Source organism: Aquila chrysaetos, chromosome 1 (genome assembly GCF_900496995.4).
Source record: "Aquila chrysaetos chrysaetos chromosome 1, bAquChr1.4, whole genome shotgun sequence".
NCBI classification, from domain to species: domain Eukaryota; kingdom Metazoa; phylum Chordata; class Aves; order Accipitriformes; family Accipitridae; genus Aquila; species Aquila chrysaetos.
This window is the reverse complement of record NC_044004.1, coordinates 27,930,958-28,075,136: the sequence shown is the minus strand read 5'-3', so window position 1 is coordinate 28,075,136 and position 144,179 is coordinate 27,930,958. Positions and strand designations below refer to the sequence as shown.

Below are 144,179 nucleotides of genomic sequence, written 5' to 3'. Positions count from 1 at the left end.
AGACTTGGTCCATGTGGGTTCAACTCAAGCACTTCACTGGATTTCCTATGAGACCCTGCACAGTGATTTGGGCTTTGAATCCCAAAGGTGCTTAGTGGTGTATTCCACTGATTCCCTTGAGAGACAGGCATCTCTCAGCATCTAGCCCTGTGACTTCTCAGCAAGGATAATGATACTTTCACATTTCACAAAAATGCTGTGAGGAGAGCTTATCTCCTTAAAAATTACTACGCACTCAGGTGATGGACCCTAAAGTCAGCTGTCACAAAATAGTCAGGTGAAGTGTCCTTTCCCAAACTAGCACGTTTTCTTTTCACTGGGACACAAGCCCCTCGTACGCATGTCCCCTGACCTTTAAACCCAGCAGACTTCATATCAGATGGGATGGCCCTAATCATGAATGACCTATTTCCTTTCTAACCTGGTGGAGCCAGATGGGCAGCCTCCAGCCAGCAAGATGCTCTCAGGCCTGCCGTATTCTCTTCCTCCTCTGCCTTTTCCTGCCACTGTGCAACACCTCACTTCTTCCCAGTGGCCACATCTCCCTAGTGTGGGCAGGGAAAAAAAAAGACCTCAGAAGCAGAGTCCCTGTCTGTCTACCTTTGATGATCCTCATTAAAACCTCCAGGGAGCAACCTGAAGAGTGAAAAACACAGATGTCCCAAGGCCAAGATGGGTATGAACAAATGTGGCAACTCACATTCCTTGCTTGGGAGTCTTATTTTAAAATATGGGTGATGTAAACCACAGCAGGACTGGGAAAGCGTTACACAGTTTATTGACACGAAGGATGCATCCTCTATGAGGCAGCTGAGAGCACTAGAGGTGTTTGTGCCAGTTCTAAACCCAGCACTCACACCTGTGTACATTGGCCAGTGTACTGGCGGGCAGGATGAATTGCAGGAAGACTTAGTTCCTCTGTCCCACAACAACTGTTAGGAAATGGACTCTAACAAAAATCAGCACTGCTGAAACCCAGACTCCAAGTCTGAGCTACTGAGTGACTCTTACCCAGACATTCAGCATCTCCAACATGTGATGGGTCCTGGTTTCTTGTGGGAAATTCAGTATGTCCTGCAGGTCTTCTGACTTTTCAGTTCACAACCACTGTCCACAGCCACGGGTTCCAGCTATGCAGCATCAGCCTGGCTGGCAGAACTGGATCCAGCACACTGCTCCCTGTTAGATGGAGCTTGGTAAATTGCTTAAATGACCTCAACAAGGTATTTGTTCAGTAGTTGTGAGCTAACTCAATGAAGGGCTTTATTTTATAAATAGTCTGTAATGTTTTAAATAATCAAACACCTGTAACTCAGTCAGTCAGTCTGTTTCTGCAGGTAATAATCAGTTCAATGAGTTCCAGCAATATTTTTGCAGTAAAATCCACTAATATTTTATTCTGCAGTCCAGTGTGACAAGACAATGTGCATGGTCAGCAATAACTCTTTACAACGGTTAATCCATCATATGCTGTTAATATCTGTTTATTACTGACTATTTATAGTAACTTCTTTGTCCTTGATAGGGCATACTCCATTTTAGCAAATAGAGGCACAAGTGATTTTTTTTGATAGATCTGGTGGAAAGTTTTCATCTGAGACCATTTTTTTCTGACAAGTCTGCCTATTTGCTCAAAGCAGAGATACAAATCCCCATTCCATCTGAACAAACAGCAATACAACCTGAGTGCTGGAAATTTGAGGGAGAATTAGGGTTTCAACAGTCATATAAAAACTTTTGAAGAACTGGAAGGTCTTTCCCTGTTTTAACTCAGTATGTCCTAGAATATGCTTAACTGGACCACATTTACAGAAAAAAAAAAAAAAAATAGAAATCACTGGTGGACAGCAATTTTGGTGCAGGCATAGGCACGAGTAGATAAGATGACCAGAAAGAATCAAATGACAAGGCTGGGCTGTTTTCAATTTCAGGAATACAAAGCTGACTTAAGCTGCTATGTCTCAGGTTTCAGTTAACTTGGATCACTGAAAAAGCATTGCATAGCTTTGTATTACTTAGAAGTATGCAGAAGAGGAAATTGTGCTATTCTCTATACTTTTGAATACAAACACAAAGAACTGGGTCAATGCCTTAATCACAGGAGTGCTTGTATTATTTTGCTTAACCCTTTTCTCGTGCAGTGGGCATTTTATGAAGTTGCATTCCATTATTAAGGAATTTGAACTGAAATCAAATAGCAAGGAAAAGGATGGATAAGGTTTTTTGTCAGTCCAAAATGTTTCTTTGATACCAATTAATCTGATCCTAGACAAATATTTCTATAACATCAGAGCAATTAGACTGAATAAACTATTTTCATTATTTTCTTTTAAAGTCAGCTGTTCTTTAGATCAATTTCTAATAAACAGCAAGCAGAGAAAATAACTTTCTACCTCATTTGGATCCTGGTCCATCCTCCAGCAAAGTCCCTAGAAATTCTCTCACTAGATTCACTGGTGTTAAGGTAGAGCTTTTATTGTTCTCCATGAAAACTGAGAACATACAAATTCCTGGCAGTGATGGTGGATACCATTTCAGCTGTTCATAAACTGTGCACCAAACACAGTGTAATAGAGATCAGCACATATCCGTATATTATTAAAACTTTTGCACAAGAAGTCAGTGAACTTTGGAAAACTGCACAAGGGAGGAAGGGAGGTTTGTCTCTCTTTTTGTCTCTCACTTGCTAATCCATCTGGCTGGTGGATAGGCTGGGAGCAGTCCTCAGGATTTTTATACTGGTGATGACTCGTGATACTCTTGTAGCCCTGCCATACTGGGTCATTTTCTTCAGGCACCATTAGGCATGCACAAAGAGATGCTGTGATCAAGATATATCTGGTTTCAATGTATAAAGCAATGATTCGTTGTCTAACGGATGTGAGAGATGCCTAGGGGATTCAGTTTGCTGCCAGGCTATGTCCAGAAAACACCCAGAGAGTCTCTGCCGGCCAGTCTTCCTCAGTCTCCAGTTGCTATCCTCCAACTCCTTGTGTTTCCCTTTAGGATTTTATACCTTTTAATGTTTTTTCTTATGACTCTGCTACAGGCTTCCTCACAGCTCCTTCTCACAACATTGAATTTCCTCAACCATCTAAGCCAAAGTTTTGCAGCTTGGCTGGTCAGAGCTAGGCATTGGACCATTCAGATGAACTAAAGGGGAGGTGGGTATGCTACAGTTGCAAACGCTAGATGCTGCTGGATGCAAAGGAAATTTGAAAATTTTTTCCATTCCCTCTCTTCTTCTGCAGTCCTTTATCTCCCCACTCTGTCACTACACTGCTCTCATCCACGGTCCTCCCTAGGCCCACCAGTCCCCTTCCCCCTACCTCAAGGTCCCCCAGAAAGAAGTTCTTGGCAGGGTCCTGCATTATGCTGAGGAGTGATGTGCCAGCAGCAGACTGAGAAGCAAGGACGGGCATGCCGGCCACCTCCCATCTCTTCTCCTTCCCACCTCTGGCGGGTGGCACTGGCAAGCCATTTAGGCAGCACCATCCCAGCTCTGATCAAATGGATGAGGTGGACAGGAGTGGAAACAGACCCAGAAGTTCAAGGAGTCTGGGCAGGGCCAAGCATGGCTAGGCTGGCCCCCCAGATACCAGATCTTTTGGTATTGTTGCATTTATATTGCAATTGCAGTATGCATTTATATTTTATTGTTCAATATGTATTTACAACAGAAATGCTACTATGGCAGCAATGCCTCACTCACCATGCGTTCTTACAGCTGCATCCTCATTATATGTAAATCACTGTATTCTGGTAACTCCAGTGAAGCCATACCATCTACACTGTCCGTCAATCCAGCTCGTTATTTTAAAGTAATAGGGAGCACTGATCATGTCGGCTGACCCTCCAAGCTGATGCAGAATGTACAATTCCATCCACAGGTTCCTGCAGTAAGGGGAATTAATCTTCCCTCCAAGTCCAAGAATGATACTAAACACCATTCTAGTGCTCAGGATGGGAAACTAGTGCAACAAAGATGGGATTTTACTCTGAGTTACACTGCAGTAAACTTGGAGTAGGGTCATTAGCAAATATCAGTGGGTGGATTGTAGGAATATCAAGACCTGAGATGTCTGGCCAACATCACATTGCTGGGCAACAGCACGGTTTAAGTTTAAGGACAGAAAGAAAGACAGTTTTCAACTTTTTGTGGAGTGTAAAATAGCTGTGACATGCCTGACAAAGAATAGTTTGTGTTAGCAAAATTGCTTTCACATTTTTAATGAAAAAACTTGAAAGCAGATTCCTTCTGGTTCTGACAAACATTAATCAGCAGAAGCAGGTACTTGTAAATAAATTAACTGATGCCATAGCCTCCTCTACACCTTGTTCTCTTCACAAGCAGAGAAAACACAATATACGTTAGGGAAAATGGTCTTATTTGGTGTTAGAATCTAGAGAGGTCCTTGGGAAGAAATAAATACAAATCAGAAGTAAAATAAAATGCTTGTCTCTAATGAAAAGAGGGAGACTGATTGGTTTGTGATTCTTAGCATCTACAAAATTGAGGTCACTATTGTGAAGGGGATCAGTCAGTTTCTAATCTATTTCTTTAGTGCAGCACTACCAATTCATCAGAAAATTATAGGGAAAAGTCCAACAGAGCTTAAGGCTTGGGCAGAATTCATTATTCAGTACCTAACTTTCTCTTCATGAGATGCATATTTAGTGCAGCAGCTATATTTTTATCCACTGAAGAACTCTGTTTGGATCCGAAAGCTTTTCCTTGCTAAAACTCTGAAAGATCTCTTGGAAGTGTCTACTCTATAGCAAGTCCATACATATCCTTAAGGGAATCATGAAGTACCCCCTTATTTACTTTTAAAGCTATTTTTTGTAAACTATCAATGCAATGCAAAGATTTACAAGCATAGCAGGTAAACTCTGCTTACTGATCCCATAAATCATGCCTGTAAAATCACTTCTCCAAGCAATGTTTAATGCACAAACTACATACATTTAGTCCACGGAAAAATTAATTATTTAACCTGATGATTTTTGCTGTCTTGTTGAATGCCAGCCTAGACTTATTCCTGTAGGTTTTATTTTCTTCTTCACGTGAATCTTAAAAATAATGCACCATATGCACACCCTCTCTGTACAGCACACAGGGCTCCTAGCAGTGTGAGCTCAGAGACTGACCATTATGTGCTGGGCTGCGCCTGGCTCCCTTGTCGCAGGTAGCTCCTCTATGCTAACAATAAAATATTACATTATATGGTTGGAGGAGGTGGATGAGAGAAAGGAGGGAGACTGAGAACACATTTTCATTGCAGCATTCTGTCTGTCTGCTGCAGTAGTTTGTATTAGGTGTGAATGTGGTTGAAAGGATTTCATTGAATGCTCCTTTACTCTCTCCACCCTTTAATAGAGGGCATAAAGGTTTCAGTTTTAGTTAAGAAAGGAATTATGATCATTGGCTAATAAGTCAGTCATGCTTCTTGAATAACGGGAGGGTAAGAGGCAAAAGAATATTTGGGATACAAAATAAAACATCCCTCATAAACATCCAAGACTCTTAGGGTTTCAGTCCCTATTCCCTGTAGGACCTAAGGCTCTGTGTAGGTAATTCACAGTCTCTGCCTTTCCATCATCAGCATGTTTTTCACATGCAAAATGGAAGAATGGATTTAAGCTTTACTGTACAATCAGAGTCTTTGTTGCTCTTCACGTATGTGATTATTTTATGTAGAAAAAAATCCATTCTGTTAAACTATTTTAACAATGAGCATAACAGTCCATCTTTAGAAAAAAAATAGTTTTCTACATGCATTTCCCCTGACTTAAGGAGGGAGAATGACAGAATCACATCACACAGAGTCATAGAAATGTTGTTTGGAAGGGACATCAGAGGAGCACATTTTCCAGCCTCCCCCTCAAAGTATTACTATCCCCAGCACCAAGTTAAGTCAGCCATGCGTTTATGTAGCCAGGTCTTGAAAATTTCCAAGTGTGTCCATATCATCCACAGGCAACCTGTTCCAGCACTGCACCACGTTCCTGGTGAAGTTTCTCATGATGTACAACCTGAACTCCCCAAACCACGATTTGTGGCTATTGCCTCTTGTGCCATCTGCCACAGCCGAGGAGAGTTTGGCTCTGCATTTTTGCATCTGTCCTTCAGAAAGCTGTAGGCTGCTATTAGGTTGCTCCTTAACCTTCTCTTTGTCAGACTGTGCTGCCTCCAGGTCTCTTCATGGGACGTGCTGTAGGCCTATCTTCTGTCTTCTAACGTCAAGATAATTCTCAACGTTTTGTTGAGAACATTTTGTTATTGGCAAAACTGCCAATAACTTGACTAAAGTAAACATCTGAGATGAGACATAAGGGTTTAACATCAGGGTCTGTACAGTATACTGAAATATCTGAAGAGGTCTAATTTAATGAGTCCAGCCTCACCACATTTTAGTGAACACATAAAATTAGATTGCTTGCTTTTCTTATGGAAAGTGGTCATACAACACAAAAGACTGTTGGTTGAACAAAAGGCAAGAAAGAAACTGTGACAGGTATAGAAAATGTTCAGATCAACTAAAAAAGCAAGCCTCTGTCCCAGAAGGACATTATGAGAAGACTTCAGTTTTATCAGCTTGTAGATAGCAACATGGAAGCCACTGGGAACATTATAGCAATTCTACAACTGTTTAATTTAGCAGACAATAAATGAAATGTTATTTGGTTCCCTTTACAAGCGGAAGGGGGGAAACTTAAAACGGAGCTTGCTACAAAGTATGCTGTTTCTGTAATTTCACAGCAGGACAATCAGAGACCACTTAAAACCACAAAGTTGTGGGAAATCTCAGTGCTTCTAAAGCACATATCACTCGCTGGGGCCTTATTATACTGAAGGTAATGTAAAACTGTAAACAGCATATGCTAAGCTTCTGTATCGTACAACAAATTCTGTGTTGTGTGTTGTCTTCTGTTTCAGAAAACGGCTGTAAGAAGTTCAGCTGTAATCAGTAAGGTATAAAATTCCTGCAGATTCCAAAAAATGATGAACCCAGCCCAAAAGTTACCTGTATGCACTCAAGACAAAGCATCTGGGGTCTTTCACATTACAACTGGAACTTTTAATGCATACAAAAACTAGACACGTGCTTGAGTTTTTATAATGAGACTTGCACATTCAAAACTTACATACTCCAAATTTCCATATAACCCTGCTGAGGCTACCTAAGCAACTCTAGTCATAAAAAGAAGACTGGTAAACATTAATTCTGATCCAGTAAGTATATAAGTATTTTGCACAAAATGTATTGGAAGAGATCAAAAGACTTCCACGTGATATAATTCCTTATTATGCTGTGGGACATGTGGGTCTAATTCAGGTAAGGAACAGAACTGCCCCTGAGTCTCCCCCTCCCATTTAACCATTACAGGATTGAGTAAATAAGTGGCATTACTACTTCCACGCTAATACTCTGGGCACAGGTAAGTGACAAGCGGTTTTGGCAGCTAACAACCATACTGAATACTGAATTCGGCCTAGCATAAGGGACTGAATGTTTCTCAGCATTTAGAAATGGCTTGCTTAGCTTGCTGGCCTTCATGAGCCTGTTTATTGTGAGCTTAGATGCCTAACTCTGAATATGGATTCTGCCAAAAGTTAAATACCACAGCTATTAGGATTAGTCCACCCCCTTTATGTATTCCTTCACCAGTTTTAGGGAAAACACCTTAAGTACCACCACTTACCACAGAAAAAAGTCAGAAACACATATGATCAGAGCAATAATGGATTTATTTTCATTCTCCAAGTGGGTTCAACAGAAGGCTGCCCAACAGGTACCCCTAAACAGCTAGTTAAATGATACACTTCTGCTTATATTCCCTTTTTCTCCCTTTTTTGCTTCTCAAGTTCTGCCCTTTACCACACTCATCTATGGCCAAATAAACAGTCTGTCCCTATTTACTCTTTCCTCTTGTCCCTAATTTTGGTACTTTATGCCTCTTCAGTATTTGTGATATGGTCGCACTGGTAATTTCTACCTCCATCAACAATTCCTTTAAGTTAGTGACCCCCTTTTGTTATCAATCATATTTCCCATTTCTACTAGTTCTTATCTTGCTAATTTGTTAATGTAGCCATGTCAGAATGAGATGTCTACATACACATTACTCCCTCTTTGCTCTCTGTAGTATCTTACAATTTCTTGTGTTATTTTGTTAGTGTAGCTGCATACCAGGTCTGGCCACCTATGCGTATACCCTAACAAGTGCTAGGCTTGTCTGTGTCCTGAATCTAGCACATTTTAGATACATTCCTTACTGCAGTAGAAGATTAATCCCTATTATTAGAGCAAAGTTGTTATCTCTCATTGTTGGTTAGCACATCAGGAATATTGCCTCCATGTACTAACTTTTAGACGTGAGATGTTGATGCACCCACCTTCAGAAAGTTTCTGATGGAGACAAGAAGGTTATATCATCCCAAGCTGCCATGATACATTGAAATGAAGTAAAAGTTACTTTAAGCTGATTTTCCATATCGAGGCAGAGTACTAATTCATATATAGCAGAAGATCGTATTCAAAGGCCCATTGACTTTGCTTCTAAATCTCTTCCAGATTTGCCCAGATTGACAAAAAAGCTATTAGGTTAGTTTGGGGAGTTTAAAAAAAAATTAACTGAGACCTGTATTTGGCTGCAAATAATCAGTTTCTTGTTTCTTTTTTTTTTTTAATAATAATAATAGAAAAAGATTAGCAGCTGTCTCTGTCCTCATTGAACTATCTCTGCTTGGAAAACTACTGCTGCTAGCTTTGGCCTCTCATAATTGACTGTATGCTTGCATTCATTCAAGCCTTGGGGCTCTGTCACCCTAAACCATCTTCCCTGAATGCTGGAATGCCCTTCAGAAGTCAGTCCTGATGCCTAGCTCCATGATGAGGACTCCACCTAAATTACATGGATCATTGGTAGAATATATATATCTCTCTCTATCATACATATACATATATTTTTCTGTAGCAGATGACTAATGTAAATGGCTTGAATTATTCCATATGAATTCAGCTAATTCAGCCCAGATGGTGAATTCTTAAGACTCTTGTCTTCAAGGACAGAGAACTTCTGAACAGATTGTACGTGACAATGGAAATCAATTCATGTTCAAAGGGTTTCTATTATTTGTCAAGAGAAATTATATCAAACATGTCACACCAGCTTTTTACTGTCCTGCCACAAATAGGTTGACTGAAAAGGTCTACCCAGCCATTTCAAGCAAGATCTACCAGTGATAAAGCCCCCCTGGAGATAGCCTGTACTACCTTGTGGTTTGAGCTATCTCTCTTCTCCTGTAGCAAAGCAGTAGATAATTAGACAAATAATGTCTTAAAAGTGTTTTTATAGAACATAATTTAAGGGTTTTAACATCTGATTAGCAGAGCAACGGTGTGTTCAACTAGCTGAACAACAGCAGGAAACTGAGTATTGTCATTTACTGGTCCACTGTCTTGTATAATTTTGTCATGGAGAAATTACATAAAATATGTTGTTATGCTATTTGGATACATTCTTTTTTGTAACACAGAAAATTCTGTGTTTCTATTCTTTGTACAGTATATCGAGTATGCTAAGATATGTGTTGCTATTGTAAGTAACATTGGTTGATGAATCTGCTGTGAATATGTTACGTGAAAAATTTATTAGGGTTTATTAGGCTCATGATTGAGCTTCCAAATTGTTCACTCTGAACCCTAATGTGTGTGACTTCAAAGCAACAACTCATGCTTAAATGTTGACATGCTTTTGCTGAACTGCAGTTTTCTGTGACTACATTATTCATGGTGAGTGTAAAAATATCAGAATAACATCATGAATGAATAAGTGAATGAGCAGATGAATGAATGGTATTATTCCAAGAAATTAAAAATCTGTAGTGCCTCTCGTTATGTCTACATGCCCATTTCATGTGCTCTTGAAGGACAACTACTTTTATGGATAAATATTTAAGCACAGATTTAGCCAAAGTGAATAAACCAGTTTTGGGAAAAAAATTGTGAATGCTCTTTTGTCATGTTTGATTGGCTCCAATAGAAAATTCTGGTGATTTTTTTATAGATGACATGATAGATCTCTTGACTGAAACAAATGTAAGATGAACTTTCCTCTGAAGATGAACTTATGACCAAAGATCTTCAACAGTAGAAAAGGAGCCTAAGGGCCCTGATGACCTAGGTCTGCTTGTTTTGAGGTGAGTCTAGCAAATTTACATTTATTCCTCAGGATCTGCATCATCTTGAGAAACTGGGGCCACTGAAACCTGCCAACTTGCCTGAGACCTGCTGAACTGTCAAAAAACAATAGTAAAAAGACCCAATATCTTTTAGTCTTGAATTTTCAAGCTCTATATTCAGTATTTATTAGTAAAAATATCAGTTAGAAAATTTATAATGAAAATAGTTGTTTAAACCAGCAGTTGTTACCATGTTCTGTATGACTATGGACATTAGCTGAACCTGTCTGGACATTACTTTAGTTGCTGAATCATAATGTTTAATGGAGAAGGGAAGGGAAAGGAAGGGAAGGGAAGGGAAGGGAAGGGAAGGGAAGGGAAGGGAAGGGAGGGGAAGGGATTCCACTAAGTGACTAGAGGGAGAATGGATGTAACATGTACTGTTCTAAGAGCTTATCTGAAATTGTCATGCAGTGTATTTTAACATTAATTAACTTTATAAATACAGTTCAGTAAATGGTGTATGCATAAAAGTAGAGTTTTACCGATCATAAGTGAATTGAATGTACCTGCATTTATGATCATTCCAATATTATATATTGCATCACTTACAGTAAAAACGGAAAGGAACAATCTAACCCTGAGACATCAAACTACTTTAATTAAAAGTAAATAGAACCACAGTTATATATGATTTAATTCTTTCAGGCACTCAAAAGCTCTATGCAACTGCAGCACTACCCATCACTAAAACAGCATACTGAGGGACGCGAATCATGATGCACTCCTCTGCAAAGACCTCTTCTCCATGCTGGTTCTTCCTGCAATGGGAGGGGACAGGATAATAAGCTTGCTCCATCTCACTGTGGTACTCTAAATATCAGATTAATTTTCATGGGGATGCTTTTACTTCTTATCACTTTTTATCAAGGGATATATACTTTTATAGTATAACAAGATCCATCCCTTGGTTAGCAAAGAGGAGTAAGTTCAAGAGAAGGAAGGATCAAGAGGGCATCTCAGGCCATATCTGCATTGTGGGCTACGGGAACCCTGCCCAGCCCTTGTGCTGTGAGACATGACCTCCAGACTTTCTGACTCCATGCCAGAATGAGACCTGAGCATACATCCCCTGCATCTGCACACCTTGATTTCTGCAGGGACTGGCCAGGAGGGACCTGCCAAATGTCCTGCTGGGTACCTGACCCCAGCCCTCAGGGATCTCAATGGCACGTGAGGGTCATCTGACCTGAAGGCTGAATAATGTTTCCCTCCCATTTCTGTGCTCCCTTCCAGCGAGGAATTTAAGTATACGAATGCCTCCTCCCTATTCTGAAAAGCCTATAAACATCAAATAGCTGTGGATTGCTGAATGGGTTTTCTGTATAAGCATCCCCCATCCCTTTGTCAGCTGGGACAATGTAGCATTCCCTCAAGGAGAAAGAAGATGTTGCCCCGTGCAGGGGGGAGGAACTCAGGAGTGTTATCTGGTTCGTAGTAGAACATTTATAACATGACTTTGATTGGGTTGATTATAAATTGTCAAAAGATTTGATTAAATGTCTTGGGTCTCTTTGTTTTCTTGATTTAAACAATTTATTTGCTTGATTTTTAGTGGAAAATACATGTTAAATAATCACCTATTTCTGTAGACAAAAAACTTATCAACACTACATTATTTTAGGGGAAAGTTGAGAAAAAATGAAGCATGGTATTTAATAAAAATATAATATTTAATAATATTATTTTAGAGAAAAACAAAACCAAACAATACTGATCACCTCTGCTGAGACGTGATTCTTGGTGAGAAGTTGAAGTTCTTTTTTTATAAGCATATTTATACTGATAATATTTGAACATGGCTCATTTCATAAAAGCAAACATTGAAATCAGTCATTAAAACTCAGTCTCTCTCACCAAGCCCCATGTTTGGAAAATGATGATCTACTGTAGGATAATTTTGCAAACAGTATATAATGTAAGGAGTATCATTATTGTTACAATAGCTCTTTATAGAAGTATCTTAAAGACAGTTACTTCTGTCAGTAGTTACTCTGTCCCCTTTCACCACCAGGTAAGAAAGTCAGGTTCAGAAATGTAAAAAATGGCATATATATATAATTATTCATCTTGAAGTTGCCACAGAAGTGGTACATAGCAGCTAGTGTATAGTCTTTTGTAGTGGAAATTGATGGAAAGTACATTTAATGTGGATAATTGGACTGATTTGCCATTTTAAATATCTTGACTGATTTTTTTAATCTTTGCAGTAGTTGTATGAAATAAATGACAAGCTGATATAAAAAGTAATGCTTAAGACAGGACCAAATCAACAATTAAAAGCTAGTTCAAAGAGAGAACATTTGTTTACAAAACATAGCTGTTTTTTTAACTCAGAATTGTTTTGCTATCTATTCTTTCCTCTGGTATAATCTGGGTACTGAATTCTGCTCTGCTTCTGTTGCTTTCACAATTGTTTTTTAATGCAAAGCCTATGAAGGCACACACTTTATCTTGCAGGGGATTAACGAAAAATATAACAAACGGCAAAAAGCATTAATTTGTGTAGTCATTTCATTTTGCTCTGTAGAGCAAAATAGAATTACTCAAAAATCCTATATAATCTGTGATGTGTATCACAAGAATAGTATGTGTCACCATAACTACATAATAGGTAATGCTCTGGTATTGTGATGTTGCAACTGTCAGCTTTTACATAACCCCTGGTTTGTTCAGCATGTTGCTCCAAGTCATGAATTCATGAATTATTGGTGCTAAAAAAATTAAGAAATTAATTTTTGGATATTAGCAAAGCAGAGCACATACAAAAATTGCCTTTTTTTTTTTTTTTTTTCTACTGAGGAAATGGCATAGCAGGAACCAATCTAATACTTATGCAGAACAGCATCTATTTTTAGTAAAGCAGTTTTCACTAGATATAATTTGGCCATTCTGAACAGAATATGTGAACCATTGCAAATTTAACTCCTCTGGGTTAGGAAATAAAGCCCATATTGTATGTGACCAAGGTGATTTTCTAACTTTAGGATATGATCTTTGTTTTGGTCTGTTATTGCAAGGTCACAAATTATAAGAGGCTCCTGTATAAGCAAATAAACACGATATTCAGGTATGTATCCCATGCAGCAAGAATACACATAGATAAACCAGGTGACCCAAATCAATGCAAATTCACGTAACTTGTTTTCCTTAGGATAGATTGGCCCCAAATACCTATGCATGGAGGAGGCATCCCAGCAGAGCATAGGTATTGTCATTTTGCATTGCGTGACTGTTCTATGTATTCCACATTTGTATCTTCCATCCTCAAATACAGTGCAAAAGAAGTGATTTGTGATTGTCCATTGTGGGTTCAGCCTATTAACTCTTATCTATTTATTTGCCTGTATACGTAGATGTTTCATATGAAGCCTGTGAAAGTAGTATCTAAGCAACAGCCTCAAAATTTCAGCTTTGTCCTGAGGACTCTATTCAGCATTTAGAATGGAGCATAAACGTAGGCAAGTTGTAATGGCTATGGGGAGTTTAACCACTATATTATCTTACCTCGGTTTGTGCTAAGCAGCTGTAAGCAGTGTGTTATTTAAATGGTTACTATTTCCTGCTTGAAACAGCACTCTCACTGTTGTTACCACTAATGAAACTACCTCAGAGGTGCTAACCCAGAGAAATGTTAGAAGAAAGACGATACTAGAAGCAAAATCACACAGGAAAAAAAAAATAAAAAACAATGTTATGCTCTGTTATAGTCTCTGCATCTGGTTGCAGGCATATGCGGGATTTATCAGGATTTACTTTCCACATATTCAAAGCAGGCTAATAAGTTTTGAGAGTTTATGATGTTATTTTAATTTTATTTTATTTGTATATGTATTTCAAGGAGCTGCTGTATTTTTTTACTTGCAGGCCAGTGTATTTCTTGGAAGGCTTCTCTAAGAATTCCTGTTCATTCATGGCCCTTCCCTACCAATACCCAAGACAGTGTCATCCTCAGTACCATGGCAGATTTGGTTCTCTCTGCTAGAAAGGTTATGTATGAAACATGAGCTCTTTTGGCTGGCTATATATCATGAGAAAGTTATTTGGCAGACCCGTCAGGAATTTTTACCAATTGTGATAAAAAATACAGGGAAAAGTTTTGAAAGATGTCATGAAAAGAACTACTAACACTGATGTGTGAGACTGAGTTTTCTGTTGTTGGATTCAGTTGCCACTGGTTTTGAAGAGAAGAAAAAACCCGCAGTCTTAATCAGGCAAGCAGCAAAACAATTCCCTATATGTAGATCTCATCTCTAGTAGAAAAGTCATGCTGATTGTATTGCAACTTTGATAGTGCTTCCACAATTTTTGCTGCAAAATGTGGGGACGTGAGATATGAAATATTTTCAGTTTAGAGAAGGACTGGAGTATCATAGTCAAAACCAGGCCTCAGGCTAAAGCAAAGCTGAAGTTTAACAATATTAAAAGTGAGTGCATGAACTTAGGGGCTTAAAGCAAGAATTTCTTCTTCAAACAGTGGGCTCTTCTGTTGGAAATGACAGAGTAGTAGAAATACTTGCTTTTCTATTAAATAACTCATTGCATGCCTCCAGATAAAGATAAGATGTGACTGTATTGTTGCCATGAAAAAGAAATGGAGGATTTATCTATGAGAGGAATCTAAAAGACTTGGTTTGATATGTTTGCCTGTAATAACGAGCAACTAGAATTGATGTCCTGGGAATTTTCACCTGACAAATTCCCAGTCACTACATGGCTCTGGGACATTGGTGATTCTTTGGACTCTCTGTTTTAGCCCTTATGATACAAATTCTTAGTTTCTACATATACCGTGAAGTATTTTTGTAGTTTGGTGGTGACAGAGCAGTACGGATGTACACATACGCTTCTGAACTGAATGTTTATAACTCAGTTTTTTGTAAAACTTTCTGAGAGAAAAAGAAAGTTGTTTATGAATGACCAAAATTTTCATGGCCACAATGTCAACCTTGTGTGGGGGATTACAAAAAATACACTTCAGCAAAGCAGAGAGAACTTAAGCATTGTTAAGAGAAATAAGGCTTGGAAAATTAATCTTGAATATCTTGGCAAAGGTCGACATTTTTACTGTTTCTAATAATGTCTTTGTATATATTGACAAACTTGGATTATAGCTATACTCTCCTGTGATAATTAATACTTTTACAGAAGAGGTTTGATTCAGAATTATTGCTCATCCTTGACTGTCCTGTACTTATATTCCCAGATTAATAATGAAAACTTTGTTATCTTTTCAGTTATCCAAAGGTAAGCAAGTTACTAGTATTTCTCATTTCATTTGAAATACAGATTTTTATTGCCTTTGTCCTTGTGCACTCTTTGAGTCCCTGTTATTATTTTCCATCTGTTTGAACAGGAAAACAAATCACTTAAAAGAGATATATTAAAACTGACGGTCATACTAGATAGCCAAATACTGTGGTCATTGTGTTCTGAATAAATCACTGCACTGATGCATAATGAAGGTTGATGTACCACAGCAAGAAAGTAGTAGTGAGGGTATGCCCCAATAATCTAGAAAAATACTGCTTAAGATACTTGGCCAAAAAGGAAAAAAGAAGTTACTCAGGAAAAAAAAGTGTGGCAAAGAATTTAATTGGTATGGAGCAGGAAAATAACAAGGAATGGAAAAAAAAAAAAATTATGACAAGCTTTTCTTATCTTCTTCTCTTTCCGGCAATTGTGTGCCAACATAACACTATTTTAGGATTAAAAAAAAATATTTCCCCATTTTTTTCACCAATAATTTCCATTTTAAGAATTTTTTATTTTTTAGATTTTTGCTATTTTCCCTGCTAATTTTCTGTTTGCTTCTTAATGTCTTATTTATTCTCCTGTGCTGTTGCCATATTTCTTTCCTTCTTTTCTATTTCATTATTTCCTCCTTTGTCTCTCTTCTCAGTCTCTTTCCCTTACTCCAATCTTTTTTTTTTTTTTTTTTTTGGCTGGCCTCCATAGAAAATACTGCAGTATTTTTTTTTCGTACTACTGTTGCCAGTAAAACACTATCCTTGACAAAGAGGAAAAATAAGCTGCTGCTCTGGAGGTGGCTAGAAAACTGGCATAATACCAGTGAACATAATCCAAGCCTGGCATGGGACAGACTAGACGACCTAAAAACTTTTCCTTATATTGAACTTCAAGGTTTTTGTGGAAGAAGTAAGGGAAAGGGACAGATTCCAAAACACTAAAATCTGTCATGATGTTTTAATTGTGAAGGGCTTAAGGGACCCTGGAGATCCTCTGTCCTAAAACATACATTTCACTCTCGGTGCTTAGTTTGCATTTCACCTTGTTTTAAATTAAATGAGATGCCTACTTTAACTACTTCGGCTCAACCCTTTACTTTTGCTAAGCAGATGAGAAGAGTTTCTGTGCCAGGGGCAGACGCAGCCACTCTTCAGTAGGCTTTCTTCTGGAAAAGAGCGGTGTAAGTCCTGGATCAGCACTATAGTGCAGTGCACATGGGTAAGCCTTCTGGCAGTACATGTAAGGCGGAGGAAGGGCAGAGTCAAAGATCAAGGCGGAGCCCAGAGAAGTTAATACCCTGGGGACCGTACCACGTCCATATATTTCCTTTCCTTCCTTGCTTGCCTGTCGTCAAGCTTAGCTGCATGTGCCAAGCACCGACTGCAAGACTGTAGACTTGTGTAGAGGGGTCTGAGGGGTTTGTTCCTGCCTTTGTTTTGTGGATCCATGATTTGTCTAGCCTTCAAGAAAAGGTACTTATGTATGTTTGCGTACGTGTATGTAATGATTTCAGTTCTTGTAACACACACTTCAGAAAGACTGCAGAGATATGCCTTATTTAAGAAAACAAAATATCCTCTCTCATCCAAGGTCATACTGTGTCAATCCCTTGGGAGACATAAAGCTCGTTTATTAGTACAGGAGCCAGATAAATACATGATAGAAGCCACTGCTGACACTGGCACATTAAACACTCTTAGGAAAGTTCAACAAACCTTCAGACACAGTAATTTGACATCTTATTTTTCTTCCTCCTTGGTCAGCTATCCATCTCTATGTAACTGAAGTATAAAACAACCATTTGATTAAGAACTCTTATTAATAGAAATTCAAGATTAGAAACCGTGCAAAAATAAAACTAACAGCACTTGAAAAAGTGAAGGATTCATCCCAGATTTGGAGCTAGTTTGCATTGCCATTTCTAACACATAGGACTGAGCCTTTTATTTTCATATCTTGCTGTAAGTCTTTGCCAGCCTGCTTATATTCCCCAAATAGCTTCTGCTTCACTACATTTCCATCTGTACAGAAAGGGCATGGACATAAACACTGATAAACAGTGAATGAAATCTTCCCTACCTCCCAGCTAAGGCAGGATACTGGCAGGCCATATTTTTCTTTTCAGAAAGTATTATGCTAGGGATTGAGTCTTTTATTGTGATTTAAGAGGGATTTTTACCAGGAAGCTGGCAGCATCAAGCGCTTTTTGCTAGATGTTGCACTGCTCTATGATATATAGGCGTGTGTCTTTTGGCTGCTGTAACAACCTTCCTCAAAACTAACAAAGTACCATTAACTATATCTTTACCATTTAATCTCTGCAGTAGATTAAAGTAGATTTTTAGTCTTGCTTTTTTTGGTCTGAATTTTCCTCTGATTAAGAACAAGATGGAAGACTGTCATATATGTGCCCACATAAAGGAAGGAATGTAAGAGCTATACTCACCTCTGTGGACCAATTGCACCAGGAAGATATCATCTGGCTGTGAGTACAAAACGTATTTCATGGGGATGTTATTTCCCATGTTAAATAAGCAAGAAATACTTGGAAGGTTAGGGTTTGGTGGAATCCTGACTTCTTTTTGTCTATACCATTACTATCCTAGTAACAACTGGTAGAAATTTATCTGAGCCTGTTGAACAATTAACAGAGTTGTCCCCCCATCCATCTACAGCTGAAATCAAGCTCCTAAATTAGGAGAATTTTAAGGAAACACAAGTATAAGGTGTGGTTAAGGAATTATGAATCCAGGTAATAACAATTTGATACAGAGTTTTAAAACTCAGTAGAAGTAGATGAGTCACGGAAAAAACCCACTTTGCATCTGTAGTTCTGTTTTCTATGGGAGGAAATTTTCAATATGAGATCATTCCAATGAGGTACAGGTGTATCACATATTCAGAATCAAGCTGTTACAAGTGATAAGAATAATAAGGAAATAAGGATTGTCCATATTGTATGTTGAAATAAATACCATATTGTATTTAGCAAGTGTCAGTGCAAACCACAGGCACATCTATTGATGAAAAAAGGGTACATGTGTCCTAGAAAATTACAGTTAGATTACTTAGAACAGAAAAATGTTTTTCTATAACTAAATTAATATCACCATAACTAAGCTCACATAATTCTCATTAATATCAATAGGAAGCTGATGACAAGAAAGAAGATAATAGAACCCTTACGCACTTATAAGAAGCAGATTTGCAGCTGATTAATTAATAACAAAGATTAAACTTGCTTTTATCCTCTGATCCTACACAACACACTTGCAAATGCATATACAGTCTGTGCCTTGCATTCTCATAAGTCAGCATCTATTCCTGAGTCCTGAACCCTCTTGTAACGTAGTCTAATGGTAGAAAACTAGGAAGAAGGGCAAATAATGTTCTCCTCCCTTTAACTGTTTCTTTTCACTTCCAGGCTGTTCGTCAGAGCTGCTCGAGTCTGCAGGTGCTTCCCCACACGTTCTTCAGAATAGCGTTCAGACAAGCCCTCGAAGAGTCCCCACGATGGGCAGTGGAGGCAGCTGCGGGAACACACGCCAGAACACGCTGGGGCTGTCTGCAAGAATGGGAAGACCAGGCAAAACTGCAGTTAATACAGTATTTGAGAAAATTATTTTCTTAGTAGCTGTAAGGAAGGAAAAACACACTGGGAAGCAGACTGCAAGAAAGAATTCTATCCATTAATGGTAGATGCATGAATTTGAAAAATATCTGGACTTCAACTCTGATTTTGAATGAAAATGAAATTGTAAGTGATTGGAGAGGCTAAGAGTGATAGTTATGGTGAAGGTTTTAAATTGTCTGAAAGATAGATGCCTGAACTGTTGCTGTTGTTTGCCATGACCTTATGATGGAACATGAAGGAAAAGACCATAAGCACTTTAGACATATTATCTTAGTGCTGTGCATTTTTCAAAACCATGGTGAATATAAATCCCCATACCAAAAATCAATGTGGATCAACCTATCCTTTGGATGTGATTTGTAGTTATTGGGGGTATCTGAATCTCATTTAAGCAGAGCTCTGGCATGCAAACATTGCCTTAGTTTGTCTGAACGTGATGTCCTCCTGCAGCTGCACAAGAGCAGAGTGCACAAAATGCACATTGCAACATTTCATGCGGAGGTTTGATGGTGTGAACAGCAACACTTCATGAAGTCTTACAAGACTCCTGTCACATACCGGTGAATCTTCAGACTGTTGAAGCCAATGAACTCAGGGGTGATCAAAATGCTTCAAGGAATAAAGAAAGTAGAAATCTCCTCACCCCCTCCATGAAATTTTGCATGCCTCACTGGTGAAATGCCAGACAAAGTAATCCAAAAGTAAGAGCATTAAAAACCTTCTGTGAAGGTTTTTGGCTTCTCAGACTTTCTGCGTGTATGTTGTAAAGCAGCAGTCTGTGCTAAGAACAGAGAAATTTATTAATTTCTTCTTCTGGGACAATTGTCTGTCCTTTCTTTGTTCCTCCTGCTATGCAGGTCCAAAAGGAGATGGGGAGACAAAGGAAGGATTTGCCCTTCTTACAAACACTTCCTCTAATTCTTGAAGTGAAGAAGCAAGAAAAATAGCATTTTCATGTGTCGCTCCTATAGAAGGTCTCCTGACACTTCCATAGAGAAGTGGGAGGTCCCTGAAACTTAAAGAAGAGGGGCAGATAGTAAGGGGGGAGATGCAGAATGGGAGAACAGGTAAGGCAGGAACCAGAGAAAATGCAGAAAGGATCTTCTCGCGCATTATATCATGCATCCTCCTGTTGGTTACCATCTTTCACCATTCATTCATTACTTGCTAAATGATTATTTACTTTACTGATATACTAAGCATGCGTGTAGGATCTGCTCATTGGACAAAACATATTCAGTCTGTATTATTATCTTTAAGTGCCATATTTGGACTTTAATTGGTTTGCCCATTCTCTTTTGTGCAGTACAACATACGTACAATAATAAAAATTTTTATTTAAGTGTTTATGGCAATCTGTATCCTACACTAGGAAAAATGAAAAAAAAAGATAGGAAGAAATGGAAAGAAAGAGGAAAGATAAAATGGAGTGATTTAACCTGGAAGACAAATTCCATCCAAAATACAGATTTAATTGCCAGATAGAAAGCCCCATGGCAAAATCATGTGATAAAATATACCTGATTGATATAATGTTCATGATTCTGTGGAGGAAAGGGGCTGACAGAGTCTGGCCGTTTCTGGTAGATGAATAAAGAAATGTAGTTATTGATGCACACAAAGCAAAGGAAACCTCTTGCAGACTTCTGGAGTAGGGGTCCTCCTACTGGAATGACTGATCCATGTTTGTTGGCATCTCACTAGACACTAATTAAATTCAGTTTTTATTTTTTATAAAATCTTTTTCCTGTACTGTCTTAAAATCTCTCAAAATGTAGGAAATTGCGTTGCAATTACAAGTATATCTAAATATAGTGAAGGCAATTTTGCTTCCTAGTCTATTATAACATTTGTTTTTATAACAAGAATGAGGAAGATGCACCCATATGTAGTGCTTTTCTATCTGATTTTCTAGATCTTCATTTAGTGAGAGCTGCTAAATAAGTTGGACTGAAAAGGGCTATTTTTCTGCTTAAGTGTTAAACTTCCACTTTTAAGAAAAGACTGTGGATTGGCTTGGTGTCCTTTTGTTTTTCCAAATGGCTTTGTACAAGGAGATCAGGCAAACTGGGTCAGTTAGGATTTTGAAGTTAAATACCCCTGGAAGTACATTAGTTTAGTTTCATTTAGTAGCTCTTTGGATTTACATTACTGTATAAAATATACCCACTGCTTAGAGATATGATGTTGGTTTAGATGCCTTATGTTGATAGCATTCCAGACCATGCCTAAATTAATCCTGACCCTGCATTTGTAGTTTTGAGAGCCAGTCTAGGTGGTTTTTGTAATTAGACCCTCCCAGGTAGCAGGAAGCTAGAGCTTTGGCTCCTTAGTTAGCAGCTGTGCTCCCAGCTGGGTGTGTTTATTATAAATGAAAAAGACTCCTCAAATTTCCATTCTCGGCATGACCATGCTTGGCTTCAGTCTCCGTTTCTGGACGTCACTGAAGATAAACATTAAAGGCAGTCTGAATGCTGCCTCATAAAGATTTGGTTGACATAATGTATCATAATGATATATTTCTAATCAGGCTATTTAGCACTATCAAAGGATCTTTTAAAAAATGAATCATGACTTGTCATTCGAATATAAATGGAGCCTAACTCTGACAACTCTCTGTATAACGAGCCTATGTAGTGTAGGAACTGAATATGAAATTAAATATTTGCCTAAAGCATGCAGGTGATAACAAAACAATGGAGCATTGTTGACCCATGTTGAGAGTATTTCACTGCTTATTTGAAGAAAAGATGACTTGTATTTCAATCTCATTATAAAAACTGGAAAATGTGCTCTATGGCATTACTCACAACAGTGCACAGCATTTTATTGTCTCACTTACACACAATTTGGAAGGTTTAAGTGAGATTTAAGGAGAGAGATTTAGGCCCAGTACTGGTTCTTAACATGGGAGGATTTCATCATTAATAGCTACAGACCAGATATAAGCCTCTATAAAAGCAAGACATGGAAAAACAGCATTTAAAATTAGTTTTCCCTAAAGTCTCTAGAGTATATTTTTGAAGAGCTGGAGGTTTTTGTTTCAGGTGATATTTTTACATGTTCAAAAAATGATTCCTTTCCACTCTCCCTTCTATTTAATTCTCTAACAGGCAATCTTTCCCTCTGCACCTCCTAGCACTTTCACTGCTTTTTTGCATGATTCATTGAGCTTTTTTCTCATATATTTCATCCAAGTGTAACAAATCCCCTCAAGCCAGCATTGGTCTAGAAAAGGCTGAAGATGGGAAAACAAGTTATTTCATATCAGGGTTAAAGTCTTTAGATTATTGTTCTGCATTATAATAACTATCAATTTATCTACTTAGATTTATTTATTTTTTTAAAAATCAGAGTTCTAGTTCAGATACACTCCAGATTTCTCAGGCAAAATCCTATCAGGGTAAATGAGAGTTTTGCAGCCAATTTCAGGGAGGCTAGGTTTTCATTCAATTTCTTTGCTTTTAAGTCTCTAGGAGATAAATCTCTGTTCTGCTGCATTCTCCTTTTCTGTCTCCACATGGTTATTCTTATAGATCAGTGGAACACAGAGGTGCCTTCTTCCAAGGTGACTTCCCAGCTGTCAAAAGCAATCACTTCCTTCCCCAGAAATATGCTTCCCAATGACCAGGTAGTCTCAGCCAACTATTTTGGAAGCATTATTACCCATCAGTATAAAAATGTATTTGATACACTGCTCTGTTAGGAATACATCTGGTCCACTACATAATTTATTACGTCTCCTCAATAGTAGGTTCCTCTGGCCAGTGTCTGTTCTGATCTATGTCCTGAGCCCATTATCATCACTGAACTAACAGGTAACACTAAGCATAACCATGAGAAAACTAAACTGGGAAGCTTTCAAGAAGACCAAAGGTATTTTGTCTCTACCTCTTTCTAAATAGAAGACTTTAAAGGCACTGACCCATTGATCATCACACCGTTAAAATGTAGTGTCATGTGTTCGTAGGTAGAATGTTCTCAACCACAGATATTATAAATATGAATTTGACACTATCAACAAATTTTCTTTTAATGCAGTAAAAATGCATGGATGGCAGCCAGCCTTTCTACTTCATCTGAAACCAGCCTCTATGATTAGCTATGTAGTAGAAATCTAATTATATGTTACAACATAATGCCTAAAGGATGAATAAACCAGTTGAGACCATATTCCTTCTACACGTGCAGAGTTTGGCCACACTCATTCCTCGTTTAACATTACTGAAAAAGGTGTGCTTTTTCTCCCAGAGATAAACATGATCCCATTAGGCCAAATGATGTCCTCTGATTTACAGGCAATGCAGTCTCTCTGGGCTAAATAATTAGAATATGCTCCTTTATCACATCGTGCCTTAGCACAATTCTCTTTTTCTATCATACACCTTAGAAATAAGATATATTTCACTTTGGAAAGGTGAAGTTGCTCTTGTGTGTGCCAGCAAAACCTGTCATCAGCTTGGCAGATAGGCATTAAACCAAGAAAAAGCATGTAAGTATTCATGTAGGTCACAGTCTGAAAAATTAATCCACAAAATTATACTGAGGGATTTTTCTGCTTCCTTCTCCAATTGAGTTACAAAAGGTATTTACAGTAATTTGTTGCACAACACTAAAACACATGGGAACTAAAGTTAGTTTTAGGTTAATGTAGGCAACCGCACAATTTTAAACAGCCTCTGGACTACTCTGAATTATGTTACTCTTGAAGAGCTGCATACCATATCCTTGCAAAAATAGATGGGAGCAGTGAAGAATTGTCCCATAGATTCTTCTGCTTAGAGTTGCCACAGTTGTTGCTACCATACCTTTTGTTACCCCAGTGGTGCAAACATCCCACAATAGAACTGAGGAACTTACTTGATAATTTTACATTATAAAAAGCTCTGAGATGATAAAAGTAGGCCACTTACACCTACTGTGAAGAAGATAGATCTTATATTAGCTAAGGTAGTGGTTTCAACTTTTTTCGATTAACATCCCCTGCAAGGGGGTATGACCTACTGTGTAGTAAACTTCAACCTCATAGCATTAATTCTGCTTACTTTAGTTGCCTTTTGGTGACCCCAAGAGCTGACAGAGCACAGGCTGCCAACCACAAGTCTAAGATGGATTTGCAACTTACACAAAGAATAAATAAATAAAGTATAAAAAAGTCAGTTTGAAGATTTGAATATTTATGGGTTTTAGAAATACGGTTCTTCAATTCCCAATTTCCAGCAGATGGTAAAATGAGCAACACCTGTAATGTTTCACGATTTATAATATGAAGTGCACTTCATAAAACTGAAACCAATGTTAAGACAATGTTTATTAGTCAAATCCAGAACTAGTTGGCCATGTTCTTAATTCTGTGTTAATACTTCATTAGTACTTTATGTATAGGTATTTACATTACATTTATTACCTGCTTGAAGCACTAAGTATCTTTAGTATGTTCAATAATTGTATTGAAATCTCTTTGTATTCGCTAGTACCTCAACCCACTGGATTTTAATTATTAGTTCCTGAAACATGTTGATTTGATGTTTAATAGGACACACCTCTGTTTCACCTGTTTTTTCTTTTAATCCGGGGTTTATGCTTGACATCCTGAATACTTACTTCTCCATATTTGTGGGTTTTGTCATTCTCAGCAGTATTTGTTCTAAAAGTACTTTGAAACTTATTATGTAGAAAATAGCAGCCATGTTTTATCTCTAGACATATACTACCAGTTTCATTTCTTCCACTTGATTCTCTCAAATCTATGACTAGGTTAAGAAAACCTCCTATTACTCCTACAGCTCTCTTGACCTTTCCAGATGCCTTTTCATTTCCTCAGTCATTTCACACTCGAGCTGTTGTTTCTGCAGAAGGCGAAATATAGCATATTCCTGTAACTAGTTTGTTCTCTGAGACCAATTCAAATTCAACCCTGACAGCCAAATTCAACGACACTGCAGCCTTAGGAATGACCAGGTCACCACTGTTCTTTGCTCAAGGAACAAGCAAATGGATGCCCGTACAAACACCTGCCATAGGAAAGCATGCAGAAGGAAAGCCTTTGACTCCCCTCTGCCTTTTCTCATAGCATGGAGTGGACCAGCTGGAAGGAAAACCCAAACATCTCCTCTCCACGTTGAATTTGCTGGCTGATTTAAGCTGGTATGACAACATTTTTTACCATTCTCCAAGTTCTCTGCCCCAAAGTAAAAGGAGATGAAATAGTCTCATTCCTAAGGGCTGTTGCTCATAAGGAAGGCACAGGATTCCCATTTCACAGACTTCCCATTCCACATTTCTGCTGGCTTCATCTAATCTGTATCTTTTATTGTTAATAGCCCAGTTAATGTAATCTTCGAGCCAGATTTAAGTTATGCCCGTAATATCCTACTTTTCTTCATATGACTATCTCTCTCATTCTCCTACGTACTTTGTTAGACTTCTTTCCATTTTTACATAGGCATTTTAACAGCCTTTTGTTATTGAGCTTACATTACTGTATATTAATGTCTATAAATTCCCCATCAATATCTTATATAGCACATTTCCACCACAAAAAAACCCCAAACATTTTCCTGTTAGCATTTACTCTATCTTTTTGTTTTCATCTTCTCTATGTACATATCTGTTAGAGAGGCCACGTTCAGGAAAGATCGGGTTTGCTTGATTAGGTTCAGCTGAGTATAAGATACTACCTTATTGATCATAAGATGTTCTTCTAACAGCAGAATACAAAAAAAACCCCTGAGTTACTGATGCACTTAGATAATTTCTGGAAGTCTTTCCTCCCCCATTCAATATATTAAATCAGAAAGGGTCAGCAGGAATTGAAGGAGTAATTCACAGTAGACAGGGCAGCTGGGTGACTTTTAATATCTTAAATATATATATATAATACAATTACCTATTTTGATATAAAACCTTGTAACAGTGAAGTAGTTATGTACAGGGCATTAACAGCATTTTACATCCCATACTTTAACATAAAGAATATATATATATTTATATAGATGCCTGTTAATATGTTTGTTCCTTACAAAAAAACCCAAGTCTGTCAATCACAACATAGAACAGTTATAAACTATCAACATGACAGTAAGTGAAAAAAAGTGGTACAGCATTTCAACTGAAATAAGCTTTTTTGCAGTGTTATGTGTTCATTTGTCTGTTTTTGTCTATTTATTTTCCCTAACAGCTGTGAAAATCCTGATTTTTTTTTTTTTTTGTCTTCTCAGACGTGGGAGGCAGCCATCTCTAAATCCTTTTGGGCAGCTACCACTACATATCTTACTTTATTCTTTTTCCTTTATGGCTTTTATTAATACTGTTTTGATAGTGACAACAATTTGGTTGGCTGCAAAATCAAATGCACATTGTTATTAGTACTACTACTGACTTTTGCATTCACATGTGTTAATTTACTGTGCTATTCTATGGAGCCTTGTCACTTTCATAATTTTTCTTTTAAAGCTATCTTTAATTTATCATTATAATACCTTTGCAGCTTTCTTTTGTAAATGCAGTCCCCTGCATGACAAAGAAATTCTATCTTTATATTCCTATTTGGTTCTTCAGTGGAACATCAGGAAGAAAGTATCAAGTACACAAAGAAAGAAGAAAAAAATATATGGAAGTTACAAATAAATATTCATATTTTACTATGCTGTTTTGTCTCTTGCAGAATTAAATGAGTAGACAGTAAGCTCTAAAGCATTATGAATTATTATTTTATGCTCTGTATAAATATTGTTTCATACTAAAGAAATGTCAGTATAACTGACACAGAAGGAAAGACTTAGTATAATTTCTGATCCTGCATCGCATGTGAATACTTTCACATTGATCAGTGCCCTCATCATAGCCAATGGGGCTCTTCAAAGATTGCAACAGTGTTTATATGTCCAGTGCCAAAATGGTATTGAAGCACTTACCTCCTGTTTAGGCACTTCACTGATATTAATTTCAATGAATCAGGGTAGGTTATTGTATCGTCTGTTATAGAACTGGCCTTAAGTGTTTTGCAGAATCGGAGCCATGCCCGACATTTCCTCTTCCTTTTTCACTTCACCAACGGAAATGTCGACGTACAATATGGCAAGTTAGGGTATTACCAGAAACATGACATTTCTTGGTTTTGTGCATTTAAAAACTCAAGCATAATCTTATACTGAAAAAGTATTGTGTCTTATATTTTCTTTGATCTTTTCTGCCTTAATGAAGAAGGAAAAGATCGTTATGATGGTCCATTCCAATATTAGATAACCTACAGCAAACAGGAAAAATCTATACTGAGTTTAGTGGAGCCATAATTTGTACTACTGTAGGGAGTTCCTGAAATAAACAGTGCTGCATTAATTTCTATGTGCTAGACTGTAGATATATACCCACTCAGACATTAAGTGCCTACTTATCAGAACTCCTGAACACCACAAACACACGCTGAAGCCAAAGGGTACTGTGATTATGTAGGCTCTATCAAAATACAGGAAAATCAAAATCTTTATTGACAGAACAGTTACAGTCAGACTATAGCTGCTCCAACACAAGTGTGTACCACTACACCTATGTCCTATCAGTACCTGAGGTTTCTGGATTTGATTCAACTGAGGTTCATAAAGAAGTGGCAGCGAGACAATATGAGAGTGCCTGTTCCGATGACAGCAAAAAGGCACATAATTACATAAAATCTGTTGCTATAGCAAATGACCATAATACATGCTTGAATATTCAGGAGCCAGGTGTTAATGAAATATAACCTAACTTCACTATAATGAAACAATATGGTACCAGATATATATGTTTTTTCCACCGAGCTGTTCATTTTAGTAGGCTCTGGGAAATTGCTGCTTGAGAATAAGAAAGAAATGAGCAGCTGAGCGGAACATCAATACGCAGTACTTCTATGGAGATCACTTCACATTGATCAACATTTAAAAGATGTTTTTTAAAAAGATAAATGAATGAAGGAGGAAAAAATAGTACATTCAAATGTAAATACGGCCTACACTGAGAAAAGTGAGAAAAATGTCATTGTCATACTCGGGATATACTTGCATAACTGTTCAGGCTATTAGGCCTAATTAACAGCGATATAACAGATTCTTGCTATGGGGGTGTTTATATGCAGAATATGCTAAATGTAGAGTTTGATACATGGAAGTTAGAATTTAGTTAGATTTAGGTTAGTGTAAATTCACATAGAAGACACATTTCTGCTCTGGAAAGGAACAATGAGCCTAGGTACTTTGGGAATGCTAATTCTGAGTGCTAATCTTAATGATGAAAAAGAAATTGTGCATCCTTCATGGAACAAATCCAATAACATAAAATATCAAATTTTTCTCATGTACGTTTGGATAAAAGAATATAATTGAAATATTTTTAATGACACTAGCCTGGCTTATAATTCCTGGGGTTGTTCTTTCTTTTGTTTTTGCTTTGGTATTGTAGCATAGTGTAGGGAATACTCCAAACAGCTACAGTATGAAAGAACAGGCTTTATTTTGACTTTCATAAATTACTCTGGACCCAAAGAACTCATCAGGTAAAGCTAATGCAGCTGTTGCCGTGAATAATTCAGACAAATCACTTCAGCCACAGTATGGTGGAGCTGACTTCACAGTGGTAACCTCTGTAAATACTGTCAGAAAACGGATACATTAGCTATTAGTGACTGAAACTTCCAGTCCTTGGGAAGCAAAACTTGCTAAATTCTTTCTTGATTAACCTGACTGACAGAACTTCTCACCAAACCTTTTCTTCCTGAGATTGCATCATTGAAACCTTAATAACTTCTTGCTATGTTTCAAATGCAACTTAAATTGGAGCAATGAATTACTACGGACTGTAAAGAAGAAAGTTACCACATTCTCAGAATCAAGCGTGCAGACTAATTTCTTCTGATTTCAGTCCCAGCAGTACAACTAAATAATCTATAATACTAATCTAAATGTATGCAATGTTGTTTAGGTCCTGAATGTACAAATTCCCACAGCACTAACTTTACATGTATGAGTGCTTACCTTTAATTCTGAGAATTAATTACATAAATAAAAACATTATTTCTAAATTCTTGTAGGACAGAGTTCCAATCATTTTAGAATAAGGCAACATTACAAATAAATACCTTTCAGGTTTAATAAAGATGAATTTAGGGACTAGAAGGAAAATGTGGTATGGAGAAGAGCTAATAAGGAACAAACATAACATATATATTGAAATGATGACTGTTAGGTGGATGGAAAAGTTGACAAGCTCAGACTCTTTAGAAAAGCCATTTCTTTGGAATGATGCTTTGCTGCCAACAGAGAATAAGATGTAAAGGAACAAGTAAGACCTAAGAATTCGCAACAGGAAAATATTAATAATGGGGAAAATGACAGAAATGACAACCAAAAGGAGGAGAGAATCATGAAAGTGGCCAAGACTTTTAGGGCTTACTGATCCAGACCACACCAGTGTTAGAAGTATGATTCTGATGGCAGTTTGTCACACTCTTGTCTACAATTTTAGTGTCATTTTTTGGGCTGATGACTTTTTGACAGACAACATAAGCATCTTAAAGCTTATTAGGTGATTTCCCTAATTGTTGCAGACCTGCTCATAGTAATCATCTGGAACTTTTTCTGCATGATGAACTACTCTTCCTGCCTGATCCTGCAGTTCAGGACAAAGGAACAATACACTTCGACTTCACTGGAAACTGCCAGAAGAATCTTTTCCTTGCTAAAAAAATCCACCTAATTTATTCACTTGCCAGGATTACAGAATTTTCATAATTGTGTCTCTAAGAACCTCCAATTAAGTGTCCAATTTCAGTGTTTGTTCCTCTCCTACACGTTATCCTCTACTTTGTTGTTCATTTTCAGTAGAGAAATAAGATGTATTTTACAATTTAATTTGAAAACTGGTTATGTATCCTTCATTTCATGATCTCCAATGACATTAAAAAATAAGACTGTAATGGCAGGAATCACCTTGGATTGTATTAGTGAACACTTTTTTTTTTAAATAATGCTGAAGGGTTTCTTTAAAATAAGTCTCTTGTGAAGGAAGTGCTCACTTCCACGTCTCTCCTTCTCAGAAACCCTAAATGTTTTATTTAACAGTTTTTACCAAGTACAATTTCACAAGAGATTACTGAAACATTTTTAAAATGTAAAAAATGTTACCTTTTGCTGGGTGTATCGGTTCAAAACCTGACTGAGCGATACGCTGAGTAAATGTATTAATTCCTGATATCCTAATTTCCATTTCAGAACTGGACAGTCTGAGCAGCAGTAAATGCGTACTTTTATCTACATGAATTTTTCATAAGGATGACCTGGTTGATCTACATGATGTGGTCTGGGTGATCTTCCTGACCATCCTTTCTGTTGTTTCCCCCTCTCTCAGCATGATCCTCTCAGGTAAGTCTAGATTTATCATGTAGCCTGGTCAAACCAGCACACTGACTGACTCCAGGGCAGGAAGGACTACAGCAAAAAGAAGTTTTTTTGCGGAGGAACATGTCCTGCCTGTGCCCCTCCAGGCTGCTTTCCAAGGAGGAGTTGTTGTTGCCTGCTGCTTGCACCAGTGTGCCTACCCAAAGGAATCTCCAAAAGAAATTCTCCCTTATATGAAGTCTTCAGCCCTATCTCAAAACATTCCCGCAGATAAGGAAATGGATCATGGCAGATTTTCACCTGCATTTTTTTTCCTCTGCTTTAAGCATTAGAAATCCTCACATATCTGAAGCTTAAGGACATTTACTTATGTACTTGCAGATTTACTTGTTCCCATTGTACTGGCCTTACACTTCACTCAAATGGCACTGCAGGACGCTGTTGCACTGCACATAATATAAGCGTGTAAGATGATGCTTCTTACCCCATAGAGCACAAATATGTTCTCTCTGCCCGTTCTGATGAAAAATTACCTATGGAGTTTATATGAGCTTTTTTCATCAACTCAAAGACATTGTGGGGCCTAGCATATACCTATTCACAGAGGAAACCACGAGCAGGCCAAATAACAGGCAGCATACAGGAGCTTAATACAGAAGTGACTGCAAGCATTTGGTATAAAGATTTTTCAAGTGTGTTAGGCAATGACTGTTGAGCCTACAAAGAGTGAAGCACTGATTCTCCCTTCTTTCCCTGATAATCCTGAGAAGAAATTTCTTCTTTCCCTGAGTAATATGTTAACATTTATTTTATGCATGACTTCCATGCGACAGCCAAACTTGGGCAATCCTATGTGGTAAATGTTCTCACTCTAACGTTTGTCAAGCTACATATCCTTAGATTACATACCCTTACAAACACAAGTCAGTAGGGAGAAGGTTTAAGATACAGTTCAGCTGCTGCTATGGGCTTCTGGAGATAAGAAAGAAATGCATTTGTCCCCTTGCTAATGGCACCACACTGGGTATAGCAATAGCTCAGTGCTGCTCATCAGTGCGATGCTGCAGTGGCACATCTATGCAGTGCTCTGGCATGAGTTGTCTTAGACATGGGCAAACAATTATTCCATATTACACAGAAGAGGGTGGACATGAAATCTGTCCCCTTAGAAATCAGCAGAAACATTTCAACTGAGTCCTCAGGAGAAACAATGTCCCCTACAGTCACTAACAAGACAATGAAAACTGTCTCCTCTCGTGTCTTAAGGATTTGAACCTAAAGAAACATAAGACAGAATGGTCAGTAAACAACGATGCCCTGCTTTCTTGTTGCTCAGCAGTTTGAATGATCTTTCTGACCTTTAAGAGCATTTCAAACAAAATAACCAAGGAAAGAAAGAGAATTTTACTTAGTTTCTTACAGTCATCCCCCTTTTCAAAACTATTAATCGGTGTCAGTAAGTGGTCAAGAAGGGGCACTGCAGAAATCTTTCCTGCACATTTGTTCTCTGTTACAAGCCCTTTCACTTCCACGTATTTCTTATGTTTGAAGCATAACATATCTCCTTTTCTAGGAGTCTTTGCTCTGTCTTTCCAACACTCCCCACCCAATGGGTGGGTGGCAGATGTGCCTGCCCTAGCATTAGCCATGCAAAAGCTAGGAGTTCTCTCCAAGCACAGATTTAGGGTTTGTCTATAGCAAATGGAGGGAGGAAGGTAGCACCGTAGACCGATTCATCCCACCTTGAAAGAGGTATCTAAGATACGTGGGATGAAGTGCTGTAGAGACGTCTACGTTACTGCTTTAAAAGTGAGAAGTCTACACGAGTAGTTTAAAGAACGTGACTAAGCTTTGGATGACTGGTCGTCTAGATCGGCGCACACTAGTGAGGAGGTAATCTGCCTGCAAACTGGCGACTTTTACCCCCAGGGCCTGAAGTGCCCCTTGTTTAAATGAAGAACAAGTTGGGCTCCTGCCTCTATGTGGCACAACTGAGGGTTGAAACCTTAACCTTTAATGGATTATAAAAACCAAAGCTAAAGTGTTCCCACGCATGAACCACCCAGCACAACAGAGTCACACTTAGATCCGGCACTGGTAGTCAAAGAAATGCAGTCAGGTTTAGGCCTCAGTTTTTACTGGCAAGAGCAATCGTACATCTCTCATCCAACACATGGGCACAAGTCTGTGCTCTAACACATTCCAGCAGCACAGCCTGAAAGTACATGCATCAGAAATCTGGATGCAGGTGAGTTGTGACTCTGGCTAAAACCAAATAAATAAAAATTAAAAAATCTACTGCTTAAATAGGGTACAAATTTAGTTGCTTCACAGCCAAGACTCCAGACAGTAACGTGTTCCAAATCAAACGCTGTGCCTGGCATCTGGATCCTAATGGCAGCTGACTTTCTTTTCTGCTCTGAATCACCCCCATTCCATTGTCAAGCTAGAAAGCACGTTAAGCTCCTCTGAAAATCAAGATCCCAGTCTGCTGTGCCCCTGCAAAGCAGCAGGACATCAAATACAGCATTTGTGTCCCGCCAGGGCCTGTTAGATTTGTACCAGGAGCGCAGCTGAACACCGGGTTCATTTGTGCCCTCAATTAAATCCCCCCCTTCCCTCATGGCAAAGGCATGATGATATAGGGAAGATGGTGAAAAACGCTGTCACATGCATCCTGCTGGATGCTACTTTTGGAAGGACGACCATCATTCTAGCGCTCTGCAAGTGCCGACCGGAGCGACAGCGTGAGGGAGGCAGAGAGATTTGGGGGAGGCTGGGAGGGTTTTTCTTTTTGGGGGGGGGGAATCCAAAGCGAACCAAAAAAGCCACCCAGCCGAGGCGAGGGGAGGAGCCGGGGTAGGGGCTTGGCTCTTCCCTGGGCCGAGCCTGGCAGCGCGGCAGCGCTTTGCCAGGTGGCAGCCGGCTCCGGCGGCCGCTCGGCCTTGAGGGCCAGCGCGGCTGCCGACCCCCGCGCCCCCCGCCGCCGGCGGGCGGAGCCTGCGGCCGGGCGAGGCGGGGCAGGGGCAGGGGCAGCGCTCCGGCCGCGCCGGGTCGGGTCGGGTCGGGCCGGGCCGGGCCGGGCCAGCCCCCAGCCCGTCCCGCCGCTGGGGCAGCGAGAGGGCGGCGCGGGGCAGGTGAGGGCCGGCGGCGCGGGGCCGTGCCGCCCGCTGCCGTGCCGGAGGGCGGCGGGAGCAGCGGCTCCGTCCAGGCGCTTCCGGGCGCGCCGGGGAAGAAAGAGGAGGAGGAGGAGGAGGAGGAGGAGGAGGAGGAGGTGGAGAAGAAGGGGAGGGGTGGGGTGGGTGGAGGGGAGGGAGGGAGGCCGCCTTTTTTAGGAGGGAGACCCTCCTTCGCGGCCGCCCGCTCGCAGCCATGGCTTTGAAGGAGGCGGGCGGCAGCATCCTGCCCATCAGCGACATGGTGTCGGGGCCGTCGGGCTCGCCGTTCCCCGAGGTGGTGGAGCTGAACGTGGGGGGCCAGGTGTACGTGACGAGGCACTCCACGCTGCTCAGCGTCCCGGACAGCACGCTGGCCACCATGTTCTCCCCTTGCCGGGCCGGCCCGGCGGCGGCCCGCCAGCTGCCCAGGGACAGCCGGGCGCGCTTCTTCATCGACCGCGACGGCTTCCTCTTCAGGTACGTGCTGGATTACCTGCGGGACAAGCAGCTGGCGCTGCCCGAGCACTTCCCCGAGAAGGAGCGGCTCCTGCGGGAGGCCGAGTACTTCCAGCTGGGCGACCTGGTGAAGCTGCTGTCGCCCAAGGTCACCAAGCAGAGCTCGCTCAACGACGAGGGCTGCCAGAGCGACCTGGAGGACAGCAACTCGCAGGGCAGCAGCGACCGGCTGCAGCGGGCGGCGCTGGACAAGCGCTCGGGCTTCCTCACCGTGGGCTACCGCGGCTCCTACACCACGGTGCGGGACAACCAGGCGGACGCCAAGTTCCGCCGCGTCGCCCGCATCATGGTGTGCGGCAGGATCGCCCTGGCCAAGGAGGTCTTCGGGGAGACCCTCAACGAGAGCCGCGACCCCGACCGCCCCCCCGAGAAGTACACCTCCCGCTTCTACCTCAAGTTCACCTACCTGGAGCAAGCCTTCGACCGGCTCTCCGAGGCGGGCTTCCACATGGTGGCTTGCAACTCCACCGGCACCGCCGCCTTCATCAACCAGTACAGGGACGACAAGATCTGGAGCAGCTACACCGAGTACATCTTCTTCAGTAAGTGCTGCCCGCGCCCCTGCCGCCCCCCCCCGTCCCCGGGAGGGGGGGCGCAAGGCGAGGCGCAGTTAAAAGTACATCTATGTGTATCCCCCGTTCTCCCCCCCTGAACCCTTGCTGTCCCAAAGCAACATGTAGCTCGAGAGAAATTGGGGCTGCGCCCTTTCCCTTCTCATTCGGCGCTGTCACCGCCACCGTTCAAATTTTGTTTTGTGCATTTGGGGGGGGGGGGACGGGGACGGACAGGGCTGCCTAATGCTCCGTCCGGAGCGCGGCGAGGGAGCAGCTCCCCCCTCTCCTTGGAGCAATCGGGGCTGCTCCCACCTTTGATGCGAGGACCTACTCCCCTCCCCGCCCCCCACCGCCTGCCCCGTGTCGGGGTCTCCCAGGGGGGCGTCGCGCCGGTGCCGGAGCAGGGGGCTGCGGCGGCGGCAGCGGCGGGGGGGTCCCAGCCCCGCTGGCCGGGCGGGGGGGTGCGGGCACGGCGCGGGCTCCGCCGCGGAGGCTTGCGGCGCTCCCTCGCAGCGAGGCGGTGCGGAGATTGCAACAGCGGAGCCCCGAGCGAGGAAGGGTTTTAATATTTTATCGCTGCGTTTCCTTCCCAAGTGAGCGCACTGCGCCTGGGCACGGCCTCCGGCAGGGAAGGGGCAGCGAGAGCGCAGCCAACATCCCGAGGAGCAAGAAACAGTCTGGCTCGAGATGGGAAAAAAAAAAAAAAGGCGGAAAAAAGAAAATAAACCACTCCGTAGCCAGTGCACGGCTCCTAAGCAACTTCGCTAGTTGGCTGTGGGTAGCCTCAAAGGTTCCAGGTCACTCGCAAATAGAAAAATCGAGTGATGACGAATGAGTTCCAATCTAGCAAAGTACATAGTGCTATGTAGGGCACTGGCTGGGCAGTGGTTTCGGGTAATGAAACTACAGCTGGATGGAGAACACCGGCCCCTGGCAGAGATTTGTCTTTGGAAGGCAGAGGCAGCCTTAAACATTACAGATGCGTTTGAGAGTCGGGTTAGCCTGTGGAAGAGAGAGGTGTTCTCCATTCACTTCTTTCTTCTCCTGCCTCTGCTGCGTGGTCTCGCGCTCCCTGAGCGCAGGGGTGATGCTTTGGTAGAGCATCTGCCTGTCTCTGTGGTGAGGTGGGAGATGCAGCCTCTAACTAACTTCACCAATAGGGCAGCTAAACAGAAGCAACCTGTTTTGCATTCAGAACTGGACCTGGGTATGGTATTTCAGAGAGGAGGGAAATGTGAAGGGTTTTCTGCTCAGAGGAGAAATTCATTAAATAGTTTACATTGCTGGATATTATACAGGTGGTGACCACCCTTTGCTGAGCAGACTTAAGTACTTCAATCTTCAAAACTATATTAAAACAGTTTTTGAAGATTCATTGCATAACCTATCGCCAGTCATGTTTCATTAGGATATGTAAAAACTGAGCTGTAGAGCTTTACATTCTTCTGGGTGGACTTTTGTCAAGTATTTTACATGATTATTAAATCTCCTTTCTGAGAAAAATGGACATACTGATTTTCTAAATAGTAGAAATTCCTTATTGTTATTATCAAGACTATGAAGTACTCTATTCTGTTTGCTCAGAACTAGATTTGTAGGTGCATAATTTTTGTGTGCGTTTGTAATGCTGTTGCTGTTTTGGGTTATTTTTTTGTCTGTGTGTTATGATGAGGTTACTGTACAGAACAGTGCTGTAATTCAAATCAGTGTTCCAAATTAATCCCTGGTGCAATACCACTGATTTACGTGGAATCATGCCAGGGATGAATTGGATGTTGTACATCATGATTTTTGTTTTAATTTTTAGTCTTGCAGCTTACAATGTTGTAAAGAGTAAAACAGTTAATTACTTAAATTTTCAGTTAACTGTATCAATTTATGGTCTTGCTTAATGTTTTTAGGTGTGTTTGGTTTTTTTTGACTTTCGAGTGCAAAAAATGGCTGAGATAAAAGTAGGCTGAAAAGATGAAAAGTGTTACGCATTTAGCAACTTTTCTGTTTAACAATTTTATACATTTTTGCATGGTTAGATAGATTTTTCTGAAATATAGCAACATGGGGACAAAACTTAAAAAATCACCGAAATGGGAAGAGAAACAAGCAAAGCACAATGCCTGAAGTAATGCTTTAGTTTTGTTTGTTTGTTTTTTTTTAAACTGACTAAATGTCCAATTGATGGAGACTGTTGATAAAACAATACTTTATTAAATGCCCCGGATGGATTGGGTGCTTGCCGTTGCTTTGCCAGACTGCTGCACGAGAATCCATTGAAGGGAGAGCAAACCTTGGAAGCCGTAGTGCTCTGCACCAGGGGTGAGAAGAGTGGTCAGGGCTACTGGCTGTAGGCTCTCCAACAGCATTATCCAGGATCGTATTCCTTCCTCACTCACAAAAAGAGCTTAATACACAGAGAAGAGCAGTCACTTTTTGATTTGTTCCTTGCCACAGGTCCCCATGAACCCCAGAAAGCAGGCAGTTTTGGTTGGAAGGTTGCTGATTTCAAGAGCTCTCATGGGGAATGTCCAACCTTGGACTGTGCCTCACAGACAAAAATATCGTGACAAAAAAACTTTGGGGAGCCTATTCTGATTTTGGCCAGTGCTTGAGAGTTAATTTGGTGCTAGCAGAGAAGAAACCTAGTTTTATGTTCCACTGGAAAAACCCCTAGCTTCATTTGCATTTATTATTCACAGCATGAGGATCTGCAACCAGCAACTGTATTAGTTGTTGGTCTGTAATTCTATAGCGGCCACACAAACTTCTCTTTCACAGTTTCTCCTGAGGACTTGTTGACAACTCTGTTTTCTAGTAATGGTAGATAGCAAAGTGATTAGAAAAATCTATGAGGATATATGCATTCCACCCATTTCCTTAGACCATGAGTAGCTGAATGAGTTTCTCACCGAGAGCTACTGAGGAATGTTTGAAGGCCAAAGGTTTCATTTATGGTTTGTGGAACAGATTTCAAGTCTGTTTCTAGTATCTCTCAAAACTTTGGTAGGTATTTTGATTGAAATGACCATCTATCACTTTTTTTAAAAAATGGAAAATACTTTATATTCTTAAACGTTCTGGCAGATGAAATTCACCTTGGATACTACATATATATTTAATTAATTTATGAATTCCTTAATATCTAGGGATGGATTGGTTGTTGTAGACTAATTCTGACTGAAGAACCAGAGGCTGTTTGAAACTGCTTACCAGGAAGTAATGCTTCAGCCTTTGGCAACATGTCCTGACAAGTACAGAGACAGGCTTCCCTTCTTAGTATGCATAATTCCTATAAAAAACATTAGGTTCTTTGACCCCAGTGGTGTGCAAGCTATCATGTATGCAATGACAGCTTCATTTCTCTACACAATTACTACGCAGCCATAATTTAACTTGCAGCTTGCATTGGTGGCTTAGTTCTGAAAAGTGTTCACAGATCTGTTCCATGTGTCCGTTACAAATCCTGTCTTTTAATGGTCAATAAAAGGAGTAAATTTTTATGTGGTAGTGAAAAGGCTCTGCTAGATTGTATCACAGACTTTGCCTGGTGTGTGTTTGTTTGTTTGTTTGTTTTTTCCCCCCTCTGATAGCTTGGCTTCATGCTATTGAAGCTCTCACCTTAATGCACGTGAGGATGACTTGGGTCAGCTAACACGACATGAAATGCATATGCAGTTTGGGAAAGAGGCTCAAACTCTTCTGCTGCTCAGTTTCCAGCTGCCATAGAGGACCACTGATTAATTACCTGTTGGTGTGCAATAGGTGATGGCCTTCACAAAAGTTGCTTCTAGCTGGAGACAGGAGACCAGAAGCCAGGAGACCTTGCTTCACATGGCTGCAGGCAATGTAACCTACCTTCTGTTAGCTGGTGTCTTTGTGAGGAAAGGGTGTGATTTACATTTTCAAGCTTTTGTTTTTTTTCTGTGGTTCCCTGTATCTCTCAGTACTGCTATGTAATGCAGGATTGCCTGTGCATGCTATTACTATTTTTTTCTTCTGTAGAATCTAATTGGTCTTAATGGATTTTACATTTAACATCTGCTACAAAATCTGACTTATGGGTGTTGAGAGCATGGTGCTTAGCTGGAAGGTCTGTGTGCTGAACTGACATGTTTCTTGTAAGAAGAATGTAGTAATATTTCATGAAAAAACTTTGATGTGTATTCTGTTTTGACACTCCTCTTTCATATGTGACAATTTCTGTTTCCTTGTCTCGTGTTTTTGTTTGTAACAGGTGACATTTGCATGAATTTATGGTGCTTATTTTCCACTTGAAGTCACAGCACTCTGAGATTATATTGGTTGCTGTGGAAATTGTCATAAACAAGTGATAATAATTTTGTAATCAGTGGGGAATAAGCAGTTGGAAGCAATGAACTTTTGGGAAACAAGAGGGTATTTTGAAAAACCAAAACAACCCAATCCCCCTAAAAACTTAAACAAAAGCTTACCACCAAACCCCGCCAGAACCCTACCCACAACAACAATAACAAAACCCAACAAGCATTGTTTGTGGTTTTGCAATAAAAAGGAGAAGAAAACAGAGGGTGACACTTCAAACATGGGAAACAAACATGTATGTAAAATACTTTGAGTTGCTCTGTGAATGCCAAATCCAGTTAAACATCCCACTGGGATAGCGAGGGGAGGGTGGGTCGGCAGATAACCCTAAACTGCTCTTCTGAGGGCAGAGTAGTATGAAAGCCATCCTGCATGTGGTTTCTGTGACCATGCCAAGCTGCTCTCCATCCATCACTGCTTATTTGGTGGAGTTTTTGCTACGTGGAGTATGTCTGTGCTATTTTTTTATGGTTTTTTTTATATGGAACAAATATATCTGAAACGTGCTAGGCTGAGGAGAGAAACGAGACCAAGACAAAAGTAAAACAAGGGTATTGCTTCTCTGTGGTACATTAAGGTAAAGCTGGACAATTTACTTTGAGCCTGAACCAGAGCCTCAAAGATTAGAGTACAAATTTTTGGTGCTACAGGCAGTCATGAAGGATTAAATCAGTATCACAAGCACAGTGTAGAAAAGCTTGAGATTTCTGGCAGTATCAAGATCTAGGAATGTTGTTTCTGGTAGGACTATTGAGCAAAGCCCTTTAAAGAGAGATTCTGTAGGCAGTTCTGTGACTTTGGAAAACTGACATGAAACTTCAGGATATTCTGCCTTATGATTCCAGCTCAGCTCTACTACAGTTTAAAAATAAATAAATAAAAGACTACTCTTTATCTTGTCATTCTTCCAAAATATGTGTCCCTGAATGTAAAGGGATGAATCAAAGTGTACAGTCATAAATTACTAATATGAGAATATCTTTCTTATGCCACCACTTGACATAACGTGATAATCTAGACTACTGAAACTGGTATTCTGATGTGAGTCATCATTTCAACCAAGAGACTCTATTTGAGAATAATTTTAAAATATGAGATTAAAAAGAAGTTGGAAAAATTCAGCTTTTTAATAAATAAATAATGAAAACAACCTGTGTTCCTCTACAGCTGGTGTAAAGACACCACTGCAGTGAAAAACTATGCCAAGAAGCTTTTGATTTTTCTTATGCTTCAGTAGAAATACACAAGACTCAATACAATGATTTGTGATCAGATTTTAATCATTATATCCAGTTTCTGGTCTTATTACAATAAAATCATATTTTTAAGTACTGTAGAGCCACTTTAATATTTGGAGCTGAGGATTGAAACTGTTGTGCAGTATTTTAAAAGTAAAATTAGAGATGAACTGACAAAATCAACTATCCTCAATATTATATACCAGGATCAATACTAGATAAGCAATAAGCACCTTGATACAAGCAGCTGTTATTTCTGATGTCGGGAAGTGGAAACACATGGGTTTTGATATTATCCCATACTTGTACTTCTTGTGGATTACTTGGGAACAAAGTGACAGTGTTGGAGAAGCTGACTTTGCTGGATCTGTAATATTTTGCAGGAAAACTGCTTTGTGGTGTCAGATCACTTCATACATTTTCAAGGATTTATGTTAGTAGCTGCAGGTAAATGTTTACTTTTCCACAGTAGGGTAAGCAAATCGTATTTTATTTTTTCTTTATTGTCAACATGAACTTCTAGTTATCTGCTGTTCAAGCGCAGAATTTATGTGTACAAAAGTTTTCCATATAATATTGTTCCAGGCACATGATTTAAAATTAAAATATTACTGCTAATAAAATACATTTTGCAATATATTTGCTTTCTCAGTATGATATGGCTGGTATTTCACTGCTGGTTTTCTCCTTTGCAGCAAATACCACATTTATCATACTGTGATGAGAATTTGTGTGGCGAACGAAATTCACTAAGCACTGCACCAAGAGGGAGTTCATCGATTCTCACATTATCCTCTTTCTGCCACAGTTCCACATTTAAACATAGGTCTCCAGAAATGAAAAGCTGCTCAGGCAGCTCTCACAGATGTCAAAAGTAATATGCTACGGGCCATGAGGAGAGAAGTGGCAGCAGGAAAGACCCTCTTCTTGGTCCTGCTGAACATCAGCATGGCCTGAACAAAGCAACCAGAAGTAATTGGTATGTTATCAATTTAAGGGCGAGATCTTTGGTGAGCCAGATACTTAGATGGGCAAAGAAGGAAAGTGTGTAAAGTGGTGTGTATCTCTGTGTCATGCTTCTGGGGTACTGGGCTGCTCGAGACTGGTGTGGTGCCCAGTGTAGCTCACAGCCAGCTTAGCATTGCCCTGTGGTGTCTCAGCAGCTAGGCAGATCCTGGGTGTCACTGCAGGGGAAGTGAATAGCACAGCGATGCTCTGGATTTCCCCTCTGATTTTCTATCTCCAGTTTTGAATTGCTTTACTGCCAGAGTCATGGAAGAAGTCTGTTAGAGAGTTAAATTGGCCAAGGTCATGTCTGCAGGGCTTTTCCATGCCACAGACTGATTATTTGGTTGGTGGGTATTTGACTTGGTATCACTGTTGAAAAAAGCTGGAGTCACTGTACCAGCTAACATCCTAAGGGGCAAGCAGATGTTATTTTTATATCCAAGGATTATTTTATTTCATTTCTGCTTACAAGATCTTTATTTCTTGAAGCAGGTAGAGTACTAATGGCACTCAAATCATGGGTCTTTTATAAACTGAGCCACTGGAAGTCCAGTGGAAAATCCTTAAAAAAATTACTAGGCAAATTTCGTTTTGCTTTAGCAAATCAAATGCTTCGTAATGGATTTCCTGGGGAGGTTGTTCACTCCAGCTTGATAAAACTGCATGTTCTTTTTGAGAAGAGGTAACTTATACTCTACTTCAAAATTCATACATTGACTAAATGTTAGGAGAAAAAAGTGCTATGTCTAAAATGAAATTATCATTCTCAGTAGAGTTTAGGTACTTTTTCTTTAAATGTTTTGTATGATTTTTATTTTTTATTTTTAAACCAGTAATGGCCATTGCACATTTAGCTTTTGCCTCATATAAATTCAGGATTATTCAGTGAATTTATTCCTTTCCTTTTTTTCTTTAACCTAAATGGGATTAATTGTATAAATAGGGACTGACAGTGTATGAAACTAACACTCAAGTCCCATTCACAGCTGAAAGATAGACCTTCACTGGGACTGAAGTAGCAAATAGTCTTGGTCTAGTCTTTCACATAAAAGTGAAATTCAAATTACATGAGTGATTATTTGGTTTCCTAATGGTTTCTAGTACACATAATCCTGGCAGGAGGTAAGCAGAGATGTTTTGTAATTTTCATGGCACTTGTAGAAACTAATGCCACTCCATTTTGGTTGCATTTTACCAGATTGTGGTAACAAAACTTGTCATGTTTGCTACATTTTGACAGTTTAGCTTCAGAAGACATATTTAAATTAAAGAGTGCATCTTTCTGCAAGGTGTCACTCCATTTATATCATCACATCTCTAAATATTTTCAGGACTTTGCCACACATATGTAAAAATCACAGTGGTGTTAATGAGAGTTTCATGTTCTAGCAACAAGATGAATACAATGCTTTAAAAACGTTTATGCAAATATTATTTCTTCTTTTTGGAATGACTTCTATGTCGATACTGTCTTTCCAAAGTTGCTTAAAACAGGATTCAAAGATAGGGAACAGTGTGTTTACCCATTCTTTGTCCTATGGGGTCTGCCTGGCCATAAGCAGCGTCAGGACTGTTATCAGTTAGAGCTGCTGCGATGATTCCTTCATCAACATTTTGCAGATAAGAGTAGCTGGATCAAACTTTAGTTGTTCTTTTTCTCATTGCTCCCCATATGGCTGAACCCTATGGCAGGGGCTCTGAGCAAAGGAGGTGCGGAGACAGGGGCTGCTGCCTCTGGGGGACTGCCACTGCCTCTAGGTGGCTGCCACTGCCTCCGGCTGCGTGCACGTCAGGTTTGCTTTGCACTGCTCGGGTCACGTACCCTGTGCCTGACCTGTTTTCTGTTCCAGTGACATGCACTTAGTGAATAACAAAAACTAGAGTGGCTTACAGAATAAAAAATAGTAGTACTTCCTTTTGAAGGGAATACTACAACACTTAAAAAAACCCCCAACCTGTGAATAATTCAATCCAGAGACAACTCGATCACAAGTGCAAGTACACACAGCAACAATAACTAATGTGTTGAAGTAGATATGCTGCACATCTCTTTGGGGGGAGAAGGAGTCGGCTGAGAAACTGAACAGAGAAATCAACGCCATCATTAAATTTTATTAATGAAATTAAGTATTCCAGGTCTTCACTTAGCATACATTCAGTTGTGTTATCATTAATACAATGATAATTGTATTAATGCAATACTTATACAATACAATAATTAATACAATTAATACAATACAATACATTAATAAACAAGAGATGTTCTCTTTGCATTAACAGAAAGATATGATTCAGAAATGAAATCAGTCAGTATTTTTTTTTTATATAAGCAAACAACAACAACCTTCAGATGCATTTTTATCTTTTCTCTTTCTTCCTTACCAGGTTTTACCCTTTAGCAGTGTTAACAAATATTCCCAAAGAGAGATGAGTTAGTGCCCAGGGACTCTTGTCATATTTTGTTGTAAACAGTCTCCTGCAACTTAAGTTAATACTTAAATTGTTTTATGTTTTATTGAACGTAGATGTTTAGAGGTTCTTGTAAGGATTACAACTGTGTCAGTGTATTCCACTGTGGCTGAGTGCCAGGTACGCACCAAAGCTGTTCTATCACTCCCCTCCTCAGCTGGACAAGAGAAAGAAAATATAACAAAAGGCTCCTGAGTTGAGATAAGGACAGGGAGAGATCACTCAGCAATTACCATCACAGCCAAAACAGACTTGACTTGGGGAAAATTAAGTTAATTTATTACCAATCAAATCAGCGTAGGGTAATGAGAAATATAACCAAATCCTAAAACACCTTCCCCCCACCCCTCCCTTCTTCCCAGGCACAGCTTCACTCCCTCCTGGATTCCCTACCTCCTCACCCCAGCACAGCACAGGGGGACAGGGAATGGGGGTTGTGGTCAGTTCATCACATGTTGTCTCTGCCGCTCCTTCCTCCTCACGGGTAGGACTCCTCACACTCTTCCCCTGTTCCAGCGTGGGGTCCCACCCACAGGAGACAGTCCTCCACAAACTTCTCCGATGTGAGTCCTTCCCATGGACTGCAGTTCTTCATGAACTGCTCCAGCCTGGGTCCCTTCCACGGGCTGCAGTCCTTCAGGAGCACAGACTGGTCCAGCGTGGGTCCCCCGTGGGGTCACAAGTCCTGCCAGCAAACCTGCTCTAGGGTGGGCTCCTCTCTCCACGGGTTGACAGGTCCTGCCAGGAGCCTGCTCCAATGCAGGCTTCTCACGGGGTCACAGCCTCCTTTGGGGGCATCCACCCGCTCTGGGGTCCTCCATGGGCTGCAGGTGGATATCTGCTCCACCGTGGACCTCCCCGGGCTGCAGGGGGACAGCCTGCCTCACCATGGTCTTCCCCACGGGCTGCAGGGGAATCTCTGCTCCAGCGCCTGGAGCACCTCCTCCCCCTGCTGCTTCACTGACCTGGGTGTCTGCAGGGTTGTTTCTCTCACATATTCTCACTCCTCTCTCTGGCTGCAATTGCTGTTGCATAGTTTTTTCCCCTTCTTAAATCTGTTATCCCAGAGGCAGTACCACTGTTGCTGATGGGCTCAGCCTTGGCCAGTGGCGGGTCTGTCTTGGAGCCGGCTGGCGTTGGGTCTGTTGGACACAGGGGAAGCTTCTAGCAGCTTCTCACAGAAGCCACCCCTGTAGTCCCCCACTGGCTACCAAAACTTGCCACACAAACCCAATACATCCATGGAAATTATTAAAAGTGTACTATCATTCTAAAGCCTTTTTATCAGTGAATATTTTATATATGTCTCAGGTATCTGTGAAGCTCTTTATATTTGTTTAATAATAGGAGGAAAAAAGGCCCAGAACAGAATTGCATATATACATGATTATATAAATAAATTGTGTGCAAAACAGTTACTTTCATAACCTCTTACTAACAGTTTAATTATACCAGATTTTTGTTTTCTGTCTGTTACTCAAATCCCCATTAAAACCACCATACACGCAAAACTATGAGAGTAATGACAAATGTATATTTTGTGTATACAGAAGTATTCTCTAATGCTTCTGGTTCTTAATCCAAGGTTCTTTCATTCTCACTGAAACTCATGAATACAAAATAATATGAAAATCAACTACAAAAGTGTTAGAAGGCAGATAAAATAAGTCGGTAAAACAGAGTGCCAACAATTTAGTCAGTGTAAAGCAGTGGGAAAAGACTAATACTAAACAACACTTTTTGCTAGTTTTTCTTAATAAACACATTTTCTTTCCCTTTCTTCTCACAGTCACCCATTTATAGCCAGTCACTTCTGAGTATTGTTCTCTTCAGACAGCTGTTACTATTTCTGTTGTTAATGCTTACTGTGGCTTTTGAGCTGATCTGAAACAAAGTGGAGGCATGGCTACTCTTGCCATTCCACCTATTTTTGTCTCTTTCCAGTGTTTTGGAATATAAATATCACTCATTCCGTCCTTCTAAAAATACCAATATACAGCCTTATAAAAGTGTGATCAATATTGCTGAAGCTATGTGGACTTCAAGGGGAACAAAAAAGAACAAAATAATGCAGCTATTTATGATGCAAGATAGAATGGGACCACTGTTCAAGTAAGGCTGTGTCTGTCCTCTCTTACTTCCAAAATTTTGGTGTCAAATCCCACACCTGCCTTTCCGAATGACTTACAGATTCGAAGTACCCCTTTTTGGAGCAGGAACTGTCAGCATCTGTATGTGTAGATAAGCCTTATCTTATTAAAAAGAGTAAACCAAAATTACATAAAGAATATAACTAAGACCACTGTAATTTGCAATCCTGCTTGGAATTTTTACTTTTCCAGTACTTGTAGACTTTAGTTTTCTCTGTTAGCTGTCCCGCGGAAAGCTGTGCATGTTTACCTCTTGTAGTGTTGTCATAGCTCACAAACACATAGTTCTGATAATTTTCTTTTTCCTATGAAATTTCTTCACGCTGTCAGTGTGTCTCTGGGGATGTAATAAATGAATATAACGTTTCTAAATGTTATAGACAGAGATAGACAAAGTCTATGTGGTTTTGCTCCCCAAAAAACATCTGGAGTAACAGATAGTGATATCCTCTGGCTTCAAAATAATCCTGTAATTCTTCAGGATAGAAGGGACAAACTTTTCAGAAATGTTTCAGTTATTCAGTGTGTGATATTTTGAGGACTGTTGAAATTTTTGAAGTTTTACCTCGTAAACTGCTAAGTTTATATCTTCCTGTGACTTTTAGCTGCCTAGTAATCTAGCCTCCAGTCATAACAATGATCACATTTTCATTCCCATCCTTTCACTATTTACCTTTTCCACCTGTCGCTGAAGTAGTTTGGTGTCTAAATTGGTGGAATTATGCCCCTAAATAATTGCATCTGTGATCGCCTTTAATTACAGGAAGAAGAATGCGCTCGTGGTAGAGGAGATTAGGTTAAACGCTGTCTGTCTAATCAGATCCCTGGTGACTGACTTCTGGCAGTGCTTTCTTCCTAAATCCTGTTGCTGTGGATGTGATGAATAAAAGCTGCACAGCCTGTGCGAGTCCACGTCTTCCGAAGGCGGTTGTGCTTTCCCAATTTGCGGGGTACGACAGGGACTTAGGAGCAAGCCTGAACATCCTTCACCCCTGCCAAAAACACGTGCGGGCCTCACGGCGCTTTCGGGTGGGCCTGGCTTGGCAGGGCCTGGGGCTGGGCAGGGCAGGGCTGGGGGGAGCCGGAGACGGGCCCTGCTGTGGCCTTGGGGACTGCTGGGCCTGGGGAGAGGGGGGGCTAAAATGGGGTCCTGGGCAGGGCTGGGGGAGCCCCAGGGGCTCTGTCAGGGCCAGTACAGCCTGGTGGTGTCCCCTTGGGGCCTGGCGCTGTGGTGGCCATGACTGCTTTCTGTGAATACTGGCAAATCAGCCAAGAGCTGCGTCCTCCAAGGACCTTTGGCCAGGCGCCGTAGTCACGGGTCTGCTTCAGGGCCTCAAAATGCCAGAGCAATGATTCTGGGTGGGGTTTTTCACAAATTTGTGAACTTTTTATAACATAAAATACATGAGAAATAACTCCTTGAGTTATTTTTATGCAGGAGTAGCAAGGGGTTCTTGGTCAAAGACACCAGTAAGGCAAGAGCTGCATCTAACTAATACTTATTCAGTGGTGTGGCACACTGTTTGTGTTTCTGCAACCATGCTGCTGAAGCAGTGTAAATTTAATAGTAATCTTCAATTTAATACAGTTAATCTAAATATTCTTTACATTTGGCTGCAAAATATGGAGGAAAAAAAGCACCTGTTATAAGCAACTGGTAACCTGGAAAAAAAAAAATTGGAAAAAAATTATTTGCTTTTTAGACTATGTATAAAAACAGGTTTTTTATAATTAATATTAATGATGTGACTGTATGCAAGCCTTTCTATATTGTCATGCTTATGATGCATAAAAGGTACAAAGGAGCTTGCTGGTTGCTTAGCTGCACTTTCTGAAAACAGTAAAAATATTTTGAAGTTTGAGAAGATGCACTGTTGGTTTTTTTAAAATATTTTAATACATGGGTTTTGGAATCAGTTATCCTCTGTCATCAACAGTGAGGCTCCTAGCAAAAATAGTTATCCTTTTTAATGAACCATGTAACGAATCACATCTGAGAGTAATATGAGTCTAAAATTGACCTCCAAATCAATGCTTGTGATCTTGGCTGGATTTTCTGAAAATACATTCAAGTTCAGTGAAAATTTCCATCTGCACCTTGAGTAACGGGCAAGCAGCAGGGATAGACAAATTTAAATTTAGGCTGCTGGTTTGGAAAATTTAGTTCTTTTTATCACCTCTGTGACTGGCAATAAACTGCACTTTTTTCTCTTCTTCCTTATCCTGTGGTTATATTAGAGGTTTAGCAATACAGAAATTGACATTTTACCAAAGTTCACCTTGATTTCTAGCAGTGGTTAGATCTCAGTCATTAATTTGCTCAAGTAAACCAGTTTATAACAGTGAAAGCAAAAGTGGTAAAAGCTATTTACTGTATTATCAAGCAGTCATATAGCAAGGGTATTGCAAGTTACTAGATAATTACTGCTGGTTCAGAGTGGGTTGCCATAATTTCTATTCAAGAAGGTATGTGGTATTAGACTGTGGATCAGTAAATTAAGACTATTAAATGTTACATGTGGTAGCCATATAACACTCTCAGCTTTCAAGCTTCTTAATAGATTTGTAAGTTCCTTGATAAAAGGAAAAACATTTCCCCCATTAAGGCAGTCAGGCGTTGGAACAGGCTGTGCAGTGATGCTGTGCACGTTGTACATCCTTGGAGGTTTTCAAGACTTGTCTGGATCAAGTCCCAATAACCTGGTCTGACCTCATAACTGACCATGCTTTTGAGCAGGAGGTTGGACTAGAGACCTCCTAAATTATCCTGTGATTCTCTTCTCTGATGTGATTTAAGTTGGCATTGGCTATTTGAAATCTCTTCTCAGAAAAGGAAGAGTGAACTGCTGCAGGTAAATGAAGTAGATGCTAGAGAGCTGTAAATTCTGATTATTCTGAAAAATCACAAACTTCAAAGCCTTAGCTTTATGTTATCTTTTTACTTACCTTTGTGTGTCCTACTTGTAGTCAGAATTGAAACAAATGCTTCAGGAGACAGTTTCTTACAGGACTTTCTGGCCCAAATTCAAAACCATAGAATGTTAAATAGGCCACAGTTAAGAAAGTATCTGAAAATGCGCTTAAAATGAATGTTGGATAGTACTGTTGTTGTTGATCACATGTTGCCTGAAGAAAGAAATCTCAAGAATTTAGCAAATCACCATTGTTTAAACCTCTAGCCATTTTTATTGCCATTCTTTGGATAGATTCTGGCGCTGTCACAAAGGTGATAGACCATCTTGAATTTCTTAGAGTTTTTCTCCATTTTGATATTTTTCATCAGTGTTGAGTTCCTTTAATGTGACATATTTTTTCCTCGAGTTTTTCAGCCTCTGTATTTTTTCTCCTAGCATAACTTGAATCAATTTATGTAGCAACTGCAAAAATGCTGAACAGGGTTTTTTTGGCAGCCTGGAAAACTTAAAAAAAAATAGTCATAAAGCAAACATGAAAAATGCTGAATTACTTTTTAGTAATATATTGCTGAATGAATGCATGGCATAATAGCAATAGTTAATTATTAGGATATTTAAACAATTTGGGTTTTTTTTCTTCTTGAAATTTTAATGTAAGAATGGAACATGAGGCACTAGTAACTAGGATTATACAAAAAATGTTCGATGTTCCTCTTGCTTTTCCCACATTACTGAAAAGATTGCTGAAATGATGTGTCTGGAGACCCTTTTTGCTGTTAAAAATTCTCTTATGACAACAAACTAAAACAGAAGTATGGCTTGCATTGATTGACACTTAATAGATAAATTTACATATATAGTCATAGAGAAGGAACATAATAAAAAGATCTTGAGACAGGTCATATATCAGTTGTAGGTTGTCAAAACACTTTCAATGTCAATTAAATTATGTCAGTTACGCCTGGCAATTTATTTTCTTCTCTAAAGTTATTCTGCTGGGGAGGGCATGTGTTGTTAAGGTACAGTATATTTCCACTGGCATTCATGGTGATGGAGGGATGGGGCAGATTGGTACCGATATCCTTGTTATGAGCTCACTTACATCCACTTAGAGAAGATTTGGATGTCTTGATGGTGTTAACTAGTCTGTCCCTTTATGTCCACATTAAATACGATACAAAACTTATGTGACACTGTATTCAAAAACCTGTGGCCTGACTGTATTTTGCTTCTGGGAGAGTGGTGGAGATGGGTTCCCTAGAGTGGAGAGGAAGGGATCCTGAGGAACAGCAGCCACAGGGTTTCAGCACATCCCTTCTCCTTCTCCTAAGCCCGTGTGGTGACCTAGCAGCAGTGGATCATGGAGCTTAGCCCCTCAGTGATTTGCATGGGCAGCCTCATCATTTCAGGACTTCTTTCAGGCTCTTCTCCAGACTTTAATTGGTCTCATTAACTCTGCTTATGTCTGTGTCATGAGCTACAAGCTTTTCTTCACAACCTTGAGGGCCAGATAATTGCTTTATATTTTTAAAGTTAAAGCCTGAAATTAATGTATGGTCATGTGAATCAGGAGCCTAGTATCTACTGTGCTATGTTTTCACTATCTTTTCAGTGCCCTCTTTCCACCTTTATTTGTAGATTACCATTGAAACTATGGTAGTAATTTAGCAACACAGTATTCCCAAATATTTCTTAACTCTAATATATCATAATCTTAAATCTATGCATCATATAGAATGTATATATATTTATCTATCTATATTTAGCAATCTAGATATTTAAAGAAAAGGCATTAGCTAGATTGTGATATCCTGGCTCAATCTTGTGACTGAGTCATATTATGGTGGCTTGGGAGGCACATAAATAAAGTATTTGTCCTTATAATGTTATTGACAGGCTTTGAATACTTGGCAAGATACTTTATTTCTTTTTTATGATGTCCATTCAGAATGGTATTGGCATATCATATAGAATTGTCATTATTTTGTACATTTTAAAAAAGTTAAATGAATAACCTCAGTGATCTGTGGTGGTTATTAGAATGTTTAGAATGTTGAAATTGTTTGTTTTACAGTATGACTTACAATACAAAAGAATTCCTAAATTATTTTACACAAACTAAGAACTGTTTGTTTCATCTTGGTTCAGAGCTTCTTGAAGTCTTTGCATTCAGTTCAGTGATTTAGTATGTGTATGTAAAGATCCAGGGTATATACAGTTACCAAAATATAAATATTGATTTAGCAATCATTTTATGTAGTGCTAAATCCTATGTCAAATATATAACAATGATGCTATCAAGTATAGAAGATTATACTAAAGTAACTCTACTTTTTGTATATTCTTTCTGAGTTCTACTTTTTAAATAGGATTTTCCCTCCACATATTTCTCTCTTAAGATTGTGATGTTCCAATCCTTATTGGATAGGAAAGTAGTCTGCCACATAAAGCTATTTTCTCTTTACTGTCTTGTTCTCCAGATTAGCAGTGTTTCTGCAGCATTATTGGAGACAAAAACTACCATTATTTTTATCAGGATGCAGAATCTTGCTATATGGACTTTCAGAGTCATTGACACAGCTTGTATTCTAAACAGTGTTTTGTTGTGATGAGGATATGGAATATCTGCACCAGCCAAACAGTATGTAATAACCCTGTCTTGCTACAGTTCTGGAAAGAAGTAGACTACAGTATTACTTGAGTACTTAAAAACCTTGATTAGCACAGTGGTAATACAGAGATTACAAGTTGTAGAAATAATAAATAATATAAAGGTGTAATAATCATTGTTCTTTATGACAGCTCTGCAAGTTTTGTAAAATTATGATATCTATGCTCCATTGGCTCATGTCATGTACTTAACTTCATCTGTACAAAGTTGCTCCAAGTGAAACAGGTCAGATCCTTTGCATGTTCATGGAACAATTGTAGGTAATTGCACAGGACACAAAACAATGGAAACTTGGAGCTGTATGGACAGGAATGTTCTTGAAAGACAAGAGAAAATCTTCAGGTAGTACAGATGCAGAGGCAAAACTCAAAAGTTCCTAATTTTCTGGTCCTGCAGACTGTCTGTTATGTTGCAATGCTTTCCATATAATGTGAATTAGAGAATAAAGTCTTGAAATGGTAAATTTGGAATAAAACATGTGGTAATTAAGAAAAAGCTCTTTTCTACCAAGAGATTCCTGCCATTAAATACTGTAGAACTTTAGTTTCACAGAGTTACTCCAAATGAGGCTACTGGGACTAAAGGCTCTGCTGAGCCTGTCTGACATGACACAGTACAATCTAATGGAAGCCATTGCGGTCTATCAAGTCAGGGAGTTTCCTGTAAAAGGGAGGGCTTATGTGTGCTTTCATAAAGTAGAAGGACTAATGTTATGAATATGATGTGTAGGTGTACAAAACGTTTGATGGAAGCCGATAGAATTTCATCTGCCATGTTGCAAATACTATTTTTTTCTTTTTTTCCTCTTTCTTTGTTATATTGATTTTCCACACTAGATGGCAGTGCCTTAGCACTAGTGTATGATAGGGGAATTCATTTAATTTGTCCAGGGGGGAAGAAATCATTCTGTTTCATGTTTCCTTTTACACACATAGCTCAAAGAATTGCAGATAGGAGACTGGATTGTGATTAGCCACATATGGATGGGCAAAGGAAGATGCAAGTTATATCCCCTCTTCCTTTGTAGAAATGAAAATCTATTCAAGCTGATCGAGCAAGGTTTGCATTGGCCGTAGGTGAGATGGACTCAGAGAGCTCTCTCTCTGTGCTGTCCCCAAAGAATTGTGTTCATAGAAACTTCACATGAAACGCTGTATTGAGTTAGAGCTGAGAGTGCATCCAGACTCTGAGCAGATTGCCTCACAGTTTTGAGCCATATGTTGTCTATACTGAGAAGTCGGTGAGAGAAAAACACAGCTTCCTTCTCTTCGCAAGAAAATCGTTGCTGGAGAGGTGAGCATGGAGAGCTGAGAGATGATGGGGTGCACCTAGATACTGCTGCGTTAGAGCTAGAAGACAGCCAGGGAACATACATGCACCTGTGAGCTGGGATGCACTCCTGGAGTGTGTGTTAGGTGGAAGTCTGGAATTTCACTAACTTTGAAGTATTCTGACTAGCTGAAAAGTCTGTGAAACTCTGATGGTGAGGACTGAGGTGAGGTCATGGTTAGACAAATGGGCTCTGGAAGTGTAAATGTGACAGTAACAGGTGAAAGCTAAAAGCTGGAAGCTTGGAGTTGAAATTCAACTTGAAATTGTGATACAATGTTTGAAATTTGTGGATGAGGTCCTTAAAAACAGGGTTATTAAAGCAAGCAAACAAAAACCCCTTTGTCATTAGTTTTTTGAGTCTCTAGCGTTCATGCTTTCAATCTTGTGTTCATAACCTTGAAAGAAAACCTCCACCTAATCCTGTGAGAGGAGGAGACAGGAGTTTGAAAAACAGCAAATATCAATAGACTCTGCAGTTAAAATAAAAAAAGAGTCACATAACATTATCAGGAGAAATTAAATACATTACAAGACAACTAGCAGTAGGAAAAAAAAAAAAAAAGAAAAAAAGAGGCCTGTCATAGGAATGACTGATTGTGTGAGAAACAGCTGAAAGAAAGAAGGTATGAAAGAGCCTGAAAAAATGTCAAGAAGTCAAGAGCTGCCAAAGAAACACCTTTATGTAAAATTCCTGAAGAGTCTCTTCATGGTGGCATTTGCTCAAAAATAAGATAATTGTTTCAAGTTTCCGTCCAATTTATACTTAAAAGGAGGTAAATTTGATGCAATACCTTTATCTTGCTCACTGGAGTTAAACATTTTAAAATCAGGAAAGCTCTTGCCCGAGGCTGGGAAGAATACTGCCATGAATACATTTTCTTAAAGAAAATTTAACTAAACTTGGTGTCTCCTGGGACCTCGCTGCATGCAGCTTCTGCCTTATTTATTCAGTTTTATTTTATGTTTTGCTACACCCCTACTGAATGAGCTGGATAAAACCAAATTGAAATACAGGAAAACACATTTTCTCTCACTGGTTTTTACTGGATCTGCCGTAGTAGCTGAAATTTCATTAATGCTGCTGGAAGGAAGGCAGGCCAAAGGAATGTTTACCTATCTTCTACCACAATATTCACAGAAACTGAATGTTTTTGCAAAATACGCCACTGTTATTTGCTGTCATTTTTTGCATGTCACAGAAAGTGAGAGTCCTGCCTATACTTTATTACATAATTCTGCCAGAGCAGAAGATGCAGATGGCTCACTATAAAAATGCAATGCAAATTATATTTGATATTGCCACTTAGACTATTCCTTATTAGTTAGGGGAAGCAACAAATGGTGCTAAGTTGGAATTTGTCAGGAATTTTGTGCTAGAGAGTGAGCCTCATGCTTGGGGCAGTTATGTGGGAGTTAGAAGTTGCCAGTTCTTTAAATCAGAGAGAACAAATGGTTGAATATAGGCTTCCCACCTCGCAGATGAATTTCTAAATCACCAGGTTAGGTTGTCAAGGGAAATACCCATTCACTTTGCAACAATTATTTTTTTCTTTCTGAATTTGAATATAAATATCTTGCCTTGAAGGTTTTCATAAACCAGAAACTTGTTTTCCAATTAGCCTTCTTCACATCAGTAGAAAGCGTGACACAGAGTTGTTTGAGGAAAAAGGTATGAGGTGTCTTGAGAAAAAATGAGTATTAATAAGAATAATATTATGCAGAAAGTTGAACTTGGGGAGGTTTGTTGTTGGGTTCGGAGGGGTTGGTTATATGTTCTGTCTTGGTCTGGTTCTCTTTCATCTTGTGGTCAGATGATAAACTGGGATTTTTCCCTTTGTGCAGATCTTTGGGAAGTCTGAGAAAAAGAAGTCATATGGAGAGTAAGTGAATTCCTTGCAGAGTTTAAGTCTTCCTGTGCACACAGTTTTGCAGATTGGATGATACAAAGTATTTGGAGACTTTATCGTTAACTTTATCGTTAACATAGTAACATTTTCAGAGACGACTAACCAATGTGCCTAGTATGCAGATCAAATTCCAGTTAAAAAGAAGAAAGGTAATTTGTAAACTTTTAATGTAAGTACCAAAGGAACATGACATCTATATTTTAAAACTAACTGAAGAGTCTCATTAAAATCTGATTATCTCATCAGTAGTTCTGGAGCCGTTTTCACTTTATTTACAGCCACGCCCAGCACTTTGGGGAAGCAACAGGTACCCTTTTCTTTTCGTTCATGCAAGCCAAGAGCAACTCTCTCTAATAGGAGAATTTTATACTGCTTGCATGGTAGTTCTGATTAGATCTGAAGCACAAACGAATGACAGGATGCTTCAAAGCACCCAGATGACTTGTCTTTACTTATATCTATGATTTAAATGTAAGCAGTGGGTTTGCCTTTAAGATCGGACTTTGTAAGCATAAGGACTACCCTTATTTGTTAAATGTTAACACCCATAATTCAACCTTTATTTCCTCCAAAAGGCAACGTGCTCTTCCAGACTATTTTCTTGGGTTTACTGAGGCTGTGTTTTTGAAAAATAAAAACAAACAAAATGTCTGTCCAGTGTTGATAATCTGGCATTCATTAAGAAAACATTCAAGGAGTTCTCTTTAGACAGTGTTGCTTATGGGTTTGTACTACTGCTTCACCTCCCCAATATTTTGCTTGCTTCCTTCTGATTCTGAAATGTCATCTCCACAACAGGAACAACAGAGTTGCTACGCTTGCTAAATTAATGTTAGCATTCCTTGTTGCAGCTTTTATGCCATCCAATCATTTGTGGATTTCTTGAATTACTGCATCATCTGGAAGATATGCTTCTGACTCATTGGACTTGGGAAAAGCATCCTAGAATAAATTCAATTCTGAATGGCTTTTCTTGTCATAGATACTCTTGCAAAATATTCATTCAACACTCCTGTTGTCCTCCGGATTTTTGCCTTTTTCTTCCTTACTTGGACCTATACAGCTATTTTCTCCTTTGGCCATCATCTTCCTCTTCAGAGGCTTATAAATGAATTCATTATCCTTTCCACTGTGATACTGTTTTGCTTTTACCTTTCTTTTCTCAGTTTTGATTTTTGTGTGCTTTTTTTTTTTTTTTTTTTTTTGCTGTTACTATTAATGTCCACCAGTGTTTCTTCCTTGCTCTTTTTTTTCTGTTTCTTTAATTACCTTTAAGGGTTTGTTTTTTTTTTAATTTAAAAATCTCTGTTTCCTTATACAGTTGCTTCTAAATGGAATACATTGTTCTACGAGCAACTAAAGGCTGTGTACTCATGGGTTTTTTTAACATGTAGTCCACTCTATCACATTTTATTTTATTTATAGCAAAGTTAAAACCTTTAAAAGACAGCAGCTTTGGTTGTTTCTTAATTGTCTTTGTTTTCTCATCTCCACCCTGCCAGACATATGGAAAACAGCTGGTTCCCTTGTTTCCATTCCTTAACTATTACTTCCTATGGTCACATGCTGTTCCGAATCAATGCAACTTCTTTGGGTGGTATAACAGAGATAAGAGATGGGTATTTTCTTTATAATATGCCATGCTTCCTTTTTTTTCTTTTTCTTTCAATTCATGTGTTTTAAAATAGGGGCTGAAATACATAATTTCACTGTTTAATGCTTTCTTATTTTACTGCATTCATGAGTAAAATTCTATCACACACTCAAAATCCTTCACTTCCATTTACTACTTTTGGTTGCTGCCATAGATTCAAATCCTCAGTCCAGCTGAAAAGCCAAGTTGGCTGCTAGAGAGAAAGTTCAGATGCAAGTGGAGAAGTGAGAAGCTTCTGTTATAGTCTGCAGAGCTTCTTTGAGTATGTTCTGTGGGGAGATCTACAACAATAGCCAAGTTAGTGTTTTTCACGCTATCATTTTAAGTGCCCTGGATTAATCACAGAGCCAGTATGCTTAGTTGGCAACATGTGCAGATCCTCACTGTGGACATGAGGACAATTTCTTATGGGATGCAGCTTCTTTTCTAAAAAATTGAAGAAAAGAGCTGATGGGCAGCAAGACCCCTCGGGATGTCTGACTTCCCACCAAGCCAGCTCTCCAGTGAATGTTTTCCCACTGTACAGGCAGATGCTGACAGCAGGTCCAGCAAGGCAAGTGTTTGATTTCCCATGCTTGCTGTGGCTACTCCTGTCATTTGGAAATCCAGATTTAGGTGCCCTTTTTTTATTTAGCAAATGCCTATTTCTTTCAGATGGAAAGCAGTTATGTCACCTTTCTATATGAAGATCTGAGCACTGACAGGACATCCTGCTGGTACATGTGGTAAATTGTGGCCACCGTTACAGCACACAAATAGTAAAGCTTTATGCATTTTTATTTCTTGACACACACACACACACACACAAAAAATCAAAAAGATGAAATAACAGCTAATAAGATTTTAGAGTCTGTATCTTTGTCCATTTTGTTGTTTGTTGCAGTTTATAAACTTTCTGCATCATTTCAAAGATTCAACACAATTTATGTAAATGTACTATATTATAATAGCAGCAAAGACAGTGAGGTAGATTTATGTCCTTCCCACTGTTGGAGGCAATAACTTATAAAACTGAAATGCAATAATTTCTGTGCTAATATTACTACATATTTATGTAATGAATTTTCTTCTCTTTAAAGATGTCTAAGAAATTAAAGGGAAAATGGCTGATTTTACCCAACTTGAAAATTATTTTATTAAAAAAATCAAAAAAAAGGCTATCCTAAAAATTAATGTCCATCAGCTATTTTTATTCCCCATTCTGCATTCTGTCGACTTGATTTTCCAGTTTTAGGTGTGTAGTTTTAGCATTGCCTCACTGTCATTTTAGCTTTGTGAAATTTAATATTAAAGTGAGTGTTTATGGAAAATAGTTCTCTACAACGATGGCAAGAGAATCATGAAGCATTAAAATTCAAGAGGAATTGTTTGAGGGGGAAGGGAGTATCATATTCAATCATGCCATTTCTTAAGAAGTCAACAACAAAAGACACAGGATATTTATCTGGAATGATCACAGCACTGTATACAGACAGGAGGCAAAACCAGAACTGGCATTTTAATTTAAATATCCAAAATTGCTGGTCCTGAGGAACCCAGTTACTACTATTAAAATTATTGTTTTTCTTACTTCGGAAGCTCATTACTGACAGTCTTCAGTTTGGGATGCTGAGTGTTGTCATCGACTGCGCAGCTCACACGTCGCCACCACTCCTCCATGTCGGACATTTGGATACAGGGCGCAGCTTGCAGCAGCCCCATTTCTCCTGGGGCTGGCATGGGCAAAGCGAGCTGGTGTCCGCAGGAAGGGAGCTGAGATACTTTTTAGAGACAAAAAGTCAGAGCAGACATAGGAGGCTGAAAACAAGAGCAAGGTGAGGTGAGAGAAAGCTTTTCCATTTTCTAAGTGGCTGAGGATGATTTAATTGACCAACTGGTAGTACAAACCCTTGAACACAACCTACATTCCTGTTGGACTTCATGCACATGCCTGATATTTTATCTTTTTGGGTCTCAGTGTACTCAGTTTCCTATTTGACATTTAAAGTATCAGTTGAATTAAAGCTTGCAAAATGGAACATCCGCCCAAAAACATTCTGTTGCATTAGCTTCAATCCATACCTTTTAGTACTAATCACTATTTATTTACTGTATCAGAGGGACCAATTGAAAATCCCTCAAAACAGCTACAGATTTTTGTTTGACACAATGAAGAGACAAAATCCCAATTTCTGCATGTTCTTTCCAAATCACATCACAGTTTTCCCTCCATTTGCAAACCATGTAACATATATTTTTCCTCCTTTCTGTTTATATTTTTAAAATCATTTGGGTTGGGGGTGATGTAAATTTTTATTTGAAGTACTTGCCAAAATTCTTTAGGCAGAGATTGGTGAATTTGTACTCTGAGTTTACTGAATTTGTACTCTGAGTTTGTAATTCTCCTTTCCCCAGCTGGAGGGTGGCGCTTGTTTCCGACTATGATGGTTTTTGGAAAAGGAAATCAGAAATGTTATCTCACTCCTCCTTCCAGCTTACAAAAGATTTTGAATCTTTCTGAAGGATGTGGTTTAGTGGTCAACTAGGTTAACGGTTACACTCAATGATCGTAAAGGTCTTTTCCAACGTAAATGACTCTATGACTTTAAAATACAATTTTTTAGCAAATGAAAGTGGACTGTCTGAAAAGAAAAAGAAAAAAAGAACTGCTTATTATGTTTCCATAGTAACATGTATAGAATATTTGCAAAAGTTTGATTTTATTACATGGTTCTGTTGTCTGGTATGAATAGATCAGTTTGGCATCATGAGTTTTGCTTCACGTTTTGCTGGGTTCTGATTCGTCACGGCAATATAGACAGCAATCAGTGTGATGTGCAGATGAAGGCAGTAGCATTAGGTGGCAGTCTGTATAGACAATTTAACTTCTCATTGTCATAAAAGTTCTATTCATCTACTATATTTATTGAATGGAAGAGCCTAGTGAAGAAAGCTGCGACCTCTAGCTTCGTTTTGTTACAGACCTGTTATGAAAAACAGCATAATATATAAGGTTTGAAATCCTATTTCTTTTCATTAACTATTGGTGTTGCGTATCTTTATGTTTCAAAATTGCCAATATATGTTGCCTGTTTGGCAACATAAGGATACACCTTATTGCTGTTCTGTTCTCTGGGAGTCAAATGTTTGAAAAGTAATACCTGTGGGGCTGATGTAATTCCTGGAAATACAACAGTGGGCCCCAAACGTGCATGTTCATAAATGCTTAAGTAGTTCTGCTTAGGAGAAGTGTGAAGGATTGGGTCCAACTAAGGTCTGACAAAGAATCAGTCGCAGTCTGATGCATTTTTTACATACTTTAAAGCATGTGTAAATTAATGGGATACAATAATAGCTTTATTTCTGTGAGCTAAAATACAATTGATCACACTCATTATGATGTGGTCTGCAGAGATTAGATTTTCAGTTCTTTCTAGTGTGGCTGCATGGGAGTGGAGCGACAGTGCCTTTATCTCCTCCTGTCGCAGGATCAGTCTTCCTTCCTGCAGGTTAGTAGTGAACCTTGATTTTTGTATATAATCCTGCATCTCCTTTTGTAAAGGAAAGGTAAGGTAACCCAAATATTATCCAAACATTTCATTAAAGAACAAGATGTAATTAGTAATCAAATATGACGAAGAATTGGATGAGGTGGATTATTTACTCTCTCGATCTTCATTTAGGAATACATTCTGTGTCTTAAGACCAAGGGTAAAGATAAAATAACAGATTTCCTCTGGTAACCCATTGAGACATCTTTAGCTTTCTGTTTTATTGCTCTCTCTGTGCAACTTTCACCTGTAATGGTTGGCTTGTAGGAAAGTAGGATGTAAGCGTGGGAGTGACATTCCAGATGCTAATGATCCAGTCCCTTGCCTTAATAAGTAAATGTACATCATCCTGTTAATACATCTGTATTGATTTAAAACCTGTCACTTTGTTCACTATCACTACTTTTGTTGGTTAGAAACCACTTTAAAATGTCCAGCCTTAGCTTTAGTCGGAGTCAATTTATTCTTTTTGTTATGCGCTGATACTGCTTCAGTTTAAATAGGTCTTCTTGTTCCATTAATGAGAACAATCATATTTTCTCTGTGTGTTGGTTTGCTAAGATGAACAAGATACGATTTTGTCACCTACTATTATTTGATAGTGTTGCCATTCCTCTGATCTTTCTAGTAGCTTTATTTTCTGCATCTGATCCTGTTTAACTGTACAGTTTCTGAAGAAAGATAGAATTGTATAGAGTACATTCAATGAGATTTTATCGTTGCTGTGGCATTCACACATTTTAGGATAACATTCATTATTTTCACGAAGCTATGTCATGCAGACATTAGTTTACCAGATTAAGATAGTCATATCTTTCTCTTCCTTTGTTTTCTCCAACTGAGAGATTTCTTGTCATTAGCCTAGCAATCAGTTCACTTGGTAGTATTACATTTCACCCCATTACATGTCACACTACTTCAATTCTTCTTTTATGATATTCTGATCTTAGCTTATTGACTTGTCTAAACCATCTATTGTCTGGAAGGTTTTTCTTGATCTCTTCTGTTTCTGGTTTTTTTTTTCTTTTTTGTCTATAAGCTGTTGTGTCTTTTTGCAACCATGTTGCAGCCACGTTGCAGCCCTCACAAGCTAGAGATCCATAGCCATAGAGATCCATAGAGATAGTATGGCCAGAGTGAATGCAAAGCTGTTTTTTTAAATTTCTTTTCTATAAACTATTTCTTTGACACGCGATTCTAGTGGTTACTTGAGTGGGGTGGTCCAGATACTTTTTCACATTGCTTTAGATCCAGTCTTGTTTGTCATACCATGCAGATACTTCGACAGTCAGTCTTCATTGGTTTCTTCGCATTATTTTTATATGAATATAAACCATATAAACCTTTTTTTTTTTTTTTGAAAAATATAGGGAATGTATCGGGGAAGAGAGGCCTTTAACAATAACTTTTGGACATCTTTTATATATATCTATATCTATCTATCTATCTCTCTATATATCTCTATAGCTGACCTCAACACCTGCTAAGATTACAAAAGGAATTTTGGGAGGAAGGATTCTATAAAAGGCAACGGAAAATCACTGCCTGTGGGGTTTTTAGGTTGTGCAGCAAAACATCAATATGTTACAATACACAGGCTCTACCTTCTGTGGCGTGTTTGTTCCATCAGCAGATAATACTGACAGGCAGGACAGCTGACATTCTGATTAATCTCACTTTATTTTATGTAGAATCAAAATCAACTGTAGATAAGAGCAGCTGACTATGGGATTTCAGAAGTTTCTTTTTGCCTGTTCTGGTGCATAAACTGCTGAGCACTCTATAGCTATAAAATCTCCTTGCTCTTTGAAATTGCCAAAGCTACTTTAGAAACACTGTAAAGGGTGCTTTTAAAAAAATTAAATACTGTAAAATAAAATTCCTTACAACGTGATCATCATAAACATCAGAGACAAAATCAGAAATTTTCAGATTTTGAGTGCAATTTTGTTTTTCCTTAGGAAACATTGTTTTCCATTTTTGAGTTTTTCAGTGCACTAAACCCCTTATCTTGTATCTCAGGTGTTAACAGAAGGGGAAGAGGAGCCATGATGAATGCCAAAATGAGCTGTGGGTAAAATTAGGCTGAGAATAAAAGAACAGCAGAACACTTAGTGGCATTTATCACAACTTGCTAATTGAAAATTGTGTTAGATATGGAAATCATATGATAAGTACAGTTTATTGTTTTTCCAAGAGAATTCCTTGGTTATACAATTTGGAATAATCTAGAAATTGAGCAGAGTGGCCTACTATATCCATCTGTGTTACGTTTGATTTTCAGTCTGTTACCAAATAATGTGCTTTGTCTCAAAGAAAACCTCTCACCTTGTTGTGTACTAAAAGGTGTAGAGTACTTATGTTAGGATCGGTGATGTTCAAAAGCGGAAGAAATAGCCATGTCAGACTTTCACCCTTTCCTATTCAAAACTGTATTTCTTGTATTTAAAAAATCTAGAAAGTGCCTTTTTATAGAGGCCTTTTTTTTAAAAAAAAGTGGGTTATCTGTGAGACTGTGATATATCATGCAGTTTGACTTAGCATCTCAGAATAAACTGAACTCATACACAAATGTTTCCCCAAGTCTTTGTGGTTTTTTTCAATTTTTATATGCTTATTTGTGTATTACTGAAAACAGAGTTGCATCATACCATTACACGTGGCTTTAATAATTTGTGACATTTATGCTTTTCATGATTTAATATTTGCTGCTCTGTGGATTGTTTTGTCCTTTATCTTAATATAAAATTACTTTAATTATATCTTGAACTCTACTTGTTCCTCTTACCTGAAGCTAAAGATACCCATTAGAACGAAATGCTACATTTCCAACAAAAATTGAGCAACAAATTTGATACCTGCTGTGAGTGTTCAGAGAACTGCTCCCAACTGTGATATTAATATTGCATTGTTTATCAGGAAGGTAACTTGCTGAGTTATTTCAAGTTAAAGGCCAGGGTTATCTCCCGCTGAGATAATAGCAGCATATTTCTTTGTACAAAAGTATTGGTCTAATTACGTTTTTAACTGTGCTACTAACTACGGTAGCCATACAGCTACATATATTAGGGTTAAAATGACTTTACATTGTACATTTGGCCCTAAATTATCCTGTTTTTAAAATATATTTTTTAATTTTTACACAGTAGCTTGTTGCCTTGTGTTTGAATTTATTGTTACTGAATTGTAATGTAGTGATTCAAGAAAATTAGCTGCATAGAATTCTTAAACATTTGAATGTTTTAAAAGCGAAGTATATTTTTGTGTGTTAAAGAATGGTACTACTTATATTATTTATTAAAAGTTAGTAATTTTAAGGGGAAGTTACGAATTTAGCATGTGTTAGAGTAAAAAGAGCATTCTAGGTTGTAGTCTGTCAGAATTCTACATGTTGCAAGAGTAAATAAAAAGTAACATTAAAACAATATTTAGTCAACTAGGCAGTAAATTCAGCAGCACTCTTCAGTCATATTGTATGTTTGATAGCTCTTCCCAAAGTTTACAGTAAAAATGTTTCTAGATCCTTTAACTGAAGATAAACAGATAGGATGCCAGCCTAGTTTGTTCTCCACCAGAGGCAATGGCATTATAATATTATGAGGAGGTATAAGAGCGATTAGTCTTACTTCTCTTGGAGAGAATTAGTAATTATTAGTAATAATATTTTAAACTTCTATAGTTCCCCACACTTGAAGGTTTTAGTGTACTTTAAATATATGATTTAGTGCTCACATCATCTCTAGGACATGTGGGAATTACCATTTCCTTTAAATATGGTGTAATGCAATCAGAGAAGAAAATACAAATCTGCAAGGCATTTATAAGGGCTACACTAAGCATGTGAGTAACTGGAAATCGCAGTGGTTTGCAGCATTAAAACTAAGGTGAGTAATTACATGAATAGATTTAAGTTTTTGAAATAGGAAGAGAAGGAGAGTAGAAAGAAAATACTTCTAGTCAATTCAGCACAAACTAGTCCTCCATGCTAAGCTTATGTAAAAAATTGATAACTAACAGTAGCAAAATGGCAGGCTAAAGTAACATCCGTAATACTGGGAGAAAGTTCTTTACAAGAAGTGTTATCTTAGTCTTTAAATTGAATAATCGGCTAAGGCACTGAAGATCTGAACATTTGAACTGCATTCAATAAACAGCATATGGCAAGGGAAAACTTCCCTTCGCTTGTTGTAGCCACAGTTACAGGTGACGTTTAATAAATGGACTCAGCTCATCCAGATACAGTCAACTCTTGATTATCCGAGGATGAACTATTCAGTCTCGGGGTTAAGTGGGCCGCTGATGCGGAGACACCAGAGCTGGCTCTGCATGAGCTGGTTTCATTTCAGGAGGAGCGCAGGCATGCCCAGGCTGAGAGCACAGTATGTTCTTGACTGCTCGCCGGGTGCCAGCTGGGGGATCTCCCTGCTCCGCACTCAACAGCAATGCTGCCCTTTACCTGCTGCACCCTTGCTGTGTGTTCTTATGGCTGAATCTTAAGTGTATCTTGTATTATATGTGGTTTCGGGTTACCCAGGTTATCCAACACCTTCAGAGTCTGAGAGCATATAATCAAGAGTTGATTGTTGCCTGCTGTTTCCTCTTTACATTTTTTATGTACCAATTTGCTAGGAAACTATATTAAAAGTAGGAATAAAATTAAAAATGCTAATTTTAAAGTTATAACTTATAGTGACTTCAAAATTAGGCTTACTGCTGCGTTTTAGTAATAGGATTCATTATCTCTTCTAGTGGCAAAAAGACATTCCTACTACTAACTTAGACATTTTGCTCGCCTTGGGCTTTTGGTGCACAGTGAATTTAAACCATTCCTGCAATGTACTTCTTCTGCACAAAATTGATAAGACCGTCCACTTCAGAACTTTGTGTGGAGTAGATCCACTCTGCAATAAATAGGAAGTAGCATGAGATTTAAATTTCACACGGTTTTATTTCAGGTCCTTTTCACAACAAGTATTAATTAAGTCCCACTTTATGAAATTTTCACGTCTACATTCAGAATTTTAAAATTCTCATCCTGTGTTTTCAGTGCTTTGCCATAACATGCCACAGGTTTTGGAGTGGCAATTATATACATATATTCACATATGTAATTTTTGGCTGTGAACTATATTTTATTCTAACAGAAGGCATCACTGGTGCTGTCAGACCCATTGATTCTCAACCACAAAGTCCAATCTGTGTCTTGTGACTTGGCTTTCTATTTATAGACTATATTAGACACAGTCATTTGGGAATAGTATAATGGAAATCCACTTGTGAGACATGTTGTTTTTAAATTAAATTAAATTGTAAATTGTACTACTAATATGTAGGTTTTGAACTACTTTTTTTTTAAATACAACATTTTAAATGCTTAACATAACCATTTATATTTGAGTTATATTCCAGGATGTAAGATCTAATCAAGCTCCCACTTCATGTAAAAAGCTTTATGTTTTTTGGTTACTTCCATGATGGAAATAACAGTGTGTCAAAACACTGCCCAGGATGACTTTACCTACCAGGTTAAAGCTTTGAAATCTTTCAGATTCTCTCTGTGAAATGTCTATAATTGAATTCTTGGTCAATCAATGGCATTACCTCTGCAATCATAAGATGCCATTTGTTTCATCAACATCATCAACTGCCTCACAGAGAAATATGACAGTGTAATATTACACTCAATGAAATCATGTGACGTAGATATCTGAAAGGTTAAAATCTACATTTTCACCATTTCTGCCAGGGAGTATCTGAGTAAGAAAAAAAAAGAGGAGCATTTTGAATAGTAATCTTTTCCTCTGGCCTTTAGTTCCACATAATGTGCTAAAATGATAGTTGCTTTTAAAATACCAAGCAAATTTTTCTTTGAAAGATTTCCAACTTTTTCATCTAATATGTAATATCAGGCTCCTCTTGAAATGGAAATAAGCTGATATCAACATTTTTGCCTATTAGTCCACATGTAATTCAACCCACCTGCATATGTCCCTCTGGACTTGACTATAATGTGCAAGCTGGACTTTCTGTTACAAGGCAGGGGCATTTTCTTGTTAATACATGTAACTGTGTTTGTGATATGTTCCCAAAGGCTTTCAAGAGCCTTCCTCTGTGTCTTTGAGCCAAATGGAAAATGTAAGACTTCCACAAAAATTTCATAAGCTTTGATGTTGCTAGTAAGACCATAGGTAGCATTTGTTTTTGGAACATATGGCAATAAAGATGAGAAAGTGTTTCACATTTATATATTTAGTTTTCAGGATTCCTCATTACCCGCATACAACCACCAGTAAAGTCAGTAAAGTTTCTGGCCTTAAAATGAACTACTTGTCTTCAATTTCCTAAACGCTTTCATCGTAATCTTTAGCGAATTATTATCTATAAAAGAAGAATGGAGGGAGGATATACACACTTATTTGTGTTATGAGAGCCCTTCACTGGTAGTTCATACTCATCCATCTGCTCAGATTCTAGACTTCTGACTCTGCCTCACAGCAGAATGTGCTCTGCTCTTTTTTCCCTTGCTATTTTGGGCTGTTGCAGTTGTGACCTATTTTCACACTTGTTTCAAGCAGCTTTTGTACAAATAATAAGTTCATTTGAGCTGTGTGTTCACAAAGATTGTCTCTTGTTTGAGTAGCTCTCAGCTGTTGAATCATCTTCCCAACCATATGTAGCTGCCTTTCATCTATGCCTGTTTGTTTGATCTGCCTTTTCTCTTCCATCCCTACTTACAGCCTGTCAGCACTAGTGACTACTCTTCCAACCTCATCCTTCCTATTCCCATGCACTGTTGGTAAAAATAATTGTTTTACTACATTTTGCACCTTCCTGTGCCCTTCCATCCAATTAAGGTCAGTCTACTGGCACTGCCCTCAACAGTACCCATCCAGCATGTGTATTTGCAACTTCTTGTTGACTGTATGTTGTAAGACTTCCTCTATGTTGATTTTAAGAAGGTTTGAGTTGCTTCAGTCCAAAGACAGAAAGATGGGAAATTAGCTGTCTAAGATGCAATCAAACACCTCACACAAGCTAAGTGCCTACATTTGATCATTAGGCAGCTGCCTCAGACCAGATGGGCTAATTTCACAGTATGCAAGATGTACTTGGGAGACCTAGGCATCCATCTCGAGTAATACAGCATCCTTTAGGCTCACCAAAATGCATAAGCAGCTACAAGACTGTAAAGTGTGCACAAAACACAGAAAGTAGAGATGTAGCTCTCTGCCTCAGCAGTTATGTGGTGAGGGTTGGACTGTGTTCTTACTGATCAGCTTCACCTTATGGATGCTGCCCCAGCAGATCAGTGAGCTCCACACCATGAAGGTGTCACCAGAAGTGTACAAGGCATGGCCAAGCTGACAGGAATAGGAGAAGCAGCGCAGAGAAAGAGGAGGGAGAAGGCAGGGGTGGAATAAGAGCTCTGAAGGACCCTAGACCATGGTCCTCACTTTTCTCCCCCGTCTTTAGAAGCAGCCCAAATGAAGTCTTATCAAAAGTTTCCATCAATAACAAGCCTTCCAAACAATGACTTTTATTCCTTCTTTCTTGCACTTGCTTTCAATACTTGTATCTTCACCTTTAGCTGCAACTCCACAAGCCTGCTACAAGGTTCTGCAGAGGTATCTTGATTTGCTATTAAGTCTGTTGTTTCTGTCTAGTTATTCCTCCAATGATCCCCTGCCTGCCAACAGCTGGTGAAGAGGCATGCATTAAACTCTACTTATTCCCTCCTGGCTCTGAAACTATATGGGGCTGAAATATGTGTATCTCTCATCAATGCAATTTTGGCAGAGGCCCCTTACTGGAAGAAAAAGTGGGTAGGAATTGGAAGGGATAGTGTTCTCTCCTTACTTGCCCCAAGTATTCCCACGCTCAACACCATAAACACAGAAGAATATAAATCGTCTGGGCAGTCTTTGGTTCCTCTAAACCAGATCATGTGAAAGAACCATGTTTTCTAAAATTTTTGTCCTGTGCTCCCAGATTTTTTGAAACCTGTAGTGCACATGCTGACAGGTTTTCTGCAGTAGTGTGAATAAAACCTCCCCATCAATAGTCTCTTATATCTTAGCCAGGACATTGGCCACTGATGACAGGAGTGGCTCCACAGCAGATCCACTGAGCTGCTTTACTAGAGCAACTTGGTGATTAACCCACATGCAATGAAGCTCAAACATCTGCGCAGGGCAATTCCATGCATAGCCAACTCTACACCACCACTGAGATGGTCAGCAGTTGTGCAATTGCTCACAGCATGCAAAATTATACATATTAGGTATGTATAACTTTCTATTTCCTGCCTTTACCACCTGGTCTATCTACGAGGTTTCTGGGACAATCTTTATATCCAGTTTTACCTCTTCCATCTGTATTTTTATCTCCCTACATGCTGTGTAAACTTTCATCCTATCCACCAAAATTGTCGTCTCCCTTGTACATAAATACTCCTTCTCCTTATGAAATACCCATCACTACAACATGGACATGTAGCACACATCTGAAATCCGTCTACCTCCTTCAACTGGGCAAGTTTCTTGGGAGACTGCAACTCCCCATGGACCCCAAGCACAGCAGCAATGTGTCTGCCTTGAGAAACAAGGGTAAGGAGAGTCGGACTGTGAATCGGGGCCACTCAGTGGTGGAATAAAACACCGTACATTCAACAGAGATGTAGATGGAGTCTGTGTTGTAGCACTGCTGCTCAGAGGTTGTCTTTGCCCAGCTGTGGACATGACCTGCTGTGGGTGAGGGATCTGACAAGCCCTGTTGGCCAGTCTTTGTTGGGAGTTCTTCATAAGGCACTTTCAACTATCTGCATCATGTATTCAGCCTGATCTTTCAATGGTGATAGCTTAAATGAGTTTTTTGGCAAAGTCCTCAAGTTCATTAGAAATGCAGGTCTGTTGCTGGGTATGACAGGACCTGGTAACTTGTTAGTCACACCTGACAAAGAGCAGAAATTGCTACGGTGGGTGTTTGTGATCTTGACTCATTTCAAGTTAGTCTGCCACAGTCAGGGGGTTCTTTTCTGAGAAACACAGGGACATCAACACAGATTTGAGACAACAGCTTCTTGGATGGCATCTCGCATGTCACACAGAATAGTCTGTATAATGATACACTGATTTATCACTTCCTTCTGGATATATTGCAACATGGCTAAGATTGCTCAACAATCGTCTTCAAGATTAGCAATAAGATTTTCCCCTTCTGAATCATTTTTCAAACAGTTTTTCCTCGTAATGTTCAGGGAGAACATGTTCTGGTGGTGGATTTCTGGCGGTCACTTCTATGACTTGGTTGGCCAAAGAGGGAACTGAATATCCAGACTTGCTACAGGTGGAATGGCATGATCTGGCAGCGTGTTGTAGTGGTGCATCACGAGGATGGCAATGAAGTACTGCGCGGATGAAGCACAGACTTCACAACATGTAGCTGACAGAATGGCCAACATTGCAGCATTCAGTGATTCATCATACACAGCTCAGTGGTGGGGTCAGCAGTATCCTCATCAGTTTGATGAATCTGTGGAACTGCAGTCTCTAGTCAATGACAGATGATGTAGGCAGAAATGTAACTGGCTGTATCATGTCTTGTTCTACACAGCAGGCGCAATAAATGCCTGTAATGGCAAACATGGACAGTTGAAAAAACAGCATGTTTTGGTTTGGGAATAATCTCTCTTGTTTCAAAATTAATTCTTGAATTCAGAGAATTCTGAAACCAAATCCCATGATGCAGATGCACTTATATTGAGTTGTTCAATGCATCCCAGCTGTGCTGATCTAATTTCCAGGCAAGCACACTCTGTCAGTGACTGCCGGCAGCCCTTTACGCTGCGAGTGCTTGCTGCTTGTCCTCAGGACCACTGCTTCCATCTCTGAGGAGCAGTGCCACACTCCTGCTGGTTATGCTCATTCCTCCACAGGGTTACACCCTTCCTGTCAGAGCCCCAGAGTTGTGTTTGTGCATTGGGACACGTCTTGCAGAAGAAGCCAGCAGTAAGCGTGACTATTTGTGATTAGGAATATGAACAAAACCACACCAGCTGCACCTTCACAGGGAGGAACTGTGCATGACATTATTTCCCCATAGGCCAGAAACAATATTCTGCATATAGAGCAGTGGCATCTCATCTGGGTATTCATATCTCAAATAATTTAAAGTGGCCTTTTATGCATACATAATATTTTCTGCCTCCTGCTTTCATTTCCCTATCTGTGTAGGAGTCTGCTGTCTTTTTCAGAGAGAAAATCAGCAAGTCTAACATTACCACTATTGCTATTGCCTCTTTCTTTGCATTTATCAATACCAAGATCTCTCTTCACCTTTCCTTCTTTAGTCCTTGCATCTCTTCAGGCACCCATCAACAGCCTGACATGGCAAACTCTGATTTTGATTGTTATAGCGTTGTCCTCTTTATTGTTCACTTACCCGGTTGCCAGCCAGCAGCCTGTCTGGTTTTGTCCATATGTCATTTCTTGACTGGCACTGAAAAAGCAAACTGTTGGCAATAGACGTATTTGCTGCTTACTAATTGCCTTTTGTAATTATTTGAAACTTGACTGTTTTTTTATAAATTAATGAAAAAAATTTATAGTAGTGCTGTTAATATTACTGACACTACTTTTTTTTAAATACTTAGCTAACTATGCCAGTAGATCATTACTTTAGCTGGGCACACGCTGTACATTAAAGGTAACGCTATTAAATTAAACAATATACAAAATGTAGCTAAGATAGTACACTACGTCACCATAAGTATATCACCAACAGTGATCCATAGTAAAGTATGTAGATGTCAAGTCTTGCCATTGGTGTTTGAAAACTACACCCTGTTCCTAAATAGCAATGTTTCTGGAAGATATTACATGTGCTTTGTTGAATTGTTACTGCAGAAAGCTGATTATTCCACCTGGGTATCATGTAGTCATGGCTGTTTGGAAATGCTCTGAAATAAACTCGGTGGCTTTTTCTTTCAGAAGAGAAAAATTTAAGATACTTGGGTGATTTTACTTCTTTATATACAAGATTACAGTCCTAGCTGGGAATAGCTAATAGTTTCTGTTCCAAGAGGTCTATAATGAGTAACAGGAAAGGTTCTTGTATGAAAAGTATGAGATTCCTGGGGGAAACTTGCAAATCATCAGGGCTTAGTAATTTAAGTGCCCTCGAGAATTAATTTAACTCATGGTTTAAAAAACTGGAATGCCAAGGACATTCAGTTTAGTAGCTTTGGAGATGAGATGTAAGCTTTAGTGACAACAGTGTCACTAAAGAGCAATTTACTAAATTGTTTCAACAACAATCTCTGTTGCCTTCATGAACTATGTTTATAAAAATTCACTTTTCATTCTGTTTACTCCAATACTGTGTTGTTTTTAGCACTGCTAGAGCTGTCTTTTTTACTTGACCTTTTTGCTGTATCTTTCAATATGTAAGTGTGAACCAGCAGAATAGGGAGAGAAATGGGAAGTACAAAGGAAATCGAAAGTTCAAAGCTTTCACAGAATGCTTTTAGGTTCTTGAAGTCTTCCAGGTAGAAAAGTATGATGAAAATTAACTACTTGCTGGTGCTAAAACATAATTAAGAAATAATAATGGATAGCACAATATACGAAATTTAAACAACAGTCATAATATATTACTAATATCTAAAATATTTATCTACAAGCAATTTTTCAACCACATCCCAATATTTTGTTTTTTAGGTACACACATAGAATTTTAATGATCTGAAATAAAGGCTTACAAGTGAGAATTGATGGCTTTGGTGCTATGATATTGTTGCATTTAGGTCACAGTTCAAATAAGGCCTTCCTCACTAGTAAACTTAAGCCATTGAAAGTTGTCTATCCTATTTTAATTTGGGTTTAAAAACCTTTTTGTTGTATATGAGCTTGTCCATTCCTCAGTTTTTGATAAATACCAACAACTGTATCTGGAGTAATGTTCAAAGACATGCTTATGGCTTGAATGTGCTCATGGTGAATCTTCACACTGCAAACTTTAGGCTACCTTTAAGTATCTAATCCAAGTAGGGTTTAAAGCATCTGTGTTTAGTTTTGTGTAGTTGATGGAGAGAGTTACCTCCAGAGGAACCTGGAAGGATTGAAGTTGCACACCTATTTTAAGATAATGAGATTACCTCCTTTAGTGTTAACTTGATTTCAGCTGGGGGTAAGTTCATCCTCTCAAGTAAAACTTCGTCTGAATAAAACTGTAATTTTTTAAATAGGTCTTAAATATTTTAAGAGGTGATATGAAACTAATCATAAAGTTGTAACACAATATGAGCTGTTTAGCCATTTAGAATAAATAGAGTTTGGAAGTATCAAAACAGAGATCTGCTGGTGGAAAGTGTCAAGTAGGAAAATGAAGTACACCTTGCATTAAAGCTTATGTTACAAAACAGCATAGTGGCTGTGCTGCATCAAACCGAATGTCTGTGTAAGCCAGTATCTCTGTCCAGAACAGCAGTCAGTAGCCCCTTTTTTGTGCATAGAAAGGGTATTTAGTCAGAAATGCATATGGATGGTGCAGGTATTTAGTTAGACAGAGGCATCAAGAACAGGTAAGATCAATGTCAAATAGCAAATGCCCAGAAAAGTGTATGAATGCTGGTGATTCTACAGTGATACTTCCTGTACTTATATATAAAGATTGAAAAATATTGTGCTGTTAATATTTGAAATGTAGATGCTGGCACACCACAGCAAGAGGCCTGGAAATAGATGTCTGGATACACTTTGGGAAATAATTTTGCAAACTATGTATTTTCCCTAGAATTTAATACATCTTGCCCAAGAGAAAATGTCTCGCCAACAAAAGGCAGATGATTTTGTCGGCAAATGATAAACTACTTATTTTAAAGCCAACATTAAACTTTACCTACCTAAAATACTTTTGAAGTAACCATTATTCACAGATCCTTTGTAATATCTTTATGACTTGTTCATTAAATTTTAAAATATGATAATGTTTTATGTTTAAAGCAGAGAAAACTTTGAGGCACCAAAAGACATCACTTGGGTGTCCTGAAAAGAGTTAAGAAAATAATTCATAATTTATTTGCAAGATTTTTTTTTCTCTCCTTCATGAATACTTAAGAATCATAGAATCATAGAATGGTTTGGGTTGGAAGGGACCTTACAGATCATCTAGTTCTATCCCCCCTGCCACGGGCAGGGACGCCTTCCACCAGACCAGGTTGCTCAAAGCCCCAGCCAACCTGGCCTTGAACACTTCAAGGGATGGGTCATCCACAACCTCTCCGAGCAACCTGTGCCAGTGCCTCACCACCCTCACAGTGAAGAACTTCTTCCTTACATCTAATCTACATCTACCCTCCTGCAGTTTAAAGCCATTACCCCTTGTCCTATCACTACCTGCCCTTGTAGAAAGTCCCTCTCCAGCTTTCTTGTAGATTCCCTTTAGGTACTGGAAGGCCACTATAGGGTGTCCCCGGCGCCTTCTCTTCTCCAGGCTGAACAACCCCAACTCTCTCAACCTGTCTTCATAGGAGAGGTGCTCCAGCCCTCTGATCATCTTCGTGGCCCTCCTCTGGACTCACTCCAACAGGTCCATGTCCTTCTTATGTTGGGGGCCCCAGAGCTGGACACAGTACTCCAGGTGGGGTCTCACAAGAGCTGAGTAGAGGAGGAGAATCACCTCCCTCACTCTGCTGGTCATGCTTCTTTTGATGCTTCACATCAGTCAGTTTCCCAGTATCAAACTTTTAGGTGTTACGAACTGGGTTAGTTTTAAGTTAAGTTCATAGTTTTTAGTCAATCCTTTTTTTTTTTTTTTTTGTCAGTGGTTATTGAATTTACAAACACTTGACATGTTTGGACTGATAAGGTATTTTTGTCCCTTAGCTGTAACTCTGTACACCACTCTTCAGTAGAAATGAGAATAAATAATGATTTTTTTGTAGACATTAGCATCTTGGGCCTCAGATGTCTCTGTGATTTCCTGTCTGGAGTTCTGAGGTCCAGGACCAATGATAATTGAAATTCTTTCATTTGAGAATGTTCATTAAAAATAGAGTATCTTTTCCCCTAAAAATGAGTAAACGCTATAATGTTTGTGGCAGTGAAAGAGTGTAGATATTTATAAATTTAGAACAAGTTTGTTACGGGATCAATGAAAAGTAGAAGAGAAAAAATTATAATCAAGGGATAGAGACCAGTAACAGGGAACTACAAGTGCTTTTATAGAATTCAGAAGAGATGGAATTTCCCACCCTCCTGTTTTCTTCATAGTATGAAAGAGAATCCATGGTCTGAGATGTTTGTTCTCACAGAGCAGTGGCGCTGATTACAGTCTAGCTGGTTGTAGATAAGCATCTGACCTTGAGAATGATAAATAGTCTCCTAGTTCTAAATAATATTGCTATGTGCTTGGACGTTTTAAAAGGCAATAAGATGGTGAAGGATATTAACATAGTCTGCATAAGAAAAAAATTACACCTCTTTCTGCATTTGATCGTAAAAATACTTGTAAGCTCTCTAGCCTTACATATATAGTTATTTAAATTGTGTGTATCTTTTTTCAGATGCCTACTTTTACTTAGAAAACTAGGCACATAGTGTTTGGTCCTGTGCAGTGTTTCCATTAGCACTGAGTATTTCTTTCTTCACTTAACCACCAATCAGAGATTTATTTAATTTATTTGTTTTGTTCTAAATGCTCGGGGGCAAAGTGGAAAATAATTGTTTCTTGCTTCAGCTAGTTGAAAATCAGGGGCAGCCCATCTGCACTGGAAGGCTTGCCCAGTGTCACAGAGGCTCACGCAATCAAATTAGACAGGTGTTAACAAAATTTATTCTTCAATCAAAATAATTTAGAACAACAACATTAGTAAACCACAGGTTCAATGATGTAAGGGGAAACTAGTACTACACGACCGACTTAAGAATTCCCAAGCTTTGGAAAGGATGACCCAAAATGCGCCCTCACTCACCTCAAAGCTGAGGGCTCTCCACCTCGAGGAGTTTCCTTGGGCAGCGCCCCGACCCAAGGGGAGCGTCCCCGGCCTCAGACCCACTGCTCCCGGGAGGACCGGCTCAGCCTGCCCTCCGGCGGGGATCCCTTTGGACCCCGGTCGAATCTGACCTGTGGTCGAATGGGGTCCTGTCAGTCCTCGCTGGCCGAGGGCCAACGCTTCCTTCTTCCTGGCGGAAGTGTGTACCCGTGCCTGGCGGTAGTAACCCAACCCCACCGGCCGCGGGCCGAGAAGTTTCTCTGTCTCTCAGGGCAGGTGTACCTGCCACGCCCAGACCAACAGGTTGCAGGTGGTACCTTAATGATCATTGTAACAACACCTCTTGCAAGGACCTTTTCTAACGTAAACTAACCCGAGGGTTCTTGACACGTAGGATCTCGCAACAGGAGATACCCTGGTGATCTAAAATATCAGTAACGTGCATGGTACTTGTTCCGTTGTCGAAGTGCACTTAAAAACTAAACCTATTTTGAAAAACCCAGCTTTTGAAATAGAAGACTCACAATGGACAAAGTGACTTGTAAAGAATGAGCTGTATGAAGCAAATTACGCGTGGTTTCCCCTCACGGTTTAGAAGATATTTCCCCGGGAAAACTGCATACCTTGGCAACTGGATTCAACTGACAAGGCATTAAATGCAGAGTAGCATAAACTCCGAGTGACAGCTACTTACTGTTGCAGTGTTTGAGAGAACTTGTTTCTGAAATCTGTGTAAATTCTTTACCATTTACCAGATTAAAAATGTGAGTACCATTAGAAAGGATAAAAAATGTGGGATTTAATACTGGGTGGCAAAATTTTTTTTAGCTAAAAGTCCTTGTTAAAAGAGTGTTTCTGAGATAAATTGGACATGAAAAAAAGAATGAAGCAATCTAAAATATTAAAGTGCAATTATTTTCTTTGCAGGGACAGGTAAAGATGTTAACAAGTTACTCTAGGGTAGTGTCGTGGTTTAACCCCAGCCAGCAACTAAGCACCACGCAGCCGCTCACTCACTCCCCCCCACCCAGTGGGATGGGGGAGAAAATCGGGAAAAGAAGCAAAACCCGTGGGTTGAGATAAGAACGGTTTAATAGAACAGAAAAGAAGAAACTAATAATGATAATGATAACACTAATAAAATGACAACAGCAATAATGAAAGGATTGGAATGTACAAATGATGCACAGTGCAATTGCTCACCACCCACCGACCGGCACCCAGCTAGTCCCCGAGCGGCGATCCCCCGCCCCCGCTCCCCAGTTCCTATACTAAATGTGATGTCCCATGGTATGGAGTACCCCGTTGGCCACTTTGGGTCAGGTGCCCTGGCTGTGTCCTGTGCCAACTTCTTGTGCCCCTCCAGCTTTCTTGCTGGCTGGGCATGAGAAGCTGAAAAATCCTTGACATTAGACTAAACACTACTTAGCAACAACTGAAAACATCAGTGTTATCAACACTCTTCACATACTGAACTCAAAACTTAGCACCTACCAGCTACTAGGAAGACAGTTAACTCTGTCCCAGCTGAAACCAGGACAGGTAGATAGCTGAAAAAGCCGAAGCAGCTTTTTCTTCTATTGATTCTTGTCATGGTCATGCTTATGAGAGTGTGATGAAGATGGTATGGGGGGCTATAATCAACTGTTGGAAACTTCTCTGTCCTCTCATTCTGTACTGAGCCCACTTAGTTTCAGTTCGTTTAAATGAATAAAGAAATAAACCCTCATGTTATTAAAGGTTACAGGTTTGGAAATGTGTCTGCAATTACTATAACAGATTATTACCCAAGCTTCTGTGGGTGTGTATTTGCCTAACTGTTGAAAACTTGATGTCTCTGAGTATTTATCTCATGAGATCATATGCAAAAGCCCCATTTATGACTTGAATTCTGTTGTGCTTTGCACCATTGCACCTTTACACTTTGTTTGTGTGTGTCTTTGTTTGCATTTGCTGCTTTAATATTGGCAGCAGAAGAAAGTTTTTCACCCAACCCTTCTCTTTGTAGGTGACAGAGGTTATTCCATCATTAAAGAATCATTCAGAGTGGAAAGAAACCCGATGCTTCTGTGTTCAGCTGCTTGTTTTTGTTATGGCTTTGCCTGCTGTAACTGAAAGCATAGTGTTGTCAGCCTAATTATTCAATACACCTCTTTCCATTTTCTGTAATTTTCAAATTAAAGCACATGAAAACTTTCCTTTTGTACAATTTCATGACACCTCATTTTTTGCCCCTAGAGCCAAATTCACCATTGTGAATAAGCTTATCTGCCAACAGTGAATTGTCTGCCAGAGTCTTTCTATCTTGACAATGTTTCCTTAATTGCTGTGAGTCAGCAGTAGGAAATGAGAAACACACTCCATAATGAACGGAAGCTGTCTGTGAATACTATCTTTTTAAAGTACAGTTGAGCCTTTACAAGTATAAGCTGATTTTTATACTTTATTTTTTTGGGCCATGCTTCCATTCAAATATTTTTTTCACTTTCAGAACTTAATGGCCTGTCATAAGTGACAGGTCATAGCTAGGGAAGAGTTGTAGCCTGTAAATAATCAGCCAAATGGTCTTATATTTCAAAATCACTGAGATTTGCAAACATGAGTTGTAATGCTGAAAATTCTGATTATTCTCATGTCCGTCTTTTTCTGTGTGAAGTGTTCTTGTGCGGTTTTGGCAATGTTGGCTTGTCAGCCCGTGTGGTCAGAGTGAGCTTCCAAGACAAAGTTCCTATTCAAAAAATAATGACAGTGATACATTACTTTATATAGTGGCACGTTGTTTTATATCACAAGGATTAAATGGATGACTCAGACATGATCCCAAAGATTTATGCACACTATAAACTTTAAGCATTTGAGTAAATTTAAGTTTGCACATAAGCCTTCCCAGGATTAAATCAAACTTTTGGTGCTGATTGCCAAATATTTACACTAAATACCGACAAAGTGTTCTACTTGATAAACTTAGTTTAATGATATGCCACCCCTTAATTTTTTTCCCTTGCTCAGGGCAAAGACAATGACATGTTACTGAAAGGGCGATCTTGGTGTATTGCATTGCTGAACTAGCAACAACTGTGCTATGGCTGGTTCTTCCAATGATTTAAAGTTTTACTCTGTCTTGATGACAAATAAATAATGAATCTAATCATTACCTTGAAATTATCCTTTCTACTTTTCCCTTCTCTTTTTATACTTTGCCCTTACTTATTGTTACATGTCAAAGACACAGAGTCAAAGCAATTGGAATTTGTTTGGTGTGTTTTCACTCTAATTTAAGGACTGAAAGTTTTACATATTCAGATCTGAAGCTTGCAGAAAATGGTTCCTATCAGGTGATTATGCTAAGAATTGAAACAAGATTTTTAGAAAAAATGTATGAGCAAATTGGAAGGTACTGCATATAATAACAAGCTGCATTTTATTTAACTTGGACAGTTTATTTTTCTATGAGTAAAATCTGTAAGCATAGAGATGCCTCTTTTGGGATACTATTGGGTAAGGAATACTTCTGTGGGATTTCTGAGATAGAAGGTCAATATGAGGGTGTTGCTGGATGCTCCCTTTGTCAGGTAGTTTCAGTCCTTTGTGTCCCAGTTTTTCCATCTGTAAAGTAGTACTGATTCTGATTACTTTTCATGAAGTGTTTTGATATCTATTTATAAGATGTCTTTAAGAGCCACATACAATTAGTACTCTATTAGTAAAACATTCATTATCTTTTTATTAAAAACATTTATCTTTTTATTGCAAAATCAAATAATGTAATATTTTACCCACACCAAATTCTTTGACAAGTCCCATGATTTGCCAAGAATACTAATGCCCCACTCCATCTTGGTCTTCTTCCTCCAAAAATCAAAACCAAGCTCCTGGATTCATCTGATTACTCAGAATTTAATCTTTGTTGTTTATTATTATTATTATTATTATTTTAAAATTATTACTGGCTTTTTTAAGTTAGAAGGAAAAGATTGACAAATGCATCTCAGTAGGATGAAAAGAAGACAAAGCCTATTCCCTTATTCCTGTCAAGACTTTAAAGCCAATGTTATGATTGTAGACTTATCTTTTGAATTTGGATGCTTGGAATTGGTAATATTTGTTTAAAAATTTTTTGTCTACCTAGACTAGTCATTAAGTACCTGACTCCCACTTCACCTTTGTGGACTTATGTCCCCTTATGTTTCATAGGCAAGACAGAACCTAAAAGTTCACCTAATGAGTAAGTCTATCTGTTAAAATATACTAGAATAGCTGCATCATGTATGGAGACTGTGCTGAGAATTGAAATATTCCATAATATTTTCATAATCCAAAATGGTCAAACCGCTGTGGAAGAACAGTAGTTATTAGGGAGTAGATATGCCTTTAGCAAGAAAGACACTTTCAGACTACTAGAATTAATAAGGAGGTATGTGTTCAGCCATGCGTCTCATTCTGTGGAATTGACAAACTCTGCATTAAATTGTAAAAAAGGGTATCAAAATTCAGAGCTGTGTTTTTGTTGTTTATGAAAAAGTGTCAGGTAATTAACCTTTCTGGGTGCTACAGTTCTGTGGCTTTCTGCTTCCCCCTCTTCTTTGGCAATGCGGTGAGCTGTGAGTGATATCAGCTACCTGCTCCCCACTGAAAATCTTGGTGAAATTGTGCAGAGTTGCTTCATTGTGTTTGCTTGAGAGCCACAAGAGGCAAAATTTAGCTGCAGGCATCTGGTTCTCCTTTATTTCTCTTCCTTCGCTTTTTGCTTCTGGCTTTCACCGCTGAGGGGATGGGGGACCCTAATTGTGGTTTAGTATTTGTCCAGGAGGTCAGTATCAGAAACTTCAAGCAGCCTGTCCCAAGCCAAAACAGCAAACCCTGCTGTGAAATCCTGTAATTCTTACTGAACTGAAACTTACTCGAAAAGCAGCGACATTCATATGATTTCTGAAACTCAGAGGTTTCAGGAAGACCTGTGTGCACATGGAAACAGAACTGGATACATAGAGAGAAAAGAATGCTGTAAAGAAGAGTTTGTGAAAAGGAAACGTAAAACTGAAAAAATGGCAGTCTGGAAACCCTACTCAAAATCAAGGCTGTTACACACAATCCTATAAAAGACCACAGAGGAAACCCAAGTCATCACAAACTCCTGTGATGAGTGAAATTTGCAGTAAAAATAGCAGGTTCTGAAGTCAAAGGAGGGCTCTTCCAAATTTATTAAAATTCATTTGAATATTCCATTACTGTCACAGTATCAGCTCATTTCATTCTAGAGACAGATGTGAAAATAAACCAAAATCTTGAACTGGCACAATGCTGATCCTCACATTTTTACCAAGGTGGATGGAACCCAGTCTACTTTTCTTGGCAACTGTTTAATGCCAGTGTGGCAAAATAGTGGAAGATTGGTGAGGAGGATTGTAAACATGCTCAAGTGACTTGCAGCTACGGTGTTGAAAAACACATATATCATACCACTTGTTGTTTGGCATTGCATGTTGGACAAGTAGAACATCTGTGTTTAGGCGACACAGGCCTGTGACAGACTTAGAGGCACCCTATCGAACATGCTTGAGATTCCTGCCACGCTGTGGGGAAGATCAAAGCACAGTGGTAAACTACGCCTGCGCGAATCCCTGAAAAATGGGCGCACACAGCAGGTTTGGTGATCCTCGAGCAAGGACCGAGCTCTGCGGTGCCTGCGTTCCCGCTTGTGTGCCTCTGCCCGGGTGCTGCTTCGGGGATCCCCCGGATGGCGAAGTAATGGAAATAAATTTACTCATTGCATTTCATCCGTGGTTTTGTGGTTGTTCCTGCATGCCACCTGTGTCGGCTCACACAGCCAGATTCAGTGGTTTGTAATGAGGTTTCATTATATGTGCCCTCTTATTCAGACTGTGGTTCAGATCAAAGCATTTACTCTTTCACAGTCTGTCCTTGCCTGTGTCAAAACATGTCCATTTGGCTCTACTCATCTTAATTGGCTCCCCTGAGCTTCAGTTGCCTGCAAGTACCACAAATACAACTTCTTATGGTGAAAATGTGGAAGTCTGAGACATTGAAAAAAAGGCTGGTTTCATTTGCTGGCAATTAAGATAAGGTTATTCATGCATTTAATAGATTGCTTTTTTTTTCTTCTTCTAACTAATTATCAAAGGTCAGTTTTATCATCAAAGTCCTCAGTATCTCCATAGTCACTGACTTTCCACAAAGTCAAAGAAGTTCACATCATCACAGGCAGTGTTCAGCAGTGCTGAATGAATGGTCCCAAGGCTTCCGTTGAACCTCTCGGAAGAATAAATCTTCCCTGAAAAGGGAATATACATTCAGTTCCATTTCTGTGTAGGTTTGTTTCTAACTTGAGAACTACTGAGTACCTCAGAAATGAGTGATGAGCACATGAACAAGACATATATTACTTTGGGAAGTTTTCCAGCCACTAAGAAGAATAAAGGCAGCCCTGCTCATGTGTTCATCAGTTCCATCTGCTCTCCACTGATAGCAGGCCTTTGGGATTTGTTTCAGAATAAAATATTAGCATAATGAACAACAAAAATACAGTGCATGTATCTAACGTATCATAAAGAAGCATCATTCACTTCTTTAGAAAAATTATAGCAAAAGGAAATGGCTTTATTGTCATAAAATGATGTTAATAATAACAGTAAGTGTAATAGGATTAAATGAGATATGAGATTTGTCATTTGTAAGTATCAACAAAATGTTTGGCTTGTGTTGAGGAATTCTGCTGTAAGGTTGCTGTCAGTGGGACACGATTTGATAGGCATTACTGGTTGGTACTATTACATATGTTTTTTCCAATTTCTTCTTAATGTGTAAGTTTTCTATCTTTGGAAGAGACCTGCTAGTTGTTGCTAAACTTTGCTCTCCATCTTACAAATTGAACAAAATTTTGTTTCAATGGAATGATCCATGTATGGGAAAATGTATGTTCTTTCTTACAATCTTTTTCTAATGCATACTTGTAATTTCATGATCTATAGAAATACTGCAAAGAACTTGTAACAACCCTAACTGAAAAAGGTGACGTTTGTGGCCATTTCAGATAGTCAAGATATCCTACGTGGCAAGCTAAGGATTCTCCTTAACAGAGATTTCCCATATGACAAAAAGCTGACTGTGGTACAGCTAAGAATTAAATCTCAAGTATTATAAAAAAGAATTAGCTATAAAATCATGTGTACTTTATTTCTTTTTTTTTTTAATGCATTGCAAATATTTGTATTCATTTACAAGAAACTGAAAACAATCCTCTCTGTGTGTACTTTCATGTATATGTATATGCAGGCATTTCTGCATGCATGTGGAGACAATGAGGATGAACCAAGGAAAGGAGTTGATTTGGCAGTTTCTTATCAATATGGCCCACAATCATTTTATGTTTCTTCAGGTAGTGAGTTCATTTATCTTTTTCTGGTTCCAGTGAATGTGTAGTGTCTTGTATTCAGAATACTTTTCCTTTGCTGTACAATTTCACCGTTTCAGGGGAACAGAGCTATTGTAGAAAATCACCATGCTTGGGAAGGGAAGAAGAGGAAAGGTGGGAGAAGTCCTAAAGGAGTGTTCAAATACCAGGAAACAGCAGACGACTGAGACACTGTTCAGTGAAGACAGCACACAGGGAGCAGATAATTATCATAGTATCTTCGTAGCCTTGTGTTACAATGCAAAGTTTGGACGTGAATTGGAATAACTAAGTCTGCAGCCCACAGTTGTGGTTAGTCACTATCTCCAGTAGATCATGCGATACATAAAGCATTCGTTACCTGAGCAGCCATGCCTAGAAATGAGCACTTTTTATTCTGTCATGGATGTCTAGGTGTCTTGTTAGCATCCTGGAATCCAGAAGACTGAACTGATTGATTTAAAAGTGGATATGCCAGTCAAAATATATGAATTATTATGCTCTGTTTAAACCAATTGTGGTAGGAAAGTAAATAGTTGTATTAGAAATTAATGGGAACAATGATATTTGCTTTTGATATAACACACTATAAAAGATGTATTTCATACCTGCTCTGGACCCTTGTGGAAAAAACTACTCATTAATGAATTACAGGGAAGTTACAGTAGATTGGTACCAGTATAACTGAGGTCAGAAACTGGTCATAAGATTTTTTAAAACATTGCATTTAATAATCTATTAGTTTATTAGTGTATTAGATTGTTGTCTCTGTAGCAGGAACTATATCCACTTCTCTGTTTACAGGATACCCAGAACAGTATGGCCTGAACTGTGGGGTTCAGACCCATTGCTATTCATTGCTGTAATGGCATATTATCAATTTAAGGCTGTTTTAATGGCCATACAGGCATCATGCCTTCACAGGTGACAGAATACCAGTCTAACACCACGTCTGTGCTTCCAACCTCAGGAGTGCTGGGGGTTTTTCTATGCCTCATTAACTGTGAATAATTTAAAGTGACTGACAGCTATCATAATTCAGAGGGGTGAACCCAGTTCAGACCAAAGCAAACACTGGGAGAGTTCATGGAAACCTTTGCAGATGCTCTGTGAAAGCTTAACTGGATTTATTGTAGAGAATGAGTGACAAAATTTTATATTTAATATTAGCTTAATGTCTTTCTGTTGTAATTATGCAAATACTCTATTGTATCAAAACATCATTAAACTTTTAATCATATATATTATGTTATTCAACAAAATGAATCACGCTAGGACTGCAAGATGTTTCATCCGTAAGGAAAAAAGGATCTGGAGAGAAAGCTTTGTTGGGCAGGACAAGAGCATTGTACATAGTTACAAGTTGCTTGCATGAGTAATTTTGAAGTCAGACTCCTTTTTATTTTGTCCTGCATCTCAGTGAATACTGTATGAGAGCTCATGGGAGGCTTTTTGATTATAGCTTTATCCTATGGCAGATGTGGCTAAGAAGCATTTTGTACCGAGCAGCGTTGGCCTGTTGGGCAAACACGCTGATTGTGTTTCTGGGCACAGCCTCTCCTGAGACATGGCGATTTGCTAGTATCTGCTTCCTAGCTTCTGTGGGCCCAGGGTGATTGATGAGTTTATTACGATTTTGTAAGATGGGAAAGAGGAAATACAGAAAGGAAGTAATAAGAAGAAACATAAATACATATGAGAACCTCCTCATATGTTACTTCCTTGCCTTCATAGCTTCAGTCACAGCACTTGGTAACCTGCTTTGACTTATACTGCAGGCTGGAGAAATGTTGAGCTGCTACAAGAAAGGAGACATATGCCAAGGGACATGTAAACACCTAGGCAGACAACGAAGTATTCAACTGGAAACTGTCCGCTACAATGATTGCTTTTAATTGGAATGTAAAACTAGTATTGCTTTATCCTGGAAAATAAAAAAATAAACCTGACTTTTAGAGATAAAACCCACAAAAAATATTTAATTTAAATGTCATTAGATAAAGTATGTTAATAGCAGAATTGCACATTAGCATCACATTTTTAATTCCTCATGTACAATTAAGGGAAATTCATATGCTTTGTAAGTATTTGAGGCCAAGGCAATAAAAACTATTTCATTTTTAATAATTAATTTGATATTGTTAAGGAAACATTTTTGCCCATGTTTTGATCTCAAATGTGTAACTGTATTAAAGGATAAAGATAGTAGAAATACGAAAATAAAATAGCTGTTCTTAACAGGCGGAAAGGAAAAGATGAGCGAGTTGGGCAGTCCCAATTCACCACTGTAATCACCGCAGGCTTAGTCCGCGGAAGTAAGAATTTCCCTGGTTATAGCAGCGACCACATAGCAGTTACTTACATTTAGAGCTGCTTTACTGCAACTCTTTTTTTAAGAACGCATTGAAGCTTTTCAGTTTATTATCTTCTTCAATCAGCAATGGTGCTATATATTTTTTGGTGGTATAGCATCAACTCGCCATATAACCGAAAGTGGAAATCTGTCTGGCACTCTACTATGAATATACATATACCAAAACAATATGACTAGGGACTCGGCTGAAGGAAATTGCTATCTAGCTATTCTGGCAAAAGAAGTGCACAGAATATGAAAGGGTAGCATTAACCTTTCCTTACTTATTTATTAAGTAGTTCTTAATAAATGAGAAATAATTAAAAGGTGCTATATAGGGAGCTCGGATGCACAGGGAATAGTTATATGGTTAGAGATATAAGTGAAGTTTAAAACACCTCTATGAATAAAAGTTAAAGCTATACTGTTGAGATTTCTATGTCAAAGTATTCATTATCTGTGATTATACAGGAACTTTCCAGTTGCATGTGAAAATTTTGGGGACATAAGAATATTTTTTATATTATTAGTTGCTTAAAATTCATATCAAAATCACATTACTTGTATCTGTTACTCACTATACAAGGTCTGTACGGGGAAAAATGCACATCTTAAACCTTAATTTCAGGATGTGTGCATTTTGGTAGGTAATTCTTGAAAAACAGTTACATGGCCTCATTCTCTATTTTCTGCTTCTTGGTTTCATTATTGATAAACAATTCCAAGGATTATGCCAAAAATAAGGAACAAAAGCAGTCCAGGTAGGCTGTTCATGATTTTTTTCCAGCAAAAATATATTCAGCCAAATTGTCTGAATCATGAAAAAATGAATGCGTTTGGAAAAATGTACACCTACAAATGCTTCATTGTCTCCGAAAGGGCTTACCTACATTTGTAATGCATATATTCTCTAATGAATATTTAACTCTGTGGTTTCAGCCACCCAAAATTGTCAATCTGCACTGCCCATGAGAATAAAAGCACAAGGTAGCTTTTTTCCCTTGACTCAGTGTGGTGATTTAACCCCAGCCAGCAGCTAAGCATCATGCAGCCGCTCACTCACTCCCCCCTCACCCAGTGGGATGGGGGAGAGAATCGGAAGAAAAAAGGTAAAACTCATGGGTTGAGATAAGAACAGTTTAACAGAACAGAAAGGAAGAAACTAGTAATGATAATAATAACAATAATAAAATGACAATAGTAATAATAAAAGGATTGGACTGTACAAGTGATGTACAATGCAATTGCTCACCACCTGCCGACTGATGCCCAGTTAGTTCTCGAGTGGTGATTCTCCCCCCCCCACTCCCCCAGTTTATATACTGGGCATGACACCACATGGTATGGAATATCCCTTTGGTCAGTTTGGGTCAGCTGCCCTGGCTGTGTTCCCTCCCAACTTCATGTGCCCCTCCAGCCTTGCTGGCTGGGCATGAGAAGCTGAAAAGTCCTTGACTTAGTCTAAACACTACTGAGCAACAACTGAAAACATCAGTGTGTTGTCAACATTCTTCTCATGCTGAACCCAAAACACAGCACTATGCCAGCTACTAGAAAGAAAATTAACTCTATCCCAGCAGAAACCAGGACACTCAGCCAGATGTGGCTGTGATCATTTCCAATACAGGGCATATGAACACATTTAGTTTGTTCCTCATATGACACAAGCTACTATTCTTCTGAGGGTCTACAGGAGATAATTTTGCACTCAGCTCATTATGAATTGTATTTTGCTCTACAGTATGTTTCATTCATTCCTCCTTAGCGTTTTGTCATAGCTGACAGATGCTGTGTGGTTGTGAGTTTAATTAATAAAAACCTTGCCCTAAAAGAGCATCCAAAAGTGCCTTGCTCTCCCTTTGCTTGCTGTGTTACATACTTTGCTATATTTTCGCATTGTCCTTAAAGTCTTTCTCTTCATTGTAAATAAAAGTTTGTATCACAAAATTATTTTTGACATAAGAAGATGATTTAGATGCAAGGGTCCATTCAGGAAAGAAATGAACACACATTGTTGCTTTTCTTAGAAAGGTTTGAACATTTGTGGGTGTTCATTATAGTCCTGTTTGAGGAAACAAATCTGCCCTACTGCCATCTTCAGTAAATTTTTCATGGCTCTTTTGGGTAGGCAGTCCCAGACCCTCTGTCCTAAAAATGCTGAACCTGTATTTACTGGTTGCCGTAGGAGGTTTTCATTGTCAATCTGAGATGTCTCATTTGAATTGATGGTAAAGACTATGCTAATATTTGTAACTTATTTGGAAGTGATGAGTTGTCCTTTCACTTAGTCATGGAGCAAAAAATTGCCCTTATCTTCCCAATTTCCTTTCTCTTTTTTAGTGTAGCTGGAGATTTACTTTTCCTCCCAGATTCCTTTACACAGGAACATCCGAAATGGGAAAGTTCAGGTATATTTACACATGACTGTTACGAGAAACAGTATTTTAGCAAACCCAGCATGCCAGTTTACTTCCCTTTCTTCTTTTGAATCCTTCAGAAAAATCCATGTTCTTTAAATGACCTCCCAAAGGCACAGCATGTAGATAATGTGCACCTCAAGCAACATCTGTTAAAAGACACCAGAAAATTCACTTCCTTGTGCCTTCCCAAGGATTGTCCAAGCAGTCCAGAAACTACTCTTGGGGCAAAAATGCAGAAAGAACAGTTGTGTTACTCAGTATTGGAGCTGCTGTTCTTCCCAGATGGGTGCACAAGAGAAGATATGGAGGATTTATTCCTTTCTGCAGCTTTACGCAGCTTCACAGAAGCCAGGCACCATCTGACCCATAATGGCTCTTTGAAATACATATATAATGTAAATTCCTAACAAGCTGCCACATTTTTATTTGAAATGTTCATTCATGTGTGTCTCCTGAAACATCTAAAAGCAACAGACAAGACAAGTCTGCAGTAAAAGAAAAGAAAAAACCATAAGCATTAAAATGGTTTCATTATCAATACAACTTTCCCCCCAAATTTTCTCATTATTTGTAATGACTAGCAAGTCAGGCAGGCAGCCTTGGCCTCAGATTGAAGACAGTTCTTAAAAAAAGGAGGAATCTTGCTTATCTATCTATGAAATTATTCACGTGATTAACAATTTCTTCAGGGGACTTTCCATTTTATCTCACTATAAGTAATAGTAATCTTTTCTGCTTCAGAGGTAGGGAAAAGGTTGTAAAACTGAACAGAAAAAACCTTGCCAGATTGAAAATGCAGAAGACACCCAATGGGTGCCTAAGTTTTTAAAAATTAATTGAGTTTCAGGTGTTTATTATTTAAATAAGTACTGTTAACAGGGTAGCATGACAAAGCTGTTTCTTGAGTAGACATCAGTGTGGTAGCATCACTATAGCCGCAAACAATTTTATCCTGTCTTCATAACATGTTGACATTTCACATGCCCCCAAACCTCTTCAAATACCTATTAGTTTATCCACTCAAGAACAACAGGCGAACTTTTACTATGTTCTATTACAGCATTTCAGAAGGACTGATAAAACACAAATTCATAAAAATGTAAAGATTGCTCTGAGGTGACCCAAGAATATGATCTCTTCTAGGTGTTTCTGACAAGTCTTGGCAGGCACAAAACATGAGTATGAATAAATATATAATGCCTAGGTTCCAAAATAGCTTTATATGAAGAATTAGTATAACTTAAAATGATTGGTTTATTTTCTCTGCTTTATATACTTCTAATAGGAATAGAGAATAATATTTTGCTTAAACAGAATAATCATTGTTACTTTTTCTAATATATCATTGACATTAAAAGTCCATGGACATCCAATGACGTCTCAGTAATTATTACACTGAAATCTAACTTTCTGAACTTTTGGATGTTACATAATTACACAGCAGTTTCTAGAAGGGATGAGATATTTATTGGCAGTTTTATTTATGGAAAGAGAATAATTTCAGAGATTCTTTTGAAAATATTTCTTTTGTAAAGAATTTTCCAAGTAGGTAAGAGAAAAGGAAATTCATAAATTGAAATCAGCTGAATTGCAAGCAAAATCATCACTTGCAAAAGTCCACCATCCTGCCTGATAATGGTCCTGAAGACTTCCTTCCAGGCTAAAGGATCTCTGTCCCTTTTTGACTCTTCTCTTGAACAAAGATTTCTGTAAGAACTACAGAAGAGGTAAACCTTTGTTGTTTAAATTCAAGTAGTTATTCCTTTAATGGATTCTGAATCTTCTACATGTTCAAGTCTCCAAAGTGGCATAAAATAGTCATTTTCATAGCTCTGTCTGCTGGGTTGCTTCCTGTCCCATAGGACTATGTTATTACTTGAATGTTTTCTCTAATTTATTTTTTTTTAATCAATAGGACAATCAGAACAGTGGGTTATAACTGATGCTTATGTCCTGAAGACTTTACTGTATTCAAATTCAGGACTGGTATTTTCATATTTTAAAAAAACAAACTGGTGAATCAAAATCTTAGAACTAAGATTTAGCCCTAAATACACAAAAATATCAGTACTGTATAAAAATACCTTTAAATGCCTGTCATGGTAATTTCAAAACAGAGTTCAAACTTATAACTTAATTGAAGTTATGTGCTTTTGGGTATATAGTCATTTTTTAATTTAACTTTATGTGACTTTTCCTATTATTACAATGTTATTTTCTAAGCATTGTTTTTGTGAAAAACTCTTTAAACCTATACATTACTGTTTAAAACTTCTAATACTTGTCCCGTAATATTATATATATTTGAGATGGAAGAATATTCTTTTTAATTCTCATTTATGTTGCTAGATCTGTAATATAATTCAGACATGACATTTTAATCATCTGATAGAACATAAGATTTATTTTTCATTAAAGTGTTACTCATCAGCAAATCGACTAAATCCTGTATTGACCTTTCTTTTTAAACTTTTTTTGAGATTTCAGAAGCTTTAAAGAGTTGCAGTTCATCATCCTGATCCTCCACGATCAGATTCATCTGACCTTTACTCTGTGTTTAACATTACTTTCTTTGATTCAAAGAATCCCATATTGTGAAGTACTGCTTTAACTTTTTCTTCTCCTGTCAGTTAAAGGTAATATCTGCAAACTATGTTGATAAGAAAGCAGAGGTCTTTCCACAAAATTAATCTGTTCATGTTCATACTGTTACTATGTTAAGACGCTCCAGTGCAATGGTTCTCTATTCTGCTTATGCAGAGTGAAGTGGGGTTTGAAATTACTGTGTCCTGAAATAACCTGAGATCCAAGAGTTGCTCAGTCTTATTGGTAAGACAGTCTGACATTAGATTACTGATGTTAATTTTTCAAATTACTACCCATGGTTAAATTCCTTGATTGTTTTACAGAGGATAATGAATTCTGTCAGACAGTATTTTGATGAATCTTCAGTTGAAAACTACAGTCTACTGGCACAACAGTGAAGTCCATTCAAAGGTGTGCCATTCCCTCTGTAGCTTTTGATATGAGAATCAAGTCAGTCTAAATTTTGTATAAGTATTTGCTTTTCCACCTTCCCTTGTTACCAAGAAAAAAGTGGATAATAGAGAGTGAACAAAAGGAACTGGGGTAAACAAATTCCTTTTGTGTTTGTTGTTCTCCATCCTGGTTATCAGACATTAATTTCACTGCAGTCACCACTTCTACTGTTACCTGTTGCAATAACTTGGGGCGAATCCACACGTAGCAGTAGCTCTGATGAGCCTTTATTTTTAGCCAGTAACCTCCTTGTAGTTGTTAGCATTAGTTCAGTTCTCATTCTGCGTTACAATTTTGTTCAGCACACAGAATTAAACTTTGGTTCCAGGTCAGGAAAAAAGTATCTTTTCAAACTCCTCTCCTCTGACTGGGTATCTATACCCACTATTTCAAAGACTTCTTGCAGGACAATCACATTATTATTATTATTATCGGTCTTTTGATGAAATGCAAAACCAGTACTCAGTCCTCCACGGCCGCTTGCACTTCCTCAGGCATCCTCAAGCTGTTACAGCCATGTGTTACTGAGCATGGGAGAGGGGGAAAGCCAGTCTGTTGCTGTGCTTTAAGCCTGAAATCCAGCAGATGAAGTCTTTTAGGGTGCTAAAATAAAAGAATGACCAATTCAGGTTAAACAGCTACTTAGCTCAGCCTAGTTCAGTTTTGTGCATGATGAGAAACAGTGGATCTGAACTCAGAACAGTGAGTTTAGGAATCTTCACTCGCCAAAGAGAATTTTAGGGATGAAGCTTTGGGTGGAAATACCTCCACTGTGCTCAAGTCCCATTTTAGATGCCCATTTTCATGGGATAGGAACACTCCAGAAGCCAGTCCAGCTCTATCACTATGTGTGTATAAGCACACATTAAAATGTTCTTCTCGCAAGGCAGAAACAAGTATGATCAATCAATAGCCCACTAGAACCAGGGAAATGGCAAACAGTGGAACAGGATTTCTGAGAATGATTATTGTGCTTGTCCTCTGAGCCCTCCACATCTGAAGCTCCCTGGAATATAGAGCAGTAGTGTCCCCAGGTTTGTACCCGAACATCCTTAAGGTGTACCTTGGCACTGCTATTTCTGCAGGTGAGATTAGATCCCTCCTAGCTTCCCTTCTCTTGCAGAAGCTAACTTTCTGTGGTAAAGAAAGTTTATCTAGGTAGTGGCCAGGTGTGATGGTAGCCCAAATGAATCTGATTATAGGCTGCCTTTTCCACACTCCCTTACCATACCGATCTGCTTCTAGATGTTGTTGGCTCTAGTATCCAGTTAGCTACACATTAAATCGGGAGTGGGAAAAGATTAACTGTAGAAGGCCATTTCAGTTCACTTGTAACCTTAATGCAACAGCAGTGCTTTTAAAGGGTAATGCTTGCAGAAACGGGTTTAAAAATGACTCAAGGGAAAGCCTGGGGATTGTTTAAAAAACAACTACAAATCATCTGCTTTGTTTCAAAAGCAGAGTTGCTGATTTTTTTAATTCTTTGAAATTCAACCTGATGATTCCCGGAATTACTTGCAAATGAATTCCACTGTGGTTTAGTGTCATCAGTGGGAAGAGGAGTGTGAAGCTGAGCAAATCTCCTGCCATCTGGAATGTAACCCAAGCACCTGATATTTCCATTCTGAGTCCCCTCAGGAAGCTTACAATTATATAAAATGTTTAATCAAAGCTGTTATGCCAAGTATAACTGCAAAGCTGACATCAACATAGGAAAAGAAAAGTTAAATGGCTCCACATGAGCTGTTCTTTTCACTAGAATTTTTAAAAGACAGGAAGAGGAGATAATCCCAACTTTGCTTCCTTTATCTGTGAGTTATTAAAGTCACTCTTTTAGTAAATAGTGTCCTTTGGCTATTCTACATTGTTATTGTCACTTATGTTAATTACAGAATTAATGCCCATTAGGTGTATGGCTCTGTTTCATGAAGCCTGAATGTTTATTCAGTTGCTTACAAGTGTGCTAATTTCTCTATTCTAACAGTTCAGCATGCAAAGTCGACTTAAACCCAACTGGCTTAAAGTGCGTATTTTTATTTTTTCATTTCAGTTCTTAAACAAAAAACTGAAACATTAGAAGCAGTGATTAAAAAATGAACACATCTATTGAACAATCTTCATGTAATACGTATTTTTAATAGAAAATTGATACTTGGGTATTACAAATATTTTATCAGATTTAGGGGCGGGAGAAAAAAATCCTACTTCTTGAAAAAGTTCTATGAAAAACCTACTTTAAAAGTATTTCTTAAAATATTTTGTTGGAATTTATGTCCACTTAGGGTGAATTTCCATTTATAAACTGTTGGAACATAGGCTTGTCATATTTGGGGATAGCATTTTTTTCATAACAGCCTGGAAAAACATGCAAAAGCAAGTGATATTCTGAATAGATTTAGTTGGAAAATTGCTTGCATAAACCATCTTTCACTAAAAGTCAGTTTAAAATTTGTTTCCTAGAAATGATCAACTTAAAAATATTTTTTAAACATCACTTATTTTCAAAAATAATATAATTATGGATTTCCAAAGCAAAATATAAATTAGTGAAGAAAAATACTAGCATAAGAGAAGTGATCTTCTGGATTATTGTTCTTTTTGGAATGGAATTCTATGAAGCTTGCAACTTCATAACATATTAGATACAGTTCAGGATATTTAAAAATTGCTACTACTTAATTCAAAATGCTTCAAGAAAAGTGAATCTTTAAAATACTTGCTAAAATAATTGTAAAATATATGTCTTATGCATTTTCCTTATTCTTACATTTGCAATGTGTGCCACAAAATCTTGTGGTGCTAAAGGCTTGATCCTTCAGAGAAAGAGACTGAAAATGCTGAAAATCATATGTGTTCAGTAGTATAGATAAATTTCAGCTAGCCTATTCAATGAACCTATTATTTATATAGCTGTATAAATAATTGTATTTATGCAAATTTAAAATAATGATGAATCTTAAATGTTCCATAAAATGGGGGTGTTATATCATCAGCTGAGGCTTTGACTGCCATATTATATCTAGTAATTGTTAAAATATGGGTATGAAAAAATCCAATTCAGGAAAAAAATTTTGTCTGTTACCTTTCTGCATTGGAACACACTCTGGCATTGACAATGGTCTCAAAAACATGAGAAATGAATGCAGATCACATGTTCTCAAACTCACTAAGGGAGCTACAGATTCCCTAAAGCTAAAGCTTTATTATGCTAACAAACTTAGTAGTCCATTTTGACTGTTTGATGAATATCAGGACATACTTAAAGGACCTCATTAGAAATAAATCCATAATCCTAAAGGTCCCACAGGTAAGGAGCAGATTCAAATGCCTCTGTACCGTCTGACAGTTCTACAAATATGGTTTCCCTTGTTGCCTTAAGGCATCCAGCTTGGCCTGTCTAAGTGTATAATGCTCACAGAATGTTAGAAGTATTGGTTGGAAGGAATCTCCCAAGGTCATCTAGCTCAACCTGCTGCCTGAAGCAGGACTGTCGCCAGCCTCGTGTAGGGTCAGCCTAGCTTTGTTGAGCTGTCTTGAAAACTGCAGTGGAAGGGGGTTTGCAGCTTCTCTGAGCAACATGTGCCGGTGTTGCACTGCCCTCCTGGTGCACAAGTTTCTCCTAAAGTGCAACCTGAACCTCCCAAACTGCAACATGTTGCTGTGAGATTACATCATCTTATTACATTATCTGTCTCTATCAGGAGGAGTTGAGTTCCATCAGATGTATACCTACCCATCAAATAGCTTTGGGGTCAATCAATCTCTTCACCTTTACAGGTGTTGGAGGAGATGGCAGGTACTGCTAAAATCCTTTCGTCAAACTAGCAGTGAAGACATAGCACCATGTCTTACTTTTATAATTCCTTGTAAGAAGGCAGAAGAGGAATCCCTAGAGAATTTCGAGAAGATGCAGTAGTGACTCTGGTTTTGTGGGATGTCCTTTTTTTTCACCAGAAAAAAGTCAGTTGTCCCAGGCAGCAAGGAAATCTTCACCTTCATCCAAAGACAGTTTGGTTTAGAGGGGAAGGAGCATGGTTAGATACCACCATGTGGTGGATGGAGAGTACCATCTGTGCTTATTTAGAACAGGAGACTGACTTGAAATTTTTTAAGCCCTTACAGCTCCCTGGGAAATTACAATGGCCTAATTAGAGCTGTACCAGAACTTCACCTACCACCAGTTCTTTCTACCTACCACCATTTCTTTTTTAATAAGCAGGCTGAAATTTCCATTAAGCTACTCTAATAGCAGGTTTATCCTGCTGCTTTAAGGATTGCTTGCATTTCAGTCAGCGTGAACTCTGAAGACAAACTAACAACTTTCAGATCAGCTGGAGAAGGTACATTAGGTACATCTGTAGTAAAAAGGAAGATGGCTGCTTTAACGGGCTTTCAAAGAAACCTATACATCTTGAAGGTACTTAAGTTAGCTCATACCTGTCCTGAAGAGCTATATTTGAAAGCTTCCAATATTAATAGAAACTTAATATACTACTCCTGTTGTTACCACCTAGATTTTGAAACATTAAACTAGTTAATTAGAAGAAACAGGACAAAACAAAAAACCCCTCAACAGTGGCTTGTGAAAGTTTCAGCAAGAAAAGTGAAAAATCTCAAAGAACTTGAGTGGTTCTCTCTGTTATTTTTTAAAATGTAAAGCACCTGATCCCCATGCCAGTAAATATCCATTAAATGGTGCAGAAGGTAAATGCTATCATTTCTCTCTTTCATGTCTCTGTGCCCTTTCAGAAACTCTCCAAAGACTTGTGAAGTGGCCCATTCATCTTAATGAGATACTGCCAGGCAAATGAGAACATCTCAGGGGCATGGGTACAGATAGAAACCATCCCTGGGACGTCTCATGGCTTCATTCATTTCAGTGGCTCTTCTCATTTTCCCTACTCTAGTTTCATCTCTTGTGAGCTTGCTGGTAATTAGAGCATAAAGCTTTATATTAGATAAACAATTTTGCAGCATTTTGATATTTCTTCTGCTGTTCCAATGTTTTATAAGACTGCTGTGTGCATGTGCATGCATTGGAAAAAGAACTCGATTTATTTACCATTATCAAATCAAATAAAACACCTGAGACAATGTTCCATAGTATTGCACAAAAAACCTGAAGAAATTAGTGGAAAAATCAGAATTTAAGCTACTCCATTTTCATTTGCATGATATCTTCATACAGCATCTTTCTGCTGACACTTATGCAAGACCACGTGAGCTGTGTAAGACCCCCTACATGTTTTTGTCAGTAAGAGAACTTCGACCACTAAAAGAACCTCAGCTTCTAACTGAAATATTGTTTGCAGGCTGCCCCATCTTCTTTTCCAAGTCTTTTGGTTCTTCAAGAATCTTCCAATACTTTTTTATTATGCTGTTAATAACTGTTTTTGCCTAATTGGCAATTATTTTTTATTTGTAAAATACTAGAAACATACCAGGCAGTCACTAAAGTGATTTTACATCTATCTCTAACTGCTTGCATTTCCATTGTCCTTTCTTTTACGTAGGATTTTAATCCTTCTGATCTAGCTCTACCAACTGCATTACATTCCTTAAATTCTATTCAATTTGCTTCATAGCCTTGTCATATTCTTTGACAGTCCTTTGTATAAAACATGCTGTCATTTAAATTATGAATGCTTCTATTGCTTCTTTGTAGCACTTACTCTTTGGAGTTTTACAGGGTACACCTTCAGGTAAAATAAATTCAACCTTGTTTAGTGTGATCAAAGGGCAAGCAAGGCTTTAACTGGAATTAAGATCAGCTTCGTCTCTAATGCTGCCAACAGCAAGGTTAGATCATCTGGATTGTTTCCTACAAAATAAGGTCAAAGAAGTCAACTTCTGAGCCCAGTAATGAAACTTCCTATCTGCTAAAGAGCTGAGGTGATCGTAGCAATTTGAAGGAATTATTTATTTCATATTTATATATGTTTAAGGAAATAACATCAAACAAACCAAATATCTCTGCCAGGCATTCATTTCCACCTAATCCTACCAATCGATGGTGGTAAGAGTTGAGTCAGTCTTTTCTAAACATGCTAGATTCAGTCCTGCAAAGACATGTAACTGAGGTCATAGGATCAATTCAGGTTTTTAGGCACTTAAACCCTCTGATCATCTGAAATGGTCATCTACCTATTTGAATCATAATTAGCGCACCAGAGCCATGTGTTTTAAGAAGTTTTACGGACTTTATAGAGCAATTCCTAGCTGAGGAAGCAGTTGTTAATTACTATTCTCTTTATTTGGCTAGTATAACAGGACTTGAAAATTGGAGTTTATTTATGAGGATTTTGCTGTCATTAACTTCAGACCCTGATAAGAACTTGAATTCGTGTAAAACTTTCTTGGAAGTTTATTGAAGTCCAGAGCCAAATGGTAGGGATTGAAAAGCTTGAAAACCTTTAGGCCATGATTTTCAAGCAGCATATAGCTTTTTAAAAAAATTACTACACAGTTGTATTCCATTGTGTTAAGGATCAGTTCCCGCTCTCAAGCTTACAGCTGAACACAGAAAACTGCTGCCCTGTTTTATCTTTTGCCTTCATCAGCCAATGTGGAGATCTCCCAGGGAAAATCCTGAATTTTCAAGGATGCATCTTGCCTTGTCTTCATGAATATTTTGCAATTTTAATATGACATCACCAAATGGAAGAGGTTGAAAAGAAATTATACAGGAATTCTTACCAAAAAGGAAATGCAATTCTAACAGAGGCTATCAGAGGTGGATTTTTTTTCATACAATGAAGTACTGTTAAGCCTCATCCTGCGAAAAATTTTTAAGTAAAATATTCTCCCGCTTTATCATGGAAATACTTGAAAATGCATTACAGCCTACACTGAACACTGTGTAAAGAAAAACATCAGAAGTAGTTATCACATTAAAAATATAACTCTTTAGGCCAAATACTTTTAGAAACTGTCGGATTTTTTTTCCCGTCTTAAGGATTAAGAGATTTTTGCACTGCATGAAAGAATTCTTATTTCAGGCCATCTGCCCCTATTGCTTTTTTGGGTTTGATTGAGTGTCTAGACTTGTATCTCTCCTCTTATAATTAGGATTCTAAAACTGATTTGTCTTCTGGTTTGCGCAGATAAAGATAGAATTTATCTGAAAATGATACTGTTTCTTCAAGAGTGCTCATAAATCTTCTTATAAAATAAAACGAAACATATTAAGACTTCAGTGAAATAAAACATATGAAGACTTTAGGGTTAGCCTCTTGGGCTCCTTCTGTAGCTTTTGCTGCTGTTCCTTTGGACTTTTTCTTAATCTTCTATGAAGAGATACTTGCATAACTGCTCTGACAGAAGAATCTTTACCAGTATGTATTTTGGTACTGAAAATTGCACAGGTAGAGTTGCAGATTTTCAGAAGTCGTTTAAAGGCAGGTGGTGGTGACTGTGCGGTACTTTGGGATGAGTAAGCTTGAGGCCCCTGGGAGATGCATTAAAGAGTCTCTGCATCCCTATTGCAGGTGTTCTCTGTACCAGGGTGATTTTTCCTCTTAGACCAGAGGTGGTAGATTTCAGGCTGATGCAGCTGAAACCTGCCCAAGTTCTGAGCAAGCTCTGATCCAAACATTGCTCAGCATTTGGCATTGCAACATGTGCTGAGTCTGGTTTAACAGAAATACATGCTTTCTCAGCAAAGCTTGTTATCCTGGACATGTGTTCCTCTCACGCCACAGTTTCCCGTCTGGTTTTGGCTCAAAACACAGGTGACAAGTGCAGTGTGTGTGCGCGCCTGTGTGTGTCAATAGGAAATCTGCCAGTCTACCATTAGTAGCTCTCAATCTTTTACAGGGAGGCTTCACATGAGAAAAGTGGCAAAGTCATATAGTGCATTGGAAACCGATATCTAATACTATATTTCTATATTTAGCAATTTATAGTGCTTTGACTTTGCTGGAAGCCTGCTTACTCTATGTCGTTGGAGTTTAACCAACACTTGAATAATAAGATACCAATAGATTTTTGCCTCCTTTACAGGCAATAAACTCCAGAATAATTCGTTTAAGAGTTATGAATACAATCCTGTCCAAGTTCCACTTTGATGCCTGTTTTATGTTGTTAATTTGGTTTGGGGTTTTTTTGAGTTTTTGCTCCTTCTCCCCAGCAAATTCTCTCCTTGTTTGTATATATTGTTCCTTTAAAATATTTTTGCATCTCATGCTACAGCAGAGGATGTGAAATATTTCTCATTCCACTTGAAGTACAGATTATTTTCAGATAGACTCCATAGACTCACCAGTTTTAACAAAATCATACTATGTGAATCTTCCTCCTTACAGTGAAGCGGCCAGAAAACTAACAAAATACTATCTAGTGACAGATCTAAAAGGATTATTATTAAGCTTTATTATTACAGTACCTGTAACCATGGGGGTTTTTAACTGTGTAAATAAAAAAATAGAAACTCTTTCCTGAAGTTTGCCACTTAATTTCTGTTTCTATACTTTCTTTAAAGAAACATAATAATAATAAAATGGGGTATAGAAAGATATAAGTTAAATTACATTTCTTGTGCTTGTAAAATGACATAATTGCTTGGTTATGTCAATATGGGGTTGGTATTCAGATTTTTTTTATGTAATTTGAATCTGTATTGACTGTATTCTTAAAGCGGAAGTGAGAGCAGTAAGCATTCATGAAGCCTCTGGTTTAGGAGAGAAACTTGTCAGCGACCTGTTGCTGAAAGGCTGTCCTGTGTTTGGGGCTGAGGTAGGGTGGGGAACAGGAAAAAGAAGTTGAGAGAGAAACCCTGGAAACACTGTTTCAGAGCTGCCTACCAAGTACTTGATCATTTTTTGGTTATAAATTATACTTTGTAATTCATTTATTAGCATATTATATAGAAAGGAAAAAATCAATCTATCATCTGCTCTTCAAGACCTGCCAGTCTAAACTAAAACTAATCAAATATGTTTCTTTCATAAGATTTTGATTATACCACCCGATCTGAGAGGATGCTTCCTTATTGCTTGAAAAGCAAGAGCCAATTTCAGTAGTACTGGGATGGAGTGGACAAATAACTATTCTTCCTGAATCAATTCTCAAGAGGAGGACAGCCTGAAGCATTAATGACAGTGAATTACTCCTCTTTTATGGTTTTTACTTACTTATGATAATTTAAACACTCTTGATCTATCAGTTTTCATTCCTAAAGTGTAAATCTGTTTTGAATTACTGTGTTTTGATAAGAGTATAAAACTTAACATATCCTCCTACCTAACACTGCTCCTTGGAAGTTAAATCTCTCTGACAGCTATTTTGCTTCTGACTGCAACACAAGTTGGAATTTACTTTGGAAAGTACCATTTCGTAGATCTCAAACAAACTACTCATTCATTTATCAGCACTATTAAGTCAATAGTTGTCTCTTATGCACTAGAAAGGAGAATAGGAGGAATTTCAGGGTGAATTAATCTTTTTCCTGCCTCTCAAACTGAAGATGTTGAGATGCTGCTGCAAGATTTATATACCTCTTCATTGCTCTAGTAAACTTAACACCTTCAGTGCCTTCTTCCAAGGACAGGGTTTATTCCTTTTGCAATCTTTGCTGTTCTTTGCCCTGACTGCAATACAGAGTTTGTAGCTGTAAGGCACACAGCATTGCTCAAGGAACAGAATATATTCTTTGGTGTGAGGCTGGGCTGAGCTCTGTGCTAATGTAATTAGATGTCTAACAGAATATGATCTCAGTAGCTTAAAGTTAACTGAAGCTAAACTACGTGCTTCTACACTACAGTGCAGTCACCATTGACTTTTGTATTGATGTCTAACAGCGGCGTTCCCATACCCTTGCAATGTTTAGCATCAGTTTTGTATTGCGCAGAGTTGCTTGGGTCAGCCTGATAGCTTAGTCTGGGTCACACATTTGCTATTAGGTTACATCAGGTAGAAAGCTATTTATTGTTTTGGTCTGATGGATGTATCATTACAAATATAGTTAAGGAAGTGTGCTTTCTCCTATTCTGGAGAGAATGTTCCATGACTGGAGTTCATGGGATTCACAAAAGAGGGAACGGAGAATTTGAAGCTATGCGCAGAAAATTCAAACTCTCTCTGGGTCTGCATTTATAACCTGATTTTGAAGAAGGCAAAGTACCTTTTGGTTTCACTTGTAGCCCCTGTTCAGGAAGAGATTCAGTACTCACATAATCCATTTCAGCTGTTTTTTTCCATTTGTGTTCTTTTCTCCTGACAGCTTCGCTTACCTGCTGCAGGTGAGTGAACTGTAGCAACTGGTGGGATGGTGGGGAGAAACAGGGTATCTAGGATTAAGCATTTTGGTGACTGTGAAAAGCATGATTATTGTGCTTCCGTTCCCCATCGCTGCTCTGGTCTAGCACGTGACTGGTATTCTCTGACTCTTCATTAATAAAGCCTTTTTGTGTCCACGTGCTTTCAAGGGCAAACAATGCTTCTTTTTCTTGAGAGGGTGGAAAAGCTTCACCTCTGTTTGGATGACATGGTTGTCAGGTGAGGAAAGGGTTCTATTTCAAACAATCTTATCATACAGGCTGAAAATACTTCTGCATCTAAAGGGAAACAGAAAAATATGATTGCCGCTGCTGATTACTGGCACAATATAGTGGCAGGCATGAAGTAGATAAGTATGTATAAGTAAGATCACTTGAACAGGATTTTTAATTGCTCTGTTTTATATAAAAGTGAAATAATTATTTCTAATATATGTCTTTAGGATATGCTGGTGCTTCTTATGCTACTGAGTTCAGGTGTTATAATAAAAGACTTAACATTCTTGCCTTTCAGTCCAGTTCTATCTTATTATTTTGCTATTTTCAGCATACAGAATATAACCACAGTAACTGTAAAATTCCTGAGGAGGATACCAGGTTATTATTACTAGACACTAGATTTTCTCATAGTCAGTATTTACTGTAAAGTTCAGTAATTTCAGTTAACTAGGATTCTTTCTATAAGTTTTCATTATCAGACAGTTTATCAACCCCTTAGAGGAGATTTAGTTATTGGTATTATTAAATATTTTTTGAAATTAAAAAAAAAAAAGTTTAGCACATCTTTTTGGAGTATCAGTTTTTCTTGGTCTCCACTGTGGGGATGGAGATTTTTTATTTCTTCAGTTCAGCAGGTTTTTAAGCAAATAGACTGCAGCAGAGATCTAAGGACTACCTGTGCAGCATGGTCCTACCCATCACAATTGGGAAGGGTGGCATCTGGCTCAATAAACAATTATAATTAATTTTCTGTAATTATCTATAAGTATTCTTTGTGTATTACATTTTCACTTTTAAAAGGTTAGGATGTTTAGGCAGAACATAGCCTGTACAATTTTGTTGATCTAGCAAAGCATGTAGCTGTTTGAATAGTCAAAGGAGTTTATCCACAGCAGAGAAATTCCAGCTCACATTTTTCCACACAATTGAGTTAATAATGAGCCAGTCAGCCTGTCTGTGGATAATTAGTAAGGACGAAATAAACACCATTTCATCAAAACAGTGCTCATTTTGTGGTGTTTATTCTGGACTAGTTATTGATAAAATTTGGATTGAGGTCCTAAAAGTCAGTGTTGATACCCTAGTCCTGTGATTCCTTCAGTCTATAGTCACTGGAGTAACTTCTGTAAACTGGAAGGTGTTCTGTAAATAGCTTTCTTCCTTCAAGAAGGTGCTTTCTAAATATTTAGAAATTTAAATATTTTGCATGTCCAAAGAAGAGCAACAAAGCTGGCGAAGGGTCTAGAGAACAAGTCTTATGAGGAGCGGCTGAGGGAATGGGGCTGTTTAGTCTGGAGAAGAGGAGGCTGAGGGGAGACCTTATCGCTCTCTACAGCTACCTGAAAGGAGGTTGTAGTGAGGTGGGTGCTGGTCTCTTCTCCCAAGTAACAAGTGACAGGACGAGAGGAAACAGCCTCAAGTTGTGCCAGGTAGATTTAGATTGGATATTAGAAAAAATTTCTTCACCAAAAGGGTTGTCAAGCACTGGAACAGGCTGCCCAGGGAAGTGGTGGAGTCCCCATCCCTGGAGGTATTTAGGAGACACGTAGATGTGGCGCTTAGGGACATGGTTTAGAGGTGGACTTGGCAGTGCTAGGCTTATGGTTGGACTTGATGATCTTAAAGTTCTTTTCTGACCTAAATGATTCTATGTTTGTGTAAAGCTATTTTCTCGTTAACCTTGTTGCCCTTTTTACGTGTAACTTTCTCTGTAGAATTCAGTCTGTTACATCTAGGAAAATATACCTATATCTATATATTGAGTTTGTGCACTTGATTACGTGCGTATTCTTAATGTTTTCTCATTTATGTGAAAGACATGAGGAATCAAGACTTTTATAAAGTCTGTATTTGATGAACAGATTAAATGAAAATATCCCCAAACTATAATGTTTTATTATCAAAGGGTACAGCTATCATCAACCCTTTTTACTCATATATGGTTGTGTCACTCAATATGTTTAAAAAATTGAAAGTATAAAAAGCAAACCTCAAAGATTTCAAAATATTACTCTGTACCTTGCACATAAAACTTTGAAGTCATGGTCTGCAGCCTACTTCATGTCATCCAGCCTAAAAAAACTCCTTCAGGCTTCCTGTATCCTGCAATTTTTTATTAAAAATTTCTTTAAGCTTTAAAACCTTCAGAAGTTCAGAAAGTACTAACCTCCAGAATTCTTCAGATTCTTATAGAAGGAGCACTACTGGGAAATTGATGCCTCATATCTACAAAAACCAGTACTGAGTCACAAATTACAAACTTTACAATATGCATGGATAATATCAATTTCTCATCATGGAATTTGTCTGGATGCTGATACTAGTTAGGTAGAACAAATGAATGAATATGTGCCCCAAAGGAAAAGCATTTTCCTTCTGAATATTTATAGGTGTTAAATTTAGTTTTATTAGAACATGCTTATTCATATTATTTGGATGAACAGTTGATGAATAAAAGAAATGAACTGTTATGTGTAACATTCAAAATACTTCCAACAGGCACTGAATTCAGAGTCACTTATTTCCCATTTTCCAAATAGAGGTTTATTGCCCATATTCCTCTATTAGTAAATAAAACACTTCTCTTTACAGTACAGTAGTGATGCCATATAAGCAGAGATACAGTAACACATGGGTACCATAGCAAAAAAAGATACCTAAACCAGGGATACTTTGAACTCTTTTCTGAAGCTCACTTTTCTGATGAACATAGGGTTAGAGAAATACTTAATGTTTTGAAAGAAATAATGCTAGGTATGAAGGTTGTCTGCTTGCACACACTGTTCCTTATCTTTGTATTTATCAGGTATGGCTGTTAAAAATGGTTTAATATTTTGACAGAAATGATGATTTGCATTTTACTTCTTTATCTGAAAGAAAGGTTAAGGAAAGCATAGGTGATGGGGAGAACACTAATAGAAGAATCAAAAGCTTTGAAGCAAACACAGTAACTGTGACAATATATTAAGTTTCAAATTTTCTTGAGATAAATTATGTAATAACCTATTAGGAGACTCCTGTGTCTCCTGCCCTTTCCCATGTTCTATACTAGAAATGGAGAGTAGAATAATCTGTTCCTCCCTGCTCTCCCCAAAGCTAACATACGTGGTTTGTAAATTTTGATGAATTGCCAGCAGCCCAACAAATGGTAAGAAGCAGCTGCTTTGGTGGCCACCTCTGTTGTGAACCTCCATGAGAAAGTTGTCAAGAAAGCTCTTGCTTCTCTCCCTCATCCCAGGTCTTACATTAATGCCAGTTTTGGGTGCAGTTTCTGCATTGGAAGCACAGAGGCTCTGTATATGTGTGCATGCTGTCTGCTAAGGCAGCCCTGATGCTGACTGGAAACCAGTGTATGCCACTGGTTTTCACTACAAGCCTGTAGAAACAACTACGAGCCCGTAAGCCTTGCCTGAGTGCATTAGCTTGTTGGCACATGCGCTTGCTCATCTTCTCCTGTGGCAGCCGCTGAAGAAATGGTGAGAAGGCTGTGGAGAACAGGATGTTTAGAGCTACTCCAGAGGATGGTCTCTAACTGTAACAGGCATTTAACCTAGTGCTGTTGTTGATGTAGTCTAGGCAAAAGCAGCGGAGAAAAGCTGAGGCAATAATCCTCATTACCCAATTCAAAAGATCAGGCTAGACGCAGGGGAGTGTGCACCCTCCTCTCAGAGCAAAGCTCTTTTTTTTTTAAGAATTTCAGTAAGTCATATTCCGATCCATGAGGTGATGGGGAAGCATTAACTGGGACTGCATATTCCAGGTGGGCCCTAGGTGGCTTTGACAGCTCTTCCTTGAGTCCCTTCTGGTTTTCCACATGGTTGTCTCCATAAGAGATCAAAACCCTTGATAGAGAAAATGTAATTAGAAGTTATTTATCAATTACAAGGAGCTGTTTGCATGGCACTTTTAGATGATTCCCATTCTGAGTAAGAAAAATAGTGCCGCCTTGTGCCTTTACTGCTTAGTTCAGAGAATCTAAAGTTTCCTGCCAGTGTGAGACCGAATTCTGGTAACAGGAGTGAAAGCAATATCATATGCTTTTCAACCATTTAGTTTGAAATTAATTAAATTAAACTGCATAAAACTAATGAAATAGTAGGAATTAATAATAAAATCTAATAATAAAATCTAATAAAAAAATCTATTAATGATTGTGTCTTTGTACTTCCATGTTAAGCATAGTTTCACAGTCTCCCATGAACTACCTATTGTCCCCTCTAATATCAAGAGATTAAAGAATATCCCTAAGTAGCAAACTTCTTTCATGCATAAATGCCTAGGATACATGCTGAACACTGCTCAGCTGCTCAGCACTGGTGAGACACATCTAGAGTGCTGTCTCTTGTGGTGGGCTCCCCAGTACAAGGAAGACATGGACATACTGGAGAGAGTCTAGCCAGAAAGATGATTAAAGGCTTAGAGCATCTGTCACATAGGAAGAGGCAGAGAGAGCTGGGACTGTTTAGCTTGGAAAAAAAAATAAGGCTCAGGGGGAATCTTATCAATGTGTATAAATACCTGGGGGGAGAGAGGAAAGAGGATGGAGCCAGACCCTTCTAACTGGTGCCCAGTGATGGGATAAGGGCAATGAGCACAATTGGGAATATGGCGAATTCCATTTAAATATACAAAAAACCCCCTATTTACTGTGGGAATGGTTGAACATTGGTACAGGATGCCCAGAGAGAGTGTGGAGTCTTCATCCTGGGAGATATTAAAAACCTGACTGGACACAGCCCTGGGCAACCTGCAGTAGTTGAATTTGCTTTGAGCCGTAGTTTGGACTAGATCATCCCCAGAGGTCCCTTCCAACCTCAGTAATCCTGTAAATTTACTTCAGTCTTGCTGAGGATTATGAATGTAACTGCTAAGGGTTAGCTAAACAGCTTTAGATCATACAGGCTCACTTCACATTCAGTCTCTGGTGTTTGTAGCCTAAATAGATTTTGTTCCATTACCAGCAAATGCTTCAGAGGTACCACTGGAGGTGATTTGAGTGGTATCTGTTGTTCATTGTCTGCATACAGACTCAGTTTCAGAAAACACCAAATAAGCTTTCTTTTGGGGTAGTTTCTATCGTTATTAAAAGACTCAATATATGCATCAACAGAAATGCATGAGCAATTTCAGTAACCATCACCAAAGTGCTTCCTCAGCTGAGTTACTCTATCATGTATTGATCAGGTCTAATGGTGCTGTTTGTTTTCATTTTTTCCTTCTACGTAAACAGCTTGAAACAGAATTTAAATGCCAAATTCTCCCTTAAATAGTCAATTCCCACTAGGCAAATAATCTGTAATAATTAATTTATTTAAATAATGTACAGAATAGTTTGCAAGCATCAAATTATACTTAACTCTTTTTCTGTAACTTTGTCAAGAAAAGTTCAGTGCAAGGATTTTGCAAGAAACAAAGACTGATTCAGGTGAGAGTTTAATGTCCTTTTATCCCTCAAAAATTATAAACCAAATTATTTATTTCACAAAATATGACAGTATTGGTAGGATTTAATAAAACATTTATGAAAACACATCACCAAACGTAGGCTACTGTACATAATTTTAATTTGAGCAAATATAAAGCACTATCACAGCAAGGTCAAATCAGCAAATTATTCTCTACTGAACTGGAATTAGATAATCAAACTAATTAAATCCTCAAGTTAATACCAAAAAAATCCTATCTTTATATGTATTCTAAGTGAGTCTAAGGAAGTGGCTGCATGTGTGGGTTGCAGTGCCTAACTAAAGAATTTTCCCAGAGTTGTTTCACTGAATAATTTGAATAGGTAAGTGGTTTAACACTGCCAGAAGGCATTCCTCTAACATCTAAATTACATTCTTAAAGGTAATAAGAAAAAAATCCAACAAATAAACTTACGTGGAGATTTAAACCTTTCTCATATATTTATCCAATAGGAAAACCCACCAACTTTACCAGGAAACTTACTGAAAAATAGAAGCTTAGCAGACCTTATTTATCAGAAAGTGCCAGGTGACAATCTCCAGTCTTCCAAAAACTGCACAATACCAAAGTAATCATTGAGCAAATTTTCCCCTCTGTGTGGACTCAATGGTTGCTGACATAACAGTAATGCATATAAAACATAGTAACGATGCAGAGGTTGCATGGACACACTTCCACTTCTATAAATTGAAAATATAAAGGACATCTCCAAATTAATAAAAACAAAATGAAGAAGAATGAGCTGCTTAAGTCATAGTGGAGCTTGGGCACTCTCCCTCCCATAGGACAGGTCTACACAGTGCAGTGGAGCACATCTCCAGGCAAGTGCTGATGAAGCTTGTCCAATGCCAGAAGCGATACACTTGATGCATGTTAGCACTGCCCTGGTGCTCAGGTGTAGCACTGAAAATATGCCATAGATAATTCTCGGTGTAATGTGTTAGCTGTCAGTAACTTGGATAGTCTCAAAGTGAAGCGTAGCACAGAGCCAGGGAGTGCTATAATGGTGAAAGGGTTTTGTACATAAGCTAAGAAAATAAATCCCTGCTCCTGGCTGGAGCACATTACATTAAACACTACTTTTGTTCTTAAAGTAGTGTTGTAGACTTAGTGATCCGTGTGTTTTCAGCTACTGGGTTTGAGGTATGGCACTCACTATCTGAAGGAATGAAGCACATCTGGAAAATCAACATCCACAGGAACCTGTTCTTCTAAGCAGACAGAGCATATACTTTGTAAAGCATGGAGTTAACAGTCCAGACCGCTGCTTAATGTACGGGATACCCAATCCACATCAATACTGAACTCCCCAGGACCACTTTTTCCCCAGTAAATATGGTTTCTCTCGAGAGGTCCGAGTTTCGCAGAGGAAATCACACTGGTGTCCAACAGAGAGAGGCGTATGTTTGCAGGGAACAGATGAAGACCAGTTGATTATGTTAAAAACAGAGTACAAGATTTCTCTTCCTTAATCAATTTTATGCAGACCTCAAGTACAACTATTAAAAAGGCAAATATTCAACTTATTTTTACAGCATCTGAAGAAAGTTAATAGAAACGGGTTATTAACCTTCAGTTTTAAATATTTTTGATATGACATTAAGGCAATCTCACACAGATGCAAATTGGGAGTTGACAAGATTACAAATGAAAAGCTTATTTGCTGCTGCTATTCTCCATTATTCACTGCTAATCACTGTTCCAGTTAGCATTTTTACCACTGGGCTAATTTCATAGAAAATTAGTATACATTTAAAAAAAGGCAAACACAAAGTAATAGTTAAATCCACAAACACTTGTAGAATTTTACCTCTCACTTCCTCTCCACCCTGTAATTTCACAGATTAGGACCAGAAGTTTAAAAGAATATAGAATTTTTCCTCAAAGCCAAAAAACCCAGAAACTTCTCTTCAACCTCCTCCTCTCAATAGTCCTATTCTATTTGTAATATGCAAGCTAAATGCCTGTCTCAGTGCTTAATGCAAACTGTCATAGCATCACTTTTGAATAAATGAAGACTATTTATTGTGCTTTGCACATGACTAGAGCAGGTCTAGCTTGTGGGAAATGGCACTCTGTGTCAGTTCTCTCCTATCCCAGTTTCATCAGATCCATTTAAAATAGAGTAGAAATGGCGACTATTGTGATTAGTTTACAAAAAAAAAAAAAAAATCAGTTGTTATTTTCAGACTTGATCAGAGAGTGTGTTTTCTTGTATCCTCTTATTCCTATCATGCCTTGGCTTCCACCAAACAGTAACACAAAACCTCCCCTTCTTTTGCTTCCATGTGCTCTGTGTTTCATTTGCTTTTAAAGCTTTTTAAAATGTCACATACTCCTCTTCAGACATTTTTCTAATGAAGAGCTGAGAAGAGCCATGGAAATATAAAATCCCATCATTGATCTCAACCTAAAAGTGTAATTTTAATTCAGACAGATGTATTAAATTCTATTGGCTTTTCTCTCTTCAGTGTTGCAGTAATCCAAGAAATACTGCCTTTATTTTCTCATAGTCATATCCCCTCTGTTTACTTGGTTTTGTGCATTCAGCCAAAGTGTGTTGCGCTTGCTACTCTTCTGCCCTGATTCTGCAAATGCAGCCGCTGATTCATTTGCATTTCATTTTCCATTCATGCCCTGTGAACTATAGGTTTTAATCCAGTTGATAGTGTGTTCAGAGGCAGCTACATGGAGCCCTGCTGAACACAGGGTGAAGCTTCGGCGTCCGCGTGCTGCACACTAATTATTAGCAGTTTCCAGAATGGGGCTGTGCGTAAGCAGCCCAGTTTTCCAGTCTAGTGCTTCCCTTCATTCAAATCTTTCTTAATACTTTTTTATGATATCAATAAATGAGATCATAATTAAAACTTGAGCAGATCAACAGTGCCTTTAGATTTTCATATGTAATCTCTTAATCCTGTACTAATATTAGACATTGGTCTTTTTTTCAAATCCTCTGTTTAACATGTCTGTGCTAGTTCTTAATTTACCCAAAGATTAGCTTTGGTAAACCAACCCACGAGTACTTCACAGCAGTCAGCTGATTTCCTTTTCAATTTGTCTTCTACATGATTTATTGCTTGCTGAGAGAGCCTAATTAAATCTAATGGACTGCTGGTATACATCTATTGGAATATTGACATTTTATCACCAATTAGAGTGTATTCCTTATCTTATTATGCTGTTAGCTGGCTTTATATCACTTTACCTTATAGGATTAGGAAATGCTTCTTCCTCTGTTTTTCAATGTATTTGTTTTCAATTAAGGTGTTGAGGTTTTTTATTTGGAAAATAGAAGCTTTACATGTCAGAAGATAAGTATACAGGGCGTGAAGATGTATGTAACTGCAAGGCATAATAATCTTAAATATCCTTCTCTTCTTCTCCACCTGTATTCTCTCTCTTTTCAAAATACATCCCACGGTTTGATAAATTAAGCTCCTGTATGCAAATCTGCTTTCAAGCTAGAATTGCTTCCTTTTTCCCAACCATTTTGCAACAAGAAACTTCTAATGATTTCAACTGTAATATCTTGCTAAACTGTAATGCACACTTGTTTCATTTGGAGATAGCACTGCAGAAAAGACTGTCCCCTCACTTCTCGCCCTGAGTGTCTTGTACCAGTAGGTATCTTTAGACTTCAGAAGAGTGACTCTATGGCATGCTGCAGCATTAAAGGCATGGGGGGGGGGGACTGCTGTGGGAAGCTTAACCCAAAGCAATGGCTGTGAGTGTCAGAGCTGCTGTAGGATTACTTAATGCCTGTTAACAATCTGTCTCTGCAGCTGGTCATTAGAGAAAAACAGCAGCAAAGCAGATATAGGCAGATGTGCTTGCACAACACTATTTAGATTGTATGGTTTTGATCCCTCATGAAGTATTTCTTGGGCTCCTCAGCAAAGGAATGGAAGAAAGCTAAGCAAAAGTGAGTGCTAAGTCAATTTTGGACATCTGGACTGTGTTCATCGTAACAACTGAAAAAAGATAAGAACTGCGCCTGAGAGCGAAAGTCCTTATTTATACACCAAAAGTGTCTTCACCCAAAACCACTGTGGCCATGTGCAACCGACCTAGTGGGAACAGACCCTGACCCACACTCTTTCCAAAGCCGTGTCCAAACATTGTCTGGAAAAGAGCTTGTTGCCATGGGATATAACTGGTCAAAGACGACTGCTAGCAGTTACACACTCTGGCCAATCCTTGACCAGTAGCTGAGTTTTCTTATATTTACCAGTATGTATTTATCTGTAGAGGTTTTCTTTGCATAATTCAGCCTTATGCTACAATCCAAAGATTTCATTGTATTTAATCGATTTAGGTTATAGGGTGAAGAAAATCAACACTGAAATGTCTGTGCAGAGCAGTAAAAGTGGGACTGGGCTACATAAAAATTTGAAAAAGAAAAATAAGGCCAAATGGATTTCTGCAACAAACAGTTATAACAGCACTGCTATCAGCAAAATTGAACTATTCTACATAAGTGCTACCCAATATTTAGTATCCCAATACAAGTTATAATAGATAATCTACACAATACCTTTCCATAATATACAAGGTCTTGCATTTTTGTGGAGTTTTTTGCACACACTGTGATGCTAATTAATGAGGTGCTATACCTATTTACATTTTCTCTTAGTTTTCAGTTAGTGATAGTGATGAAATTCTAGAGGATATGAAACCATCATATTAAATATATTCTGTTATGGGTAAAGTTTTTGCTACATATCAGGAGACTTGCTCACCAAGAATATTATCTGTGGACTACAGGATTATTGAGCAAAACAGCCTGTAAAAAATAGACAGGCTGCACTGTTGTTTATGTTAGAAATACATGGTATCTCAGTAATACAAGGAACATCTCTGATGTGCAATGATGGAACCAAACAAGAATTATATTTATTAGTGATTATTACTTTAAACCAACACTACAATTGTTTTTTATTGATAGATTTGGTTACTGGGCTGTGATCTGAGGCAGCTGAGGTGCCAGCACATTATTTTCTTTACTGTTTCAGGGGGCAATAACCTCTTCCAGAGGTGCACAGAGAACAAGAGAGAGTTTAGGCTTTAGACCTTCTGTCCCCCTTCAGCAAGATCTACCAGAGGATGTCTGTCCTTGCTACTTTTATATGTCCCTTGAATTCTGCTCCTGTTGATGACAACTTGTGTTGATGTATGCTGGTATCTGCCCTACAAATACACTACAAAGAAGAGATAAATTGCTTTGGCTTCCGGAGGGATTGTAAGTCTAAGTTTCCCCCCTGGAGTAATAGCACTGGTAGATAAATTTAGGGTTTTCAGGATGAATATGGAAGCAACCTTTAAGGTTCCTCTCCCATGAACCGATATTTAGGGTCCAGTGGCAGTGAATATTGTGTTCTACTCAATTGCTGCTGAGACCTTCAAAGGAGCAAAGTATGTTACATTTTGCCCCAGAAGTGGACACAGTGTACTATTTTTTCTAAACAGAGTAATTGATACCTAATGCAGATAAACTAGGGAAATGTACAAGTTATTAACATAATCCCAAAAGGGTTACCTTAATTACAAGAAAGGTTTTCATATGTGTTTATGAATTTACTTCATAACCTGTAGCACTAATGACACTGGAATACAATTACTTGGGTTTGTTCTAGATTTATAGGTGGCTCCATGCAGATTGTAGCGATGATGGGAAATTAACTGTACATTAAAAATACTGTTACCGAATAGTTCTTATATAATAAAGTAGCCTGCTTCATAATGTATTATTATTCTCATGATGATTTAACAACTTGTATCACAAATACCTTAGATGAAGTAGCAACAGCAGCGGAAATAGCAGCATAAACATCATGCTCCACTGCCTGCCCCGTGCTAAAGAAATTAGAGTGTGGGAGGAAGAAACATAACATTGCGAGTGCCGAGACTGACAGCCATGGACGTGATGAAGTCTTACGAAATCAACAGCATGTATGATACATACTCACCAATTATGATGACAGGGTTTCACTAAAAGGTGGACCCACTATCATTACACCCAAACAGAGCTGTTACAGTTTCCAAAAGATCAAGAGCAGCTTATATAGTTTTAAATAGATAATAAAAGTTGGTTCAATCTAGCAGCTCTTCTAACACAGTCTCATCCTGTCCCCTATCAGTATGAAGTTTGAACTGTGAAATATTTTTTCCATTCTGGGTTTGGATTAGTATTCTCATCTGGCTTCAAAATATTTTGTAGCCCCTTCTTGTCAGGGATGGCACGCTGTCTTGGTCCCACAGGCTCTACTGAGAACTTGGCTGATATCACCATGTTTATAGCACCGCGAGTGTAATGCGTGTGCTACTGCCAACAGCAGAGCAAATTCTCAGGGAGACCTGTTGGGTAGGGGTTTTTTGTTGGTTTGTTCTTCTGAGCAGAATACAGGATTTATAAAAATTATTTCATGTATAACTGACCAGCTACATTGTGAGGCGTGACAGAATGCATGTTGCATTTATCTGTCCTTAAGCTGGTACGCTGCGCTGTTTTACATAGGCTGGGCAAAAGAAGGAAAGATTGCCTCTGCCTGGTGCCCTCACTGGGTGTCCTGGGGGTGGAAAATGTCTGCAGAGCTGCAAGATGTGCAATTCCCAGAAAAAAATCAGGTAGCCCACAGCACAAGCACTTCAAGGAAAACCTGGGTTTGGTTTTGTTCTTTTTTTTTTCTCCTCCTCTCATTTATGAAAAGCTTTTGAGAAGTACCTGCAAGGAAATTATCTAGGCAGATCCACGCCAAAGTTGTAGCTGATTTGGGGATCTCATCATAGATGTGGCTGGAAAACAATTCCGAGTTTACTGAATTTGTACTATCACAAGCAACCACATGTAATCCTGTTTATAAACTTATTGAAGTGCAAAACCTTGCTGCTTTGCTTGTTAAAAAGCTTCTGAATTCATAATTGGTTAGAATCACTTATTTTTGTGCCACCACTGTCATTTCTGTTTGCATTTCTTTTTCTTCTTTTGGACTTTCAAATTGAAGGAAAAAAAAAGAAGAAAAAGTGCTAGAAGCACTTTCTTTAATTTGAAATTATCTTTCATAAACATGGGAAGCCATAATTAAACATAGAATTCTGGGTCAGATCTTACCTTTAGCTTGTAGAGCAGTACAGTGTTTCCTTCTGGGTAAGCCTCACTTGTCATGTTCTGGAATCGCATACAACTTTTTCTTTAATGACCGTATTACTTTGTTCAGAGGAACTGTGATCAATTAGCACAACCAATTCTTTCCTCTCCTTTTGTTTCCACTCAGATGCTTAAAGAAGAAATTCTTCTTAATAATGTCCATGATGCATTTTGTACCATTACATTTCATCCTGTTCCTGTCATTTTCGTCTTCGGCATCACTTCATTTCTCTGGTATAATATCCTGACCTTCCCTCGTAATGGTAATACCTTACAGCTTTGTGTCAACACAACATTTTAGCAGCATGCTTCTGTGCAAAGGTCATGACAACAAATATTAAATGAGACTCGTCTCAAGAATGATTCCTAACAAAAAACACTCGTCACTTTTCTCTACCTCAACAATTCAATTTTCAGTGCATCTTCACCTTCCACCTTAGTATCAGCCCCTGTATCAGTCCTCTTCTTGTCTGGCTCTTTGCAGATCATTGCTGCACAAGTTTCACAATACTCCTCAAATGAGTGAGGAGTTGTACTGATGTCTTAGCAAAATATTTATTGCTCAGAATTCATCTTTTCATGCAGCTGCAGATTCTATTCCTATCAAAGTATTTATAGCACACCCATCACCAAAGTCCAAGAAACCCATGGCAAGTAGGAAAAAATACATACTTACACAAAGCCCACTCAGAGGACTGCTGCATTTAAACACTGAAAGTTTTTCCTTCACGAATATAATTTTGCAAAGCATTTAAGGATTCTTCATACTTAAATAGCTAAGGAAAGTAAGGCGTTGTTTATATTAATTCTTGTGTAAAACCGTAAAAAAATTCAGTGAAATCCTGGAATATCTAGAGTAGCTTGGTTCAATGCTTATTTATACTAAACCACGCACGAGGTCATATTCATTTTCTGACCACAGTTAAAATAATTCGAAGAACACTTTAATAATAACATGAAGAGAAAATTAAGAGAGTTTAAATTTTTAGGTCTATCTAGTATTTTTAAGCTCCATGACAAAACTGGTTAGTACCATTTTACAGCACAGAGAATAATGCTGCCACTGTTTTATATACAGTCCCAACTGAGAAGCAGGTTTTTTCCCCTTTACTTGGTGACATTTTCTTTTTGGTTATTAAAAATAGAAAAGGACAGCTGCATACTTAGATGTGCATTAACTTCATAAATTGTTAATCCTGAAAAGACATGCTGCTCACAGAAGGGGTTAGTTTAATGCTGCGGACTGCCATTCAGTGGCTATCACTGTTTCTTACGTCTGAAATCACGCACATCAGGCAATATTTGCTTCCCTACAAATTGAGCCCATTCTCAGGGTGTCCCTCGATGCAAGCAAGAGTTTCATTTGTTTTGGAAGAAAAGCTCAAGTAAAACCAATAGACATAACTGAAATGGCTGTCTAGCTTGTGTCCCTGAGCAGAAACAAGGGGGAAGCAGGTTTGCAGCACGTCTCGAAGGTCAGCGCCGATGGTCCTCCTGAGGGAGCGTTGGCGCCAGCTCTCCCCTGGGAGGGTTCTCCCCTTGGAGGGTTCTCCCCTTGGGTGACCCTGCCCTGACACCCAGGCTGGGCAAGTGTTCGGGCACCCAGCCCCGTGTTGAACACGGCGAGCGGGACACCTGGCCCTGCTGCCCACGCGGTCAGCGCTGCGGTGGACCTCCTTGCGGGAGGCAGGTGCCCGTTTTTCCTACGTAGATGCTTCGAAGCAGGGATGGACAGGCACCACCAAGTGATGGTAGGAACCTGCGGTGGGAGGCAGGGCGGGAAAGGAGCATGGCACGTTCTTGTGGGTACTTATGTCCCAGTTAAAGCAGGACTTTGCGATGGGTTTCATCCCATATTACTTTTGTTAGCTTTGCATCTGATCAGCTACTGTCTATACCACCATTTCCAAACCTCTTTCACTCATTCGCTTCCCAGTCATAAGCTTTTGCTTGTATTTCTGTTAAACCAAAACGCTTAACGTGCTTAGCAAAGTCTTTATCAAAGAAACATGAGGTGGGGGAAACCTTGAAATTTTTCATTGCTTACATGACAGGAGAGTAGCAAATATCTCTAAGATGTGTTCCAGCTTAGGGGAAAAGTGAAAGCCACATCAAAAAAAGAAGATTTAGGTATATATGCTGGAAGTTAGACAGCCAAGTCCAAAATGTCATCCTAAGAAACCTGACTCAGCTCTCGCTTCACTCTGGAAACACTTGCAATCTCTAGCAGAGTTTCCCCTTTTCCAGGCATTTAGGTTTCTGTATGCGTGTGCCTGGACCGCCTACTGAGGTTGTTCCACAAGGCAGAAAATAATTCATCATCTAAAAATGATGAATCCTTTCCTAGCAACTGTGTTTTAAAAAACATATCTAAATACACAAACTATAAAAAAATGAACTGCTGGAGCAACACAGTGGTTCCAATACAGAATAGAATCCTAATGCTGCTCTTTGATGATGACGGTGAAAATATTTCTGAGTTTTTGGAAACCAAGGGGGTTTAGAAGGTGCTAAAAAGGAGCCGTGAACCTGCATGTCCAGCTGTAACACTGCTGAATATAGGAGTGTGTCTCTCTTGCACATGTTCAGGATAATGTATAAGAATAAAAGAGACGAGCTCACTGAACCTAACTTGTGTTCTGTTGTGAGCATGGTGAGAGATGTGAGCACCTTCATCAGCACTGCTAAGGTGAAGCTGGATTCACTTGTCACAGTGGTGTAACTCCCTTCAGAATCTGAGCCATGCTATAGGAAATGTATCCATATGAATGTGTGAGAACTGCAATTCTTGTTATTGAGCGCAACAATAGCAGTAGGAAGCAAAGGAGATGATGACTGTAAAATAATTGCCTGCCTCCACTGGCTGAGGAAAAAAGTGGCATTTTTTTCTGTTATATGGATATATTATATAATGTCTTGCCATTAGTAGAAATGTATTTCTATATCTACATTTTTAGTACTGTACCTGCATTATCCATAGATACTGCATAATCCAGAGATACTCTAATTACTTTACCATACCTATTAAAATTATTCCTATTCTTTGTCCCTTTCTCCCTTTTATTCTTTCATATAAAGACATGAAATAGCTTCAGACAAATATCAAAAGTGATCTGTGGAACTATTGGTTCAGTTGTGTCACAGACATAGGGTGATGTAAGATGTGGAGGATATATTTATAGCACTGGTGGTGTTCAGAAATATCTGCTGAAATATTTCTTCAGTGAAAAATATGTTTCATCAAAAGCTAAAAGATGTTAAACACATGGATTTAAATTATTCTTTTTTTCTAGAAAAAGTAATTTTAAGAAGAAAAATAGGTGATTTCCAAAAGCACTGGAAGCTAATTTCATAACTTTGAATTCTTTTTTTTTACTTATGTGGATTTCCCCACTTTCTTTACTTTATTGTATAAAAATACAACAATCATCCTACTTGCTGAAATGGAAAAACTTATGTCTTAAAACAAGATACAGAAGTCAAAACCCACCCTGAGCAAGAGAAGAACCAATTCTGCTCTAGACCCTTATATATTTTAAAAGATGCAATACCTTCACTATGATTAAATATTACAAATACCTGTGTTTTCTGTTTTCTTATTATGAACATCTGCTGAGGAGGATAAACAAACAATATCAGTGACAGAAGGTTGAAAAGTAAAGTCAAAGAAGCTATTAAGTTTACTGTGAAGAATGGTCTTTCTTTTTATTTTATTTTGTTCTTTATACAAGGAACAGTTGGTGGTATTTGTGTCGGAAAGCATTTTATGACTGGGTTAAAGAATCGGTTTAAAGTTTTTCTCTAAAGAAATAGAACATATAGCCAAGATTGTGCCTCTTGCTTCGTGTTAGTATAATTGTGAAGAACACACCCAGCTAGAATAATGAAATAGCACCGTATTGCAGTCACCGTTCCCAGTTTGTGAAGCCCCTGATCTTGGCTGTGGGGAAATGGAAGGATATGTTAGGAAAGGGAGTTCTCTCTGCACATTTCCTTTTTTGTTTTGTTTTGTTTTGTTTTAAATGCAGACAGTCTCTTTCAAAGGAAATCTCAAAGCTTTTGTTCTGTCAATAAAAGTCCCTGCCAGTGTTCACCTTCCGTCTGTGACCTTGCCTGGAATACAGGCAGCTCTGAAGCTCTGCCGTTCGAGCATACTAAGGATAACACAAAAGCTAGATCTTAAGCATGTAAGTTAGTTACAATATCTTGTGTGGATAATGTAGGACTCTATATCAGCACATTTTTCTTCCTCTTTTCCACCTTTGTTTACAGTCTTTAAGTGTAACAAATAGGAAGGGATAATTTCATAAACTTTTGACTGCAGAGTGAAATTCAGGCAAAAGTCAACCTGAAGCAGCCAGAATTACCAACATTGCAATCACTGGATTTTCATTCATCTTTTCCACTAAGGACTTTTACTTCCTTTGCTTTCCTAAATTTGTCAAGCCACAGTAATACTGTGGCATACCATGCTTTAGCAGACCAGAAATACTAGTAAAAATGTACAAGAGGGATCTTTTCTACAGTCTCATCAGATAAACCTATTACCTAGTTTATGATCTTAATTTTACTTTCTCTTGCCCCAGCTGTACTTTATTTTGTAACCCCAAAATAAATTTGGAATTTATTTTGTAAGAAATCAGTGGGATTTATTCTAGTATATTATTGGTATCCAATTGTCATATAATATTTTCAGCAGTAGATCTTGAAGAATTTTACAGAAGGGACGACATATTTTACAGATGGAGAAACTCAGGCACCGAGACAGAAGAACCCTGGCTTTCATATTGACATTGAAAAGCAGAAAAAGATTACATTTTCAGACACAGAAACAATTTGTTCAGGGTAACTGCCTTGTTGTATTTGAAAGCTCAATGTGCAGCTGAATAGGAAAGATGCACTATCATTGGTAAAGCTTGCTTAAATGAAGCTAGCATATAGGGGAATCAAAATAGTAATAGTAGGAGAAACAAGTATGTAGGAAAAAAAATTTCACTATAAGAAGCCTGGGACCAATGAATGTAACAAAAGAGGCGTATTTTGCTCCTGGGTTCCATTTGAGGGAATACAAAAAGTGAGAAGAAAGGCCGCACATTGCCCTTTCCCTGATTAACAACTGTACAATTTGCACTTGGAAAGCTGAGTCACTAAAGTTACATCATTGGCCCCTGACAGTCCTTATGTATATACACTGGTCTTTTTTGTCAGCCCTTGATGGTGACAGAAAAGAAGCACCATCTCGGCTGTCATCAGAAGCAGGTTTCAGTTTGGATTGCTGTTGGAAACTTCCAAATGCAGAACTGCAACTGTTACCGCAAACCCATGTCGACATCTGTAAGACAACAAATGAGTCTTGTATTCTGAAAGAGTAAATATTCCCAAGCCTTATGGCTATTAGAAGAAAGATGTGTTTCCATATCAACTGCCATTTATCTTTTTCTTAATTTTCACTTTTTGTGCATTTTAGTGTTTTGTACAGCTAAGATATAATAGCTTTTACATGAATGCAATGAAAATGCCAGTTAATACAAAATAAGATTATATTCATTATAAATGATTCACTTACTAAAAAGCATCAAATGCTGCTTTTCTAACTCAGTGAGGGTTTGTTTTTTTTTTTGTGATAATATTCCAAAGTAATTATTCCATCTGCTGGTCTGTTGAGCCAGTCAAAGGTGGGAAAAGAAAATGAGAGAACATAAATTAGTTTAGCTTTAATGAAACTCTAGTAAAACAATTATTGACTGTGCCTTTGGTCAAACTGAGGTAGAACTGTTAGTAATAATCAGAATGAGGTTATTATTTTCTGTGTAATGTTTTTACTATAAGGTAGGTTACTATGATAAAATGAAAATTGCACCGGTTTGTTTGGCAATTGAAATTTGATGTAAAAATTTTCAATAGTACTGTCTGTTCACTCTCCCAAGATAATTTTTAATGTATTTTTCCTTCCTTCTCTCATTCATTTTGTTGCTATGCAAAGCTACAAAAGCCACTCAGCTCGTAATTGAAACATTCTTCAGAAAATTTACTGGAATGTAGGATTATTGTGAAATGTGTAAATAAATGTGTATTTCTCCTCTGTAATTCTCATACCTTTTCTTGTAGGGCTTTTTTTGTTGTTTTCTTTGCCTCCATTAGGGCTAAATTAGATATTGACTAATAGTATCTATATTTCAGTACTGCTGAGACATGTTTTGTGAATGTCTCAAGATTTGGTATATTTTATTAAAAAAAAATAATTCTAAGAATAATGTAAGAAGTGAAATTTTCACTAAAGAATGCTGTCACCCTTTCTAGATAGCCTTCTGTACTCATTTGGTATTCAATTTGCAGGACGGTAGAAAATCAGTCCGTGTTTTATTATTTAACATTTTTATTATTTAAAAACTTTGCAAATGTAGTTAATATTTCAAGAAAGAATGAGTTTAAACAAACACATTTCAGTCTGAGCTGGGCATAATTTATTCATTGCAAACTATAGTAAGTGATTAAAGATCTCAGTTATGCATATTGATTGTGTTTCCTGATAAATATCTAAAACATTTGGAATAAGAGGAGGATGAAGTCTTCTTACTCTTTCTAATGCTGGTTTCACCTGGGCTAGTAATCAGAGTCTTTGTTGTTTGGTCAGGGATGGAAATGTCACATGTAAATGCAACTATTGGATGCAACTAGCAGTGACCTTACAGAAAATATTTCTGTAAGGGATGAGGGATTTAAGGAATAAATAAATATTGCAGGCAAGATGTCTCCACTAACAAATTACACATCATGTTGAACACATAAGCAAATATGAATCAGAAGGGTATATCGTTTCTGTAGGACCAATTTTACAAGCCTAAAGTTGCTCAAAACAGGTCTGGTGCTGTTTATCCCTTGAGTTCTGCTGCAAGAAGATGGGAGGAGTTCATTGGGAAGAACTAGGGTGAGGCAAGAAGGTGTTGTAGGAATTCTTGAGGAAAACATGGAACAGTCAACCGGGACCTGCTCCATAGACCTATGTAGCTGCTTAACCAAGGACAGAGGAAAGTATTCTGGCAAATGATATTTTCAGTTATTTCCAAATCAAATTCAGATACACTGAAGAAGCAGGGTCTTGTGTTTGGATGGAAATTGCTTCTGGGCCCTTTTGTTTATAATAAAAACAATGTGGATTTTAAGCCTTAAATGGGCTTGCTTAGAAATAGGAAGAATTAAATTATATTTCTAAGAAGGGTCTTTGTTTTCCACCTCTTCCATCCAGACCTTAAGTACCTAGCTGTGGAAAATACTACTTTATCTGCTTCCAAAGCATCTGCTTCGTGGTGTTAAAACCCCTCATTTTTGTAGTTTATTGCTTTGACCCTTGTTTCTCAGTCCCTGCATTAAATATCTCATTTTTATTTCAGATGTGGGTTGCTTGTCCTCACACTTAAGGCCTTTGGTTGCGTATCCTCACCTAGCCCCTATCATTTGCTGTTGCAATGGTAACTCTTAGCCCCAACCAGACCATGGTGACTTTCTCTATTGCTCACATTCATGTCACCTCTGATGCTGCTTCTTACTTGAGGGAGAAGATGCCCCTAACATCTGCAAAGCTATTGTGTTATTACCCTTCAAAATCGTCCTTAAAACTCTCTGGTTTTGTGCTGCTCGTATAAATTTTGACAAAAGATTAGACAGCTGGAGGTCTGAGACAACCAGCCTATCATGCTGACCAATACTGCATTTTTTTTTGGTATTTTCCCATCTGTCTGTCTCTTCCAATCTGTTGTTTCTTGTCTTGTTCTTAGACTTTAACCTGTTCAGGGCAAAGGTCATCTATTAATTCATGATCATGCAGCCCAACTACATTATGCACAATGTAGCCTATTACTAGAACATATAGTCTGCAAGGGAAATAAAATGAATATTAATAACAACAACCACCTCAGTAATAGCAGTAAATCCTTTTTAGACTCCTTTTTATTACTTTTATAGGATTAAGTAATGAGGAAACATTTAGGTTAGTTCAAGATACATAACATCACTTTTATCTGGAAGTAATATCTTGAAGAAGTGTGTGAAGAAATTTTGCAATATTTCAAATATTTGTGTTAGACATCCCTGTATGTTTTGAATTTCTAAGTGTGACCAGTGTAGTCCTGTTCCTTAAATGCTGTTGGTTCTGTCTTGTGAAAAATGTAGTTCGTTCTGCAAATGCTCAGGATTTCTGTTAAGAACTTCACCTAGTTTTTACTATACTGTAGCTCTAATCTGTGTGGTTGCACTGTTTCCCAAGAAGAATTCATTTAATGAATCCAACCTTCAATTTTTTTATCTCTTTGTGAGTTTATGTCTGTCCTGGTCTCAGCTGGGATAGAGTTAATTGTCTTCCTAGGACAATGTCGTACAGTCATAATATTTTGTTTGTATGGATATATAATATTTTTACATGCAAATGATTTGCAAACTATTTTGCTTTTTGCAGAGGACAAGATGTTGTGTACAGAGTGAATTCATTATCCTTTATATATTCAATAATTTTTATTTTACTTAAATATACACCTTATAAATAAGATTGGTTTTCTACGTACATTTTCATATTTTCTGTAGCTATTTACTCGGAGCGAATGCTTTGTATGTTCCATAAGGCTGATCTAGGAATTTGGATCTAAAGATAGTGCCTTATTATCAGCGTGTGTTTACATAGTCTAGGATGCAATGCCCCATTAATTTCATATTGTTTTACTTTGGTTTTCATGTACCACACCTTAATGATAAAACAGATGAATGGCACTGCTAGAGTTGAAATGTTAGTCTGAAATGTACTTCTTGCTATGTACACAGAAGTGAGAAAGACCTCATTGATGACCATCACTGTTACTTAGGGAAAGCTTTCAGCAAACCTTTCTAGTCTTTTCACAGAATTCTTGCAGTTTGAGACGTTTCTATTATTCCCTGGACCAGCGAGGAAAGGCATAAAACTATACAAATAAAATCTGAGTATATTCTGAATTGCTTTCCTCTTAGTGCTTGAACTGTTAGGATAATTCACTGTGGACTCTTACCCAGTTCATATAATTCACTGCTAGTTCTCAGTAATCAAAAGTAAAATGCAGACTTGATCCAAGTGTGCATTTCCAATTGTTCTGCACTTGCTTATTGCCTAAAGTGCTATCATAAGTATCATGTAAGCCTGCCAAGATTGCTGGTATCTGAAATATTTCTTTAATGTGAGACTTTTTCTAATGCCAAAGCCAGTGCATGGTTTTTTGACAACTTTCTGCTAGCATGTTTTATACACATTCTGTAAATTCACATTAATATTAATTTATTTTGCATGCCAGTCAGAAAGAAACCTGTAAAACTGAGAGAGCTGGAAGGAAGAAATGAAGATTACACATTTTATCTAAAGGGATTGACAAAGTAATTGACAAAGCAAAGTAATGCGAAATGATACTAGACAAACAGAAATAAAAACTACCAAGGAAAAATTTTGGTTTAGTATCTGAAATTGAATGGAGAAGCAAGCCACAACAGTGATGGTTGATTCTGTGTCTTTTTTATTGTTTGGGTTTTTTTCCTGTTGCCCATACTGTTAGAACAAAGTAACCAAGACAGTCACTGACAGGCCCCGAAGAGGAAAGTTCTTACCAATGAGTTGAGAATGAACTTTTCTTAAAAGAAAGTATCAAAACAAAGATTCCTGAAATTGCTGTGTTAATCACTGTCCCTCTGCTTTAACTTATGTTGGAAATTCTAAGAGAGAAGCAGTGATTTTGGTCCCACTGAAATATGTTTCTGACTGGTAGACCTTATTTGAGATGGCATTTTTTACATTCCATGTATACTTTTATTGAAAGTAAACTACATTTGATGAGGACATTACTAAGTCAATATATTTAATGTATGTGTGTGTCACAAGAAGGCAAGTAATTGCTTCATGTATGTTTCAAATTGTCATAAGCCATCACTGAGAAGTGCAGTGCCTTCCCTTGAATATTCTTTCCCATCCCTCTGATGCCTTTTGTTCTGGCACAAGCATTTATGTGGCCACATAGGGAGCCACATCTGACAGCTGAGAAGTTACAACTAATTCAGGAAAAACGAAATGTGAGTGGTTCAAAGAACAGCATTGCTTATCTGGGTGGAAAGAGATTCAGCTTCACATTGCCTAAAACTCTGATTAGGGCTTTGCCAAACACAGACCCGGTGGCTAAAAGACTATTTCACACTTGAGCAGATGCCCGACCAATATTAATATTTACAAAGCAGAAGGCAGCAGCCAGCAATGTGGTTGACAACAGACTGAAATTCCTGATGGACTTACAAATAAATATATCCTTAGAAGAAAGGGGAAGGAAGCGAGAAAGGGGAATGATAATATCTGGCAACCTCAGAGGGACCCCCAAGGATCAGGGGGCTGTATCAGGGATAAACAGTATCCTTCCCCAGCCCAACAGCTGTTTTCTCTGAATGTGGTCTGAGGACACTGAATAGGAAATAGAACTGAGCCTCTAAACCCACAGGTTAAGCAGTCATTTATAGTTTGTCCTATGAATCCTGGGAGGGAGATGCATCTGGGATGTGTTTCTGCAATGCAAAGACGGAGTGATTGTCGTCTTTTTTTGTCACTTCTGCCCTTATAGAGCTTTTGCAAATGTGTTGTTGGCTTTTTTTTTTTTTTTTCCTCTTGTAACTTAAGCCTATGTTAGAGGTGATTTCAAGAAAGTGGTTAAGAAAGAACAATTTAAAGACATTTACATCTTTGACACCAAGATTATCTAGTAGTGTCCAGTATCCTGGTGAAAGAATAAGAAAGTACCTTCACTTTTACCTACAAGGGCTAGAGTAGCAGCTGGAAGACTGGGGTCTGTGTCAAAGAATTCTCTTCCAGTGATCCGCATTAACAAAGTAAACTTTCTGCCAGCACCAGTGAGGTGAAAGAAGCACTGAAGTCTTGAGGGAGTTTATAAAAGCAACATGATCAAATGTCCTGCTTTTGATCATTCCCCTGACTCCTTTTTGTGGTAAATTGAGAATATCACTCTAGATAAGTCTTATTAACTTTCAGACACCAAATTTATAATATGAAGATAATTTGGTGGAGTTTAATATCAGTTAACTATTTCTTTAAGGGAAAATATTGCATCTAATAAGCAACTAATAAGCATTTTTCATGGACAGAACAAAAGATTTTAGCTCTTAACTGATAGCCACTGAAAAATGACCAGTCAAAAAAAGGCAAATGGTATTAGCACACATAGCTGAGCATGAACCTAGTTTACAGTTTGGAAATGAATGACAAACATATCTACCAGATGCTGCCAAGATGTTACTGAAATACAAGCAATCGTGACTATTCACTGTAGCAAATGAAGTTATGGAAGAGGCATGCTTTTTAAAAAAATTGTTCTCATTTGTCATGTATACTAATGCATTCATTTCTGAGATTTCTTTCAAGCATCAAAATTATTTTAACTACTTACATTTTCAGATTTTGGGCAAGGGAAAAGTATTTCTACGGGTGGAGAGAGAACAAATCAACCATTCTACATGTAAAATACATTTGTGTCAAATTGCTTTCGTTCTAAAATGACCAAAACCCTCCAATCTGAAGATCAAGCTCAGTCTTACTGCTACTAGTATAATATTTGTATTTTATTGCTATTATTCTGCTGTTAGTGGAAATTAATATAGCATATGACCACCACTGAAAAATGTGATGGCGTGTCCAGATATTGCTTCAGGAAGAAAATTCTATACTGCTTCAGTGAGTCCCATTTCTCCAAATAACTAACTAACTTACAAAATATGAAGCATCTGGTTGAATCTGGAAGTCTGTGTTGTCTGCTAGGAACTTGTCAGATAACTTTACAATATTCTTTCAGCTGGGATAGACTTTTGAAATTTTACTTCTGGGATTTTGCAGAAGACCTTGCAACCTTTTTGCTAAACAGTGGTCTCTTCAAGGGTAATCAGGAGGGTTGACATCTTTGGCTGCAAAGTATTGACCTAGTGATATAGTCCTGAAATGGATAAAACCTGTCATGCATCATACACAGTGGGTGGATATTGACAGTACTGGTGGTTTCCTGACTTTCAGTCTTTTGATGTTGATTCAGCTTGTATCTTATCTGTTCCAAACATTTCATCTTCTTCTTGTATCTCCAGCAGTGCATTAATGCAGTAGCCATCTCTAACTCCACAAAGTAAAAATATCATCTTCAATATTTGACTCTGTTTGTAGTTGGATATGAAAATTACTGATCTTTCCTGTTATCTTTAGCTTATCTGCCAAGAAAAGACACTTCTCAGAATGACTTCAAAATTTTCAGATTAATATATTTAATAAAACACTGTGGACTCTTCATTGGTTTTACTGGAATGCAACACATTGTCTGTGTCAGAATTTCACTGGCTCTCTCATATTTAAGTATTGTTTTGCCTACCATGAAACCCAGTTGGAAAAGTAACAAATGAAAGGAATGTGGTTTTGTTATTTGTTCAAAACAAGATTAGGGTGAAATATCTAATGAATTCAAGTTTGGCCCAGGACTATTTATTGTGTATCTTCTGTCATTCCAAGTAATAAAAATAGTTCCCTCTCTATATATGAATTAGTCTTTTTTTTGTTGTGAATAGTGTTAATATTTAGAATACAGCTTGATTGGAAATAAGCAAAGAAATTTTCTTCATTGATTTATTTAACTTATTCTACTGTACCCTTTCTAGAAGTTAGTTTAATATCAGGTGGTAGTAAATGTGACAGAAAAATATTTTTATGTTGTTGTGTTCTCTTTTTTTCTTTTGAGACAAAGCACTTATCACTTACAGGCATGTGGTCCTAATCTGAAAGATGAATTGGTTCATTCACTTCAAGTACCACATAACCATTCACACACCATCGAGCTTAACACTATTAAAGGGTAATTTCCCCTGTGGGAGCTATGCCCAATACAGCCGCAATCTCTACACAGTGTCTTTTTATCTTTCCATGGCAGGTAAGAAGATTTAAATAAAAGGCTTCATCAAGAGTGCAATCACAGACATATTCTTCCTATTGAAATATCCATGAAACAGCAAATAAACACTCCTAAAAATCTTAATGCTCCTAAACATTACCAAGAAAACTTCAGTGTACAGTTCCCACATTGAAATTTTGTGTTGGAATCAAAGCATATGAGATGCCTCATGGGCTTGACAGTAGAGGACAGGAAATATTATGGGAAAATTTGCATTTCCTATTAAATTCTGAATGTAGTAAAATGTTTCAGAGTAATCAAGGAGTATTTTGCCTTCATCTCTCATAATCGCCATGATTTTTTTTTTTAAATTTCTCTTCGTTTCTTTAGTTTATCTACAATGACTCATTGAACATCCTATTATTATAAGTTCCATATTCTAGCAAAGATGATAATTAAATCTACAGTGAGGTTCTCTTTAGAACATAGTGTTTTCACATGTTCTTGCTCAAATATTTGGGGGCTAAAGTATTATCTGCAATAATTTTGCTTGGTTTCACCTGAAGATGAATTTTCCAGGGATGCCAATAAAAATATGTTTTCTGAGTAAAGTACTGAAAGGTTATAGAAATCATTCTAAGTTCCTTTTTTTTTTCTGTAAGAAGAGACAGTATTTTTTCACCCTTTCTTCTTTCACCATTAAATTGCTTTCCTTCTAAGATCTTTTTTTTTGGATTCACACTAGAATGAACAGGCTTTATTTTTTAATTAATTTTTTGTAACTTAAGGTCACAGAGTGTGTTGTCTTTGACTTGAATGGGGTCAACATTTAAGTCTAAAACTTTTTTTAAATTAATGCAGTTTTGGACCCAGACTCACAGCTCAGAATCAGCTTGTTAGTGAAGCCAAACTAATTTACATGCCCTGTAGATACGAATTTGAAGCTTTGCCAGAACATAGGGCATATTTACAAAACTGTTTTGATAAAATGTGAGTAACCTAAGTGCTATTCTTCATGTCAGGAAAGCCCTGATGAGATTTGCAAGACCTCTCTGTGGCAGTCTCATCTGCAAGCCACCTTGCTTGGCTTTCTTAAATCACATAAAATTCAGGTTCTGCTCAAAGTACTGAAGTTGATATGTCAACAGTGCTGGCCTTTTACCCAAGAGTTCAGGGCTTAGCACATTAATAAATCAAAGCCTCCCAGAAACTAATTCTCTCTTGTGCCTGAGGGAAGTTAACTCACTTCTTCCAAATAAGTATGGCACCCTGAAGTAATCAAAGGCGAAAGGAACATTCTCTTCATTTTACTGAAGCTATTCTACTTTGCATTGACTAAAGCCAAGCCTCAGCTGGGTCAAAGAACATGAAAGTGTGAGCATTTGGCTATCCATAGCAATTCGTCACCCAACTGAAAGGAGGAAGAAAATAGGTAATGCTGAGTTTCAATCCTCCTTTCTGAAAAATACTTCACTGTTATATACTAAGCATTCTTTGGATCAGGTCTTTAATCCAAAAGTGGTTTGAAATTTTTACCAGATGAGACCCAAATTGGAAACTGAATATATATTTTTTTTTCTACTTGAAGTGGTTTGAAACCACACAGCATAACAACTCCCACACAAAGTTTCGTTCCACTGAAATCGCTACACTGAACTCTTCAATTTTTCCCATAAGTGCAAGCTGTCAAGAGCAGAGCTTGTCAAGAGCACTTAGATATCTCTCTCTCTATATATATATATATATGTGTAGTTATTAGTATTGTTTGCTTGGGATGTTCATGATGGATAAAATTCATCCAAAGGCAGAGGAACAGCTAAGGACTGCATGCCACTTAATTCCTGTGTAGGCCTGCATATTAGCCTTAAAATAGAAATTAAGTGGGGCATGGCCTTCCCTCCTCCCACCCCCAAACGGGACTAAGTTAGATGTAAATTGCAATACCTAAAATAAGTAGAAAATTTTCCTTCACAAACTGTATGGAGTTAAAAAAAAAACACATAAAGTCTCACTGCTAAATCCAAGCAGTGGATGTAGCTTGATTTTGTAGTGCATTAAAGAGAACAGAGTGCGGTGGTCAGGAATTCCCTTGTAAATTTGCCTGCCATAAAGCTAGTTTTAACCTACAGCTCTAGTGGTAAGAGGCAAGCTGAATCCCTTGCTGGTCTCAGGGAGTGAATTGCTGTGTTGAGCTGGGCTCTCAGAACAGGATTTTCTTCTAAAACTGGAAATATCATTAATATGCCACAGAAAATGTCAGGGGTTTAGAGCTATCCTTTTATAGCTCTTAAAAATAATCTTTTTTAAAAATAAAATCAAAGTGAAATTAGACATAAAAGATAATCATTTACCATTGAAGTGTGATATTAAGTACTCAAAAGTCTGGTAATGAAAATGTTCCCACAGTAGCCATAACCTGTCATCAGATTTCACAGGTGATTTCTCTCTAAGCATTCAGTTTAGTGTAATACTTTGAACGTTGGCAAAAGGTAATAAAAAACCCTAGATATGCAAGGTGGTAAGTCCATCATAATGTGAGATTTGATGAGTATTTTTTCTATGATTGTATATTAATTGCAGTTAATTTTACTTAGATTCTTAAAATTAAATCATAAAACACAATAGGATTCATCTTATATTCACTCTGAATATAATATAATTTTGAGATAGTAGGTAGAGGGAAAGTTCATTCAGGGGTTTAACATAGCTGTGTACCAGACTGAAGGTCCTGTGTAGCCTATAAAAATAAGGACTTTTCCCTATGCAAAACAATGTGAAAAAAAATTGCATTTCATGCAAAATCATGTGCAAATCACATACTGCCAATGTTCTCAAGTGTGCAAAAATTATGAATCAACTGCAAATAATATTGTTGGATTAGATATAATTTCTTCTACACATACAAATAAAAATAACTTTTGTTCTCTTTGCTATTGTGTTTCTGAGCCATCCAATATAATTAGTCAGTTTAAAAACTTGTTGCCCTCCTGTTTTCATTTTTTATGAAATCAGTTAAAAAACATGGAATTTTTTTACTGCATCAGTATTTTTTTACATCCTAATTTTATTAACAATTTTGCTGCAATGTTTTTAAGATACATTCTCAATAAATATAAAGTATTGGTTAAAAATATTTTGCTTATGCAGGAGTTAGTTCCATTTATAGCTATACTAGTTCAAAGGAACCCTTAATTGGATTATTTGATTAATTCAATATACTATATCTAGTAGAACTGTTTTTTTTTTTAAAAAAAGTACTTTTGAAGAAACAGAAAATTATGAAGATAAAATATCCCCCAGAACTTTGTTTTCACTAGAATTACATCATAGAAAAACTCAAGACTTTGGGTCTGTTCATTTAGGGTTTTTTTTAAATTGGATTAGTTTTTTATTTAAATCAACAAACAGGCTTAATTTTGTAGCACTGGCAAGGGGATTGATAAAACTCAGATAATTTCATTTTTTTCATGTATATTTTCTGGAACAACAGTAAAAGATAGCATCTCTTTAACAGATTCCATTCTTCTTGATTGAGGTACTGCATATTGAACACATTTAAAGTGTTGGTTATGTATTGTTTCCAAATGACTATTTTTATATCAGTATCAACTCATCTACATGTCTTACATCCAGCTATAACTGTTGTACTCCAGAGCTAAGGTTTTCCGTTCTTCATGTCAATACAGTACTTATTAAAATAGCTAACCACAGCAATCTATGCATATGTTCACAACTTCTATTACATTCCACAGTAAAAATAAACTGATTTACAAACAAACAAATTATCTTTGAGACACTGTAGGAATAAAGTAGCTGAGTGAGGAAGAAGTTAATGCATGCATCTACCACTGCACATACAATAAACTGGGCATTTGACCTACAGAGAGAGAGAGGAGAATCATAGAATCATAGAATCATTGAGTAGTTTGGGTTGCAAGGGACCTTTGAAGGTCATCTAGTCCAACCCCCCTGCAATAAGCAGGGACATCTTCAACTAGATCAGGTTGCTCAGAGCCCCAGCCAACCTGACCTTGAATGTTTCCAGTGATGGGGCATCTACCATCTCTCTGGGGAGCCTGTTCCAGTGTTTCCCCACCCTCATTGTAAAAAATTTCTTCCTTATATCTAGTCTAAATCTACCCTCTTTTAGTTTAAAACCATTACCCCTTGTCCTATCACAGCAGACCCTACTAAAAAGTCCATCCCCATCTTTCTTATAAGCCCTCTTTAAGTGCTGAAAGGCTGCAATAAAGTCTCCCCGGAGCCTTCTCTTCTCCAGGCTGAACAACCTCAACTCTCTCAGCCTGTCCTCATAAGAGAGGTGTGATCATTTTTGTGGTCCTCCTCTGGACCTGCTCTAACAGGTCCTTGTCTTTCCTATGGTGAGGACCCCAGAGCTCGACGCAGTACTCCAGGTGGGGTCTCACCAGAGCAGAGCAGAGGGGCAGAATCACCTCCCTCAAACTGCTGGCCACACTTCTCTTGATGCAGCCCAGGATATGGTTGACTTTCTGGGCTGCAAGCACACATTGCCAGCTCATGCCCAGTTTTTCATCTGCCAGTACACCCAAGTCCTTCTCCACAGGGCTGCTCTCAAGCCCTTCATCCCCCAGCCTGTACTGATACCAGGGGCTGCCCCAACCCATGTGCAGGACCTTGCACTTGGCCTTGTGCATGAGGTTCACATGGGCCCACTTCTTGAGCTTGTCCAGGTCCCTCTGGATGGCATGCCATCCCTCAGACACGTCAACTGCACCACTCAGCTTGGTGTCATCTGCAAACTTGCTGAGGGTGCACTCAATCCTACTGTCCATGTCATTGATGAAGATATTGAACAGTACTGGCCCTAGTACTGACACCTGAGGGACACCACTCCTCACCGATGTCCACCTGGACATTGTGCTGTTGACCATTACCCTCTGGATGCAACCACCCAACCAATTCCTCATCCACTGAACAGTCCATCTATCAAATCCATCTCTCTCCAATTGAGAGAGAAGGATGTTGTGGGGGACTGTGTCAAATCCCTTACAGAAATCCAGATAGATGACATCCGTAGCTCTTCCTTTTTCTACAGAGGTAGTAACTCCATCCTAGAATGCCACTAGGTTGGTCAGGCAGGACTTACCCCTGGTGAAGCCAGTTTATGGAGCAGTTGGGTGAACTGGATTTGAATATGATTTCCTCTATTTTAAGCCTGTTGTATTAATATTTAAGAAAATAAGTGTATACAAAAACTGAAATACAGATAAGCAGAATATAATTATTTTATGCTTTTAAAGTTTCCAGTGTGGTATTTTTCTCTGTTGCAGGAGACAGAGCTAAAGAAATCATCAAATAGCTATTCAGACTGCACTTTATGAATATCCACAAGCAATTTAGACCTATCTAATGTTTATTTGACTTCCAGAAGTATGTGGTTACAATTTTCAACAAATAGTTATTTTGGCCAGTGGATGGTTTGCTGTTGTATTTGTCATGTTCTGTTCCTGACTGGAGCTCTGTTCCTCAGTTACTGTTTGACAGGGAATTCAGAGAGGACTTCTTCTGGTTTCTGTTTTGATTTTGTAACTGCTAGAAGCAGATTTTCACTGCAGAGAATTAGGTTTATAAGTTTCTAGTTCATTTTCCATGAATATTTTGTAGTAATTGCTTGAAAGTGATTCTTCTATCAGTTAGTTCTGCCAGGAAATGTTGGCTAAAATGTGTGCAGAGCAACATAGATGAGGAATAAATACAGTCAAAGTAAATGTAATATGCCTTCCTGATTAGAGAAATGTGTTTGAGATACTCTCTCAAGTGTACTAGACTTGGGAGTCTAGTAGCCACTGTAACAGAGGTGGTGAGTAAGCCCAGGTAAAAGGCAAGCTCATTTTCTAAGAGAGGCAGAGCCATTTAAGAGCGGTAAAGGAAAAAGAAGTGGGAAGTTCAGTGTCTACTTGAACTGCCTGGAGGAGAACTGTTACCTGGGAGGTGTTCAGAGAACTGGGCAGTAGACAGGGCAACTGGACATAGCTGGGTGGAGAAGAATGAGTTGGAGAGGACCAAGATGCAGTGACTCACTTCCAGCTTCTCTAAGTTGGGGAACCAGCAGCAGGTGGGAGATCCTAGAAAGGGCAGGAGCAGAAGGGACAGGTTGAAGTTTTTTAGTGTTACGTGTGGACTTGGCAGTGTTAGGTTAACAGTTAGACTTGATGATCTTAAAGGTCTTTCCCAACCTAAATGATTCTATGTGCACAGTGGAGCAAATATACTTTCTCTGAGTTTTTACGATCTATTCTGCACTCCTGAAAAGTAAGTAGTTTGAGGCAGACTGAGCTATTTTAAGGTCTTTGGTGTTATTCTGGAAGGGCTGAGAATGTACAGTGGAAACAGCATCCCATCACACAATCCCAGCCACAAATGAGCATGCCAGCATACAGGGCAATAAGGAGATGTTTTCCGAATTAGAGATGTAGCTAAATTTATCTGATAATCCCTAATGTTGAAAATTAAACAAATCACTTTTGAGGATTCTTTCATATGTATTTATAAATTCTTTTCGAGTTCCAGCAGGTGGAAAATATTGTGAGAAAAACCTCCCCTCTAGCAGAACTGTTGTTTCTGTTAATAACACACTACTGAGAAAGAAGTGCAGGAGCATATAAAGAATTCTTTGTGAGGGAGGATTTGTTAATTTTTAAAAGGAGAGGTGTGGGAGAAACCTGTGTTTGAAGTCATTGTGAATTTAGGCAATTCAGTGAAGCATACAGGGCTCAGTGCTGTAAGGTACTGAACCTCAGGGCTGTGATCCAAAAAAGCATTTAAATACCTGCCTATTGTCAGGCTCCTGAATAATCTTGTAGCAGGAAATGGAATTTGTTATATTCTTGAAGGTGTATTTCAGTGCTTTTATGTAATAGATCCTTAGTATGTTGCCAGTTTGAGCCCTTGAGAAGCAAGGAGTACCAATAAAGAAGTAAGTATAAAAATAGACCAGCTAGAAATAATATCTCGATTTATGAAGTTACAGCAAAAAAAAAAAAATGGGCAGGAAAGACAGAGTTGAAGACTACAGGGTGTTGCTAACAGAAAACTGTAGTTTCTTAGTCATAGAGTATGTTGTTAGATTTGAAGGAGCTAAGATTTTAAACTAGATTAGATATTGATGTTAATCATGTTATTGAAAATCAGAGTAACAATACTGAAATCACTATCTGATTAACTACTCAGTTTTATAATCGCATGCTGCAAAACCAGAGTAATTCCATAATGCCAGCTGACTCTTGATTTAGCATATTCATATAATGGTTTGAGGTATGAAATGAAATGCCAGATACAACAATAGAAGGAAGGCATGTAAATCTATTTAAGAAGGTGAACTTATTTCTGGAAGAGAAAGAGGAGGAGAATCACTGCAGCCATGTGCTAAATATTTCGGTTGAATATAATGAAGTAGAAAATCATTTGTGTTTTTCACTCTGAATAATGTAAGTACAAGCCCTGATGGATTGTTGTCTTTCCTCTTTGGATCTTGGTTATTCATGGGTTTCTCTAGACAGACTACAGAAATGTGACATAGCATCCTGGGATGCTGGCTAAAACAAAAGAAAAGCAGGTTGTTGAATGCTGCTGTTGTTAGATTACTATTTATTTGCTTCTGTGTTTTGCTTTGTTTTGTTTTCCCCTGTGTCTCATATAAAATACTGCAATCTTCTTAGATTCCTTTGGATCATAGAACTGCAGTCAGAAAGACACTAGAGTGTTCATATTGCTCCTGCATTCTTTGTAATTGTAATTATATTTCTAATTTGTAATACTGAAAAACAGAATACTAAGTGACTCAAAAATCTTCTTGCAGCTCTGTCCCAGTAACTCAAGGTTGAGCTGTCATACCCTGAGTTTTGGTACTGGCAAAGGCAGTTAACTGATGCTGGTGGTGGTTGGGTAAACTGTAAGGATAATCTAGTTTTTGTAAGATATTTAGATACCTAAACTATTTGGACACTTTCAGGGTTTGTAGCAGACACACAACTGCCACTGAAGCCCCAGTCTACATTTTCATTTAGATGTTTCAACATCTGTGAAATTTTTCTCTTTGGTCTGATCCAACGCCTCTTGAACTCTGTAGATATTTCTGTGAGCTTTAGATAGTGTCTAAATTAAGATCATGATGTTTATATGATGTCAGCATAGCATCATTTCACTTCACAGCTGGAGTTTTGAAATAAGGCTTCAGAAATTAAAATGCTTGCACAGATTTAGAGGCTACCACTTAATTTTCACATTCATATTCTGCTTAAGACTTCAAAGCAAAAGTGATATCTGGAGAGAATAACAGCCTAGATCCGATTTTTAGGCGTGTGAAGTGCTGAGCAGTGCCTGCTGATAGGCCATCAGACCACTCTCCCTGCCATTGCAGAGTGCCTCTTTCCCGATAACTTCATAACCTCCTTTTCCCTGCCAGATTGTGCTGTAAAAGGTGTACAACTGAATTCTGAGCTGGCACTGAGGCAAGTCTGGGACAATAACTGACACTAAGAAGTGCAGTGAAATCACCACAGGATAAAAAAAAAGGAAAAAAAGCCTAAAGACTCTGTCAGTACTGAGTGAGCTCTCTGTTGTTCTAGGATTAATACTCCTTTTTTTTGTCCAGGGCTTCTGCAGAGTTGACCTCTGCAGAGCATAGTATCAGTAGCCTCTTCTGAAAAGGTGAGTTAAGAGCTTCCAAAAAAAAAAATCGAAGCCCTTGGAATATTTTTATTTAGGCAAAGAGTTTGCAAATTGTATGGTAGTATTTTCCTAACACTACAAAATCTAATTTCTCATAATAAACTTCTTGGGGTGTAATAGCAAGCTAGCTCATTTAAACTTGCCTGCAGGGATTTCCGGTACAGATAATCTGTGAGGATTTTGCACATTTCCTTACCTGGATTCTTAGGCAGGCAGTGAAGTTATTCTTGCTGTAAACATTTTTAGGAGTGAGAATTTTGAGGACCAGACCTTCAACTTGTGTACCAGTCTGGTATAGCTCTTTTGACTACATGGAGCTGCCACCAATTCATGCCAGCCGAGACCCTGAGTCACGTTTTTCTAAATGCTGTCTGATCAGTTTTCTCTGTAAACCAGTGCTTGCTTAATACTTTTTCTCTCCTGACTTGTACTAGGGCCCCCCCAGCGAACCGTTTCCCCCAAACAAGACCACGAAGAAAGGAAGCACGACAAAGTCTTGGACAAGGGCAGTGAAAGCGGGACTTCCTGTAATGAGTTGTCCACCTCGAGCTGTGACAGCCACTCGGAAGCGAGCACTCCTCAAGAAAATGCCACCAGCACTCAGCCATCCACAGCCCACCAGCCAAATACTCTGACTTTGGATCGTCCGTCTAAGAAGGCCCCAGTGCAGTGGATGCCACCACCAGACAAACGCAGGAACAGTGAACTCTTTCAAACTCTCATTAGCAAGTCCAGAGAAACAAATCTTTCCAAAAAGAAGGTATGTGAGAAGCTGAGTGTTGAGGAAGAAATGAGAAAATGTATCCAAGATTTTAAAAAAATCCACATTCCAGATTATTTTCCAGAGCGCAAACGTCCCTGGCAGTCTGAACTCTTGCAGAAATATGGGTTATAGTAATCAACACTTTCATGACGTATCTCTGGGGCATTTGATGTTTATTAAGTTGCCACTAACTTACTGATGTCCTCCTCCTGGCCAACTCTGCCACCAGAGCTATTCCTGCTTTATTTCTTTCTGTGAACAGTGGATGTTGGATAGTACATGGTTTCTTTAAAAATATATATAAAAAGATAGAAATTTTAAAAATACAAAAGGCGTCTCATCTAAACCACCTCATAATAGCAAAGAAAAAAGTGCATGGTCAAGAAAGATGGTTTTCGAACCGTAGTCAGTTGAGCTTCATTATCGTTTTGGAACTTACCGAATAAAAATCTCAATCATCAGTTAATGCCTCGTTTTATGTCACCAATAAAAATGACTCAGACTTGCTATGGATGAAGAGAAACAGGGTTTAAAATTCGATTGAACTGGTTTCAGAACTAATTCCCAATGTTCTTTCAATGTTAATGCAATAAAGCAAATACCTATTTTGCATGAGCACAATGTTACAAATAAATCACACAAGAACAAGAGGTTGTCTGTTGCTTGGAGAATTATTTGTTTGATACGAAGCCTATAAACGTAAAACTTTTAAGGGATTGAATTTACTTTGTTCTGGATCTGTGATTTTTTTGTGTGTACAGTGTTCTGTATGTAAGGATGGTGTAAATATGCCTTATACTGTTTTATTATTGCACCAACAACGTTCCTCTATTAGTGCTTGTCAGGATTATTTCTGTGAAATGCAAACTTATGGCAGATTGTGAAAACTGGTTTGGTGGTCTGAAAGTTTCTGTTATGTTAGTCGCTAAAATTGGAGAAAAATAAAAGAGACTTTAATGTATTTATTAAAAGAACCGTCTGGTAGATTTTCTTGGCTATTGTTACCTCCTCTTTTTAAAAAAATATAGAATCAAGCAAATCGTTACTTTTTGTTGAATGTTTTCATAACTACTCTGCTGACAAAAAAAACCAAAACCCCAAACAAAAAACAGGTTTCAAGATGGAGTGAAAAGTATTTAGGGTAGTGGCATTTAATTGGAACCACCATACAGACTTTCCAAGAGGAAGAGAGTTATACTAAGAAGCAGCGGGGAATGAACTAAAAAACTGAGTGGTTTTACTAACAGAGCAGAAAGCAGTTCCAATCTGACAAGTTCACAAAAATCAGCTTAGAAGTAGAAGATTTAAAATGCCACAGCAGAGTGCGCTACATTTACAAATGAAAAGTTTTCTATGAATAGTCAACTCTATATGACAAACTTATTTTCTCAGCCCAGATACAGGAAAATCAATACCTTTCTCATTACAACATCACCAAGACAGCAACTGTGGTTCAGACAGCCATAGCTGGAATGGGTAAGGACCACTGGAGTTTGCAAAAGAGCTGCTGAGTTCTTACAGACTTGAAATTATTACTGCATGCACACACACAAACATACACATACACCTTTAGAAGGGTTCATCCCCATATGTATTCTGTAGCAGGAACTGTACGACTGTGTCAGAAGAGATGTTTTACATCTGATGGTAATTTTAACTGGTTTAGCTAAAGTAAAGAGGACTTGTGTTGTAATTTCCAGGGTTATTGCTAATGCCTGTATTACTTTTCAGTCCCCTAACGGGCTACTTTAAGACTGCATACTTTTGATAGTAGTAGCTCAGCAACTTCATTCACTTTTTTTTTTTTAACCTATTTGGACCTAGTTACTCTCCTATTCAGTTAGTCAGCTGGCTCCGACATTTCATCTTTTCACATCTTTATAACTTGAAAGAGTATACCTGGAATAAGTCTGGTCTGAACTATGCAGTCCAGTGTAAAATCATTTGGCTTCTCAGCTCTGCCCTTATGTTCCTTGCTTGCTTCTTTCTCTAGGGTCCAAAAGACCCATTCCTTCTTTTGGAAGATTCTTGCTTCTTAGACATGTTTAGCATTTGCTTTCTCTTTTTTTTTAATCTTTGGCTTCCTAGTCTTTACCTGATGAAATTTCCAGCTATTTAACCATGACTTACTAACCTCCGCTGGATACAATTCTGGTTTTATTTAGTCTAAAGTTAGACTGTTATTGAGAGCTTTTAAAAATCTCACACTGAGATTTCTTCTAGCCTTTTGAATCTGTCTTCATTACACCTCTCACACCTTATGCTGTTTTCTGTTATCTTTGTTTAGGCTAAGTTTCCATCTGAGATGATATGTTTTAGGTTCAGACAGCATCCTGAACCTTCCCATTAAACCTTGCCATTGAGTTTGGAGGTTTGTTTTGCCTTTCTAGTTATTCTCAGTACTACAGGCAGTACCTGCCTGAGGTATGTTTAGGTGATTGTTTGACCTGTGTATTCATTTTAATTTGTCCGTATATAGATGTTTTTATGAGCTTATTAATTTTTATTTTTTTTAACATGCTACATAAAATTTCTCAGAGCATTTTTAATTCATTCTTGAGGAGAACAGAATATTGTCTTAATACATATCTTAACACATGAGCAGCGTAAGGTTTTTGATAACCGCTTTCCTTGTGTTCACAAGGCATGTGAGTGATGTGGCAGATAAACTACATTGCTGTTACTTAGCAACCACACCGGAATCTTGAGATGAAGGGTTTGGGGTTTGGAATTGCACACTGTACACTGTCCTCCTTCTTTCAGAGTGAAAAATTGGGATGTGTTATAGTCGGAGAGAGAGTAGGAGAAAACAAGGGCTCCTGTGAATCCTTCAGTCATATTCTTTAATTCCCATCAGCCAGTTACAGCTCCCCCCCATCTATATGGTTATTAATCTACAGTTTTCAGATTCCAGCCTGTAATTAGGGAGAAAGCAAGCTGAGATGTGTGGTGGGAGAGAGGAGCTTGTGGGCGGTTAGATGGCTAAGGCTGGTAGGAAATTCCGAGGTGTTACAAGAGAATTGTGTGTTAGAAGTACATGGGGGGTTTGATTGTTTCCCTTTGTCTTCCGTTTTTCTTACTTTTCTACGATAGCTGCTTTTTCTTTTTCCTTTTCAGTCTTCTTTTTCTCTTCTTTCCAGCTACTCACTTTGTTACACACAGGAATAGTCTACTGTGGAAATCTGTGCCTTTTATTAGACTTCAGTGGAGGTGGTCAGTACGTTAAAATTCTACTCCATATGAAGTTTGTGGTTTTAAAACATAATGTTTTTCTGGAAGGGAAAGAAGGATCAAAAGATTGACATTTCTCAATCTTAAATTTTAAAAGGAATGTAAATAATAAATAAAGTTTGTATTTTTCTTCAATATTTCAATTACAATTTTTATATTAATTTCAAGTTTTATAGGGTTATGTTTTACAGTTATAATTATGACATATTTAGTTTAGTGTCATTAAAGACCAAGTAGCTTTTAGTCAGCAGTTGCTATTATAAATTGTAATTGATAATTGTTTTCATAAAATATATTAAAAAAATTTTAAAAAGATAAAATACAAAGAAGAAATATAACATGTAAATGAAGCATATTTCTGGAAGGAAAGTAATTCCCATAAAAAATTGAATTATTTCTTTTTCAGAATTTTTTTCTAAATCAACACAATCCCTTAATTCATGGTTGCATTGGGAATTCAACATGGAATACATATCCCTTTATGTTTTTCAGCCAAGTTTAATTCTTAATTTTTAATGTGTTCAGCAATATAGAATGCTATATTCTAGATTATTTTTAAAGATTTGGCGCCAATAAAAATAAAACAAATCTTCCTTCACAAGTAGTCTCCCAGTTAAGCTGTTATTTCACAAAAGTTATCATTGCTCATGTTTATTCACTATAAAAGTTAATTTTAAGACCTCGTAATGGATGTTATGTGTGCCAATTTTTATATACTTTATTGTTCTAACTGAACAGATGGGGACTAGAGATACAGTTTTGCCATACAATGATGTTTACACCTTTAAAATGTGTGAACAAAGATCAGAATTACATGGTGGACTAATTAGTCTATTGCTGAAGGAATATTTCTGAGCCCTTCTTCCACTAACAAAAGTTACAAGTCTTAGAATAATTGAAATTAATTTTGAAATAGAATTTTAGAATTTGCCTTGATTCACATTGAATAAATTAAAAAAATGCTAAATTGTATAAAAAGCATCATTTTGTGGCCTTCTTTTAAAAAAAAGTGCTATGCAAAATCATTTGACTTGCTAATGCTGTCTTTGTTCAAGTAATGATATTCAAAAATATACTTCCTCCTGGAGGTGGAAAACCCGATTTAGTATACTTAGTAATGAGAGGGCAATATTGGGTTCCCTCTATGAGTGACTCATGTCCTGAACCAAGCTTTTTGGGATGCTCAGAAATTCTTGAGAAACCTCTAGCTTTTTGCAGGATCACACCACTGGTATGGCTCACCTCAAAAATAGCATTCACACATTACTTCAGCTTACATATTGCAGGCCATCAAGTAGTTTCTTCTTTTCCGGGATCCGTTATCTAGAAGTAATTTTCAACCTGTTTCATGTTTTGTGCTCTACCCCTCTCTTTTCCATCGTTACTATGGACATTCATACAAACACTTTTATTTAAGTGTTTCTCTCTTCCTTGCTTGAAGACACGTGTCCAAATTCAGAAGGGACTACTGTAGTCTTCACACTGGAAAATGACGGGGGAAGCTGGGCACACTGGGAATGTTACTGGTTTGAATAACCTTTAGCACTGCTGGCAAGAGGATGCCATAAAGCACGAGCTGGAAGGCAAAATCACGTCACCCTACAGCTCATGCTGTCTTTCAGACTGTCATGCACCAGATACCTTTGGCGGAGTCCAGTCATCCAACGAAGCGAGCCATAAAGACATTATTCACTGATAAATGAGCTCCTGATGCTGTCAGCATCCAGGCTGCCATCCATGCCTGCTGTGCATGGTATTGCAGCTAAATCTGTGATCCCAGTTCAGATGTGGTAATGCTGGGTTGCGTGAGGCTGGTGTAGGTAAGAGCTGCAAGAGCTACTACTCACACAGTATATCCGTTCATGGAGATATACTATTTATGGCAGGCTGCTGTAGTGGATACCTGCCTTCACAGAGGTACACCCTGCATCACTGTATCTGAACTGGGACCACTGTTTTATTCTGCTGGATCACCACTGTTTACACAGAAAGCAGCTGTGCTGTGGGACCAAATCCTGGTGTCCTTACATTTAGATCTCCAGCAGAAAATGGAGATCTGTGCTGCTGTAGCACACTGTTCCATCTTTGAAACCAGGCTCGTGACAGTGTGAAATGGGGTGCTGAGAAAACAAAGTACAAATGGTGCCCAGAAGAGAAACTCAGTACCGACTGTGGTCCCATCTGTTTGGAGCCTGGCACCCTGGCAATCCTCAGCTGAAGGCATTAGATTGTGTAAGACACATTGGGGAACAGCACAAATGGAGTGAGTGCAGTTAATGAAGAATATAAAAGAATAAATATTTGGGAATTTTCTCCTCCCCTAAGGGTTCCTCCTCTTCTTGCTGGGCCATCTCTTCTCCTCAAATAATAAGAAAGGAAAAGGGATTGTGAAAAACAATAATAGAGCAGATGGAGGTAGTGGAAATTTCTGTGTCTTTCTGTTGTATTGCCTTTTAAAATTCCTCTATTTCTTCCCAATGTTACTTTATGTTCCTTTATATACAGAAAAAGGGAATGTAGAAATAGCTTGATGGGATTAGTTCTGAGATCCTGGATCATATAATCTTTCATACACATAGTAGTTGAAGTTCTAGTATTAAGCATGCTAAGTGTTTCAATTACAATGCAGTGTAATTTTTAGCAAGAAGTCACTCAAGAACAGATGATTACCAGAAACAAGAAGTAAATTAAATTAACATAAAAGGAGGGGAGATCACAAATAGGCAATAAATAATCTTTCCAGATTCTGAAGCAATACTGAATGCTGGAATATTATCACTTTATCTACTATCTGCGTAACATCCATGGAATTCATTAATTTAATATTGGTCAATTCATAATGTGCCCAAAGCTTAGATTCCTCGTGATAGATTTCTGAAAGATTGTTTTCTTCATAAATGTATACTGGACATCTTAAATGTAAATTTTGACAGTGGGCAACACCTGATGGAATACTTCTCATCCCTACTAGATTGTTAGTTTGGCCTAGGATGAAGTGTGGACACCATCAATCAATGACCCTAAAAAGCTTTTATTCTGTTTCTCTTCCTATTTAGGTGAATTTTATGTTCCATGTGGTGTCACTTCTCTGGGGAAGGTAGCATTAGATTCAATGCAGCACAAAACAGTCACTGACACTTTGGCCCTCAATTGTTCTGATTTATACCTACCCTTGATTTAAATTACATTAGTAAGCTTCTGACATCAGCAGCTGAGATGACTGCTCAGTGATTGAACACCTGCCATACAGTCGAGAAATGAGCTGAAAGAAGATAGGGTTAAAAGAGTCCTCTGTGCCACTGTGGATTTGGAGGCATCCCAAAGGATTAGAAGCCCCAGCCTCTCCAGGACATGGCATGTGGTGCTTCCATCTCTGGACAGAGAGGGACAAGGAGCCCTCGCGTACCCTTCTCCAAGGGAAAGCTTGGTTTCACCATCTTGCAGAACTAAGCCTAGTCTTTGAGAAAAAGCAGGTGCTCTTTCAACAGGTTTTATGATGCTAGACCCGAATGTCCTCATGGAGAAATTAAGCAGTGCCCTCTTGGTCCCTGAAGAGAAAGTAGGCTTGGCTTCTATTTTTGTGACTACAGCCACTAAATTTATGTGAATAATTACCTGGAACTTCTCTGGCAAGTGCAGGTCTGTCTTTTCAAACATGTCTTCTTACTCTCCTTGAACTTCTTCCAACTGTTCAATACTCTTTTGGAAAAGAGATACCCGCAAATGCACATATTCTAGTTTTGGTCAGTAATGGAAGGACAGAGGTAGAAAAAAAGGTTATTCCCTTCCTGTACTGTGATGGGATGTTTCCATATATAGAATTCATTATTGCATGCTCTTTTTTACTGCCTCCTTATATTGCAAAGTTATGTCACTTTTCTTGACTTTTTTTTTTTTTTTTCCTTTTTTTTTAACATTTCTTTCTACTGGTTACTTGAGCCCTCTGGAAATACACAGCACAGACTTTCAATTATTTCTAACCAGACCACTTTCTTCAAGGGTTCAGTCACATTTTACCTTTCTCTATGTTTCTAATTACTTATGAGTCTTTCTTTTCTTTCTTTTTTAACTGAATTTCATGAACATCCCACTTACTTTATCATAGATAATTAGAGAAGATGGCAAATAAAACATATGAGAGAGATTTTCAAAGAGAGATCCCCAGTTCCCTGTGGCATTTACTGAGACTTGGGCATGTAACTTTTTCTTTTCCCTGTCTCTGAAAAACTCATGTTATCTCTGCAGTGATCTCTATGCCCTTCCCCTCATCTCAATAGGACTTGTCAATCATTTTTAACTGCAGCTTCCCACTTCCACGCCAAGTCAATTTGAATTAATTTTACAAGTGAGGTTTCTTGAAATTGAAATCAGGAATCATTACACTATCCCATTCCCTTCATCCCCTAATTCTGTAGTGCTTACTGAAAGGAATAATCAAGTTTGTCTGACAAGAGCTATGTTTTAATACTGCTTGCGAGTCTGTCTCGTTCTCACACTGTGGTAAACAGTAATTGCCTGAGCCAGCCTGTGACAGGCAACTCAGCAGGAGGCGAGCAATGGTGCTGCTCTGTGGGGTACAGAAATGAGAAGGACTCTTACGCATACAAGCTTCCAATAAATTAGCTGTACATCAGTGTTTCTGAAAATCTACAGAAGGCTTCTGTGCCCCTCCTGTAAGTCTCTGTCTTCACATAGAGTGAAGCTGTCATGAAGGGGAATGGAGGGAAAAAAAATCAAGAACAAGACAAAAAGATTCTCCATGGCTTTGATAGTGATTTGAGTGGTTTTCTCCAGTCTCCAAGTACCTGGGGAGCAGTGAGATCTTTATGAGCTTTAAATTCATCTTGCCCACATGATTATCTGGAATGTCTGCTGATGGACATCCTGTGGGCTGGGGCTCCCAGCTTACTGAACAGTTCCTAGCTGGTGCTCAGGAGCTAAGACCGTGCTTGACTTTGTAGCAGCCATCATGGGCCTCACCTCCCAAACACCATCAATATCCCACCTTAGAAAACACAGATGTAATTTCATAGATCATGCCTTAACAATGGTGCAAGTGCAATATAGTAGTCCTAGGAATTATGGTTTTGGATGTGTGCCACATCCCATCATGATCTTGACTTCAGAAGATCTCAGCAAAACTGCAATATTATGCAGGACTCGTGTCCAGAATTATCATATCTTATTTTTACTGTAACTATTAAGGGATTGTTTTCATCTGGTAAGATACCTGGCTTTTAAGCTGTACACGTGCTTATGCGATTATCTGGTTGATGCTTCCTCC

General features: G+C 38.3%; 1 protein-coding gene and 1 long non-coding RNA gene across 2 annotated transcripts; both read left to right on the top strand.

Annotated features, from left to right (window-relative positions):
* The first annotated feature begins 14,504 nt into the window (after positions 1-14,504).
* On the top strand, positions 14,505-20,480 carry LOC115347355. The gene is made up of 2 exons (XR_003925461.1): positions 14,505-17,984; positions 18,924-20,480. It is a non-coding gene; the product is annotated as an uncharacterized LOC115347355 (long non-coding RNA).
* Positions 20,481-33,818: 13,338 nt separating this feature from the next.
* KCTD8 (potassium channel tetramerization domain containing 8) lies at positions 33,819-136,625 on the top strand. Its single transcript, XM_030025309.2, has 2 exons — positions 33,819-34,718; positions 135,336-136,625. Exons 1-2 carry the CDS (start codon positions 33,875-33,877, stop codon positions 135,794-135,796), a joined length of 1,305 nt encoding a protein of 434 aa, XP_029881169.1. The 5' UTR covers positions 33,819-33,874; the 3' UTR covers positions 135,797-136,625.
* The last annotated feature ends 7,554 nt before the right edge of the window (positions 136,626-144,179 follow it).

Bases quoted from the DNA above. Each gene is read 5' to 3' on its own strand.
- KCTD8 (XM_030025309.2), top strand. From the start codon at position 33,875: ATGGCTTTGAAGGAGGCGGGCGGCAGCATCCTGCCCATCAGCGACATG. The intron at 34,719-135,335 runs GTAAGTGCTGCC...GACTTGTACTAG, and splicing joins CACCGAGTACATCTTCTTCA to GGCCCCCCCAGCGAACCGTT.